At 43.6% G+C, this 113131-nt stretch overlaps 2 protein-coding genes and 1 long non-coding RNA gene across 4 annotated transcripts in view; 2 read left to right on the forward strand and 1 right to left on the reverse strand.

Annotated features, from left to right (window-relative positions):
* Window positions 1-12641, reverse strand: part of LOC147010873 (uncharacterized) — a 31219-nt gene extending 18578 nt beyond the window's left edge. The window contains exon 1 of the long non-coding RNA XR_015052429.1: window positions 12138-12641. This is a non-coding gene — a long non-coding RNA (uncharacterized LOC147010873). The remainder of the gene's footprint in view (window positions 1-12137) is intronic.
* The window catches only part of LOC147010872 (fructose-bisphosphate aldolase, non-muscle type-like), a 49532-nt gene extending 24710 nt beyond the window's left edge, over window positions 1-24822 (forward strand). The window contains exons 6-9 of the mRNA XM_085859708.1: window positions 304-387; window positions 2432-2606; window positions 12831-13030; window positions 24493-24822. Coding sequence (XP_085715834.1) covers window positions 304-387; window positions 2432-2606; window positions 12831-13030; window positions 24493-24588 — 555 coding nt within the window. The 3' untranslated portion in view covers window positions 24589-24822. The remainder of the gene's footprint in view (window positions 1-303; window positions 388-2431; window positions 2607-12830; window positions 13031-24492) is intronic.
* A 15475-nt stretch (window positions 24823-40297) lies between these two features.
* LOC147010874 (mitogen-activated protein kinase 1) lies at window positions 40298-110981 on the forward strand. 2 transcript variants are annotated; one of them, XM_085859709.1, is made up of 9 exons: window positions 40298-40502; window positions 70949-71131; window positions 73475-73664; window positions 76210-76326; window positions 77920-78034; window positions 78166-78297; window positions 79341-79450; window positions 98362-98497; window positions 108960-110981. In XM_085859709.1, the coding sequence occupies exons 1-8, from the start codon at window positions 40396-40398 to the stop codon at window positions 98482-98484; spliced, it is 1077 nt and encodes a 358-aa protein (XP_085715835.1). In that variant the 5' UTR covers window positions 40298-40395; the 3' UTR covers window positions 98485-98497; window positions 108960-110981. The 2 variants fall into 2 exon arrangements, with proteins under 2 accessions (XP_085715835.1, XP_085715836.1); XM_085859710.1 differs by having other exon boundaries at window positions 98362-98487.
* Window positions 110982-113131: the final 2150 nt, after the last annotated feature.

The raw sequence follows: 113131 nt of genomic DNA on the forward strand, positions 1-113131 counted from the left end.
ACAGGCAGATAGGGGTGAAAGCATAACCTCTGTCCACCTTAGGTGGCGATGGTAATGATTGAAATATTTTCCATTTCAAAGTAGTTGATGAACTTGCATTTAAACTGTGCAGTTTATAAAAAAAATTTTACTTACATAATGAACATCATAAAAATTATATCCTTGGCTCTTGCATACGTTGGCATCATAAAAGCAGTGCCATCGGTTTTCAGTTTCTATGAGCTCTTTACAGCAGGCTGAGAATGAATTGCTTCATAATTTATCTTCTTTTCATCTAATACGAGTTGAATTTGTACTTTTCAGCAAGGCCTCGTCCCCATTGTGGAGCCCGAGCTACTTCCTGATGGAGATCATACGATTGAGCGCTGCCAGTACGTCACTGAAAAGGTGAGGCCCTCGGAAAATCAGCTGTACACAGGTATCAGACGAGCTACAGTGTAAGAGTAAATTCTGTGAACGATATACAAGATTAAGTTCTGCATTGAAACGCCGTTTCCATTGCATTTACTGCTTTCCTTTGTTTCTTATTTAGTTCAGACTAGGGGCATGCCGAACCGCCACTTTGCTGATGGGTTCAAAAGGCTCAAAAGACAGCATGTTGCACTTCACAAACGTATTGCATGTCTATCTATGAATCTCAATGAAGATGTAAAATGAAGTGAAAGAAGTGAAAAAAGGATCTTTTGTAACATGTGTGTTATTGCTGCTGTCGTGGTGGCTGTGGTGGTTGTTTGTGTGTACTATAGTTTTTTTTTTCTGTTGCTTATGTTTCTTTTACTGTTGCTTCGAGAAGTATTAATAATATATAATTTTGTGTGCTCCTTCCGTGTCCTTACAAAGGGTTGCTGCTGTCATCGAATAATAGATATTACCGTTGGAACCGCTGCCTTGAGCTCCCATTTTTTAAATCCCAGGATCTAAAAATTAACTTTCAACCTTTAAAAATCCTCCAAATAAATTATTGAATATCAACTGCTTTTTAGATCCTTGTGGAGGATCTCTAAGTCTTACTCATGTTGTTGTTCTTCATCTTCTTCTTGTGGACTTTTTTGTTTCACAGCCTACAGTTTTCATCAAAACCTCCTGAAACTTGGTATATATATATATATGTAAAAATACCCCGCGCAGACAGTAACCATCTCCGATTTTGAAAATTCCTCCTAGAAAAAAAAGTTATGACATCAAAATATCTCCGTTAATGGAAATCGGCTAAAAAATTATCTCTGAAACGAGGCAAGCTTTTTCAATTCTGTTTGCGGGAATCGAACAGGGCATTAGCAGAGATGAATTACCGCATATATGATACATCACTATGACATCATATCAATTTTTATGACGTTATTCCTATTTTTTGACTGTTTGTTTCACAACCCAGAGTTTTCATCGGATCTTCGTGAAACTTGCCATGTATATGCAGAAAGCCCACGCGCAGGCAGTAACCATCTCCGATTTTGGAAATTATTCCTAGAAAAAAAGTTGACGTCATAATATCGCCGCTAATGGAAATCGCCAATACCATTATCTCCGAAACTAGGCAAGCTGTTTGAATTTTGTTTGCGGGAATCGAGCCGGGCATTAGCACAGATAATTTATCGCAAACCTGATACATCACAATGACGTCATATTCGTTATGACGTCATCATTAAGAGGACGAGGATCTTAGCTCATTTGAACTTGTTGTTTGTATTTTTTTCTTACCTGTGTAATGTGTTGCAAGTGGAGTGACCTGCTTTGTGATGTTTTAAAAGGTGGTGTATAATCGGAAATGCTGTTTGATAGGGCGATATGAATATAATGGAAATGTTGAAGAAAAAAAAAAGTATTGAATGTAGTTTAATCGATAAGAAAAACGGGATTGAATGAGAATCACCGTTATTAGAAGCGAAGAAGAAGATGAAAGAGGAAGAGTTTATGTTTTAATGGAAATTGAAACGGACCCATCTATCCTCACCTTTCTCGAATATATCATACTGTGAGCAGATTGGGGTTGATCGGTGGTATACCCTATAGGACAATTGTTGACGGACGCAGATAGTAACGGACGGACGTCGTGACGGACGGAAGGATGCAGGCAGGGATGGACAGATGCAGGCACACCGAGCTCCTTTTACATTACAGATTTGAAGTTGTTTTTTATTGATGACACAAGCAGTTTGCATTAAAAAAAAGTAATCAGAATGCCACATCATCATTTTGGGGATGCCATTGGTGTATCCCGGGCACCATCACAAAGATTATCCGGTCCTGTCCCATCTGTAACAATGCGACGCCCACAATCTGCTCCTCGGTTTTCATGCATGTGGCTGATGTCCATCATGCCAGCTTGGAAACATTTTGGTTATACTGTACTTGTGAAAGCTTTGATTGGTAAGTTAATATGAGTGCTTATGATTGATAAATGTGGTTGCAAAGCTTGTCTATATCGTGTTAGATCCTGGCTGCAACATACAAGGCTCTTAGTGATCACCACGTATTCCTTGAGGGGACACTGCTGAAACCCAACATGGTGATGCCAGGGCAAGACTGCACGATTCCCTGCTCTCCTGAGATGATTGCTGAATTAACGGTCAGGACTCTCCGACGCACGGTGCCTCCAGCCGTTTCAGGTCTGTTTGGCTGTGGGTATACAAGGTTATTTCACATGTAGTGTTTATCTTTCTCATCACCGATTCACTCACTCAGTAATATAAATAGTATAAATGTTTCGTACGGTACTTTCTCAGTAGGCTAGAAAGTTCAAATTTTTCATACGGATGTAAATGAAGCCTATACAGTAAAACATTAAATATCACGGGGGGGGGGGGGGGGGGGAGGTACGTTCCTGGAAAATGCCGCAATATTCAAAACTGCAATAGTTAAAACCAACTTCCAAAGGTAATAAGGGGGTTAGGTTCCTGGGCTTCAAAAAAATATAGAGGAAGATGTGCAGCAGCCAAAAATAAACACATCACAATTGAAATAAACGTGTAAAATAAATATAAATTGGCTTTACGATGAAGTCTTCTGTTGTGTTCAAGCAGAGTACACATTCAGAAGCGATTTAAACCAGCCCCCTCACCCACACCATTCCTCCCCTGTTAATCTCTTCGATCATTTTCCTTTGTAATCTGTCGATGTGTTTATTTTATATATAGTGGGGCGGCTTAGCCCAAATATTCAAAAGAATTGTGCATTTTGTGATACAAGCACCAAATTTGGCACAAATGTACATTATTATGTTGCGAACATTTTCAGATATTGGGCCACTTGAAATTCTCTCTTTATGTCCGCCATATTGGATTTCAAAATGGCCACCACTTGAAATCTACATTTGCTATTATCTCTGGACATAATGCAGCTATTGACTTGATTCTGGTATCTAAATGTATGTTTTTGGGGGCAAGGAATCCAATGGTACCATTTTCAACTTAATATCATCTATCACAGTCAGTTATATAATTTTATTTGGAAATTATCTAGGCAAATATTGGATTCAACACAATACTTTGAAAAGAATGTCTTAGTTCTGTAAATATAAATAAAAAAACTATACTAAATCACTAGTAACAACTCAGACAAGCTCATATATACTGGCAATCGAAAATATAAATTCATATCCCATTAGGAAACAAAGTGACCCATTCATTTGTGTTTTTCATATGCATATTTTATGTAACATTACATTCATATTGTCAATAAATACCAAGCATGCATAATCCCCTTTTCCTAGACCCTTTAAGCCATCTTTTGTGTTTCTAGAGTACAGAAATTTCTTGTATAGGCTTCCATCTGTCTTGTTTCCCTAACAATGCACTGTCGCATGTCTTTAACAATGTTTACAAACATGACTCCACTACATGTCTTTAATCACAGCCCTGACCCAAATAAAAGAGGAGAGAGGCTGCATGTGTGTTGACCCACATCAACTGTGTTCTTTGTGTGTGGCTGTGTTTAAATTACCTTGTGACTCCACATAAATGAGTTAATTACATACAATCTGGGCTCAGCGAGACAACATCCTGTGGTCAGCAATGAAGACAAGAGTCTGAATTACATGTATGCAAAAGACCTTGTGAACCAGTGAAGCAAATACACGGGTAAGCATGAATTAAATCTAGGGCATGATATAATTTCCATGATGTTTACCTCTACACTCAATCTTGGAAGGAGGTAATGTTTTGATCCCAGCTTGTCTGTATGTCTGTTTGTCTGTTAGTCCACCAAATTCCAGACAAAGCTTGTAGTAGTGGTAGTTGTAGTGGTAGTGGTGATAACAGAAATTGTTATATAGAACTGAACTTATATTATTATTATATGCAGAAAATAACTTCATTTCTATATGCCCTGCAGTGGACAGGTTAATTGGTTTATGCACTGAAGGGGTCACCCTAGTGTGCACTGCTGTGCTCTGCCTCACTGAGTTGTTCAGGTATGATGTACTCAGCACAAGCTTACCTGATACACATGTGTGCTGGCTAAAAGCACTTGTCTGGTGGGCACGACAGAGGCAGGTTGTCTAATAACTAACCTGGTCTTACTTTTTTGGGGTTTATCTGAAATTCTTACTATAAGGATTTAAATTAGAAATGTTTTATATAAAGTAGTATTTTGAGTGAAGTGTGTATTCCACACTGACAGTTTTGACATGTTCTGAATTTAACACGAAGGCTGTAATTAAAAGAACGGGGTAAGTCTGGAAAATGTACTGTCCAACCTAATAAGAGTTTAGACTGATTTATATTTAAATCTTGGCTATGTAAATATTGTAAGAATTTATGAATTCAAATGTTTTGTAAATATTCAATAAATTTGGGAATATTTTTTAACTAAAGAATCTCATGTGATTTTATTTCTCTTCTTGCCTCCGGTATGGGTGAAAATTTAATTCCGGCATAATCTCACAAAACGAATTCCCTGTGATGTGGACACCGTGATGAATGCCAAGAGGATTGGCCAAGAGCAGTTCGAGGCTTTCACCAGAGAGTGTCTGTTGGACAGAACAAAGGCAGTGGACGCACCCATTCCTCGTAACAAGCTGAAGGTGTTCAGCACTTCCACTCCAAGAATCCAGAACATAGGTCAGCAACAGCTCGCCTCCATCAAGAATGACCGTGAACTCTTCGCACGCCTGTACATTGGCTGCCAGACGAGGGATGGAAACCTTGAGGAGTTCTTTTGTCACGAGAATCAGGCATGTCCTCCTGCATTGTCTGATGGTGGAAGCCTCTGCACTGGTACCAAGAGTGATCTCCTCACATGCTTGGAAAAAGTCTCCGACGCAAAGACAGAGACTCCTGTCACGACCTGTATTGTGCTTGATGGAGCAGCCATCGTCCAGGTGCTGAAGCCGGCTGCATCAAAGACCTTTGAAGAGTATGCACAACAGATCTTCATCCCATATATGTCCACGAAGCTGCAAACTGTCACGCCTGGATCTGGTCTGGGATACTTACCTTGCTGATTCACTGAAAGGTAGTACACGTGCACAGCGGGGACGAGGTGTGCGGAGACGTGTGGTGGCTGCCGCAGCCATACCAGGGAACTGGCAGAACTTCCTACGAGTGGACAGCAACAAGACCGAGCTGTTCAGGTTCCTCTCAGCAGCTCTCATGGAATGGTTTGACCAGGAGGACAAGCAACTCATCATTACTGATGAAGAGGCAGTGCTCAGAAAGCCACTACTGCCAGATCTGACCTCACTCGCCCCATGTAACCATGAAGAAGCTGACAGTCGGATGTTGCTGCATGCATCTCACGCAGTCCAGCATGGACACTATGCAATACTCATCCGGACTGTAGACACCGATGTTGTGGTGCTGGCAGTGTCCCTGGCACAAGAGTTGCAACCAGAAGACAAACTGTGGCTGGCATTCGGAACAGGCCAGAGTTTCCGATACCTAGCAGCACACGAAATAGCAGCTGGATTGGGACGAGAGAAGGCTCGTGCACTGCCAATGTTCCACGCTCTAACTGGATGCGACACTGTGTCTTGTTTTCATAGACATGGCAAGAAGACTGCGTGTGCAGTCTGGACGGTACTGCCAGAACTCACTGAGGCGCTGCTGCTGCTGTCCTCTGCACCTCATGACATACCAGACGATGCAATGCGCATCATCGAGAGGTTCGTGATCCTGTTGTATGATCGAACTAGCAAATGCACAGACATTGACAAGGCCAGGAGGAAACTCTTCGCAAGGAAGAACATTGTGCAGCTCATCCCTCCAACGAAGGCAGCTCTGGAGGAACATGTCAAGAGGGCAGTGTATCAAGGTGGACATGTGTGGGGTCAGATACTGCTGCCAGCACCAGAGCTCCCTCGACTAACCAACTGGGGTTAGTCAAGGACAAGAGAAGGACAGTACACACCTTACTGGACCAGGCTAACTGAGGCAGCTCACAGCTGCATTGAGCTGGTTTCTTGCAAGTGCAAGAAAGGGTGTGTGAGGCGCTGCAAGTGCAAAAAGGCTGCCCTTCAGTGCACAGCCCTCTGTGTGTGTGTGAAGGGGACTGCACATGACGATGAGTCAACAACATACATGTACTTGTGGCAATGCTGAACTTGTTAACATGACACTGTTTATGTACACGTATCTTCAGTACCAGTATATACCTAGCCTCAGATACCAGTACACCTAGCCTCAAATACTAGACCATGTAGCATGTCAGTATTATACCTAAGACATTTACAGAACTAAGACATTCTTTTCAAAGTATTGTGTTGAATCCAATATTTGCCTAGATAATTTCCAAATAAAATTATATAACAGACTGTGATAGATAATATTAAGTTGAAAATGGTACCATTGGATTCCTTGCCCCCAAAAACATACATTTAGATACCAGAATCAAGTCAATAGCTGCATTACGTCCAGAGATAATAGCAAATGTAGATTTCAAGTGGCGGCCATTTTGAAATCCAATATGGCGGACATAAAGAGAGAATTTCAAGTGGCCCAATATCTGAAAATGTTAGCAACATATTAATGTACATTTGTGCCAAATTTGGTGCTTGTATCACAAAATGCACAACAGGTTTGCTATCCTGCTACACTAATATCATTCTGCAGTTGCGTAAACCAATGAATAAATATAATTCAAAGAATCACTTTTGTCCATTGTTTTGCACTTTGGCGCCATTCCATTATTAATGGTGTGCGAAAGGCTCAAAGTGCGAGATAATCATCACAACTCCCTGAAAAACCGCGACGGGTCGAAATTAAACCCCACGATAACTAAATCGGTACAGAAAGACATTTCCACGATTGGTAAAAACCCAAGATATTCAAACCCGTGATTTAAGGATTTACTGCATTCTCGGGAACATCACAAAACTGTCCATAAATGAAATATCCATGAACAAAAGTCAGCCAGTGGAGCATCGCTTTTACTCACGGAGGGTCACATGACCAAAGATAATGGCATGTGAGATGATCTTGCATGGGCGGATGTTTCTCAGTTTTATGGCATGATGTTTCTAGAAGTGTCTGTCGGTTTTTGTCATTTACAGACGGTGTACAATGCACATTTTAAGTATTGCATGTTTACATTTGCAGTCGGATATATATATATATATATATATATATATATATATATATATATATATATATATATATATATATATATATATATATATATCTCTTTATAACCACCGACTGACTGAATGATATTAAGGATCGGTGACTTCTGGGTGACGTAGAAAGCTGAAATTTTGCGTGCCGATGGACATCGAAGCCAGTACACCGTCAAAAATCACAGAACTGTTGGACAACATCCATAAATGAAATGCCAAAAGGTGACCACGTGTGACTTCTTTAAGGTCACACTGAGGTGAGCAGAGCTGCTATCCACCAGGAGCGACTCCTTGAGGAATACCTGCCTACGAGAGATTCCGATGAGAATCGTTCTACAAAGTAATCATGAAAAATATGCGTTTGCCTCAAAACGTCACCAAATGACGTCATAATGTCTCAATCTTGACATATCTAGAAAGCACTCATCGAGGTGTTCAATTTGAGGTACTACACGATATGGTTCCTAAAACTTGAAAATTTGACCTTGGGGTCAAATATGTTTGACTGGAGGCGCTAACCATGAAGGTCAAGGCCAATCGGCACCAAAAATTAATCAGCTGAGCACCAGACCATGAACTATATTCCCATGAAGTTTGAAGACGATCCAATCAAAATTACTCAAAAAATAAGGGTTTCGTCGACTCCCCTGATTTGCGACAAAGTGACCTTGAACTTTGACCTTCAAAATGTTGTGCACTGAAAGGGACCTCTATAGGCCTCTGATATGCGAAGTTACAAAATTTTCAATGATAACTGTGCTCTGCAGAATTTTTTATACGTGATTACAGACAAACAAAAAAGAAACAATCGTATCTTGCCAAAAGGTGACCACGTGTGACTTCTTTAAGGTCACACTGAGGTGAACAGAGCTGCTATCCACCAGGAGCGACTCCTTGAGAAATATCTGCCTACGAGAGATTCCGATGAGAATCGTTCTCCAGAGTCACCATGAAAAATATGCTTTTGCCTCATAACGTCACCAAATGACGTCATAATGTCTCAAGCTTGACATATCTAGAAAGCACTCATCGAGGTGTTCAATTTGAGGTACTACACGATATGGTTCCTAAAACTTGAAAATTTGACCTTGGGGTCAAATATGTTTGACCTCAGGCGCTAACCATGAAGGTCAAGGCCAATCGCCACCAAAAATTAATCAGCTGAGCGCCAGACCATGAACTATATTCCCATGAAGTTTGAAGGCGATCCGATCAAAATTACTCAAAAAATAAGGGTTTCGTCGACTCCCCTGATTTGCGACAAAGTGACCTTGAACTTTGACCTTGATCTTCAAAATTTTATGCGCTGAAAAGGACCTCCTATAGGCCTCTGATATGCGAAGTTACAAAAATTTCCAATGATAACTGTGCTCTGCAGAGTGATTTATACGTGATTACAGACCAAATAATAAAAAAAAATAAAAAAAATTATAAACATATGAAGGTCAAGGCCAATCGCCACCAAAAATTAATCAGCTGAGCGCCAGACCATGAACTATATGCCCATGAAGTTTGAAGACGATCCGGTCAAAATTACTCAAAAAATAAGGGTTTCCTCGACTCCCCTGATTTGCGCCAAAGTGACATTGACCTTTGACCTTGACCTTCAAAATTTTGTGCACTGAAAGGGACCTCTATAGGCCTCTGATATGCGGAGTTACAAAAATTTCTGATGATAACTGTGCTCTGCAGAGTGATTTATACGTGATTACAAAAAACAAACAAAAAAAAAAAAACATACAAGCTGACTAACATATCTTGCAAAACTTCGTTTTGGCAAGATAATGAAAAATCAAATGCAGGTGAGGAACCCGAGACAGTGGGGAAACACGGTTAGTATGCTTACACAATGTGTAAGCACACCCTGATAGAATATATATTTATTTAATTATTTATTTAAAAAAATTAAAGAAGGCGCTTCCAACCAAAAGTGAAAAACTACATTGACTCCGCTAATTTGAGTAAAAAAGCGAGAGCAGATCCGGTCTCAGGCAACGTTTCGCCGGCTTCGTAGCCGGCTTCATCAGGTGCAATAGACCCAGTGCCTTGCCACATGTCCGGTTTTTATTTCGATCCGACCGTTCATGTCCGGTCACGTGCTGGTGCTCGAGGTCAAATGATGGAGTGCTTTTTTATTTTATTTTGCAAAAGCACAAACAAACATCAATCACATCATTGATGGGGTGCTCTGCTCTTTTTTTTTGTTTTTACTTACATGTGATCTGGTGTTGTACGTGTGTGGGTGAGCACGTGTGTGTGTGTGCTTATTGTTGTTTTTGTAGTTCCGGGGCACGAATATGGCTGGTTTTGTGTCCGGGTTGGGCATGATGAGGTGTTGGTTGTGTGAGTGTTGGGTGTTGTGCACGTGTGGATGTGGTGTTTGGGATTGAGTGTTGTTTGTTACTCACCTTATCCAGCTCGCCTGTATCTACCGCCCCTGTTAACGATTCAGTCTGGGAATTCTTCCACAGAAACCTGCTCTCTCTTATGCACAGATTCATCCCATCTCGTCTTCAGTTATCTTACCCATCCTCCTGCTCCTGGTACTCTGAATCTTGTGGTGATGCAGTTGCTTCAAAACAACTTACATTCTCCTCCTGGAAGGCAAATTCCACTGAAGGCAACCTCGGGTCATTTCACAAAGCCACAAGAAGTGTTTGTCTGCTCTCAGGAGAGCCAGAAAATACCATCTGTCCAATCTCAAGATTTAACTTTAAAACTTGTTTGCCTCCTCTAAAACATGGTGGTGTCTTGTCAAATCGGTCTCTGGTGTATGCTCCCCTTCCATCCCTGCCCTTACTTCAAATGGCATCACAGCTTACTCCGCTCGTCAGAAGCCTCAATTCTGTGTTTGCTTCAAAATATTGTGTCCCCAACCCCTCACTCTCTGTACCCACCCTTCCAAGTTGTACCCAACTGCTCTTGAATTCTGTGTTTTCCAAATCAGAAAGTGGGAGTGTCTGGCAACCCTCGACTCTGACTCTGCAACTGGACGGCATCAGCTCACGTATCTTAAAAATCTGCTCTGCTGCTCTTGCACTTCCTCTTTCTGCCCTTTTCACACTGTCGTTTACCCTAGATCATCTTTCATGTGCTTGCAAATCAGCCAACATCATTCACTGATGATTTAATATTAACTGATGATCTCACTGGCATTGGAAAATCGTCTTTATATCTTCGCTGATGACTCCACTCTCTCTGCCGTGACATCCTTCATCCCTCTTGATAAACAGGCAACAGCCTCTTCCCTCTTCCCAGACATGAACAAAAATCACAAACTGGTCAAACACTTGGAGCATGTCTTTCAATCCTGAGAAATCCCTCACACTCACTCTCTCTCTCTCTCTCTCTGAAAGGACTGTTCCACAAACTCTTCCATCTACTTTCTCAACAAGCCTCTCAAAGAGGTTCAGTCACTCAAACTCTTGGGTCTCACTCTCAGCCATGATCTCTCTTGGGCTTTGATCCGTAGCTTGATGGAGTACTGCTCTCCCCTCTGGGCTGGCTCCCCTGCCTCACATCTTTCTCAGCTTGACGTCGTGGAAACCAAGACTTTCAAGATCATTGGCATCTCTCACGATGAAGATGAGTCAAAACTCTATGGGCCTATCTCGTCACCATTGCTGACAGGTCGGTGGTCTCTCCGTCTTCTTCCGCCTCATTTATTCTGCAAAGGTAGGGCATGGCGATCGTGAATAGGACAGATCCGATGATGCATTAGGTCTGAACTGTGTGAAAAGATAAATGGTGGATGTTTGAGTCAGCCTTCCTACGTCGTAATAACATCCCAGATGTAATGACGTACCGTGACACAGACAGACAGACAGAAAACTGCTGCTACTTTAATATATAGATTAGTTTGTACCAACCTGCTCGACTCCCCTTTACTTCAGCAACAACTATATATGCAAGGCAGTGTTTTCTTGTTAACATATTGGAGAGAGGCAGGGGGCTCGTGCTCATGTACTCAGCATTTTGCTTCCAAATATGGCTGTAATTGTCCAATCAGCAGACTATTCAACTTAATTTATGAGCACACACTTGCAGTGCATGGTCAGCAGCAAATTGGGGAAATCATGTTTTCATTTTCACATGATTAATGACTGAACTTGATTGATAGATCACACGAAAGTTTAAAACAAAAAAATACACGGGTCATTAACAATTTATTAATCACTTTTTTTCAAGCACACATAAGGTTAAAAAAATTCCACTTGTTTTACCTTTCAATTTCAAATTCCAGCCCGAACATCTGGCAGCGTCCTGCTCAGTCGGTGTACCGAAACCACCGACTTTAGGGTAAAACTGAGTACGGTAGATCTAAATTCCTGGCCAGGGGTGCCTTTGGGTATGTTTATGGAAATGTTGACATCAAGTTCACAAGATTCATGTGAGATGATGGATGTAAACATGCAGAGGGTCTCAACGCGGTTACATCCAGAAACTTTGTCAGTGTTTTTTTTATAATTCATTAACCATCAAGGTTCAGGATAGCAACGTCTGTTTTTGTGTCATAATAACAGCAGCCTCTTTCAAAGTTTTGATAGAAACATTTTACACATCATGCAAAATATTCTCCCGAACTCACTCAAAACTCGTGACGACACTGGGACACCCAGCTTATTATATCCATCTGAGGGACGACACATTTGTGATGCAACGCCCTTCCTGTAAAGCACCAATCGAACAATTTATTGTCGGGTCAGGAATCAAACTCGGACTACACAGCTGAAAGTCACGTGTACTACTTACGTACCATCCCGTTGGACTGACTACTTAACAGCAACAATACATTTCAGGCATCAAACGTACAAATACGATGACTTGAAGAGATCACTATACCTTGGGGTGGAAGATGGGAGAACACAGCTAATCCTTAAAATGAAAGCAAGAAATTACTTTGTAGCATGTCCTTGTGCTCATAATCCCTGAAATAGTATAATAACTTCTCATCATCTCCTTGTCCTGCATATACTATCTGGACAAACTTCTCCATAAACTTTAGAAAGTGTGATTTAAAAACTTCTCAAAGTCCTTAAAAGAGGAACCTGTTCAAATCAGTTACCTTTTCCCCTTTTGTCCTTATTACTGATTTAACCATTCACAACAATCCAAAAGGTAAATATAGCACCCAGAGACCCTGTACGCTAATAATTATATAGGAATTCTTTTATCCGACTTAAATATCTTGTTGAATTATGTCACTATTCAAACTCTTTTGGGTATTAAATTGCTTTCACAATTGGTTGCAAATACTGCAAAAGTTCAAATCTCTCTGCAGGTATTGCATTCTTGTCAGGTGGACAGAGTGAAGAACAAGCCTCTGTGCATCTGGATGCAATCAACAATGAGACTGCACATCGACCTTGGCCATTGACCTTCTCTTATGGCCGTGCATTGCAGGCGTCGGTTCTTAAGACCTGGTCTGGAAAAGCAGAAAACGTTGAGGCCGCCCAGAAAGTTTTTGAAATGCGAGCCGCAGTGAGTTTGGCTGATTGTGCCATTTGTTATTTTATTTTTCCTTTAAAAAAAATTATTTCATCTATTTTCATCAATATCTTGCAAAGAAAAGAGAATTGTGATATTGAGCCAAATTATTTCACATTTTGAGTGCTCTCCTATTCCTGAGGCCAGAGCTGTGTGCACGACTTTGGTTTGGGAAAAATAAACTGTGGAAAATTCCATTGAAGACAAAAAGAATTTTCTTACACAAATTGCTACTTCATGTTGTGGCTGTAGTGTTTTCTCTGTACAGCTTGCATCCCTCTACACCTGTAGTTGATCACTATTTCTGCAAAATCCAAGACTCATACATAACTGCAACTTTCTTTACGGTACCAATGACTTTTACCCATCCATCCTATTCATACTTTTAACATTTGAGTGCAGTAACTTTATGCTTCTTGTCTTTATATTCTAGTTCACGACACGACTGACTTTATCTGCTTCATAATCTTGCTAACCAATCAATCCTAGACTGAGTATTGCTTTCTAAACCACAAAAGTTTGCTTCCTTTTAAATTTCTGCAGCTGGCGTACTTGTTACTCTTCTATGTAGTTATTGTTCCTCTTTCTCAAAGTAATTTATTCTTCCTTCAGAGTCCAATTAATGTGTAATTACTTTTTCAAGAATCTTAAACTGAGTCTTTTGTAAATCACCAACAAAAGCTGACCAACTTTTTATCACAAAAAGTCTCCAAGAACCACAGCCGATGGCATTGGGACGAGCGCGCACACACACACACACACACACACACACACACACACACACACACACACACACACACACACACACTCTCTCTCTCTCTCTCTCTCTCTCTCTCTCTCTCTCTCTCTCTCTCTCTCTCTCTCTCTCTCTCTCTCTCTCTCTCTCTCTCTCTCTCTCTCTCTCTCTCTCTCTCTCTCTCTCTCTCTCTCGTTATTCTTGTATCATTTCACAGAGCTGTGCAGAGCTTTTTTTACTCTATTTTTGTTGTTTTTTTGGATACAGAGTTGAGGTTTGTATAAGAGCTAGAACAGTAAATGCATCAGGACGCAATCGATTACTCAAACAAAAGGAACAGCAGAGAGTGAGAAACACCAACAGTCAAGTTGAAGAACAAAATTGAGGGATACTTGGACAAATAATGGGTCTGGGGAGGAATGGGGTGTAGGGTAGGATGTATGGGGTGGGACAAGATGGATACAGAAGCAAATTCACAGGAAGGAAAACCTGGAAATTTGGAAGGAGGTGGGCTTGAGGATTGGGGTTAGGGTGATTAACAAGGATAGAAAAGATCATGGTTTTGGATGGGGGATGATCTGAGATGGTGGTGAACAGCCGTCTTGAAAACCTGGAGGAAAGAATGAGATTATAGAGGATGTGGAGGTTGATTCCACAGTGCAGGAAAAAAAGAGGAATGGTGGAGGTCAGCAGTGATCCTGGATTTTGAAAGTTTGACCAGAAGGGGGTTGAGAGTGGACCACATGCACCCTGTGGATTATTGGGGTGGACAAAGCACAGAAAGAGCAGTGTTTTGGCAGCGATCACTTATCAACAATTTAATGTGCTTCTGACAGAACCGATGATATAGAATATGAAATACAATTCATCAGTGATTGAGAAACAAAGAAACTCATTGTTAATAAGGATAATCATAAACATAAATGGCACCATGAACATTGACATTACCGAGTTAAGTCATTTGCTTGTGAATGTATCATATGATTTTCTAAGTGGAATATATATATATATATATATATATATATATATATATATATATATATATATATATATATATATATACAGTATATCTCTCGCTCCCTCGCTCCCTCGCTCCCTCGCTCCCTCGCTCCCTCGCTCCCTCGCTCCCTCGCTCCCTCGCTCCCTCGCTCCCTCGCTCCCTCTCTCCCTCGCTCCCTCTCTCCCTCCCTCCCTCTCTCCCTCTTGATAAGTTTCTGTTGTAAAAGTTTCTGTTTCCATTTCTGTTGTAAAAATGGATTGCTGCCCACCAAAATTTTCAAATGGACTTTATTTCGAACCTTTCTTTGCTGTGAACAACCTCCAGCAATGTGGGACATTTTTCTTCATTCTGTACATATCTGTAATAGCATAATTAATGATGGGAACAAATAGCATTGCTACCTCACTTTTGCTCTTTCCGATCTCATTGGCATGAAATTTCATGTTTAAAATCACAAAATGCATGATTACTCGAGTTCCTTTTTCAACTTTCCCTCAAAATATAAAGTCAATGTCATATTCTACTCCTCGACGTTGGCCTCCCTTGAGGTAACCTTATGAGACCATTCGTGTGCTTGGTCTAATTTATCGACCAATTTATGCAATCAGCTTCTGGGAGAGGTAATTGCTGAACTCCTGGGTTTCAAGATTTCTCTATATTCTTTAATGGACAAATCGCATTTACCTGTTGGCCTCCAAAGTTTGCCGCATTCTCTATTATTTGCAAAAATATGTCCTTGCTCTGCTGACCTCAGCTTATAGTTGTGTGCAACATTTTCATCCAATGTGATATAAACTATGGCGACCCACTATGGGCTCCTCGAGGCTGTCAATTCTCATGCTTTCATGTCATTGGCTTCTCTTGGTAGTAGAGTATCTCAGGCTTTGCTTCTTGTTCACCGCAGGCATGTTGGTGGCCTTGAAGTCTTTTACTCGAGTGTCCTTGTGAATGCTCCAGATGGATGATTGCACCTGTTGCAAAAACCATTAGAATGGCACTCGGTAGAGCACATACCTCCACCAGCCTGAACGTATTACGTTTTGTATCCCACTGATGGACCGGATCTGCATCCAGACCTGAACCAAAATGTTATTGGCTTGTTCTTATCACCTCCACAACTCATCCACCAAGTTTTGTCATAATCCATCCAAAACGTTTTTGAAATATCGTGCTACATATCGTTTTACCCCTATCTCTCAATTGTGAAGAATCATTAAAAATAATTGCAGCATCCGGATCTTCATCAAAATCCAATCAATTCGTCCTTGTCACACATTCAACCTGTCCACCAAGTTTCGTCCGAATCCATCCATAACCTTTGAAACATCCAGCTCACAAACAGGCAAACAAACAGGGGTGAAAACATAAACTCCGTCCACCTTCGGTGGAAGAGGTAATAAATCACTACCAAACCTGTCTGGGATGAGTAAAATCATCCATGTCAAAATCATTGCCAAACCGCCTCTGTTCTCATCATGATCGTCCCACCCTCTTCCTCTCCACCTAATCCATTCAGCTTCAGGTGGCATTCATTCTTCCAGGCACCCATAGCTCGTCATCATCCCAAGTTTAAGCTTGAGACTCAACTTGTTATTTTATCTCCTCCTTCTCTTGCCTGTGGAACCTTCATCCCAAGTATTGTCACATCCTTTACTTTCCAGTCCTTTTTAGCCGACAGCCCACTGCCATTTTAGCCTGGCGTTGGCTGAACGGTAAAGGTGGCTGGCTTAAGGTCTTAGGGTCTTGAGTTTGAGCCCCTGTCATGCCATTGAAATAACACCAGGTTTGTTAACTCAGCCTGTCATCCTTAGGAGGTCAACAAAATGAGTACCAGCTTACTGGTATCAGGGGCACTGCATCAGTGGCACAGCTGCGTGTCCAGAAAATGATGCAACCAGCAGCCACAGGTTGTATCCAAAACAACAGCTGCTATTTTTCTTCTGTGCTCTTCAAACCCTGCTATCCCCATCCACCTCATCCACTCATTACATTCGTCAGAAGAGAGGGTATTCCATTCGGGTCCGTTTGTTTGTTACTTGATGAAAAAGTTTTTGTCAAGTTTGTTTGTCTGTAGTGTTTGTCTGTTTGTCGTCTGTCTGTCTGTTTGTTTATCACATGATTTTTGGCCACAGTTTTCAAGCAACCGTTTTGAAATTTTCTCCGTGTGTAGGTGACTGGCCAAGGACAGCAACGCGAAATTTTGGTGAAGATCCGAATCTGGATCCGGATTCGAGAATTTTTGAAGTGATTCTTCCCCTTTGAGAGATGGGGCCAAAAACGATAAATAGCACAATCTCGCAAACGGTTATGGATGGATTCCGCAGAAAGCTTGTGGACAGGTTGGGAGTGTGACAAGTACGAATTGATTCGATTTTGGTGAAGATTCGAATCCGGATCCGGATATGAGAATTTTTCCAAGTGCTTCTTCACCACCGAGAGATGGGGCCAAAAACGATGTATCGCATGAGATCTCAAAAAGTTGTGGACGAGTTATGACAAAACTTGGTGGATGAGTTGGTTCGGTGACAAGAACAAGTTCATTCGAAAATTGGTTAAGGTGCGGATTCAGATCCGACCTATCAGTGGTAAACAAAATGTAAACTATTCAGCCTGGCGGAGGTATGTGCTTTACCGAGCGCCGTTCCGTGGTACCAAGTGTCACTCTACGAGTGATTTTTCATTTGTCTGTCTGTCTGTTTGTCCGCACAGAACGTGAGTATGTGTATTAATTACATTAGACCCTTTAGAACCCTAAGACCTTTGAAGACCCCTATAACATTTTAGGCCCTTTACAACATTAAGACCATGAAGACCCCAAACACTGTTTATTAACTTTAGACCCCTAATACCCTTTAAGACACTTTATAACCTAAAAAACCCTTTTGTCCCTTTAAGACCTTTTAGACCCCTAAGACCCTTCAGAACCCTAAGACCTCAAATTCACCTTTAGAACCCTGAAGACTCCTTTCTACTCTTTAGACCTTCACACCTCTCAGACATTTTAATACCTGGTAGACCCCTTTGACCTTTCGACCCTTTAAAACCCTTCAACCTTTTCAGACCCTTTAGACACTGCAGACCATTTCAACCTTTCAACCTTTAGACCTTCAGACTATTTAACCAAAACAACGTTTTAGATCTTTGACCTTTCCACATTCACAACGAGACCATTTAGACCTTTAATTTAGCACATCCTTCCATTTATTTGCCACACAAAGCAAGTCCTGGCGAGGGTCTGCAATCTCTGATTGCTCTTTCTTGTTTCATTCTGTGGTGCAGACATGTGTTCCTGTCCTCTTCTTTTCCCTTCACCCACCCTCTGTCTGTTGGCCTATTACTTTCTGTTGAATTCTTCTTTTCCACAGGGCACCAACAACCGACCTTTTTCTCCATTTAATTATAAAGTCAAATGTAAGTTTTTATTTTCTTCATAGTTGTCCCAACACAAGTGTATCCATGGGATTTTAAACCTCTCCCACAATTTTGCAAACCTGGTTACCATGTACAAGTCGAGTAAATACAGACTTGCAAGAAGTACTGTATAATTTTCAGTAATTTGCAAAAATAATCAAAAATAATCTTCATCATAGGTGCGTTTGCTCACCATGGCCTCACTTTGCCGCCTTCTGGAATTGACTTTGACAAAGGCACAGTTTCGCCTACCACGGCACCGCTCATTTGACCGGTTTTTCAGCCACCGTGTGAACATTTTCATTGTGAACCATCAATTTGAGTTCTCTGAATTTTACGAATAATTGCCAATGCAAAATGTGAACTTATGAATTATTTCAAAGGCAAAATGTTCAAAAGGCAAGGCAAAATGCAACCTGTTTGACTGTGTCTTCTACCATCCTCCGAAGAGGGATGACTCTATGTACATCCCCCTCTCTGACAACACGGACCATCTTGTAACCACCCATCCCAACTCTCTCTTCATCATATGCAGTGATTTCAACTGTCACCATGCCAATTGACTGGGTGTTGGTGCCTCTACAAGTCATGGCATTGCAGCAAAGGATTTAATGGGCCTCACCCAATCGGTGAACTTTCCGACCTGGATTTCTCTCAATGGCATGTCCTCCTTTCTGGACTTGGTAATGATGAATTTTCCTACTATTGTCTCCTGTTCCTCTTCTTCTCCAATAGGTTCATCTGATCATGTGCTAGTGAGAGTCAACATCTCTCTGGCTATTGTCAGAGAGCTACATCAGTGCCGTAGAGTCTGGCAGTTCACTCAGGGAGATTGGCAGGGTTAGATTGGCAGATCCTTCGTGGGGTGTCACCAAAACTGATCGATCTGATGTCTGAACTCTACTCTGGTACTGAGAGTGCTGTGAAGTGTGGTGGTACCATCTCTGACTTATTTCCAGTTACTGGAGTTCGTCAGGGATGTGTACTTGCCCCCACACTTTTCAGCACTTGTATGGACTGGATTCTAGGGAGGATGTCGGAGAGATCAATATGCGGTGCGTCATTTGGGAATGTCAAGATCTCGGACCTTGACTTTGCAGATGATGCAGTCATCTTTGCGGAGACTTTAGACATCCTCTTGGGGGCCCTCGAGGTGCTAAATGAGGAGTCGGAGCCGCTGGGATTACGGGTTTCTTGGGTCAAAACTAAGATCCAGGCTTTCGGTGACATCTTGGATGCTGCTGTCCTGTCTGTGTCTGTTTGTGGTGAGGATGTTGAGGTCGTGGAGAGATTCACTTACCTTGGCAGTGATATTCATGTCTCTGCTGGCTGCGAGTCAGAGGTCAATAGACGTCTGGGTCGGGCCTGGGGAGTCATGGATTCACTGGATCATGGGGTGTGGCGCTGCCGGTACCTGTGCGGGAGGACGAAAGTCCGAGTCTTCAGGTCCTTGGTACTTCCAGTCCTGCTCTATGGGTGCGAGACTTGGACTCTGACCAAGGATCTGAGACGGAGACTTAATTCCTTTGGTACCAGGTCTCTTCGGAGAATCCTTGGCTATCGCTGGTCGGATTTTGTGTCCAACGAGCGGTTGCTGAGAGAGACTCGGATGAGATTTGTTACCTGCATAGTCTGTGAGCGTCAGTTGCGGCTGTATGGACATGTGGCTCGTTTTCCTGACTCTGATCCTGCTCACCAGATTCTCTCAGCGAGGGAATCTCATGAGTGGAGGAGGCCAGTGGGTCGACCACGTGCCTCATGGTTGCAACAGGTTGACCATCATCTCAAGGAGATGGGGATGGGCCTGGCATCTGCCTGGGGGATGGCCAGACGGAGGCCCCTGGAGTACCGGCGGAAAGTGGACGCAGCGACGCGCTGTTCTGGCACATGCTCCCATACCTGACCTGACCTGATTGGCAGAGATGCAAGCAGCCATCTCACTTCAGAACTGGTCCTTCATTTATACCTCTCCTCATATTAATCCTGCCTGGGAATTCTTCCACACAGGCTTGCTTTCCCTTATGTACATATTCGTACCATCATGTCTGCAGTTAGCATATCTATCCTCTCGCCCCTGGTACACAGAATCCTGTGGTGTGGTAGTTGCTCTCAAATAACTTGACTTTTCTTCCTGGAAGACAAATCCAACCGAAGGCAACCTCGGATCATTCCACAAAGTCCAGAACAAATGTGTGTCCACTCTTAGGAAAGCCAGAAAACAACATCTGGCCAACCACAAGCCTGAACTCTCAAACCTGTCTCCTTATTTAAAGACCTGGTCAAAACCCTTGTCATGTCTGCCTCCGGTGTTTGCCTTCCATCACTCCATCCCTTCCCTTATGTCAAATTGCACCACAGCTGACTGCTTGTGAGAAGGCAGAATGCCTCAATTCTGTGTTTGCTTCCAAACCTTCTGTACCCAACCCTCACTCCCGAAACCTACCATACCCTCTCATACCTAACTGCTCCAGGATACTGTCTTTCCCACTTGAGAAGGTGGAGAGGTTTCTGGAAAACCTCGACTCTGATTCTGCAACGGGCACAGACGGCATCAATGCACGTCTCAAAATCCTGCTCCGCTGCTCTTGATCGTCCTCTTTCTGCTCTGTTCATTCGATCATTCTCTCGGTCAATTTTTGTCTGCTTTACTTGGAAGTTAGCCCACATCACTGCAGCACGCAAACATGATGCAAAAACAGACCCTCTTATCCGTAGGCCTACGAATTGTTTCCAATTATAAGCAAGGCCATGAAATCTATCATTGCAGTCAACATGAAATCCTTCATTTTTTTTCCAACGGCCTTATCTCAGACCCAGTCATTCTACCTTGGACATGCTCCTTCTACTCTCCCAACAATGGATGGAAGCTCTTCATCTCAGACACGAGATTGGGGTCGTCTAAATATATCGTGAGCATTTGATACAGTCTGGCACCACCACCTTGATCTGCAAACTCTCTGTTTATGCCATCCAAGGCCACCACCTCTCATGGGTGACTAACTTCCTCCATTCCCGTATTGAGCATATAGTTCTTCATGGAATCCTCTCATCCCCTCTCCCTGTCAAGGCTGGAGTGCCCCAAGGCAGTGTATTTGGGCCAGTCTTGTTACTCATCTTCATCAATGATCTTTTTGATTCCCTGGAAAATCCTGTCTATCTTTTTTTCTGATTATTCCACCCCCTGTCGTATCATTTCTCATACTTCAGACAGGCAGGCAGCAGTCTCTTCCCTCTCTGCAGACCTTGATAGAATTAGGAGCTGGTCCAACACTTTGAAAATGTCTTTCAACCCCGACAAATCCCACACACTCACCCTGCCTCTCCGAAGGGACCATCTGGCAAACCCACCCATCTACTTCCTCAACAAACTACTTGAAGAAGTTCAGTCATTCAAATGTTTGGGCCTCACCATCAGCCATGATCTTTCTTGGGCAGACCATATTTCCAAGATGGCCTCCAAAGCCATGCTGGGCATCTTTCACCATGCAATGTCTTTCCGAGGCCAATCTGAACTTTTGACAACCTACAAGACCTTCATTCACATATTGATGGAGTATTGCTCGCCCGTTTGAGCTGGTGCCCCTGCCTCATGCCTTGCCCTTTTTGATACCATGGAAAGTAAGGCCTTCAAAATCATTGAAATCTCCCACAACAAAGCTGAGTGCCTTGTCCTGTTACCTTTGCATCATAGACAGGTTGGTAGAGCCTGGTGTTGGCTCAGTGGTTAGGGTGGTGGCTTTGGATCCTCGGGTCGTGAGTTCAAGCCCTGTTGGCTGCTGAATTAATACACCAGGAGGTTGACTCAGCCTATCATCCTTCCGAGGTCGGTGAAATGAGTTCCAGTTCCAGTGTGTGTACTGGTCGAGGGGCACTGCATCAGTGACACAGTCGCGCTTCAAGAAATGATAGCTACCCTGGCAACTAAGCTGCCATACGACCACCACCACCATAGACAGGTTGGTGACCTCTGTATTCTACCGTCTCCTTTTTGGTTCTGCGCCCTGTCCTCTCTTGGCTGTCCCTTCCAGATTTCCGCACACAGTCCACCATCAACCCTCTTTGTTAAACTCCAAAATTTTAGGCTCACCTTGAAGATTATTAGAATCTCCTGCGATGAAGATGAGTCGATGGGCCTATCACCTCACCATCGCAGACAGGTCAGTTGTCGGTCTTTTACCACCTCCTTTCTGGTCTTGCACCCTCTGCTCTTTCCATGCTTTGCACACCCCCCCCCTCAGGATTCTGCGAGACTCACACAGTCCACCATCAACCTCCTTCTGGTGAAACTACCTAAATCCAGGATCACTACTCACCTTTACTCATGTGTTCCTCTTTTCTCACCTGTGGAAACAACTTCCCCAGTCTGTTCAGTCCCATTCTTCCCTCTGGAGCTTCAAGACAGCTGTTCACCACTACCTCAGTTCATCCCCCATCCATACTCATGATCTCTTTTTCCCCAAATGATCCCATTCACAAGCATTCCCTTTTTCCAGGTTGTGGTGATTCTTTTTACCACTCTCTCCCTCACCTCTTTTTGTTTGTTCGATGTCGGTTAGTTTGTTCCTTTTATGTTTCATTCCCGCTTCCATTTCCTCTTCTTGTCGTTTCATTTGGCACGTGTGCAGCTTGTTCACCCTCACGCGTCCTTCTCCCCCTCTCCCGCTTGATCTCACTTCTACTCTGCTGTTGGTGTTTCCCCCTTTCCATTTTGTTCCCTTCCATTGTGATCTAGCTCTTCCATGAGCCTTGATCTTGTATCCAAACAAAAATAAAAAATTCCTGCTGTAACGTATCTGATTTGCATAACTTTTTGGCCTTCTCCACACATCCTTAATTTAAGCCGGATATGCATAAAAATTACGGACAAATCATATTAGGTAGACATGTCTGTTTTAAGATACAAGTCTCAAACCTCTGGAAATGTCCCACAAAATCAGATATTTCCGCTGAGCTTCCAAATCCTTCTAACATTCAATAAAAGATGCAGGACTCTCACGTCTGCACTCATTAATAAAAGTCATCAACATGGGGTAGTTCATTTGGCGAGCTTGTGATTCCTCAGGGGGTCACCGAGTTTATGCTGATGACATGCATTCCCAGGTCAAAAAACCAGTAAAGACCAGTAGCTTACTGGTCAACTGGTACCAGTTGAAAACCAGTAGCCAACTGGTACCAGTAAAGCCAGTTGGTTTCTTACTGGTTTTAATATGGAAATTGGAATAGAGTGATATATTACCAGTTGAAATACAATTGTATTTAACTAACTGGTATCAACTGGGACCAGTACATTGTAATTGGTATCAACTGGGAGACCAGTACATTGCAACTGGTATCAACTGGGACCAGTACATTGCAACTGGTATCAACTGGAACCAGTAAGACTTTAACTGGTACAAATATGAGCTACTGGTTTTTTCAACTGGGAAATTGGAATTCTGACTGAATTTAACTGGTACCAGTTGAAACCAATAGAGACCAGTTAAAGACCAATTAGAACCAATAGAGACCAGTTGAAAATATGTACTGGTTTTAACTGCTTTTTCGACCTGGGTTATCTTTCATTGTGAAAGATGCATCTCATCATACAGCTCTGAGGCTACTTCATGGTCCCAATGAAGACCTTGACCCTGTTACAAACTAGCAGGTTAACTTTTATATTTGTTTTCCCATTCACAAACAGTGGTCATCAATAAGTGAGAGGTGTCGGCAATGTTGAGCTTATGAGTGTTTAATCAAGATACTTGCATTTAATTACTTCCCACATTTTCTCTTTTGATACCCACTGACATGTCTATTGTTCCATCAGTTGTTATGTTCAGGTTGTATCTGGAACAATTATCACCATCACGGAATGGGATGCTATTTCATATGATCAAACAAGATCAATTGCTGAAAAAAAATACGCTCTCTGTTGAGTGTGATGATGTCTTCCTTAACCCTTTGAACCTTGAGCGCATTGGACTTTCGGCTCCCCCACCCTGGGCTCCCTGGAGAAAAATCCAGCCGCTCGGGTATATGGAGGTTTGGATAGCGGCCGGTAAAACGGCCGCCAGGGTTCAAAGGGTTAAGCTTTGGTCATGCTCGTGGGAACACAAACCTCGGTTCTGGCTCAGAGAAATTCCACGTCCAGTGAAAACAGGAAAATATATCATGTCACATCAGAAATGGAAATTTCTACGTCATTTTTAAATGAGTTGCAATGCTTCCATTGGTTTCAGTTATTTTTGGTACTCGTATCAGATTAATGTTTACACACAGTGTCTGCATGGGTGTGATTACTTACATGTCTCTTTCATGTTTCTTTTTCAGATCAACGGTCTGGCAGCACAAGGAAAGTATAGGTCTTCAGGGCCAATGAATGCCACAGCTGGCAAGTCATTGTTTGTTCCAAACAATGAATACTGAATTGATGCATTCGAGCCTCTTGACTGGCTTGTCGCGTGGTCTTTTTGAAAAATCATTTTTGTCGAAATAACATTTTTCTTCCCTGTTTTCCGGAACATGTCTCTTTAGGTGATTTACTCTTTTGTTTTGAAAGCAATCCAAGATGTTTTAGCATGAACTGTAGTCAAATTCAATGTAAATTGGACTTTTGGGAGGTTTTGGTAACCCAGATTAAATGCTCTGTTCAGAAATTGATATATGAGCCGCTTGCTCCTTCTGCCTCTAGATTCTAGAACATGCAATCTACACAACGAATAGAGCCGTGTGTGTGTGTGTGTGTGTGTGTGTGTGTGTGTGTGTGTGTGTGTGTGTGTGTGTGTGTGTGTGTGTGTGTGTGTGTGTGTGTGTCCGTGCATGCGTGCGAGTACCACCCATTGGTTGGACAGTTCGCCTGACTCCACCCACAATTTCTAGACGACAGCCACCAATTTAGCAACCCTTTAGAATTATCTTTTCTCTCAATTTTCTCAAATTGTGAGTTTAACAGACGACTGTATGGATGGGTTTTTGTGAAGTCGGTGAAAGCATGATAGGGGAGCAGAAAACATTACATATTCCCCTGTTTTGATGTGGGAATGCCAGTTTGCTTTTATGAGTTGGAGGAGGGTGAGAGTAAAGATGGGACAACTTCGTAAGGGGGGGGGAGTTGAGGACTTGGGGTTTAGGGGGGAAGAGCCAAGATGATACAGAGTTGGGAGGGGGAGGCTCAGGTTTTTTGATGAGTTGTCAGAAGTGTGTGTGTGTGTGTGTGTGTGTGTGTGTGTGTGTGTGTGTGTGTGTGTGTGTGTGTGTGTGTGTGTGTGTGTGTGTCACTGTAGGTGGGGGGGGGGGATGGTGATGCAATCACCCTATGGGTAATGTGCTAGTGATCTCCAAATATCAGAAAGAATGTGTTCATCAGGTCAGGTCAGGTATGGGGGCATGCGCCAGATCAGCGCGTTGCTGCGTCCACTTTCCGCCGGTACTCCAGGGGCCTCCGTCTGGCCATCCCCCAGGCAGATGCCAGGCCCATCCCCATCTCCTTGAGATGATGGTCAACCTGCTGCAACCATGAGGCACGTGGTCGGCCCACTGGCCTCCTCCACTCATGAGACTCCCACGCTGAGAGAATCTGGTGAGCAGGATCAGCGTCAGGAAAATGAGCCACATGTCCATACAGCCGCAGCTGATGCTCACGGACTATGCAGGTAACAAATCTCGTTTCAGTCTCTCTCAGCAACCGCTTGTTGGACACAAAGTCCGACCAGCGACAGCCAAGGATTCTCCGAGGAGACCTGGTACCAAAGGAATTAAGTCTCCATCTCAAATCCTTGGTCAGAGGCCAAGTCTCGCATCCATAGAGCAGGACTGGAAGCACCAAGGACCTGAAGGCTTGGACTTTCGTCCTCCCGCACAGGTACCGGCAGCGCCACACCCCATGATCCAATGAATCCATGACTCCCCAGGCCCGACCCAGAAGTCTATTGACCTCTGACTCACAGCCAGCAGAGACATGAATATCACTGCCAAGCTAAGTGAATCTCTCCACCACCTCAACATCCTCACCACAAACAGGCACAGACAAGACAGCAGCATCCAAGATGTCAGGTCAGAGAAAATCAAGGTCAGAGATCTTGACATTCCCAAACGATGCACCACAGCTTGATCTCTCCCACATCCTCCCGAGAATCCAGTCCATACAAGTGCTGAAAAGTGTGGGGGCCAGTACACACCCCCTGACGAACTCCAGTAACAACTGGAAACCAGGCACAACAAATCCCGCCCATTTAAGGCATAAAGTTATTTTGGGGATAAAATTTAAATTTGATACATCCTTAACCTGAATGTTGATTATAAGGAATATTTTAGTCTTAGTTTGAAGTTAATTAAACCATTTTGACGAAGTTATGAGCGCAAAACGATTATGATCTTTTCATGACCTTGACCTTGACCTTTGATCCAATTGGACCCAAAAGTTAATGGGGTCGTCCAAGATTCATTGCCCACCTGTGGATTAAATTTGATAGTTTTTGCGAAAGCCGTTTTGCCGTAAAGTTACTAAAAGACAGACAGACAAACAAACAAACAGACAAACAAACCGGACGATTACAATATCCCACTCCCTCCCTCCGGGGGGATAATAAGTTAGAGATGGTACCACCACATCTCACAGCACCCTCAGTACCAGAGTAGAGTTCAGACATCAGATCGATCAGTTTTGGTGGCACCCCAAGAAGACCAATAATCCTCCAGAGGGCATCCCGATTCACTGAATTGAACGCTTTACAGAGATCAACATTGGTTGGAAGCAGCCCCTGCCGAAACTCTCGTCTGCGTTCGGTGAGGACCCGAAGAGCAAGGATACGGTCAATCGTTGACCTCTTTGGTGTAAAGCCTGACTGCTCTGGATGCTGGTGCGCAAGCAGATGGTGGCGAACCCTATCAAGAATTATCCGAGCAAAGACCTTGCCCGGCACTGAGAGCAGCATCATCCCTCGGTAGTTGTTGCAGTCTTGGTGATCACCCTTCCCTTTACAGAGAGGGACAACAAGGCCCCTCTTCCAGTCCCTTGGGATGATGCTCTGCCTGTGTTCCAGGCAGAGCATAGAACTGCATGCAACAACATGAGTGCAGCATTTCCACCAGCCTTGAGAAGTTCCGCATGGATGCCCATTTCAACCCATTTCAACCGGTTCACCGCAGCCTGTATTTCCACAAGCGAAGGTGGACCACAGTTGATTGGAGGGTCATCAACAGGGATTGTAACACCCCTGACGTCCAACTCGACAGCTGGTGGATCAGCCTGATACAACTGCTCAAAGTAACCGGCCCAGCGGGCCTTCACTTCGGACTGCTCTGTCAAGAGCCTACCACCCTCTGCTCCAACTGCAGTATTCTGAGGGATGGGCTTGGATGAACGCAATGCGTGAATTCCCCTGTAAGCGGGACAAGAATCACTTGACCACAGGTAATGCTCTACCCCCTCACAGATTCTTCGCACATATGCCTCCTTGTCCACCCTTAGCGCACATACATTTTTACACCTCAGTTCCCTGAACAGCTCAGCTCTGCCATTCAGCCTCGCCCTGCAACTCTGGTCAATGGTATCTAGTGTCCCTTCAGAGACACAATTCTTCTTTGCCCTACGGTGAGTTCCAAGACATCCACCGGCAACATCAAGGACGGTGGTCTTGAAGGCACTCCACAACTCTTCAGGACCCCCCAAAGCACCCAGATCCCCCAAATCTCCACTCAGCTTCTTCGCAAACTCCTCAGCTACCCTCTCATCCTTGAGCTTGCCAACATCCAGCCTTGGCTGGGATGGTACCATTCTCCTGGATTTAAGGTGCATCTTCAGAGTTGTTACAACAAGCCTGTGGTCAGTATTGAGAATTGAGCACTCCGGTAGACCCTGCAGTTCTGGATCATCCTCCTGCGACCATCAACGAGGACATGGTCAATCTCCTTTGCCGCACCGTCAGCGTTGGAATACCAAGTCCAGCGATGAGCTTGTGGGCACTGAAACTATGAACCGGCCACCCTAAGTCCATGACTTTTTGCAAAGTCAAGGAACTTAGTGCTATTCTGGTTCATAGTTCCAGACCCATGGGGACCAACACATGTCTCATAACCATCCCTATCAGTTCCAGTCAATGCATTGAAATCCCCCAAGACTGGAAGTGTATCTCATCTGGGGCACTGATCAACGACAGACTCGAGAATGGCATCGGATGCATCCTTCATGGTGAGATCACTCGCCTCAGTCGGAGCATAAACAGAGACCAGGGAAATGACACCCAAGGAGTGACGAATCCTTAGTCCCATAATACGCTCGTTGACTGGTGTTACCTCAATTATCATTGGAGTCAGCTTATTGGACACAGCTACAGCAACTCCTTGGGTATGGTAACCATCAGAGCGACCAGACCAATAGTAGGTGTAACCACCCACCATGATCTCGCCACAATCCGGTCTCTGAACCTCAGAGAGAGCTGCATTACCGATGTCCAAACGCTTGAGCTCAGATGATAACAGAGACAGGTGATCATCCTCTCTTAGGGTTAGGACATTCCAGGCACCCACCCGAAGGGAACGCCTCAGTTTAACCCAAGGAGACCACCGTCTGGTGGACGACACCTCAGCACCACTCCGACACACTCTACCGCAATCTGACCCGGGAATGTTCCCCCGTGGTTTCCCTCCTATCATCAAAGATTGGGGGTCCCAAAAGCTTTCTCCAATCCAGTCATCCGGTGAGCTGCCCTTCGAAGGGAAGCTGCAGAGGAGGTACTCCCACAGAGTGGGTTTTCAGATATCTTTGCGTTTTTGTGTTTTGCGGAATGAAGGGTTTTACGGTGGCCGGCAGTCTTGTGGTCAATTCTCAGCGTGCACACACAACCGCAGTGAACCGATACACGTCCTGGCCTTTGTACATGCCAGAGTGGGTGTGGCTTAAAGGAAGCAAAGTTCGTGCGCGGATCCTTTGACCTCATGCAGCCTCTTCCCAATGGTGTGCATCTGACTTGGTGGGTGCAGCGATGGAGCTGCGAAAAATCCCCACGATGTGATGTTCAGATGGAGATGTACACCCCCTTTCCCCACCCTCCTGCACCTAAACGCTCGAATGATTCCTCCCTGTGCATGCAAATGTTCCTTTGTACTTTCTTCTTGCAGATGGCAGCTTGGCTGCCGAGTAGCTATCATTTTGTTGGGCGTGACTATGCTGCTGATGCTGTACCCCATACCAGTACACTAGTACTCATTTTGCCAACTTCAGAAGGATGACAGGCTCAGTGAAGCCCACCTGGTGTTAATTCAGTGGAAAACAGTGCTTGAACTCAGGACCCAAAGATCCCAAGCCAGCCACCCTAACCTTAACCACAAAGCCAACATCAGGCTTCTGATTTCTTTTGTACTGTGCGTGTTTGAGAAGCATTGTCCCATGTAAGGGAGGTGGAAGTGCATGGAAGAAAGGATGTGGGAAGATAATTTGAGCGGTCCGGAAGATTAATTGTTTCTAACGGTGAGAGATTCGTAAGCACGTACAGGGTTCAACAGAGGTTGGTAGTGACTTGGAGATCAAGGAGTACGGGATGGACGTGCTGATGAACAGATGGTTGATTATGAAGGAATAAAAGAATGAGTGGATTGAGTGCTGAGGGAGATGGATACATATGGTTAATTGTGAAGAACTAACCGAGTGAGTGGAATGACTGTTCAGATGGACCGAAGGATGAGAATAAATTGACTGTGGGGTTGAAGGAAAGACCAATGGGGTGAAAGAGAGGTTGTTGAATTGAGGTTTGGTGAAGTGGATTGATGGTGGGTTGAGGAGATTAAAAGCGGAAAATGGAGAGACATATCAGGAATATACAGACTAACCTCACAACGCATTCACATTCCCCCCCCCCTTCCCCCTCAATCCCCTGTATAAAGGGGGAAAGGTCTACCTACCACATAAACTCATGAAATAACTCATTCTAGGGAACCCTATGTACATGGATGCTCTACCCCGGGATACATTTCCAAAATATGTACATACTGTACGTATGCACACACGAAGGCAGATAGTTTGAGACCTGGGAGGGCTCCATTCCACCCTCTGTAACTGGCATATGGAGATAACAACCAGTGCCCACATGCAACTTTGTAAACGTTATAATGAGTTGGCAGGGTAGCCTCGAGCTATGTGCACCGGCCTCTGAGCTGGTTCGCCAGGGTTTGAATCCAGCCCGCTATAAACTGTTACCCTAGTGTTTCGCTGGCCAGATGATTCAGTGTGTGTGCCATCAATTAAATGGACATTAAACTAGGCGACACATCTGCCAGCATTACTTGGTGAATGTTAAACATCCCAGGGTGTCCTTCACAAAGAGTAAGTGAGCTATCCCCAGCAACCTGAACAAATTACAAATTCCTACCCTGACTAACTGCAGGAAAGGCAGTGGCAAACCGACCAGCACCAGTAAGATGTGTTTAACTTTATATTGACACAATAAATGAATCACACTACCATCGGTGATGGAACGTGTGGAGTATTTATTGCAGCTATGACTGAACGGCTCCAGAGAGACGCCAACCCCACTGGAACCCCCACAGCCGGAACCCCACCCACTGAGGACCATGAACCCCACCCAGTGAGGGTTCTCCAAGGCGTGACCTCTTTCTTCTTCTCTCCCTTTTACATAAAATGTATTCTTGTATATCAGTTAACTGTGTTACAAAGGGATGAACTAAGATACCCAGGCTGAACAGGCAAGCAGCTTCCTCACCAAATGAGGTCTTAGGCAAACGCAGGCGTGCAAAGAATACTACACTTGATTCCTGTAAGGAGTAAACCACGTTGTCTGTGCAAAGGCAATCTAAACATGCATGGCGATCAACAAACCGTATGTATACAGGACCTAACGTTTGGACATATGAACCCAGTTCACATGAGTGGATGACATAGGAATAACAGAATAAGTATAAACCATCCATGTGGAAAATACATTGTTGGTGCAACAGATGTTGGATAACCGGTGTCATTACAGGGGGTAGACTACCCTCCAGCAAATGGAATTTATTCTGCCCCAAAATTATTGGCATCATTCCTGAAGTATTAAATCTGATGGATGTTTTGGAAGGTGTCTTTGTCAAATTGACTGCCCCAGAGCAGACGCCGAGGAAATCGGGCCGGTGGAACAATCAAATGGCTGCATAGGTGTTGTAAAAGCTGGTGTGAGGAGCAGGGGCTGAGACCGGGGTCTGCAGCACATGATTAGGCAAGGAAGACCATGGTTCTGGATCAGTTATCAGCATCTCTGCACCTGGAGGTAACGCAGAGCTTTGTTTGGGAGCCAATGGTTGAAACAGAACTGGTGACACCATTGTAGGCTGTGCAGTTTGTGTAGTTTGCTCCATAGTCACCAGCATTGGAGCTGTGGAAGGTGTAGGCAGCTCATCCGGTATGTTAGGGTTGATCGGAGTGGACTTGGTCGGTGGGAAGTGATTACTGTGACTGGTGTGATGAAGGTCAGAAGTAGAGCAAACTGCAGGGCCAGTGTAGAAGGAAGGCACCTTGTAGCACTCAGATCTCTTGACTCGATAGCCAACACAGTTGTAAACCGATAAGCTTGCGAATATTGTTCCAGCCGACTTCGACAGACATAACCAAGTAGCGTTAACGGGCCTGAGATTTCTTGCGTTGACGGGCATGATAGTAGACCAGATCACCAATATCAACTGAGGTCAGTGTTGGTTGCACTCCGAAGCGGGCTTTGGACTTCTGGCTATACGGGGGATTGGCCTGGTGGAGCCAATCTTGAGTTTCAATAACCCTTTCGTCCAACAGGAGGATTCTGTCCTTGGAGAAGTGGTCTCTCTGTTTCCATCACTCTCTTGTGGAAAGCCTTTGGGAATGAAGGCATGAGTTGAGTCACGCAGTGATGATAGATGGGGCCAAAGGTGTAATAGGGCCTCCGTGTGGATCGTGGTGTAAAAGCTCGACCTTCAGTTCCCATGCTGCTTTCTCTGATACTGGGTTCTTGTTGGGATTTTTTGTTCCACCTCGCCCAATGGCAATGTGGTGTGGTATTCCCTGAGCAGCTTATCTCCTTCCAAGATGGAGAACCCGGGGGCAAGATCAGTTCGTATGACAGCTTGGGGTGTCCCCATCCAGCCGACGAAACCCAATGCATAATTGAAGGAGAGCATCCATTAAGGTGTCATGGCATTCGTTGGTAAAGATGCAAGCAGCTGTGCAAGATGTAACACACTCTCATGCGACTAAAATGAGTTGTCCTACGCGACTGATAACAGCCGCAAATGAGATGCTGACCACAGGGTCACTGTAAGACTGGGGAAACAATGGTGTGTGGGATCTGGACTAACTTCTGGAAAGGCAGTGGCAAGAGCAACTCAAGTATAGCAGTTAGCAGTGACCCGTTCAATGGAAGCATCGTGTCAAGTGCATTGAAGTATCTGTGGGTGACCGATTCGAGTTGATGACATGATGGGTAACAAAAACATAGATAGAGAGCAGTGATTAGGCATTCCAGGACACGACGCGGAATGATAGTGCATTCCCTGGAGGGGCAAGAGGCTCATCCCACCAGATGACGAGTAAACCATCTTATGTAATGGTAGCAACTCAGAGGTAGCATTTGACATCGTGGATGTTGGTAAGCTTATTTGAAGGGCGAGTGCCTTGCATCAGGTGAGCATGCATGTGCCGGAGGTGGGGACATTCAGATTGGATATCCAGCCACGCTGGCCTGCTGGTGAAAGGAAGTTTTGTTGAGCCTGACACAATGTCATCAATAGATACCCAGAAAACAGTGGATTTAGAAGTCTGATGTACAAAATAACATACCTGACGTAGGGTCTTCACATTCAGGTGCGTTGCGGCTTTCAAAGTCTGATGGAATATTCACAGATTCAGCTAGGTGTCTGACAGAGGTGTGGTTGTGACTGATGTGGAAAGGAAAGTAGTGACATGTGGACTGGCAAAAAACTCTCCCCTGCATAATTTCTCAGAGGCTCAAAGGCCTATACATATGATTTGCTATCTGTGAGAACACAAGGATGGTGTTTGGACTGCACGATATATGGGCTGAAGTACTTGATACAAGCTGCGATCGAGAGAGCTTCAATTTCATAGGGAAACTATGGGATTTGGCGACCATGCAGTTTGGCACTGAAAACCCCAGCAAGTTTGAGTTGATTGCTATGGGTCACATCCAGAGTGGATGCAATAACATACTTCTTAACAGCACCATCTGTGAAAACCCAGAGTTGATCGTCTAGTCGGGGGAAGGTAATAATTTCAGTGGCTGCAAGAGCAGACTGCACCATTTGGAAGCTTGTGCTTTATGGACTCACTTCCAGCAGTGACAGTATCCAAAGGGGTTGTATACGAGGCACATTGTGGAAGGACTCTTGGAAGCATCTTGTAGGCTCCAATGAAAGATCTCATGCCCGAAACCTTCTCTGGTGGACAGCAGATAGAGAGAGTGGCCACGCGGTGTGACCGAGCTTGCAAGGTGCCCTGAAACCAAATCCATCCCAGAATAGATGTCATCTTGGACATGACAATCTTTGGGGCAGATAGGTGCAGATCACATTGTGACAGGGCATGTAGTACATGTTGCCAGTTGAGAAGAGGTTCCTCAGGACTGTTACCACCGCAGTAGAGATCATATGCAAGCTTCACGACCCCCCCCTCGCCCCCCAACCCCCTGAAAAGATCAAGGACACGGCATGTCAATCTCTCGAGGGAAGTTTTAGATCCAGGCATGACCATGGCAGATGAAGTGTATACATATACACGTACACCTTCATGGGATGTGACCACGCCACAGTATTGAATATCACACTAATGGAATCTGGTAAAAGGCGTTGGTCAACTCTGTTGCAGTGATGTGTTTCTACTGGGCAATTTTGCATAGGGTTGAGTTAACATCTGGCATGAGTGAAGGTTGAGGATTACTGTAGCACTCAACAGCGGTGAATGCTGTGACCAGTCGGAATTCCCCATTTGGCTTCCTCATGAGAAATGATGGGTTAAGGTACTCCACGGTGACTCCCACATCCTCAAGTCGAACAAAGACCACAAGACCTTCAAGGTCATCAAATTTTTGTTGCAACTCAACAAGTTTATCTTTGGCACACTGGGGATGGTAACCGTTGCATTGTGGAGGTGGTACAGGTCACATGTTGACATTGACCTCGAAGGGTCCAGCTTTGCCATTGTCACCCGGGAATGCTGGATCAAAGATGTCATCATATTCCTGACGAGTGTATGGAACTGATTACGTGGGTGGAGAGGAAGAGTGAGATATGGGCTCCACAAGAACAGACTCTGAAAACAGCTGATGGTGCTTTCGCTTACATTGCTTCGTAAGTTGCTGAGTCTTGTCGTCCTGGGGAGGTTGTGAATCTTGGTTGTTAGGGGTGAAGACAGGTCATACATGGGCAAAAAGCACATTGCGAGACAAGACTTGTGGTTCATGGGAGAGGTTTGCTATGCGAATTCTGTCAGTAACTGAACACTATTCAAGTTGCTGATAAAATGTCACCTTTACCAAGCAGCCAAGGACCTCTACCTTCAAGCAGAGCACACAATCAATCTTCTCAAACTCTCTCTTTTTTTTCCACTCACAATTGCTATTGTTTTAATGATTCTCTACTCTCTTGAAGGTGTGCGCATCTGACGTGGATGGTGTGCCTCCATTTCTCTCGTTGACTTTCCTTCTTACACTTTTTTTTTAATTTCTGCATTATCTCTCTCTACCTGTTGTGTTTTGGGTGGTCGCTAGACTACCCTTAGTCTCAGGTTTTCCGTCTGTCTGTATGTAATGGACAGCTCTGGAGACCAGGAGTCAACCAATTTTGATGAAACTTGACTGGTAGGTTCATACCAGGATCTAGTCGTATGCTTTTGAGCACTGTTGCTATGGACGCCACCGTTGCCTAGCAACGGGACTTTGAAATTTTTGAAAAAAAATTCGAAAAATATTTATATAATTTTTTTTTTTCGAAAATCAAAAATCGGCTTCCGCGCTTTTATGCGCACTATAATCAACCTCTTTGTCAAAAATTTTCAGCCCGATCCGTCAAAAACTGTATGACTAGTATGCAATTATATAGCGACCACCCATGTCGCCTCCCGGCTTGTCCGTCCGTCCGTCCGTCCGTTTGTGAACAGGATATCTCAAAAAGTTGTGGACAGACTCAGACGAAATTTGTTGGAGAGCTTGGGTATGTGACATACAGCGGAAGAAATGATTCCATTTTGGTGAAGATCCCAATCCCGATGTGGATCTGAGAATTTGTTCAGTGATTCTTCACCATTGAGTGATGGGGCCAAAAACGACATATCGCAGGATATCTCAACCAGAGAGTTGGTGTCAAAGCCACCCAATGCTCGCCTGTTTATACATTTATCGTTTTTAAAAGACTAGTCTTATAATATTTTTTTATAAAGCATGGCAGTGAAGTCTGATCCAAATAATTTTAAAGCAATATATGCATTTGTATATTGTAATCAGTAAAAAAAATAGTGTGGAAGATAAAAACATTAGAAAGGAAACTAGAAGGATGCAAAAATATAATTAATACAATGCTGAAAATGGAAAGTGACATCCAGAGAGTAGATCATGTTACAGTGGCAGCATTATTAATGAATAAGTCGAACTACCATGCGGTATCATTTTTATTTGTAATTATGAAAGCATCACAATTATAACAATGCATGTGCAATGGTATTTATCAAAATTATGCAATAATACATTATTATTATTTGTAATTATGATAGCATCACAATTATAACAATGCATGTGCAATGGTATTTATCAAAATTATGCAATAATACATTATTATTTGTAATTATGATGGCATCACAATTATAACAGTGCATGTGCAATGGTATTTATCAACATTATGCAATAATACATTACCTACTTGCTTTGCCATGAGAAATGCATCTAAAAGAAAAAGTAATATGTAGTGTTTTGACTTCACAAATATTGAGTCTCTGAAAAAGGTGCACCAACAAAATTTATTTCATTTGGACTTCATTGCATCCCTAGTACACATATTAAATGAATGGCAAGCGTCTAGTATAAACAGGCGAGCATTGGGTGGCTTTGACACCATCTTAGGTTGAAATTTAATTTTTTTATCATTTGTTAATTTCAACTTCACTACACCAATAGTATACCCCAAAGGAACCTCCATGCCAAATATCAGCATCCTAGTACACATATTAAATGAATGGCAAGCTTCTAAATAACCTGCACCAAAAACTTTAACGTTGATGTGCTACAAAAAAGTTAAGTTCAAAACAGGTCAAAAATTTAAAACATTTGAAATTATTTTTAAATTTCAACTTCACTACATCGATAATATACCCCAAAGGAACCTCCATGCCAAATATCAGCATCCGAGTACACATATTAAATGAATGGCAAGCTTCTAAATAACTTGCACCAAAAACTTTAACATTTTCACGCTCACGCTGACGCCGATGCTCACGCTCACGCCAGGGGTATCGCTATAGCCCTCTGTTCTTCGAACAGGCGAGCTAAAAAAATTATGGACGGATTCGAACAAAACTTTGTGGGCAGGTTGGGTACGTAACAAGGAAGAATTGAGTCGACTTTGGCGAATATCCGAATTCGGATCTGGATCCAATAATTTTTTCAGTGATTCTTCATCGTTGAATGTTCGGGTAAACCGATATATAGCAGAAACGTTGTGGACGAGTTGGTTAGGTGACAAGAACAACAAGGTGACAGGTTTCTCTTGTATATATGGGGACTCTACCACCTCTCATCCCCCTTTACCCCCCCCCCCCAAGAAAAGATATGCATGATGTTTAGTCCCTCCTGAAGCTTGGTACTTACCCTGACTCCCAATTTTGTTATCTTTCTCGTATTGTCTTTAGCTGTTAATTAATAACAAGTGCATGCCCGTATGTGCGTGGCTGTACGTGCAAAAAATAATAATAATAAACTTTCAAACCGCGTGCCAGAAACAACAACCACACAAGCCGTTCCTTCGCTCTCGCATGCCCGTACGTGCATGGCCGTACGTGCAAAAAAAAAACAAAAAAACTTTCAAACAACCACACAGGCCGGTCCTTCGCTCTCGTAAACGACGACTGGATTGGGGCATTGTGTTTATCTATAAATGCGCATAAGAAATCAAGAAATTATTAGAATACAGTAAGTCATCACTATCCGGAAGTCCGTACGTTGTAACCCGTAATGGGGAATGCGCTCTAACTTGGCCGTAACTTGGGAACCACTTGTCCGATTAATTTCAAACCTTAAAAAGGCAAACAAACAGAGATTGCTGGAATTATAGATGGAAGATAGATACTGTGGGTGCAAAACGCCAAGCAATGTGTCCTGTCATTGGTAACTGAGGATCTCTTCCCCAACGGCCACGCCTACGCAGCAACGTGTCCTGTCATTGGTAACTAAATGGTGCCCTTTCCTCATCGGCCATGCCTACGCAGCAATGTGTCTTGTCATTGGGAATTAAATGGTGCCCTTTCCCCATCGGCCACGCCTACGCAGCAACATGTCCTGTCATTGGTAACTAAATGGCGCCCTTTCCCCATCGGCCACACCTATGCAGCAACGTGTCTTGTCATTGGTAACTAAATGGTGCCCTTTCCCCATCGGCCACACCTACACAGCAACGTGTCCTGTCATTGGTAACTAAATGGTGCCCTTTCCCCATCGGCCACGCCTACGCAGCAACGTGTCCTGTCATTGGTAACTAAATGGCGCCCTTTCCCCATCGGCCACACCTACGCAGCAACGTGTCGTGTCATTGGTAACCAAGGATCTCTTCCCCAACGGCCACGCCTACGCAGCAACGTATCCTGTCATTGGTAACTAAATGGCACCCTTTCCCCATCGGCCATGCCTACGCAGCAACGTATCCTGTCATTGGTAACTAAATGGCACCCTTTCCCAATCGGCCACGCCTAAGCAGCAACGTGTCCTGTCATTGGTAACTGAAGATCTCTTCCCCAACGGCCACGCTTACGTAGCAACGTGTCCTGTCATTGGTTTGGTCACTAAATGGCCATAACTTGGGAACCACTTGTGCGATTAATATCAAACCTTAGAAATACACCCGTGCGGGAGTGACGGTCATCTCTGCGAGAAACAAGCATGAGTTCCTCTTACTAGGGTGTAGTGTTCTCGGGTCAGGAGGGATTTTTGGCCAACTTTGAAGTCACTTGACGTGAAAACGAAAGCGAATATCGAAAATCTGGCCTGACCAAATCCAGATATTGTCACATAGATTCATATGCCACAATGAAATTCAAGATAACTTAAGAAATATAGGAGGAGATAGATTTTGAAAATTGTCATTTTGCAACTACATGAAGCAGTTTTCGCAAAATTCAAAGTCACGTGACGTGTACGTATTCGCAGATATCGGTATTCTTTCGAATGGACATGAAAGACAAGGTCAGCTGCTATGCAATGACACCATTCACTAACTTTTACCAAGCCCTGTAGAGAATATATAGCCTCCTGAAGGTAGGGCAGTTTTTGCAAACTTTGAAGTCACGTGACACGAAAACGAAAGCGAATATCGAAAATCCGGTCTGACCAAATTTAGATATTGTCCCATAGATTCATATGCTACAATCAAATTAAAGATCGCTTGAGAAATGGCGGAGATAGAATTTGAAAATCGGCATTTTCGCAACTTCAAAGGCCTCGTGACCTTGACCTTGACCTTGACCTTCGGTGACCTTGAAAGTCATACCATCATGTACGTCTCATCGACCTCTATCAGGATCACTAATGACCAGATCTCCCGCTTCAACTTAATTGTGAACGGACAGACGGATGGACGGACGGACGGACATCGACACCCATATTATTAGGTCATGCTCTAAGAGATGACCTAAAAAGGCACATACTCAGGTCCCCAGCAATATACCTGGCAAGTTTCAATTAGATCGGTCCAGTGGTTGTTGAGAAACAGCGGTCACAGACACAGACACAGACACAGACACAGACACAGACACACAGACACACACATAGACACACACACAGAGATTGCTGGAATTATAGAGAGATGAATTTGTTTGGGGAAGTTATTGTCATATCAAGTAAAACTCGAGTACCACTCAAGTACCACGATAGTGACTCAAGTAGCACTCAAGTACCACGATAGTGACTCGAGTAGCACTCAAGTACCACGATAGTGACTCGAGTACTACTCAAGTACCACTCAATTACCACGATAGTGACTCGAGTAGCACTCAAGTACCACGATAGTGACTAAAGTACCACTCAAGTACCACGATAGTGACTCGAGTACCACTCAAGTACCACGATAGTGACTCGAGTACCACTCAAGTACCACGATAGTGACTCGAGTACCACGATAGTGACTCGAGTACCACTCAAGTACCACGATAGTGACTTGAGTACCATGATAGTGACTCGAGTACCACTCAAGTACCACGATAGTTACACGAGTACCACGATGGCGTTGTTTACATTGGATGTCTCCATGTTGTTCATCGCCTGGTACTCGCTTGAGACCTTAAGATCTTAGGGTCTTGAGTTCGAACCCCTGTCGGGGCCGTTAAACAGCACCAGCTGAAGTGACTCAGCTTGTCATCCTTCTGAGGTGGACAAATTGAGGACCAGCTTATTCAGTTATTACGAACAAGGTCAGGCCTCAGGGGGCACTGCTGCGCTCCCAGAAAATGACGCAACCAACAGGCACGGGATGCATACGAGACGGGAATGTTGTTAAAAGCAGCGCAGGGCACTCACTCTGTTCAGGTGCAGTGACAGACACCTCGAGCCTGTCGAAATCGAGCAAGGTGCTCAGGCTTGGCGAGCGACGGTAAGCAAGCCGCTTGCGAACGGAACGCCCCAGGTCAAAACAATCGCATATTTATGTACGTAATAAATAGATAGAGTCCTAATGTGTGACTGGGAGATAATTGAACGTGTGGAGTATCGCTCAGAATTAACGTACTCACAGGAGAGTTTGCGTGTGACCGTTGGAAGACGGTGATAATGGCGACGGAAGAAAAATATTGTTTCCTTCACCCTGCGATGCCATTACCGAACCATGACGTAATGACATTGGCATGGAGTCCGAAGCCGCAAGAAATGTCACGTGGATTCTGTTTGCCCAATTATATGACGCAGCGGTGACATCACGTGGGTGTCGGGAGCCAATCGGAGAGTGCTTCGCGTCTGTGAGGCGCTCGCCAATCGAAAACTGCTTCGCTCCTGTTAGTCGCTCGCCAAGATGGACGCGCCGTTGCAAGCCGAGGTTGTCAAGGGCCAAGGGTTCGATGTTGGGCCGCGGTACACCAACCTCAGTTATATTGGCGAAGGTGCTTACGGCATGGTGTGGTAAGCGAACGGTGGAAGGGTCGTTATGTCTTTAAGGATGTTTCCTTTGCGTTGAGGTCCGGTCTGGTGAGGGTATTGCGGGGCGGCGGCTGGAGATAGTTTTCTCTGAAGGACTCGCCTCGAACTGTTCACACAACCTACACCCCCCCCCCCCCGATAAATGAAATTGCGACACGTTTGAACCTGAAAGCAGATGAGATGGGTCTTTAAGTTTTGCGGTTATGATGGGCTGCGGTGCGGTTGTCCTTCCGTGCCTGCGGTTCGGTTGTCCTTCCGTGCCTGCGGTGCGGTTGTCCTTCCGTGCCTGCGGTTCGGTTGTCCTTCCGTGCCTGCGGTGTGGTTGTCCTTCCGTGCCTGCGGTTCGATTGTCCATCCGTGCCTGCTGTTCGGTTGTCCTTCCGTGCCTGCGGTGCGGTTGTCCTTCCGTGCCTGCGGTTCGGTTGTCCTTCCGTGCCTGCTGTTCGGTTGTCCTTCCGTGCCTGCGGTGCGGTTGTCCTACCGTGCCTGCGGTTCGGTTGTCCTACCGTGCCTGCGGTTCGGTTGTCCTTCCGTGCCTGCGGTTCGGTTGTCCTTCCGTGCCTGCGGTGCGGTTGTCCTTCCGTGCCTGCGGTGCGGTTGTCCTTCCGTGCCTGCGGTGCGGTTGTCCTTCCGTGCCTGCGGTTCGGTTGTCCTTCCGTGCCTGCGGTTCGGTTGTCCTTCCGTGCGTACTTTGTCTCGATTACGAAAGTTTGATTATTTTTTTTTTATTTTTTTTCCGCCAAGTGTTTCTTGTAATGTGTTTTTTTTTTTTTTTTGAGCCGAAACTGAGGTTTCATTTCATGGAAAGCCTACCTGTCCATTTCCATGAATCTGATAATGTGGAACCCCTCTTCCAGGTAATTAACCGCACCTTGGTGGTGGATATGCCTGGTGTTGGCTTAATGGTTAGGCTGGTGGGCTTGGGATCCCAGGATCCTGAGTTCAAATCTCACTCAGCCGTTGAATTAATACCAGGTGGGGTTGACTCTGCCCGTCATCCTTCCGAGGTTGGAAAAATGAGTACCAGCTTGCTGGGATCCTGTGTCGGAGGGGTGACCCGTCCAGGAGTGTGTCCAATAGCCAAGGAGACTGCTTAGGTAGCACCAATGCTCTGCACAGAGTATGGTCCCAATGGATGGATGGTGGTGGATACCGACACGGGCTTTATATTTCAAAGCTCATGGGAGAAGCATTGGACGTGTAACATACGTCAGTCAGATGAAAGGAATGTTGACAAATCTGTGCTGTACTTGATTTGCATTTTGTGTTGTGAGAAGTACTCGGATGTGAATGCCAAACTCGCCATTCTAAAAGCTCAAGTGAAGATGAAGTCGTGTGGTTGAAGCAGCTTTGGCTACATTTCTCGTGTTGAGCTAAGGTTTGCTTGTATACGACTGTTGTCATTGTGATTGTATTTATTATTATTATTATTATTATTATTTTCTTCTCGTTACCTGTACAGTCGTTTTGCATTCCCCTGTGCTGACTGTTTACGAAAGAATTTGAGGAAGGTGTCTTGTCCTCATTCTTTCATTTTCATTTGATGTGTTGAAGCTTGCACTCCCATTATAAGACTGCTGTAAAATGCAACTTTCAAGGAGATACTTTTCCTGTGAACTTGATCTTCACCCACTGTGTTGGATATGTCCAATTTTGGTGGAAATGTTGATTTATTGTTTGTTTTATTTTCAGTAAAAAAAAAAAGTAGGACTTTGAAATGGTTCTTTGTACAACTTTTTAAAATTTATTTATTTTTCTTTCAATGATGCGTAGCCCAAAAATGCTTTGTGAAGAAGTGGAGTGCTGTATCTTGCTACATTTGTACTAAATGATGAACTCTGCCAAAGTGCCAGGTGGAGAGGGAGAGGGAGAGAGAGGGGAGAGTGAAATATTCTGCAATCTGTTTTTTTGGGGGTTTTTTTGGTTTGTCTTGTATGATGACTGAATGAAGTGAAAGGATGATTTTATGGCACAGGTCCAAAGTGTACATTTGTGCACAAATGGCACAGGTCCAGGAATGTTGTGGACTCTTTAGAACCCACAAATGCAGCGAAAGATTTCACATGAGTAAGAGCAAAATGGTGATGCAGACTGTCTCCTTTCAAAGTGCTTTTATGTCTCTGCACCTGGTTGGATGAGGAGTAAACTTGAGCATGTCACATGTGTTGTTATATCTCTGTCATTGAGTGAACTTTGTTTTGTCACATTTCGTTAAACTAGTGATTGCCTGACGAAAGGGAAAGTTCTGGTGTGTGTGTGTGTGTGTGTGTGTGTGTGTGTGTGTGTGTGTGTGTGTGTGTGTGTGTGTGTGTGTGTGTGTGTGTGTGTGGTGCCAGCCTATCTTTGCGTTCTGGAAAGGGTGGCATTGACTGAGACAATAACAATGCTTGTGAGAACAACTGGGTCAGGAGGATTGCATGAGTGAGGAGGATGGATGAACTGAGAGAGGAGATTGGTCAAATGCCGTCTGAGATGTGCTGGGTACTTGGTGAGAATGGCAAAAAGAGCTGATGGGTAGAGGGAGCGCAAGGTAAAAGGAAACGAGTGAGACCGTCATCAAGATGGGGTGATTGTGTGAGGAGGGATATCAGTAAGGTGGGAGTGTTTGTAGAGTGGACAGAGTTGACTGAGGACAGTCTAGGAAAGTGGAGGAGTGTCATGGTCGAGGCTGGACAGAAGCTTGGTACCAATGGACCTCACCCCTTGTAAAGGGAGGATTATTATGAGGAGGAGGAGGAGGAGGAGGAGGAGGAGGAGGAGGAGGAGGAGGAGGAGAAATCCGTTTCTTCTGGGAACCCAGAATGTATGCAAAATTTGGTAGACATAAGCCCAGCCGAGTAGGATGAGACAGGAAATCTTGACAAAACTGTTTTATTTTGACTCTCGGCTTATGGAGGAGCTACAACACAAAATCGCCCAGGACTTAACTCGGTAGGGTGCATACCTCCGCCGGGCTGAACGGTTTACGTTTTGTATCTCACTGATGGGCCGGATCTCCATCCGGACCTCAAACAAAATGTAATCTGCTTTTACTTGACACCTAACCAACTCGGCCAGCAAGTTTTGTCATAACCCATCCGCAATTGTTTGATATATTGTGCTCTATATAGTTTTGGACCCCATCTTTCAATGGTGAAGAATCGCTTAAAAAAAACCTGCTCGACTCCGGATCTCCACCGAAATTGAATCAATTAGTCCTTGTCACACACTCAACCTGTCAACTAAGTTTCATCCGAATCGGGACATAAGTTTTTGAGATATCATGCCATATACTGTATATCACTTTTGGCTTCATCACTCAGTGGTAATGAATCTCCTCAAAAATTCTTGGATCCAGATCCTGGTCTTCACCAAAATCTAACCAATTTGTCCGCCTTGTCTCACAGCCAACCTATCCACTAAATTTAGTCCGAATCGAACCATGATTTTTTAAATTACTTTTTCAGATATCCTGCTCACAGACAAACAAATACAAACAGACAGGGTGAAGGCATAACCTCTGCCCAGGCTCCCAGCTGGCCCTCTACAAGTCTGCTTTGCTTTTATTGGCTCCAGTAAAGAGCTCAGCGCAGTTCCATGGTTGTTTTCAGGACTTGGTGACAACGTGGATGTTCAGTGAGGAGGCACTGGGCTGGAATTTTGGTAGCCAAAATGCGGCTGAAGTATCGGAATGATAGCTCGTCCCTACGGATGGCTGACAGAGCGATGTTGCAGAGGGTAGCAAGCCACTTGGTCTTTGTTGACTTGAGGATTCCAAACAGTTCTCATTGCGGTGTTTAACTGAACATCGATGACCTTCATATGGGCACTTGCCGACCAGACTGGCACACAATACAGTACTCTGCCATCGAGTACATGAAGGTGAGCGTTGCCATGCATAAGGCCAAAAAAAAAAAATGTTGCATTGGCGTAACCCGCCCAACCCTAAAAATTCCGCCGACCCTACGTTTTTTTTTTTGTTTTTTTGCTATCGAAAAATTTTGCCGACGCTATTTTATTACTATTTTTGTTGTTTTGCTATCGTTTTCAAGTATCTTGTTGATTGCGATCGCGATCGCAAAAACCCGGAAGTGTTTCGGACAGAACCCGCCGACAAAAAGGGTGGTACTCGAGCCGGGGGAGATTTTGGGAGGGATTTATTAGGAGAAAAAAAAAAAAAAAAAAAGATCCCGACCGACCTACCCTATTTTTCAGTGACCCGTTATGCCAATGCAACTTTTTTTTTTTTTGGCCTAAGGTGTTAACGCAAGTTCCCCACGATGTTCCGGCCAGTTTCCGGATGAGGTTTAGCGTGCCCCGACCTCCTTGCATCTTTGAAGGTCAGCATCTGGCCAAATGTAACTCCATGGTATTTGGGATAATGGACATGTTCAACTTTCATTCTACAGAATGTCACATCTACCTCTGCTTTTGCTGTGTGATTGTCAAGATGGTGGATGCAGATGGCTGTTTTGTTGGGGTTTGGGCAGAGCTTCCATTTGTGCAAATACTCCTTCAATATGCCCAGATCTCGGGTGAGTTGGTTCCCGACAGATTTTAGGTCAGGTTCCTGCACTACGAGTGCGATGTCGTCGTCGGTGGGTCGCGAACATTGAGGTTAAAGAGGGCGGTGGCTAGACCAGATCCATTGAATTTGTCATTTAAAGGACTCGAAACACCCACTCCCGAATGCAGGTGGGAAGGGGGATTTCACGTGCATACCATGCAGACAGCGCTGTTGATACGCTTCTGTTTCTTTAACGGCTACAATTATTCTCATGTTCTTTTGGGTTTGGCCAGGGCAAACTTGGGCCAAGTTTTACACGATCCAGCTGGCCAGGCCTGATGTTTGACAAATTAGAGCAAGAATTTAGAATTTAGCCATGGTGCTGGTGAGGGCTCGCCTACTTGTCGTGAACGACACCATGTAATGGGATCTTTAATATCACAACCTAATGCCAGCAGACGTGATGCCCAGTTTAACACTCATCCGAGGGGTGGCGCGCACTGATGAATAAACTTGCCTGTGAAACACCGGGATGACAGTTTATAGCTGGACTGAGGATTTGAACCCTAGCAAGACAGCTCAGACAAGTGTGCGTACCTCAAGGCCATCCTGCCAGCCACCGTGTTACTACCCCTATTTTTAATACTGATAATAGTACCCATCACTTTGCTGACTGATTTAATCAAAAGACATGTTGCACTTCACAAGTATTCTGGTCTTTTCATTCTATAGTTTGCCTGAGGTTATCTTCCATCTGCTTGGAAGTCTGCTAACATCACCTGCTTGTATATGGTGCGAGCAACAAATCACTTCTGCTTCACTGTGAAGGTCATTGTTGCTTTGGCTTTAAACTCTGCTTAAAGGTCCCATGACACTCAAAACTTTCTGGTTATTTATATATTAACTTGACCTTCCTAGTGAAGAAATCACCCATGTTTCTTTTTTAAAATCAAAAATTGCATAATTAGACCAATATTTCGAACATTTCTAGTGCTTTTCACAACTTGCTATGCCCCGCCCCTCAAAAAAGTTGACTTCAGCGAACCGCAGGTCACGTGACTGTTCATGTCATCTACAGAACGCGACTCGCACAGAGTGGATTGATTAGATGTCGCGCGCCGTATAAAGTACTTACAAATGCATTGTGCACATGTGTTTGCTATCTCACTGATCGTCTTAATTCCTGTGATTGTTTCGCGGAAAAGAAATTCTGCTTCTGAGCCGTGTATGCACAACAATCACGAGGCAATTATTTATCCCTTTACTACCTTGTCGTCGTCGTGTACAAATCTGATATATGTATGCACAATAAAAGGCTATACCATGTCCACAAAATATAAAATGTGAATGTTGAAGCTTTCCATTAAAAAAAGAAACTTACAGGGACCTACAAGTAAAATACCAAAGATTAATATTGCATCATTTCAAGGTGCAAGGAGATAATTTTATAATCAAACAATGTGAAAAACCTGCACCCACATTTTGCAGCTTATTGAATTGTTTGTTGAAACCAGCCTGCTGGGATAGGTATGATTCCACATACATGCAAGCCAGGTATGGCTGCACTCGACATACATGGGTTTATTCTAAAGTGAAGGTACTGCTTCCATTGGCTTGCTATTCATTAACATTTAGCCAAAATGCTGTAATAAATGAACAGGGAAAAATATGTTTGCACAACTATGAAAGACAAATTTATATGTCCTATTACACGGCCTCATAGCCTCAGGACTCTTACGCATTGACTTGTACATTGTGTGCATGCTCATACAAGTGAATTGTCAACTCTAGACTGGTCCGATAAATCTGACGTGCTGTAGCTTTTTTTTATTATTCTCTTTTCTTCATTGTTTTCTACTGGCGCTACATGACGACAACAGGAATAAAAAAAACCAATGTCACCCCCAGGGTGACCAGTATCTTGCCAAAATGTGAACATGAGTAACTTATTTATTCGATTAAAGTTACTCAAAATTTAAGGGTTTCGTCGACCTTGATTCTTGACCTTTTTTGTGACCTTGACCTTTATATTTTCGTACGGTTAATGGTATCTCTCCAGGACCGTTGTACATGAAATATCAAGAGATTTTGATGAGAACTGAGGAAATAAAATTTTCATGAAAAATCCGTTTTTTCGTCATGACGTCAAACTTTTGACAGATCTGGAAAGCACTTATCAAGCGCTTTCATATGAGGTATTACTCGATATGGTATCTAAGATTTCAAAATTTGACCTTGGGGTCAAAAACTTTCGACCTCCAGCGCTAACCATGAAGGTCAAGGCCGATCGCCACCAAAAATTAATCAGCTGAGCGCCAGACCATGAACTATATTCCCATGAAGTTTGAAGACGATCCGATCAAAATTACTCAAAAAATATGGGTTTCGTCGACTCCCCTGATTTGCAACAAAGTGACCTTGACCTTTGACCTTGACCTTGAAAATTTTATGCGCTGAAAGGGAACTCTATAGGACTCTGATATGCGAAGTTACAAAAATTTCCAATGATAACTGTGCTCTGCAGAGTGATCGATACGTGATTACAGACAAACAAAAAAAAAAACGTACAAGCTGACTAACGTATCTTGCAAAAACTTCGTTTTGGTAAGATAAAAATGCAACAGAACGTCAGATTTATCGGACTACTCTAGACAATTGTGTCGCAAGGTGTGTTCTGCACACAAGTTTTCATTGTATCCGGACAGCGAGATTGCTTCGTTTTATGCGCGGAGAGATACGGCCGATAACGTGGGCTGGCCTTGCTTGCGATTCATTCGCCACAGAGCAACATGTCCGCTGCGCTGGTCACGTCACCTCACTAAAATATTTCTGATATCGAGCAGTATGCATGTCGAATTTACATTATTGAATTACGAATAGGATTTTGTCTAACCAGATTTTATTGCCAAGTCTTCCTTTGATGTCCTCCCGATCATCATGCACGCCGGGAATTTCATCGCCATTTTCCTCTGCTTGTCCTGCTTCGGGCTCGAACTGGTAAGGCCGTATTTCATTTCCAGCTGCCTGAACTTCACCTCCCGCGACTACGTTATCCGCTAATTCTCCATCTGATTCAGACCAAAATCGTTCATTTCTCTCACACTCACTGTCGTTACCAGACAAATCAAAGTCCATGTCATCCATTATTCAAAACCAAATGTTTGATTCTTTTAAAGTGGAAATGAATGAAGCGTTTGAGTCGACCAATCGAATGTGGAAACACAGGAAGCCAATAGAATCACGTAGACCACCAACCTAAGTAATTTACGTGCAGCCTTTGTCCTCCTGGAGATGACGTCATGTGGGTGACACCCCTTTCAGTCGATTTTTGGCAGAATTTTTAGGGCCGTTCCCAAAGAGGTTTTTTTTATTTTACATTTTACAGAACGAGTATTGTGAAAAAACATTGTTAGATCTGAAATCACGATGAAAAACTCCTCTAGGACATATGAGGCCCCGCGAGGAGGAGTGATGTAAGCGACATTTTTTTAATGATATGATGATGATGATGATAGGGTAAGGGTTAAAATAGTGCTATATGGCATTAACTCCAAAATGGCCGATGTGTCCCTTACATCACTCCTCCTCGCGTCGCCTCGTGGGTATATATATATATAATTATATATATATATATATATATATATATATATATATATATATATATATATATATATATATAATATATAATTAGGGTGGTCCAAAAAAATGAAAGTTCAAATTTATTGTGGGCATGTTTGCCAAATCGTTCTTGACGTTGAAAAACGCAAAGAAACAAAAAAATTTGCAGATTTGGAGGTGGTTTAGGGGTCCATCAAAGTCTCTCAACGGATTCATTATAATGTCACAATACTAATAGGAAAAATGAAAGGAAAGAGCATAAAATGGCCAACGGCCATCCATAATCTGGTGCCCAATCAAAATAAAGACCAATTGCTGCACCGTTGTCCAAAGAAGAAAGCCAGACATCATCCATGCACATACATACTATATAGATATATATATATATATATATATATATATATATATATATATATATATATATATATATATATATATATATATATATATATATATATATATATATATATATATATATATTACATATTACATACACAAAAAAATCCATCTATTAGGACCATACTCTGAAGAGTGTTGGTGCTGCCGAAGCAGTCTCCTTGACAATTGGGCACAATCCTGGACGGGTCGCCACTCAGACACAGGATGCCAGCAAGCTGGCACTCATTTTGCTGACCTCTGAAGGATGACAGGCAGAGTCAACCCCACCTGGTATTAATTCAACAGCCGAGTGAGATTTGAACTCAGGATCCTCAGATCCCAAGCCCACCACCCTAACCATTAAGCCAACACCAGGTATTTAACACACAAACACGGATATATTATGTACGGGTAAGTACTTACAAAAGCTGTTTTATATGAAGTTATAATCATAACCTGTAAGCAATTTCCTGATTTCCCAACTGCCTGGATCATCAGCTGGGCACCGTTTTTCATCGGTTTCGATCCTTTCAGCCCAGAACCTCTCCAAACGGTGGATCCACAACCCTGGTCGCAGGTCCACAACAGTAGATTACTCAACATCAATGGATCTATAACCCAAAGTTGTGTCCAGACAATCGGTGAACACAGCAAAGCAATATCCTTATTCAAACTTATTTAGTCTTACTGCATATGACTAACTTTAATCATATACCACTTTATATGTTGATATATTAAGCAATATACACTTTACCTTGTTGATATGGGCAATGCCACAGAAAATGTTCTTGGGGTGAAAAAATGAAATTCATTGAATAGCTTTGTTTTCCCCTGAAGAGTAATGGAAAAGGTCCATATTTTGAAGACCAAGTAAAAAAACAAAGTCTGAAATTATATGAAGAATATATATTTTTAGCTATCCAAACAGAGTACAGTTGAACCAAGCTGTAGTGAAAATATCAGTCTTTTTCATCCATTAAGTGTTAAATGAAAATGATACCAAAAAAATCCTGTGAAGCAGTAATTCTTATTCTAAAATAAAGCTTAGGCCTTGTATTAACACCTTACAAGAGGAAATCATGAGAAAGTATCTATTATTTGAAGCACGGACCCCAAAGGAAGGGTTGATTTGCACTGCACAGCAGTGTAATGTCCGTGGTGTTTTAGACACAAGTTTTTGTGTAGCATCATGAGTTTTTGGTCACTTTTGTTCAAAAGCCATTTTCAAAGCTAGAATGTGATATCTCATAATATCTCAAGAGGATTAAAAAAAAACTTTCTTGGTTTGTCCACATTTAGCATCACAGACATTACAATAGCTACACGTCACGGACATTACATATAGCATATATGTTCAAAAGTGAAACTTTGTTGAATTTTACAGCATAGTCTTATTTTATAGTCAAAATCCGGATAATGTGGTCTGATGTCCTATAAAATTGACCTAATTCAAGTACACGAGGCCATAAACAATAAACTACATTACAGACTATGCATTAACTCATTTCAACCCAAAAAGCTTGCACTACACCCTTCCAACCATTTAATCACTTGGTCACTAATTGAGATAAGAACTTTCTGCCATGCAGTGTTGTTTATTTTGAAAGGGATTAAGACAAGCCTATAATCAAGGACCTTAATTACTGCAACTGGGCAATGAGGGGTTCAACTGAATGCCAAGGGTGGAGGCTCTTCTTCAAATAAACGGAGATTGGGGTGAGAAAAAGCTGTTGTGACAGAAGGGGGGCAGGGAGTGTGCAACTTTCCCATGCACACCATTGCTAGCCAACTGGTCATCCATCGAGGAAGCTAAATTCATATAGTGTGCTACTATCTAACAACTATGGCTACAGAGATGAATCAAATGGGTAAGCTTACTTTCACTATTTTCTGAAGTTGAAACAAACTTTCTATTTACAATGCAATACATACACACATCACTTGAAAGAGTGTATTATGCACCAGTATGCTTTCATGTACAGTAACAGCAATCTGTCAGTGTGGATTAGCCTGTGCAGTCTCACATGAAACTCCTACCTTATTTTTTTGTCATGAACATGGAGTTATTTGTAACTGGTTTCTTCAAGAAAATACAAAAAAAACAAAAGCATAAATTTTGATAGAACACCCTCCTCTATATTTGCCCTTTTGGTGATTTTTTTTTCTTTTGAATTTTGGTTTAGTTTTATCACATCTCTGGGTCTACACTTTGTGTTTACTACTATATTTGCTATTCGCTGATTTATTTTTTTATTTTATTTTAATTCTGGCATATTTTTAATTTCAATTACAGGCATGGCACATGTACAAGGAACAAGGACAAATGTGTCCAAGAGCCACATCATAAAGGTTTTGTCTTCACCAGAAGAACAAGAAGAAGAACAACGCGGAACTCTCTTAGAGCCAGCGTTCGCAACGCGACGCGGCTAAAAATTGTACATGCTGTGAATCAGCCTCACCAAGCTGAGGATTTGTAAGAACAGGTACAGCATCAGTCTCAAACCATAAAGAGGAAAGTCAAGACGGGAAAAGAACGAACAAAAGCCCATCGAGAAAGAATGAAGCAAAGTGGAGAAAAGTACAATGAGATGAAGAGGAAGGATGCAGAAAGAAAACTCATTGCCCGAGCAACAACAAAGGAACTTTCTGCTGCAGAGGTGAAAAGGAACTGAATGTGGCCAGAGTGAGGAGATTCCGAGCAAAGAAAAGGGAAGGGACTGTTGAACAGCCATGCAGCTCTTATGCAAAAGTGGATGAAGGAAATGGTATAGGCTCTTATGTGAGTCTGCAGACTTTGGGAAAAGCCATTCGCAGGGTCAAATCAGCATTGCCAAAGAGTTCAAGGAAGAGGAAAGCAGGGGTGTAAAAGTTGGCCATTTCTGAAATGCTGTGGGGAAAATAAAAAACCAGAACATCACAATGTGAACAAAGAACTTCATGACTCAGTGATTACATTTTACCAGAGTGATAATATATCATGGCAGACACCAGGAATGAAAGACTACATCACAGTGAGATCAGGAGGACAAAAAAAAATTCAAAAACGTTACCTAACAATGATGGTGAACAGTAGGTTGTGTCCAATGATAACAGTAGGTGAAGCATACAAATGCTTCAAGGAGGAATATCCAGATTCAGCTTTCAAGAAGTCAAAATTTGCTGAGCTCCGACCTGCACATGGAGTGACGAGAAACAAAACACCTAGGAGTGTGTGTTTGTCGATACCATGAGAACATCAACTTAGATTCAGGCACTGCAGTCAAAGGGTATGACTTTCCCAAGAACAGTGGAGATCTTGTTGAAAACTGTGTGTGTGTGACTCTTCAAACTTTGAATGCATGTCTGGAAAATGTGTCATGTGGAGAAATGCAAGTTGCGAAGAGCAAAGTAACAGACAAACTTCTGGCTCAATGTGCTGAAGAGGTTATCTCCTGGTCTCGATGGGAAACAAAAGACAGCAGAATGGTGCAGATAGAGAACGAAGGAACAGTGGCAGAGCTTGTGCATGAGATGATTAGTGATCTCCCCAGATTCCTCCTTCACGTGTTCATAAAGTGGAGACGGAGCAAGAGCTTTGAAAGCAGCAAAAACAGTCTGAAAGAGGATGATACCCATGCATTAATACAGGTAGACTTTTCAGAGAACTACACGGCACTATCAGGATGAAGTACAATCTGCGCACTGGCATAAAAAGCAAATAACAATTTACAGCAGCAGTCTGGACAAAGAACAACTGTGAGTCATTCGTTATAGTTAGTGATACCCTTGACCACAACAAGAATGTTGTAGCAACATTCATGGACACAATCATCAACAATGTTGTAGAGAAGTCTCCCCACATAACCATGATAGATATCTTCAGTGATGGGGCAGCTTCCCAATTTAAGAACAAGTATGTTTTCAAGTACTTGTCACTTGTACGAGAAGACTGGTTTACAGCTTCAGTGGATGGAATTGGGGGGTCACTCGAGGCTTATTTCATCTGCAGTTAACAGTAGGAGCCACAGAGTTGAAGATGCAGCAAGTTTTGCAGCTGCTGCCAGAGATAACTGCACCAAAGTATGTGTTCTGGAGATTACACAAGAAAACATCTCATCATTCCTTGTGGAAAATAGCATAGAGAGCAGTGGATGTCTGTTTCTCCCTTGAAGGGCACACAGGGAGTCCACTGGTTGAAGCCTGTGAGCAAGGCCTGCATTCAGCACAAGCCTTATTTCCAAGCAGATACAAGCCAGTTGGGAGTGCATTTCTTCAGCGATACTTATCGACCAGAAACTGACAAGGAGCAACCACAAAGTCACCAACCCACATCAATTCAGATTGGATCATTTGTCCGTGTGAAGTTTCTCACAAAAAATCAGAAAAGTTCTTTGTTTCACAAATAACATGTACTCACAATGATGGATGCACAGTGAAATTTCTGAAGAGGCAAGGCACCTCAAGTTTCTTTGTTTACAGTGAGGAAGAAGAGTCATTCATTGAACAGAACAAATCATGGACAACAAGGACATATTGTTTTCAAGATGATGTGGAAACTGAATGAAATATATAATATTGCTCCTCTTGATTCACTGTCTATAGACATTTTACACACTTTGTAAAACAATTTCTCTATCTAACAGTAAGGATTCATGTTTTATTGTATATCAGGGGTTCTCAATGTAAAATGAAGATGCACTAGTACTGACGAGCCTCTCGTATACATCATAAGCAAAGCTGTAATGTCCGTGACATTTAGAGGACTTTACATTCTTCATCATTTCCAGTGTCAAAAGACGTGCCAGTGTCTAGAATGTCAAACTTTACATTGTATATTAGGCTCCCTAAAATATTTCTCACAAAACGAGTGTTTCATATCGTGCTATAATTCAAAATCAGTTATCCGTGAAATTATATATAGATTATATAACATTTTTCATCACATTAAAAATTCTTTATGCTATGATAAAAAAGTACATCCTGAAAACCATTTGGACAAATGTAAACTTGATAATAATACTGAAATATATGAAAAGAATTCAGTTTCCTGGACTTTAAACAATTTTATGAAAGTGGACAAAAACTGTAATGTCCGTGACGTGACTTTCTGTGTTCCACAGAGCACATGTTCAATCCTCTTTTTTTTCAAAATGAATTCACATACTATTATACCCAACATTGCAAATCATTCAGTATGAAAATTGCCTTTATATCATCTAAAAACAAGTTGCGAAGAGCAACTTTTAGTTAGGATTATAAATCATTTCTTCCCTTTTGTTTTATCCCCCCTCATATTGGAACCACAATGTGATGAGTGCCTACCCATAGACTGGTTTTCTGAGGCAGAATCCCGAGGATGGTTTTCTGAGGCAGAATCCCGAGGATGGTTATGGTAACTGCACCGCCAACCACCTTCCTCCCAGACACTGCGGTGTGGGCGGGCCTTGCCGGTGCCTGGCCGAAACCCCGCCCAGAAAGGGTGGACCACACGAAGGCCCTGTCCAATCAGGATGGACAATAACGTCGGCTTCGCCATGGCTCCACCCCCTAGCTCCGTGATCTATAAGATACGAAGCAATCCTCAGAGTAGGTGGTATGGGATGAAAAGTAGTTTGTGGTTGGATTTGAAAGAAAGAAAGGAAGGAGTTGAATTTGGAAGTGCTTGGTGGGTTCGTTGGTTGGTTTGGAAGGTCAAAGGAGGTTGCGGTAGAAGGAATGGAAGTGTGCAGTTGTTGAAGGGGTCGTTGTTACGGAGTGTCTGCCCACGTCTCACCTCGGCGTCCCACCTGTTGTGCTGGTCCGCGCACACCCGACCTCGACCGGATCTCTCGTCGGGTCCTGTCTGCTGCCCCGTTCCCACCTTGGACTCCGCGCTCTCCACTCAAGCTCCTCCACGGACCCGAACTCCACACGGGAGGCTGTGGTCCAAACTGTACGACTGTTGTCAGGTGCCGCTTCACGGAGCACTCCTTCTCCCGAAACTCTCAGGTACCGAGAACTGTGACCTCAACTCCCTCCCTCCTTGGCTGCAAAAGGGTCCCCTTTTCTTTTCATTGGGTTAGTTTTATCTGAGAGTGTGGTGCCTGTCTTTTAAGTAAAATAGTATAAGATCTTTGATTATTGTAATTCTTGCTTTTATTATTCTCACGCAAGTCTGCTCTGTGTCTGCTTTGGTAAGTTGCTGTTTAATTCTCGCACTACATCTCTCTCATCTTCCCCCTGCATAACATAACCAATAACCTTGTTCCTGTGCCACATGTTTTTCCTCGCCGAGTGTAAATAAATTATTGTAGAAATGTTCCCAGCTCGTTTTTGTCTTTTCCTCCATTGGTCCAGCATGGTTCGAATCTAAGTTTAGCCGGGTCTTTATTCCCGATAATCCGTTCCTTTTAGCCGGTACGTCCTTGGCAGTTCCACTCGGCTGCATCTGATCCGGAAAGGCAGTTTGTAGAGTTGGTAGTTGGTACTCTACCCTAGTCGGTAGAGTGATCTGGTTCGGGCAAGGCGTACCGAGGGCTTGGTTCCCCGGTAGTTGAAACCGCGTGGTTAATGAGGTAACTTGGTTCGAGACAGGAGGACCCTACGCCACGCAGTTGAGGTATTGGCGTCCATGGTCGGTTAAGTGACCCGCCACGTCACGGAATTATCCGTGAGCGACGGCCTATAATTCTGGGGAGTCTGGTGGGAGTCAACGTAACTTCTCCCACCTAGCGGTTGTTCTCGCCACCGGACCCCGGCCCGCAACAATACATTGGAGTGACTTGTGACAAGGAACATATTGTTGAGAATTCGCGCCCGCCGGCGTGCGGACGGCCACGTGACTCGAATCACGGCACCTTGCCCACCAGACGGACAATTCAGTCGTGACCCTCTCAGACCAACGCCGGAGCTAGTCATGGGTGGGGGTTTAACCTCACCACGATCGTGCCAATTGCCCACCCGCGCAGGATAGGGTTGCTCGCCAAATTCGATCTACCTAAGTACCTGCGCGAATGGTCGACCGGGCAATCGCACCACGCCACAGGCCGACTCCGGACACGAACCGCTTAAGCGGTCCGTTCCGTGCTACAGTGATAACCGAGCGGTGTTATCGTCGGCCTCGACGGTTCCGATTATCGGGCGTATTAAGCCCACTACGAACCCTTTATGTGAAGCAGGATGGAGGGTCAATTAAAAGGAAGGAGACGAGACGAAACGAAACGGGAAAACAGTTCACACAATGCACATTTATTACGCGACACACGGAAAGCACACATATACAGCCAAACAGTCAAAATGCACATATAGCAGTTAAAACAAAAGAAACGATGACTCAGAGTTACTACCGAATGCGCGTACACACGGCAATACTTATACAGTTCTACTTTACAGACGGTGCCAACACACATTTACTCAAAAGCAAAGGAAAGAAGCCACCCTCATAGACAAGGAGGCAGACAGGCCTGGAGGCCAATATGTGCGCGTGACCTGGAGGAGCGGCCAGGTCCGCGAGACCGGGGGGGTCCTACCTGCGTCCTCGTGACGCGTTGGCGGACGAGCCGCAGATGTGGCCGCGTGGCTGTGCCCAGACTCCGTGCTCCTTGGCTGGTTTCGTCGGCACTACGTTTGGAGTGGGGTGGGAACGGGGCCCCCTTTTTGCACTATCTCAGCGCGGGGGAAAGGGGGAATTGTTGATGCCCTGGAGGAGGAGAATGGCTGGCTGGCTTGGGTCCCGTGATGAGCGATCTCACACCGTGACCTCGTCGCCGACCGCCGTCCTTCTCGCCTCGGACCCGAGCTCCTTCGCCTCTTCCCGCAACTCTCAGCCGACTGCAGAACCCAACTTGCTACCACACCGATGACTCAACTCACTCTGCCCTGCCGACACACACTGCTACTGCCACACTCTGCCACGATTCGCCTTGTGCTCGCCGTTTTATAGGCCGGCAGGAGAAAACAATATGCAAATATCCGGATCAGGATGACCTCAGGGGCAGAGCCACGCTCGCCAATTGGACGGAGGAAAAGTGGGCGTGAACCTCCCCTGATCCTAGAATTTGCATATATCGATTTCACACAGATGCGCCTGGAGGCGGGGCCAAGCCGCTCCGCGCTTCCTAATTGGACGGATCAGAAGTGGGCGTGTAGCATTCTTGATCCGAATTCTCCCTCGGAAAGGCCACTATTTGCACTCGCGGCTCGGTGCGTATCGCTGAATGAGCCCAAGACAGCCCGACGCTCAGTGTTCACAGGTGGTGCTGAAATGGCCGTAGAAGGAGAGAGGTGAAGGTGGTAGAGGGTTTATCGGTGGTGGTTTGATGGTTATGGTGCCGTTTGGGAATGACGGTGATGCGATGTTTGCGGGATTGAGTTGTGCAGGTAAAGGTCGTGGCTGTTGGCGTTGTTGTTGTTGTCTGAAGGTTGGAGTGTGGTTGTAGTTGGTGACTATGGCTGGCGTGGTGGCAAAGGTGGTTGTTGTGTGATGGCGGTTGAGACGTGGTTGGTTCAAAATAGAGATAGAACAGAAAAACGTCTATCTCAAAGCGTCGCAGCCCGAATGAATCACATAAATTCCCTCTTGACAACGGATTTGGGGCTAACTACACATGTACTTAGAGATATCTCACCTACGGCCCTTCATGGTGTAATGCGAATTTCCACAGCCGTAACAATATGTACCATTTCCTATACTAGTGAAAGTAACCGTATCAATGCCTAACTCTCTTGATGAAACCTTCTGCATAAAACATTTTACAAACCACAACAAAATTTTTAGCAGCCTTATCCGCTGGAGCTATTATGCAGCTACCGTGGAGATCCCGAATGTCTTTAGGAACACTTGGCTTGTTCAACACTGGTTTCGACCGACCTCGTGAAAGCAAGCCCCGACGACTAAAAAAAACAATCCTATTATCCAGGACTTCTTCAACTCCGTTAAACCATGCATTAAAACTGTTTACAGATGAGTTAAACTTGGTGCATATTTGTTAAAATTAGAGAGAGAATCCACAATTGAAGACTTAATGCAGCTCCAAGGTTGAGTTACTGGTTCCCTATATTTTGCTCTGATTTTCATCAGATCCCTAATTTCATTATTACTAATTTTATTCAAATCCTCAGAAACTACGTGTCCACAAGGACCATATAAAAAGGGGAATACGAATATGCACAGTCGGTTTCCAACATGTCCTTTACTATATCTGTTCTAAGAGTTTTAACAAATTTACCATAATTGAATAAGGATTGTCTTATGGTCTTGGTGAAAGTGAAATAAACCTTCAATGGGGTTCGCTCCCTTAACTGTATCTGTTAATAAACTCTCTACATTAGTATCCCTAAAAATAGAATGAAGTCGAAGCCTATCTACCTTCTTGCTGGAAAAATCACAAACTAAGACCTCACAGATTCTATCAACTTTGGGAGTAGTCTTCTTCACCAGAGCCCTGTTCCAAAAAGCTTCGATCAAAACCAACCACGTCATATGAACCTGCTGAACTCTGGAGAATGTTAACTTAGACTTGTTTGGGACATGACCTCAGAAGAACATAAAAATCATGACAAACTTTTGCATCATAAAAACCTTTAAGTTTATCAATTATCCCTGAAATTTCCATTTTTGGAGCTGTACGACACCGACTATGATGCCCATGACCTCTGGGTCTCCTTCTGATTGGATTGGCAAAATACTTGTTACCAAAAGCATTACATTGAGAAACTGACCCAGTCCCTTGTAACCTATCGTTCAGGTCCAAAGGATAGATTGCACATCGTGTCCTGATCCAAAAATCCTCTTTGCATCCCAGCTCAACATTACACTCTTTATTATCAAAATCATTAACATTAACTGAGTCTATAATTTGAATAGAACAATGATGAAAAACATGCCCCACTTCATTGAAATGATTATATAAATATGTCATTACCAGATGATACAGCAGACCTATGTCCATTCAATCGTCGTAAATATTGACAAGTTTTACCAACATATTGCAATCCACAAGAGAGAAGATAAATAATGTACTTTGATTTACATCCCAACAAACATTCACAATCGACAACAAAAGTCTTACCTGTCACATGACAAAAATTTCACAAGGTCTAAACTTTACAACACAAACATCTAGAGGAATTTCACTTTTTAAAAACAGTGTTACAAATACTTGACAAAACATACTGACTCGTCTGACACTGCATGTTTCTTCGTTTTGCATTAAGCCTGACATTATTGTCACACTTTTTTGTTTTTTGACCTAGTCTGATTGGTTCAGACCAGACAGAAGAGACAGGCTGATCAGGATTCCTATTGGTGAGGGGCTGCCTCGCTTGAGGTGGGCGTTACTTGGAATAGAACTGAAAGTTCTCCCACCTACACTGACGATGCCTTGCGATCAGGACGTGACAGCCATTACCCCAACCTTAAAACTGGATCAGTCAGCAGCTGCTGGTTTTTCATGAACATGACAGGCACCTCATGCCCCAAAAATGAAGACAAAAATAGGGTTCAGGTATTGGGGGGGGGGGGGGTAGGGAAAGTATTAAAAGGAGAAATAGGAATTAAGAGAGGTATGAAACAGTAAAAGTAACTGTGGAAGACTAAAAAGAGGTATGAAAGAAAAGCAAAGGAACAAAAAGATCTAAGGAAGTCCTGACGACCCTCTCGTATACATCATAAGCAAAGGTGTAATGTCCGTGACATTTAGAGGACTTTACATTCTAGAGGATCTAGACTACACTCAAGATCCAGCAATCGATCCAAGACCCAAATGCAGTAACAAGTAAAAGCTACCAGAGGTCCATCAGCAAGGAAGCAAAGTCCACACAGCATCAGGATATGGTGCGAGCAAAATAAAAATAAAGACCAATTGCTGCACCAAAGTCTGAAGAAGACTATGTAGTTCCAACTGTGTCTGCGGATATCCTCCTGCAGTGGGTAACCTTTTCGAGGAGGTTGGTGGCAGTATTTTCAATCTGGCCACCATAAAAACACCTCACTCCACAAAACACACTAACAACCCAACGAAAACTGAAAAACCACTCCATAAGATTACCTCCTATGAACCTGCCCTTCGCAAGGCAGCTCACTGGATGATGGGACAAAGTCTTCGGGACCCCCACTCTTTGATGATCGGGGAACAACACGTAGTAACCTTCCCGGTTTGAATTGCCATGGTTCTGAATTGTCATCCACCAAACTGCGATCTCCTTGGGTTAACCTGCAGTGGTCCGTTTGAGTAGGTACCTGAAATGTCCTATCCCTAAGAGAAGATGATCACCTGTCTCTGCTATAATCTGAGCTCCAGCGCTTGAACATCGGTATTGCAGCACTCTCTGAGGGCCAGAGACCGGGTAGTGGCGATATCATGGCAGGTGGTTACACCTATGACTGGTCTGGTCACTGATGGTTACCATGCCTAAGGAGTTGCTGTAGCTGTGTCCAATAAGCTGACTCCCATGATCATTGAGGTAACACCAGTCAACGTGCATATTATGAGACTGAGAATTCGTAACTCCTTGGGTGTCATTTCCCTGATAGCTATATATGCTCCGACTGAAGCGAGTGATCTCGGTGTGAAGGAGGCATTCTATGCTGCACTCGAGTCTGTCGTTGATCAGTGCCTCAGATGAGATACTCGAATGGCACTGATAGGGATAGCAATAATACGTGTGTTGGTCACCACAGGTCTGGAACTGCTTACCAGAACAGCACAAAGTTCCTTCACTTTTCAAGAAATTGTGGACTTAGGCTGGCTGGTTCATGGTTTTAGCGCCCTCAGCCTCATTGCCAGACTTTCTATTCTAACGCTGGTGCTGTGGCAAAGGAGATTGACCATGTGCTTCTCGATGGTCGCTGGAGGATGATTCAGAACTGCAGGATCTATCGGAGTGCCCATTTCCTCAATACCAACCACAACCTTGTTGTAGCATCTGAAATTGCAGCTTAATTTGAGGATAATCGTGTCATCCCAGCTTCGGCTGGATGTTAACAAGCTCAGGAATAAGAGGGTAACTGAGAAGTTTGCGAACAGGCTGAGTGGAGATTTGGGGGGGGGGGGTCTGGGTGATATGGGGAATCCTGAAGAGTTGTGGAGTGCTTTCAAGATTAACAGACTTGATGTTGCTGGTGGGATGTCTTGGAACACACCCTCAGGTAAAGAGGAACTTTGTCTTCCAAGGGATACTGGATACCAGTGACCAGTCGCAGGGCCAGGCTTAATGGCAGAGCTGAGGTGTAAACTCGACGAATCTGTGAAGGGGTGGGGCATCACCTGTGGACGAGTGATTCTTCTCCTGCTTACAGAGGAATTCGTACATTGCATTCCTCCAAGCCCGTCCCTCGGTGTGCTGTAGTTGTTGCAGAGGGTGGTGTGCTCTTCATTGAGGAAACTGAAGTGAAGGCCCACTGTGCCAGTTACTTTGAGCGGCTGTACCAGGCTGACCCACAGGCTGTTGAGTTAGATGTCAGGGTCCAGCTATTCCCGTTGCTGACCCTCCAATCAACTGTGAACCACCTCTGTGGAAAGAGAGGCTGTGGTGAAAGGGGTAAAGCCCCTGGGATCTGTGACATCCATGTTGAACTTCTCAAGGCTGGTGCAAATGCTGTACTCTTATCATTGCATGCAGTTCTGTGCTCTGTTTGGAGCACAGGCATCATCCCAACTGACTGGAAAAGGGGTCTTGTCCCTCTCTGGAAGGGAAACTGCAACACCAAGTGAGGGGTGATGCAACACTCACTGCTGGGCAAGGTCTTTGCTCAGATAATTATTCATTGGGTTCACCACCATCTGCTTGAACATCAACAACCAGAGCAGTTGGGTTTTACACCAGAGGTCGATAATTTACCTTATCCTTGCTCTCCAGATCCTCACCGAACGCAGATGAGAGTTTTGGCAAAGGCTGCTCACAGCCTATATTGATCTCCGCAAAATATTCGATTCAGTGAATCGGGATGTCCTTTGGAGGATTCCCGGTCTTCACGGGCTGCCACCAAAGTTGTTTGATCTGATATCTGATTTCTGAACTGTACTTTGGCAAAGAGAGTGTTGTGAAGTGTGGTCATTCCATCTCCGATTTATTTCCAGTTGTTTTTGGAGTTGGTCAGGGGTATGTATCGGCCCCCATACTCTTCAATGCTTGCACGGACTGGATTATGGGGAGGATGTCGGAGAAATCAGGCTGCGGTGCATTGCATGGGAATGTCAAGATCTTTGACCTTGATTTTGCAGATTATGCAGTCATCCTTGCAGAGATGCTGGATATCCTTGTTGGGGCCCTCAAGGTATTCAATGAGGAATCTGAGGAGAGACACAGACGCAGAAAACCAGCGCATCGGTCACAGCTTTGTCGTCCCTGGGGAAGGTGGGGCCAAAGAGCTGCACATCAGATCTTTTCGGAGGCTTGGGATTCCCCTGCAGCCTCACCAATTTTGCTGCCCACCCTGATGTGCACTCAATTGGCCCTTCCGGCTGCTGCCAGAATCTGAGCTCCGCACTTAACATGGGGAAAACCCTTCCACCCCAATGCACACTGGACTAACCCCACGTGTCCAAAAATGTCCTTGGCACAATGCCAAGAAATGGAGCAATTATTCCAGAGGGGCTGTGTTGTGATCTGGTCCATACACCAGTCGTTCAGGTGGAGGGGAATTAACGGAGATAAGGGAAACTAAATACAGTACAAGGGTAGACGGCAATGAGTTACATTACAGGGAAGACGTCCATACAGATGAACAGACAAACAAGGACTTTATGAGACTTTAAACAACAAATGGGAATTTGGCGTGCACTTCTAAAGCCATGACTTCGGCGAATCTTCCAGGATGCTGGTGTTATTCGCACATGCCGAGAAGCCATGGCAGTAAAACGGCACACGTCCAACTTGTTGACAGCAGTCATGAATACGTCATTACGTGCTGATGTTATTATCCCAATGGGTTTAGAGGGGGGCACGTGCTACCCAACCCAATGCATTTAATTACATAATAACCCCTTCATGGAAGGTGTTATGCTTAACATACATTATGGAAATAACTATTCTAAGAGTCTGCCGCTCTGCTCATTATATCTATGTCATTTCCTAATCTTTGGGGAATCCCAGAAAGCATTGCCTCATAACCCTTGCACTCGCTGCACCTTCACCACTGCCTGCACTCACTGCACCTTCACCACTGCCTGCACTCGCTGCACCTTCACCACTGCCTGCACTCACTGCACATTCACCACTGCCTGCACTGCCTGCACTCACTGCACCTTCACCACTGCCTGCACTCGCTGCACCTTCACCACTGCCTGCACTCGCTGCACCTTCACCACTGCCTGCACTCACTGCACCTTCACCACTGCCTGCACTCGCTGCACCTTCACCACTGCCTGCACTGCCTGCACTCACTGCACCTTCACCACTGCCTGCACTCGCTGCACCTTCACCACTGCCTGCACTCGCTGCACCTTCACCACTGCCTGCACTCACTGCACCTTCACCACTGCCTGCACTCACTGCACCTTCACCACTGCCTGCACTCACTGCACCTTCACCACTGCCTGCACTCGCTGCACCTTCGCCGCTGCCTGCACCCGCTGCACCTTCTCCGCTGCCTGCACCCGCTGCACATTCGCCGCTGCCTGCACTCGCTGCACATTCGCCGCTGCCTGCACTCCCTGCACCTTCGCCACTGCCTGCACTCCCTGCACCTTCGCCACTGCCTGCACTCCCTGCACCATCACCACTGCCTGCACTGGCCTCACCACAAACCAGCCTTTCTGCTTTGCTATGGCACAGCTTCCAGGTGCTTGTAATTTTCTTTCACCATGACAATGGTGTGCTGCATAATCTTTTGTCATCTCAATCTTCACAGTCGTTGTTTGGCTTTCACATGTGATTTATGACAGCAGCTACTTTATCATTCTCAACAGTGAGAGCAGTTCTGTCACTCGGAAGCGTGTCAGCCATGAGGTTGAATGACTACTCGATCAAAGATAGTGAGCAGTGCTTTTGACCATCTTGGCATGAAAGGGATACCAAGTCCCACCATCCAACCTGGACACGGACTGGAAATATCGGTAGATTCTTGAGTCGCAGGCTGTCACTTGTAAAAGACCATGTCAGCAACATCAAAGTCCAAGACTTATGCCCATGCCTATTGTTTAAGAGCACCAACGGTCACTGCTTGATAACGTTTGGTCGCTGGATTGGCAACTCCTCAATTGACATACAGTAGAATCTGGATAATAAGTGTATGCCCCTATTTTTAGACTTCGTGGAACACATATGCACTTGTTTTCCATATGTGCATTTATGAAAAACCTGACATATGTGCTTATTATCCATATGCACTTATGTGTATTCAAAAAGCCATGACACATGCTTATAATGGTAAATGTTCTTCAGATTGGCATCTTCAGCAGATCGTGAAAGCATCTCTCGTGTGTCGATCGATACCTTAGGCCTCAGTCACATTTGCTCTACGGCGAGGATACGGCGGCCGTACGCCCTCTGAATTGACAAACGTGCGGCGGTCGCAGAGAAACTGAGGTGGCCTCAGGGTGGCCCTACGCCGTATGGCTATATTTTACAGGCCGTAGAGGCGCCGTGGAATTGTAGCGCGGAGTTATCACTTTTTTCATTTCTACGTTCGCCGTGGCAATTCGACAAAGCCAAGCTATGACGTAGATGTGTTCCACGTCGACCGTATGTAGGGCGTACGGTGGGCTTGCGTTATTCGTGCGGCTGCCATAAGCTGTTCTCAATGAAAAATGAATTTTCCCAACCCACAAAAAATTACGGCGGCCGCACTATTTCCACGGTGGCCTTGGGCCCCCCCTGCGGTCCTTTTCGACCTTGTGGGCACCTTGAGGCGAACTTGCGTCTGCCTTGAAAATTCTATGGCCTCTGCAGGGACGCCCTAAGGTCTCGTGCAACATCAAATCAAAGACCGTACGGCACCCCCACGTTTTCGGTCTCCACAATTTATAAATACCCCGTGCGTCTACCTGAAAAATAAAAACATATGTGACTGCTACATTGTGTGACCGTGGAAATACTGCGGCCGCTTTATTATTGCTAGTGCCCGTACATTTTGTAGACCCTCCGGCCGCCGAGCCAAATGTGACTTTGGCCTTACCTCGTGTTTTCACCTTCATTTGTGATGTTTGTTTTTTTAATCATCTTGTGTTTTAATTAATAACAAAAAAGCAATCCGATCACGTGGTGTGACGGACTGTCGGGCAAGGATTGAATTTCACAGCAAAACCAGTTGTAATTTGAAATATCCATGATTACGTCAGCCCGATGCGCTTGATGAAAGTGATTGTGGTTCTGTGGGCATCATGTTTGATGAGCTGCCCTGGGGGCAGCGCTCTCGCAGAGTGCGCGGGCAATCGGAACCCAGGACGGAGCTCGAGCCTGTGTGGACCTTTGGATTGGTGATTGTACCAGTTGACATACAATACACCGCCACCGAAGGTCATTTAATCATCTTATTTTATTTTAAACATGGGGAATTTCAGTTTAAAGGGTCTTGAAAGTGGGTTTTCTTTGGGTCCACGAACGGATTAATTCACTTTCCATTATTTCTGATTGGGAAAATATTTTTGGAATCCAAACTTTTTGCAATCCGAACAGCCTCCTGGAACAAATTTAATTGGGATTCTGGGGGCACCACTGTATCGGACTATAGGCAAACACCTATACTCCGATCTCTATCGGTAGCGCACGGTCGACACAGACTGCCACGGAGGCCATACGTAGGTGCACGGCGGGCTTAGGGGAACCGTGCGTCGACCCTGCATTGCCCGCAGGTAGTCACACAGACCGCAAGGCCACCGTACGGTGACCGTGGAAATAGTGCGGCCGCCGTAATTTTTTGGGGGTTGGGAAAATTCATTTTTCTTTGAGAAGAGCTTACGGCAGTCGCACGAATAATGCAAGCCCACCGTACGCCCTACGTACGTTCGACGTGGAACACATCTACATCATAGCTTGGCTTTGTCGAATTGCTACGGCGAACATAGAAATGAAAAAAAGTTATAACTCCACGCTATAATTCCACGGCTCCCCTACGACCTGTAAAATATAGCCAAACGGCGTAGGGCCTCCCTGAGGCCACTTCAGTTTCTCTGCGGCCGCCGCACATTTCTGTCAATTCAGAGGGTGTACGGCCGCCGTATCCTCGCCCTAGAACAAATCTGACCTAGGCCTTAGTAACCACGCACTCTTGGCTACTGGGGATTCACGCCCTCGGAACGTCTGGCCGAACCGGATCACTCGACCAGCTACGGTAGAGTATCAACTTCCACCTACCATCCGGCTCTGATGCAGTCGAGCAGGCCTGCCCAGGACGTTCCGGCTACGATGTACCGATTACCGGGGATGAAACCCCGTGTAAACTCAGATACGAACCATGCTGGACCAATATAAGAAGGGGCGGAAACAGACTGGGTTCATTTCTAATAAATTAATTCCAGCAAAATCAAAAGACAGAAGAGGTGAGACTTGAATGAATATGCAGGAATTTTCAATGATACAAGCACTTACACAGTTCTACTTAAAGACGGGCCCACACGCAGACACACACAAAATTAAAAGAAACTCCAGAGTCTATTTGCTCCCTTGCAGGCGTGAGGATAGACTAGCTGGGGGGTCAGAGTTCATGGGTACCTGTCATCACAGGAAAGCGTGCTCGGTAATGCGGCACCTCACGTGGCTAATGGTCGTCGGGGTACTGTCTGGGAGTTTGTTCCAGGCTCGTGGCTCGTGACGGAACTTGCGTGGTGAATCGTCGGTGCTCCCAAACTCCTCTCCGTGCACGTCCCAACCACCACTCCTTTTCAGACTCCTGTCCGTACACGTGCCGACAAAACCTCTTTTCCGTGCAGCCACCGTGATCCAAACTCTACCGCTCCACCACCGCGAACAAGCTCTCCCAGCGCCAACGCCAACCACTACCACCCTCCGAGTCTCCGATATATCTCCTCCCACCACGGGGAGGGGCCTTGGTGAGAATTATCTCGCTGTCTGTCCCTCATTGGCCTACGGCCGCACTCTACCGGGACGGAGCCGTGGACCTTGCAAGGAGACCCCATATTCTCCACGCGGACACATGGCCTCGCTCGTGCAGAGCAAGAGGGTCTGCCCTGAAAGGCCCACCGTACAAAAACTATCATTTGTGGGGCCCGAGGACCGGAACCGCGAGGCCACCTCTCGGCAAATCAAGGTACGACGAGCCAACGGGCGGTGATGGAGCATGATGGGCTGGTTGGGTCGTGCAGATTGGATAATAGATGGAAGATGAGATGTAATAACCTAACTAGCCATCACAACACACACATTTAATCCTCCCACTAAACAAAAGGATGGTGTCCTGACTACACACGTACTTACCGGCATAACTAACTTTGGGACCTGAATGTTGAGTGCGCATGGTTTCCAGATTCGTAACATATTAAGCCGAGTCAAAAATTTGTTATCCAGTGAAAGTTTACTTTTGAGGAATTTGCCAGCAGCAACTTGCCTTTGTGGACCTCATTCCTCACTTCCTTTACCCCCTTTCTGGTTGTTTAGGGCTGTGTTTCTGATAGCACAGAAGCTGAACTCTCCAATGCAAAGGTTTGAGTCGGTTCTCCTCCTTCAGACCATGAAAGAAGCTTTTAAAATGGGAAACTTTGTGATGAAACAAACTAATTTTTATTCCAAATATATCAATCGGCTTTTCAATCAAGTAAATCGATCACTTTTATGTCTTAAATGTCCTTTCTCAATATCTGTTACCTTTTATATTAAAGGACCAGAGTTGCAAGACATCCTGCCGAGCCAAGTCGAACCAAGCTCATATTGTTATGGATTTGGAAACCTTATGCACATACAGTCAGAGTCCCCATAGTTCAGTTATTTTGATAAGTATGTGTACAGTTAGAACCCATCCCTGATGTCAAATGGGAATTTCGTGTGTGCGCTGTGAGTTATTTTATAGTTAGGTTATTTAAATCTCTAGATCCCCTCCACTTGCGGCTACAGTGTCTTTCAGCGCTTGCGCCCTCGCCTCGTGGCCGTAGCATACGAGGCAAGGTCCTGGCATGCTTGATTCGACTTCCTCGAATTGGTCTGCATTCCAACACCACGAGGCAAAATTGTTGTCTCTCCAGCAGGAGGGGTACAGACACGCGTAGAGGAGCGGGGTTTTCCTGGCTCGGCCATAACCCCGCCCAGAAAGGGCGGACCCATGGAGGTCCCTGTCCAATCAGGGCGATCATCGCGTCAGCTCCACCAAGGCACCGCCCCGCTCAGAGCGGTCGATAAAGGACGACGTGACCCTCAGTGTGCACGTGTGTGGAGAGTTCGAGTTCGGAGAGTTCAGAGTTCAGAAAGTTATTGAGAGTTCTTTGGAGGGAGCAGTTCTTGGAAGGCAGTTTGGGTGCGCTGTTGTCATTGTTGGAGCTCTCAAGCCTGGAGTCTCCACTGGCCTTCTACAAGGAGCGACCCTGGATCCGCTATTCACCATCCAAGCTCCCACGGACCACGGGCCCCACGTGCAGTCGTGGGCCAAGCCGCACGAACGCGGTCAAGTACCCCAACAGAACTCTGACCCCCAGCTCGCCTATCCCCTTGGCTGCGAGGGTCTAATAAAGACCAATTGGGTCCTTTTTCTTTTGGGTGTGTGTCTGTCTGTATGTGGTGCCGTCCTATAAGTAAAGCTGTTTAAGTGTTTATGATCATTGTAAATATTTGCTTGCATATAGTCGTGAATAAGTCTACACTTCGTCCCTTTCTTTTATTCCTGTATATAAAATAATTGTTTAAATGTTCCAGTTCGTTTCTGTCCTTTCTTTGATTGACCCAGCATGGTTCGGACTTGAGAATTAGTGAGGTTGATTGGGCCAGTAAGTTGTCTTTGGGACCGGCGTGGCTCTGGTAACTCCGCTCTGTTACGCCGGATCCGAGTCCGTACCTGCCAATCTGTCCGGACAGAGTCTGCTGAGGGTGTGGTTTCCCCGGTAGCTAGACGGCGTGAGTACTTGGGTAAATTGGAATACACAAGTACACCCTACCTCACGCCGTTTAAATATTGGCGACCACGGTCCTTAAAAGTGACCCGTGACCTTTCGGAGTTGTCCGACCTATAAATTCCGGGTGTTCGGTGGGAGACTGCTCTACTGCTCCACCTCATGGTCGTTTATTGCCACCGAACCCTGTCCCACAATATTATCAATTGCTTGCTGTAGAAAGACACTGGCTGGCATGTCAACTTATGTTTGACCCTTCACTTCGCTTGTGCAGGGGAATGCTTATTAAAGTCCACTCTGGTACGGAAGGTGCAACCAGGATGACGTGCTTCATATGTTGCTTACTGAGGTGGAAGACTAGTGTACTAACCCAGTTGGTCCCAAATCTTTGATGCTTATTCATCGCACAAGCCCAAACTTTCTGCCTGACATAATTAACCAAAGTAAAATGAACAGTTGCAAGTGCTGGCACCAAGCGAACGTCCTCCTTTGATAATTTCTACCTTTTTATTACCTCTGCCACCGAAGGTGAAGGAGGTTATGTTTTCACCACTCTCTTTGTTTGTCTGTTTGTCTGTGTGCATTTATCTCAAAAAGTTGTGGATGGATTTGGATGAAACTTGGTGGACAGGTTGGATGTTTTACAATGACGATTTGATTCAATTTTGGTGAAGATCCAAATCCGGATTCAGATCTGATCATTTTTGAAGTGATTCTTCACCATTGAGTGATGGGGCGAAACCAATATATGACATGATATATCAAAAAGTGGTGGATGGATTCGGATTAAACTTGGACACGTTATGGGTGTGTGGCAAAGACGAATGGATTCGATTTTGGTGAAGCTCTGAATCCAAATCTGGATATGATAATTATTTAATTTTTTTTAAGTGATTCTTCACCATTGAGATATTGCTACAAATCTGGAAGCCTTTTGCGCACAAACACAGCAGTCCCCGTAGCTTAGTTATTTCGTAAGTATGTGTTTATAGTTAGAATCCCTCCTTCTGTCGCCTTCTGTGGTCGTTTATCGCCGCCGAACCCCGGCCCACAACAATATAGGGCTAAAATCAATATATAGCATGATATTTCAAAAAATTATTTTTACCATTTTAAAATAACTGCAAAAAGCCTGATGGACAAGTGAACTTTAGTCATTGGCTGAATCTAATTTACTTTATATTTTTCTTGGGATGCCATGTTTAAAATGTATAAATATATATTTTTTTTAATCTTTAAACTATGTAGTACAGTGCTGATAGTCTACACCCTCTTTCAAATTTTTCACCTTTTGTAAACTTGTAGTCTGGAATTAAATTGCATTAAATCAGATTTTTTTTCCACCTTTGTTTACACATTGTAACACATGGAGGAAAACTTGCTGCCTTCTGCAAGAAAGCTGAAATTGGGATAAAAGTTCACCTTTCAGCATGATAATGACTCAGCTACACTGGAATGACTAAGGAACAAAAAGATAAAGGTCCTTAAGTGGCCCAGTCAGAACCCCGATCTAAATCCAATCGAAAATCTGTGGCATGACTTGAAGATTGCTGTCCAACGTTCCCCACGCGACTTGACTGAGCTTGAACAATTTTGTGCAGAAGGATGGGCAAACATTGCCCAATCAAAGTGTGCAAACTTGGTAGAGACCTATCCCAACAGACTCACAGCTGTAATTGCCATCAAAGGTGCTTCCACCAAGTATTAACTCGGAGGGGGGGGTGGACACTTGTCCAACCAAGAGATTTTATTTTATTCTTTTGTATTTTAATTTTCTGGAATTTGTTTTTCATTTGGAAGTTGTGGGTTATGATGTGGAAAAAGTCTTATTTAATGCAATTTAATTCCAGGCTATAAGGCAGCAAAAGGTGAAGATTTTGAAAAGTGGTGTAGCCTTTCTATCGTCACTGTTCCTGAAATATTTTGGTGAAAACTTGTTTTAATTCATAAATTATTTTTCTCTGCTGTTGCAATGTGTTGTAATTTTGTTGTAGTGCTGCTTTGAACAATGTCAATAATGTTCGGGTGGCAATCAAGAAAATCAGTCCATTTGAACACCAAACGTACTGCCAGCGCACTCTAAGGGAGATAAAGATCCTGCTGCGATTCAAACATGAGAATATCATTGGCATCAACGACATTCTGCGTGCTTCCACCCTGGAGCAGATGAAGGATGTGTATCCTCATTTTTGTTGTTGAAATAGTAAAATACAGAAGTTTGCATTGCTATCACAAAAGGATTGGTGTTCTTGAGTCTTTATAGTTGAGCCTTTTTTGTTTGTGATATCACCATCTCTAAGCCAGGTGGAATGGTGGTAGTTGAACTCGGTCTGAAGAGAGTTTGAGAAAGAGGAGTGTTGGAAGTAGAAGTTTGCTGAGTCATCAATTTGTAGGGTGACACGACACACACATGACATTGCTGTGGAAAGGGACATTAAATAGGAAAAGGGCAAGAAACCATGGGGTTGGGCCGATAGGAAAGGGAGATCCTGACATTGACAACAATTCCACCAGCAGCAGATGTATTTGATCATTAAAATGGTACTCGGTATAACCAGGGAGACTGTCCAGTAAATTTCTGTGAACGAATATATATATATATATATATATATATATATATATATATATATATATATATATATATATATATATATATATATATATATATATATATTTTTTTTTTTTTTTTTAGCAAATGCAGGTGGCATTTTGAGCTGAGGGGCTGAACGACATGAGGGAGTTTTGAAAACTAATAATTATTTTTTGTTTGGGTTGGAGGTGGAGTGGCATTTCATACAATTCGTCATACCCGCTTTCTCCTGGAGTTAAGTATGGTGTCAATACCTTCTTCCCTCAGGCAGGGATTTGTAATTTTAAATCACATGCAATTTCTGCCTGTACACATGGAATAGTGCAAGCCATCCCCTCCCCTTCAGGGGTAGGTGGGGTATTTTGTGCCCATGATGTGATCCTGGGTATACCCAGCATAAATGCGAAATTTGGTGGAGATTGGCCCAGCCTTTTCGATTCTATTTAATTGTCAGACACACACAAACAGATGATTGCCTTTCTTTATATAGAGACATGACAGAAGTAAATGGACACCTTAAATTTATTCATTTAATCTGTAGAAAGCAAGTTTTACTCAGTGATTTGTACCCATATTCAACTATTTATTTGCAGAAACTAGTTCCTTGATCTTGTATGACAATTAACTATGCCTCGAACCCAGGGAGCACACGACCTTTGCGATTTCCAAAGAGGACGAATTGTTGGCCAATCGGAAGGTGGAGTCAGCCAGCGTTAGATAGCTCAGAACCTTGGCATTCCGCTTTCTATGGTCAATCGGGTGATTGTGTAATTCACCAGCGAAGGCAAGAATCCCACAGCTTCCCATTCTGGTTGATCTGAGCCCTAAGAAAGATGTCTTCGAGCTGTCAAGCGGTTCATTGAGAACTCCCTATTGCAAGGCCGCAGATGTTTCAGAGGAGGTCCAAGTTGGCTCAAGAACTGTCGTGCGGTACCTTCATCAATTGAGCTACTCTGGGAGAGCAGCTCGGAGAAAACATCTTCTTAGACCAGCCAACATTCAAAGGAGAAAGAAGTGGGCTGACGAGATGACTACCAGACCCTTGGAGTTTTGGCAAACTGTCTTTTTTCAGATGAGCCCCAATTTGCTCAATTTTCTGACAGTGGACGTGTATGGGTATGGAGACTTCCCAGTCAAGAGTTCTCTTTTAACCAATTGCAGCCAACTGTCAAACACGGTGGTTTTTCAGTGATGGTGTGGGGAGCAATCTGGAGCACTGGTCGGTCAGAACTTGTGGAGTGTGTTGGCAGCATCAACTCTACGATATACATCTCTATCCTTGAGGATGGACTTCTCCCTGTCTTCTCCACTGGTCAGGTGGTCAAAAACAACACTCTGTTCATGAAAGATGAAGCTCCATGCCACACTCCAAAAAAGACCAAAGAATGGCAGGACAGAATTGGGATCAAGCAACTTCCATGGCCAAGTCAGTCTCTTGAGATGAATCCCATTGAACACCTCTGGGCCATATTGGATCGATCTGTGCAGAAAAAAAGTCCAGGAAACCAACATCACGGGCAGAATCCCTAAACCTTTTGCATTAAGCCTGGGCAGAAATCCCACAAGAGAATTTCAGAACTCATTAGTTCTATGTCTGAAAGAGTAAAAGCATTGAAATCTGCAAATGGCAAGTCTACCAAAGACTAGTTTATTTATTAAAATGGATCAAATGTACTTCAAATGTTCAATAAATAAATTCTTTTAAAATCATGGTGTCTCTTTACTTCTGTCATGTCTCTGTAGTTGGATAAATGTTTTTTCTCTCTCATTGTTGCAATATCTAGGTTTAGCTCTCTCAATTGTCAACCCTTCCTTGAATGTTAAATATCAAGTTGTGCTGTCATCGTTGGATACTGATTTGATGGTATTGCTATGCTGATGTTATGTACATTTGCATTGAATATATGTAGTTCCTTCACAAATTTATCAGGTACATTGTACAAGACTTGATGGAGACTGACCTCTACAAGCTCCTCAAAGCGCAAAAGCTGAGCAACGACCACATATGTTACTTTCTCTATCAGATCCTTCGTGGTCTCAAGTACATCCACTCAGCGAATGTCCTCCATCGTGATCTGAAGCCATCCAACTTGCTGCTCAATACAACTTGTGACCTCAAGGTAAGTAAGTAGTTGAGTTGCTGTTTTTGGTATTTGCCAAGTTAATGTGTTAAACTTATTGACCGTCAATTTTGCTTTTATAGCGTTTCCAATTAAGGACAATTGTAACCCACACTCCACATCTGAGTGATCGTTTGTACAACTTGGTTCCATGCAACTGAATCGCTTTGTGTGGACATTTCTTTAACCACTTCGTTGCACACTAGGTTGCTCGGAGTAGAGACTGGCTGGATCGTCCAGCAATTATACTGAGCAACTTTTATCTTGAAAATTTTTTTTTTTTTCTTAAAGTACATATTTAAAAAGTGAGGTCGATTCTTGCAATTCTGACTGCTTTATTGATGATACCATTTTTCTGTGTCCTCACATCTCTGCTCCTGGATAAAATGCATGATGTTGTTGTAGGAATGACTCCAAGGGGTTAGTAGATCCTTGGTATAACTAGTTATTTCTTAGTACATGTTTAGATAAGCAGAAAGTAATTAAATGTAATATCAGATCTGTGTTGCTATTATGTTTAGAAAGGTGCTGTCAACCTTCAATAATGTATGTGTCTAGAATTACCAACCTTTTTTCCCCTATTTAATTCATGTCTTTATCCTCTTATCTATCTAAGCCACAAATGTTTCATCTCAAGAAATGTGTTTTGAAAGCAGGGAAACTACTACATCCATAACCCAGTCAATTTGACCGATACCTTTTTTTTTTAATTCCACGCAATGGCTTTTTTGATAGCTACTTTTAACATTAATGGAGGATATTCAAATTTACGTAAAGCTGAAGTTGAGCTTGTATTGAAGAACCACATTGAATTTTTATTCTTGCAAGGAACCACATGTGGTTCCTCCTGTATGAGTGAATGGGAAAAAATGATGAAAGGAAGGTGGTTCTTCAGCAGCTTAGAGTGTGCCAGGGCTGGGGTAGCCATCTATTTGCATCCCTCTCTCTGTAATCTCATTGTGGAGTTTAATGAAATAATTAAAGGGCATTTCATCTCGCTCACGTTTACTCTTAATGGTTTTAAACACACAATACTGAGCGCTTATGCACCCAGTGACAGCACGGATAGAACTCGCTTTTTCATAGTTAGAAACATCTCTCGCATGCTTTGATTTTAATGGAATTGTTTGTTTAGGAGGGGATTTTAACTGTACGATGGATTCTACCATTGATCACAATGGGAAAGAAGAGCCTCATTCTGCAAGTACTACGCCTCTGACTAGGACTTGTCAACTTTCTCCCTTATTGACATTTGGAGAACTTGTAATACATCTACCCGACAATATACGTGGTGTCGGTGTTTAGATGGCTGTCTGTCCCTCACAAGGTTATACTGGTTTTATGTTGATAGTGATTTTTTGAAATATTTTTTAAATTTTTTAAATATTGTGACCCACACTGGTATTGTCCCGAGTGGTTTCTCAGGCCATCATATGGTCACACTTCATATTCACCCATCAGTTTGTAACTGAGGTGCTGCCTACTGGACCGTTTATGTAAGCCTCCTAGATGATCAATTGTTCCTTGATACCTTTCATGTTTTTCGGATTACTAATCCCTCGATTTGGAGGACTTTACTCCAACGTAAACCCTCCTTTTCCCATCTTGTGAAATGGTGGGACAACGGCAAAGCACAGGTAAGATCCTTCTGCCAGCAATACGGAGCTTATTATACTCGACATGACACTGCCCTTCAATCCCTGGTTGCCAGAGAAATACTATCTTTGCAATCCAACATCTCGGCTTCTAATACCCAAAGGACCAACATTTTGCTGGTAAAGAAAAAAGCCCTTCTTGCTGGGCTCTGTGCAAAGCAAGCCAGAGGAGCTCTGATTTGTCTCCGAATAGAGAATCTGTATCACTTGGATACCTCCTCCAAGTTCTTCATCGGACTGGAAGTTCGGAAAAAAAACAAGTCAGCAGATAACTTCACTAAAGGCGAAGGAAGGATAACACTGCCATAAAGACATCAGAGTTTCAATCGAGAATTACTTCTCTGAACTTTACCAAGCCATGAGCATTGATAACGAGATTGTGGAATCCCTGACTTCTTCCCTACCCACCTTGTCAGAATCCACACATCTACAACTACACAAGGAAGTAACTTTGGAGGAACTTCTGGCTGCCCTACATATTCTACCAACAGGCAAAGCCTCCAGTCTCGATGAAATGCCTGTAGAACTTTACAAAACATTTTCGGACCTCCTGGGACCAGAGTTAAAAAATAATTTGAGCAACTTCCATTGCTAATAAAATCAGATTCTTATTTTCGGGTTTCCTACAATGTTGGTGTTTCAGGTGAAGTTTATGTCGTGCTGCAATTTTCCCCGTAAGGCATCGTTTTGTCGACCACATCACAAACATTTTCATGAGTTCTGATTTTGCTGCACTGGATTGGCTCTTTTTCACTTGAAATTCATTGTTTACCTGCAGAGCTGAGTTGTAGTTTTAATATGATCTTTATATTTGATAGACTGGGTCAAGCTAATTTATTTATAACCCATTCTCCCTTCACATAAATCCAGTGCTTCCCTTTGCTTTGTAGATTTGTGATTTTGGCTTGGCTCGTGTGGCAGACCCCGAACATGATCACACAGGATTTCTCACGGAGTATGTTGCCACACGTTGGTATCGCGCCCCAGAAATCATGTTAAATTCCAAGGTGACATTAATTTTCTCTTTTCCTGTCATGTTTTTTTTTTAACTTTTATTTTTATTTTGAAGTTCATATCTTTGTTTTTAGTTTGATTTTTATTAATTTACTTTTGCTGCAATTTTTTTTTTGTTAGTTTTATTTTTGTATACATTGTGAATGCTTGTATAAGAGCTAACACACAACATATAACAAAGGGAGCAGGAGATTAAAGGGAAGCACAAAGCCGTGAGGAACAGACGTTAGGAGATTTGAGGATGGGAGAGGGATTGAGTGGAGAACATAAAAAAAAAACAAGATGGACACTACAGCGATTTTTCAGGAAGGAAAGCAGGGAATTTGAAGGAGGTGGGTTTGGGGTGGATTAACAGAGGTAGAAAATATCATGGTTTTGGATGTGGAAAGATATGATATGGTGGTGAACAGCTGTTTTGAAGACCTGGAGGGAGGAGTGGGATTGAAATGAATTCCAGAAGTGGAAAATAAGAGGAATGAAAGAGTGAAGGTGAGCAGTAATTCTTGATTTTTGGCAGTTTCACCAGAAGGAGGTTGCTGGTGGACCTTGATCACCCTGTGGAAATATAGGAGGATAGAGCACAGACAGAGCAGGGAAAACAGGCTGGAGAGGAGACGAGAAGATGGAAAGATCACTGACCTGCCTATCGTGAAGAGTGAGAGACCCAAAGACTCGACTGCATTGCGGGAGATACCAATGATCCTAAAAAGCCTTGGTTTCCATGGTGTGAGGCAGGAGCACCACCCCAGAGGGGAAAGCAGTACTCCATGAAGCTGCGGACGAAAGTTTTGTAAGTGGTTAGATGCTCAGATGTGCCAAGGAAGGACTTTGCACAACATTGGATGCCCAGTCGATGACTGGCTTTGGAGGCCAGCTGAGAAATCTGGCTTTGCCAGGAAAGATCATGGCAGATAGTGAAGGCCAAAAGCTTGAATAACAGGACTTCTTCAAGAGAATTGTTGAGAAAGTAGATGGTAGGGGGGTTCTACACAGTCCTTTCGTAGAGACATTGTGAGAGTGTGAGATTTGTCAGGATTGAAAGACATGTTCCAAGTGTTTGACCAGCTTGTGGTTTTATCCAGGTCTGCAGAGAGCGAAGAGGCTGCTGCCTGATGATCTGAGGGTTGTGGGATGAGAGATGGTATGGCAGAGGGTGGAGTCATCAGCAAAGAGATTAAAGAGGATTTTTCCAGAGTCGTAGAGATCATTGATGAAAACCAGAAAAAGCACAGGACCCAGAACACTGCCTTGAGGAACTCCAGCCTGCACAGGAAGAGGAGATGAGAGCAATGCATTGACTGTGACAGGAAAGGAATTGAAACAACTTCACTTTCGATGTGAAATGTTTGGATTTGAAAAGAAATGCATTGGTGTATTAATAAAGGCAGTCTACCTTGCAAGTCAAATCTGACAAAAGTGGGACATCTTTTTTTATCTTGAAGGATTTATTTATTTATCAACTTCTTCTTTTGTTGTTGTCTTGTACACAAACGAACTTCATTGTTTGAGTAGTAATTTTAAATTGAGGGAGTGGGGGCTGATAGACATTTCTACTGTCTTAAGGGGCTTTTTTTTTCTTTGTACAGGGTTACACCAAATCGATTGATATTTGGTCTGTGGGATGTATTTTGGCTGAAATGTTGTCCAACCGACCAATCTTCCCAGGGAAACATTACCTTGATCAACTTACCAAGATCCTTGGTAGGAATCATTGTGTTTGTTTGAAAGTTTTTGGCTTTGCATACTAATTTGTAGTTAAATTGAGATTGTTCTTTTTGTTCAGTCCAACTTCTGTTTTTTATTGACCTTGATTGGATTCTCTCCCCTTCAAGGTATTTTGGGACCTCCATCACAAGAGGATTTGGAATGCATTATCAACATGAAAGCTCGCAATTACTTGGTGTCTTTGAAAGTGAAGCCAAAGGTTCCTTGGAGTCTTGTTTATCCTCATGCTGATGCTAAAGGTACTGATTTATCCATATGGTTGCCATAGACTGAACACGTCAATCAATTCCAGGCTTGTGCTGTTTGAAACATGTTTTTCTGCAATCATTTTGATGTCCATTATAGTATTAAATGATTTTAGTGAAGCATTTGTAAAAGTTGAATACTCAAACACCTTTCTCTTTGCAATTTAAAAATCGAAGAACACTTGCTAAAATAGATGTTGGTTCTTTGTATTGTTACCTTCGCCCATCGAAGGGGATAGAGGTTATATTGTTGTGGACCGGGTATCGGTGACGAGCACGACCGCAAGATGGAAATACCACCTTCTGTGGCCATCTCAACTCTCATTGGCCGGTGTGTGTGGGAAAACCGCCTTCGGTGGCCATCTCAACTCTCATTGGCCGGCTTGTCGTGGGAAAACCGCCTTCTGTGACCTGATTGGACAAGGGACACGCCCCTGCCTTCCTGGGCGGAGTCCTGGTCTGAGGCAAAGTGAAGGAGTGATGGTTTCGGTTGGCTGGAGGCTCGATTTGTATTGTTAAAACCCTGACTAAAAAAGTAACTCACAGCACACATGTAATTCCCATTGGACATGGGTAGAGGGCCCTAACTATAAACACACACTTATCGAAATAACTAAGCTGAGGGACTGCTGTCTGTCTGTGTGCACAAGGCTTCCAGATTCGTAACAATATATTCACCCCTGTCTTTCTGTCTGTCTGTGTGCAAGATATCACAAAAAGTTGTGTACGGATTTGGTGTGCAGGTTGGGTGTGTGACAGACGAACTGATTAGATTTTGGTGAAGATCCAGATCCAGATATTAGAATTTCTAAAGTGATTCTTCTTCATTGAGAGATTTAGGCCAAAAATGATATCGTGCATGATGTATCAAAAAGTTGTTGATGGATTCGGATGAAACTAGGTGTACAGGTTGGTCATGTGACGAGGAAGAATTTATTAGATTTTGGTGAAGATCTGAATCTGGATCCAGTCAGAGGTATGCACTCTACTGAGTGCTCTTCTAGTTTTATGTTGTTTTTGTCATTTCTCTGCTTCAGCACAAGATCTGTTGGACAAGATGCTGACTTTCAACCCACACAAGCGCATCACCGTGGAAGAGGCTTTGGCTCATCCTTACTTGGAGCAATATTATGACCCATCTGATGAGGTGTTGCTCTTTTTCTTACTCGTTTTTGTATTTTTATTTTTTCCCCTGGAGTGTCTAATTGTAGTGGAGGAATTTTTCTATTACAAGCAAGACCAGCACATTAGCAAAATAAACAGTTTCGATTTTGAACTTAGGGTCACATCATCATTGAGCAACGAGGATGCGTATTTTTTTTTTTTTTTTTGCTTGGATGTTTGCTGTACTTGTAACTCAACTTTTCTGTTTATTACAAAAACAATAATTTACTCTTCAAGGTATTTGGACGCTTGGCCCATTACAGTGGAAGCTTTCATATGCCTTTTTAATGTAAAATTATTTTGGATGTGTACTTGCCCATTGCAGGATTTTGATATCCTTCATCGAAAGCTTCATCTTCCCGGGGTGCTTTTAATATAAATGAATTTAATTGGTTACTATTGTGATAATGTATAGTCCATTGTTTGTAAATTTTAACAGGCTTGATGTTTTCTTCATCCAGAAATTTCACAATTATTCTTGTTTGAACATTTTATTTTAACCTCACTTAAGGCCCTGTCACACCTTGACATTTTAGCCAGCGTATGGCAAGGTATCAAAATGTATGTAAAACGCTGGCGTACGCTGAACTATTGATGTTTTTTTTCCAGTTTTGGACGTATTCTTAACGAGTTAGACGTATGCATAACGTATTAGTAACGTACACAGAACGTTTCGATAACATATAGATAACTTATATCAACGAATGCTGAGCGTGTTGTCGGCGTTCACAACCTATGCCCAACAATAGTCTAACTTATGCATAGCGCGGCAGCGTATCGCCGACGATCACGTGGCGTAGCCTATTAAAAGGCTGCGGCTCGACGATTCAAATCATAACCGCACTAGACATCGAAATGTCAAGCCGCTGTCGCACCTTGACGTTTTAGCCAGCATATGCCGACGTATGAAAAATTTGCCGAATACGCTGGCACACGTCGAATACGTTATGGGTAAGTTTTGTATATGTTAAGAGCACGCTGAAAGCACGCTGGCATACATCGTAGTACGTCGACAAATTTTCAGCATGTTGAAAGTTTTTCGACGTATGCCAGCGTATGACGCACACGTTCCGCATACACTGGCCATAAGTTGTAGGCACATTACGCGATTGTTGACACACGTCGACACACGTTACTTGTAAGTTACTCATAATTCGAAACATGTCGAGGTAATGTTTAGCGTACCCAAAACTTATTTCTAACCAATGAATAACGTGCTTTGAACCTATGTGTAACGTATCTCCAACGCATGTAGACGTATTTGATGTCTTCCGGACGACCACAGAACTTACTGAACGTGTTACTAACTTACAGCTACCGTATAATGGCGTATTGGCAGTGTTTAGGGGAATTGGTATATAAAAATACCCCCGAATGGGAGTGCCGGTCATCTCTGCCAGAGGTCGAAAGTAACTCTGTGCCAGACTGGAATAGGGGCAGTTCATAAAGTACGTACGCTCTACTTCCGGGTTTCAAAACCACCCACCCCCCTCTGTATGCAGGCTAGTGACCACCCACCCACCCCTCTCATACATCGCTAATCGCTTGCAAAGCCAGCAGTTCCTTATGAACCGATGTTTGTAAGTCATGACGATGCAGTCCCTAGCGGTGTAATTTACCTTTTTCTTTTAATATCACAGCATGTCAATTTTGAAAATAAAAGTACAAATTGACATTCAAAACAATGTTGATGTCATAAATGAAAGTAAGTGTGCATATATACTTGTGCTCCATTGTTTTAGTTAAATCTGACAAAAGCTTCAAATGTAATATTTGTCTCGGAGAGTTCCGGTTCTTAATTTTTTAATACTTTTTTTTTTGTATGTACGTACTTTATGAACGGCCCATACGGAGAATCAGAACGAAGTTTGAAGGGCTATACAATCGGAACGAGAGCAAATTTCAAAAAAAATGGCTCGTGGTGTTCTTGATAATAGTCCATAGTATCTGAATCACTAATAACATTTGATCTCTCTTGATAAATAAGGGAGGAGATACGATTTGAAATCGACGATTTTCGCAACTTTGACAGCCTCGTGACGTTGACCTCGACATTGGACGACCTTGAAAGTTATATCGTTGTGCACGTCTCATCGACCTCTATCCATTCCACTATTGGTTATTTGTCTCCACTCGGTTTGATTGTGGACGGACGGACAGACTTCGAGACTGGGGTTATTAGATCATCTCTACTGAGATGATAGAGATGACCTAAAAATGGGGTTCACACAGGAGGAACCCGTCAGTGTTTCAGACTCTGTTTTTTTTTTTTTGTTGTTTTTTTTTCCTTCGGCATGATGGTGATGTTGACACTTCGATTTCTAGTGCGGTTATGATTTAAATCGTTGAGCGGCAGCCTATTGATTATATTATATTATATTATAACCACACTAGAAATCGAAGTGTCAACATCACCGTCATGCTGAAGAAAAAAAAAAAAAAAACAACATGGAGTCTGGAACACTGACGCTAAACATTACCTCGACGTGTTTCGACTTGTGAGTAACTTACAAGTAACGTGTCAACGATCGCATAACGTGCCTACAACACGTTACTCATAGGTTAGAAATAAGTTTTGGGTATGCTAAACATTACCTCGACGTGTTTCGACTTGTGAGTAACTTACAAGTGACGTGTGTCAACGATCGCGTAACATGCCTACAACTTATGGCCAGCGTATGCGTCATACGCTGGCATACGTCGAAAAATTTCAAGCATGTTAAAATTTGTCGACGAGCTCGGCGTACTACGACGTATGCCAGCGTACTAAGACGTATGCCAGTGTGCTCTTAACGTATACAAAACTTACCCATAACGTATTCGACGTGTGCCAGCGTTTTAGACAAATTTTTCATACGCTGGCTAAATCGTCAAGGTGTGACGATATCAAGGGCCTTTACCGCTACATTGGTTTTTAGCACACACAGTTAAGCTAGAAAGAAATTGCTATTTAGCAGCACCATGATTGCTAATTCTCTTTAAAATTTTCTCCATACATTACTCTGCCTTCTCCAAACAAAAGTAAAGGTAAAATTTGAACTTCATGCTGTGTGCCGAGATCGGGATGCCAGACAGGCAAACCAAATAGTGAAACGTTTATTTTATTTTTTTCGGTCAATTATTAGCTCACCTGGACTTTAGTCCGATGAACTTATGCGATCGAGCATTGTCCGTATGTAATTCAGTCAGTGAGTCTGTCAACACTTGTCATTGCTTGAACCAAACACGCGATTTTGATGAAACTTGGCTACAAACTTCATAATCTGATGCCTCACCAAGGTTTTTTGACTGCATCAAAATCTACGTTCATAAACTCATTTAAATTGGGCCTAAAACACTAAAAAACATTCATGGACACACAGACCCCAGGCATCAGCAGCACAGACATACCCTCGGCCAAAAACATGACCTATACACATTTAACGCTGTAACCAGCATTGAGAGGGCTTCCATTCAACCAATCACGTGACCAGCTTCTGCACATGAACAAAATTTCAATATTTTATGACATAATTGACGGTTGCTCCTGATCCAGGTGAGCTTCAGGACCCGTGGTCATATTTTTGTTTAATAAATAAGTATCATTATATTTGAAACTTCCTAATTTACTTTACATGCATTACATCAATTGGTGGCTTCTTTGAACCAGCATCACGTCGCTCTTTGCTCCGAATTCTCCTCCCCCATCCCATCCCCCACAACCCCTCACTCCGAATATCCAGTGTCATAGAATACTAAAGTTTGACAAACTCAGCAATAGGCGCCATGTTGTTACCCAACTGTTCACATGCGTATCGTGTCAATTACGTCCAATTGGAACGTACCTTTGATAGCTTTAGACCTTTTACTGTCGACTTTTTGAACTCTCAGACAACTTAGACCCTTTGGACCTTCACAAACCTTTGACCTTAGACCCTTCAAACATTGACCCTTTAGATCTTTACAGGCCTTTAAAATGTTTAGGATCTGAGGGTCTAATGTCAGACACCTTTGACCCTTTAAAGCCCTTAAACCTTCTTGGACCTTTTATACCTTCACAGACCTTTTGACTTTGGACCCTCGGACCCCAGACATTTTAAACCCCTCAGACCAGTAGTTTCCAAACATGTTTATCCATGACCCAAAATTTGAAATCGCATTTGCTTCGCGACCCATATAGTCCTCTTACCTACTTGTTACCGGTACCTACGATAAAAATTGTCAGAGAAAACGCTTTCGACGTTGAAAACCCCCCTCAAAAACCAATATTTTGAGGGGGATTTATCAAGTTTGGGTCATGACCTTGGGATTGGGAACACCTACCTTCGACCCTTAGAGCTTTAACCTTAGACCCTTTAACCATTTAACCACTTAAAACCCCTAAGATCCCTAAAACCCCATTAGACCTTCAACACCCTTTGCTATGAGCCTTGCTTTTTAATAACTTAGGATGAACTCTTTGAATGCACCAGGTATGCCAAGTCACACAGAAGGTTTCTTATAATTCGGCTTGCCTTCATTGCAACAAAGCGTCACCATAACATGTCAAATTCTATGGCGTTTCATGGTTTTCTGCAGTAGTAATATTGCTTTCATGCATGTAATGTATATACATGTGATCCATTCATGATCCTATGTGGTCCCATATGTTTAATATCTAGCAAATACAACCTGTCACTTCGCTGACGGGGGTGTTAAGGGGTGGTGGGGGTTGAGAGAGGCGGCAGGAGGGAGGGGAAGCGAAGAGAGGGGGGGAGCTATGCCTCAAATGTTGCTATGCTGCGGGAGGGAGGGGTGTGAGGAGGGAGATGGAAATGGAGAGGTAGAGGAAGATAAAGGAAGTATGAGAAAACAGAGAGAAAGGTGAGGGGCGGAGGTGGGGTTAGTAAAGAGAATGATATGTTGTGCTTGATGACTGAAACACACACACACACACACACACACACACACACACACACACACACACACACACACACACACACACACACACACACACACGTGCAAAATCTCATGTCAGAACAGCTGTATTTAAAAAAACTCTGTTGTGTCATTGTATGTAATCTGTGTCCACTGGCACATCTGCAAAAACTTTGATATTCCAATTCCAGAATATTTGTGGGAACATAAACCAAAAGTAATCGCTGAAAACGTGGAAATACCTCCCGCTCGCGTATGAACGAATGATCCCATTGAGCGTGAATATCGAAAATAAAGAGTTGCGACCAGATATCATACTTGGGTACAAAAAAGAGAAGAAGGCATTGGTGATTGAGGTGTTAATACCAGCGTTTTTGGACTAAATGATGCAGAAATCAAGAAAATGGCCAAACATAAAGACCTCAAGAATAAAGTGAAAAGATCCTGGAGGCTGAAGAATGAAAAGTTGTATCAGTGACAGCTGGAGCTTCAGGAATGATGACAAAGAACCTCACAGAGATATTAAACATAGGAGCAATTTCCCTGGGCACTCACCTGGTAGCAGCTCAATAAGATAACCAGGTAACCACTGGTAGGCATGGATGACCCACAAAATATATAATGGAGAAGAAAGTAAATACCTCTGGATATATATATATATATATATATATATATATATATATATATATATATATATATATATATATATATATATATATATATATATATATATATATATATATATATATATGAGCCTGCTGTTGGCGCAGTGGTTCGGGCAGCAGCTTGGGATCCAAAAGGTCCTGAGTTCAAGCCCCGTTGGGCCACTGAATTAATGCACCAGGGGGTTGACTCAGCCTGTCATCCTTCCGAAGTCGGCGAAATGAGTACCAGTATACTGGCCCGGTGTATACCCCGGTTAAAATACGTGTACCATATCCCTGTGTCGTAAGAGGCGACCAGGGTTGCGTCAGGAAGGGCATCCGGCGTAAAACATGTGCCAAATCACTATGCGGATCATACGGATGATTCGATGATCCGCTATGGCGACCCCTAGCGGGAGCAGCCGAAAGAAGAAGAAGATTATATATATATATATATATATATATATATATATATATATATATATATATATATATATATATATATATATTTTATTTTTTATTTTTTTTTTATTTTTTTTTTTTTAATGCCATGAACAAATCTTGGTACATCATGGGTTATGAAGGTTGTGGTCAAGTTTCATCGAAATTGTGTGTGTGGTTTCAGAAAAGAAAGCAAATATATTGTTGCGAGGTCGGGTGAGAAGACCACGAGGTGGGGAAAGCTACGTCGATTCCCATCAGACTCCCCGGAATTGTAGGCCGTCGCTCAAGGACAATCACATGACGCGGTGGGTCGTTTAACCGACCGTGGACTCCAATAACTCAACTGCGTGACCTAGGGTCCTCCTGTCTATAATCAGGTTACCTAATTAACCACGCGGTTTAACCACCGGGGAACCACGCCCTCGGTACTCCTTGTCCGAACCGGATCACTCTACCAACTACGGATCACCTATCCAGATTGGATGCAGCTGAGCGGCACTGCCAAGGACGTACCGGTTAGAAGGAATGGATTGTTGGGAATAAAGACCCGGCTAAACTTGGATCCGAACCATGCTGGACCAATGGAGGAAAAGACAAAGGCGAGCTGGGAACATTTCTACAATTATTATTTATTTACAATAAGCAAGGAAAAGTATGTGGCACAACAAAGGTTTATTGGGGGTGTAATGCAGGGAAAGATGAGAGAGGTGTTGGGTGCCACAATTATACAAGCAACTTACAAAAGCAGACACAGTGCAGTTTTGATGCGAGATTAATAAAAGCAACAATAAAATATCTTGTACAGGCTTACTTAACGGACAGGCGCCAACACTCAGACGAAGTAAACCCAATTGTGAAAGGAACATTTGCAGCCAGGGAGGGAGGGAGTTGAGGTTACAGTTTCTGGGTACCTGAGCGTTTTGGGGAAAGGGATGCTCCGTGGTGCGGCACCCAACAAAAGTTATGTAGTTCGGTCCACAGCCGCACGAGTGGTAATCGTATCTGTAGCAGGAACCCGAGTGGAGAAGAGTGGAGTCCAAGGCCGAGAATTGAGCAGTAGACAGGACCAGGTAAGAGGCTTGGTCAAGGTCGTGTCGGCGGAGACCAGTACAGTAGGTGGGCTGTCGAGGCGAGACATAGGCAGAGCCAAGCCGCAGGAACACTTTCACAACAACTCCTTCAATTCTCCACTTTCCAACCGACTTCTCATGCCTTCGACCTTCTTTCTACCAACAACCACAGACTTCTTCCTTTCGATCTACAACAACCTCCCGACTTCTTCTTTTCGATCTACAACAACCCCCCTTCGCCCCCACTCTGAGGATTGCTCCGTACTTTATAGATCAGGGAGCTCGGGGAGGAGCCATGGCGAAACCAACGTCATCGTCCAATCATCCCGATTGGACCGGGCCTTCATGTGGTCCGCATTTCTGGACGGGGTTTCGGCCAGACCTGAGTTTGGCCCGCCCACGCCGCGCGTGTCTGGGTTTGGGAAGGTGGATGTCAATGCAGCTTCCATAGTGAACGTCGGGATTTTGCCTCAAAACGAGACTCTAGATACAGTGGGTAGACGGTGGTACGCTGTGGCCAGCAGAACGAGGGTAGCAAGCGAGATGAATTTACCTCAGAAAAAGGAGGGAATAAAATAAAAGGGGAAAAATGATTTATTTTCTCTCCCTATCGAGTGCAGCCTGTGGCTGCTGGTTGCATCATTGGTTGGGATGCGGCTATGCCGCTGATGCAGTGTCCCCCTTACCAGTACACTGGTACTCATTTTGCCATCCTCGGAAGGATCACAGGCTGAGTCAACCTCCTGGTGTATTTTAATTCGGCGGCCAACGGGGCTAGAACTCAGGACCCTAGGATCCCAAGCCGCCACCCTAACCACTAGGCCAACACCAGGCTTAATAATTTATTAATCCTAACTAATAGCCCATCGCAACGCACTCCCTGCTGTCCCGCTAGAGGCTTGACCAAAGGTAGGGATCTATCTGTACATATATTAATGGAATAACTGATTCAGGACAACTGTATTGTGACGTCCACGGGACTTGAACAGTCCCGCCAACGTAGAATGAGCCGAAACGATGGAGGCGGTTTATTTATTTATAACCCAAACATGGCGGTTCTAATCGCTCTACCGCAAACGGGACGAGGAAGGTGGCACGAGTCACTTTTCACTGAGTTGATGATGTTTATTCGTTTTTACTATTTAGCAGAAATAACAAGACTCGGCAAGAGGAGGGATCCGGGGCGATTCGACGGGATGGTGTGGGATCAGGCGTGGGGAAAAACACAGACAATTCCAATGAATATAGAGATCTCAAACCTTCTAAGGCGCCAAGCACACACACACACACACACACACACACACACACACACACACACACACACACACACACACACACACACACACACACACACACACACACACACACACACACACACACAAAACGTAGCTATTTCTGGTGGTCAGGCTGGACCGTGGTGTGGACGCAACTGTCCCTGGATCGGCGTCGGACGAGCTGGCCTTGCTCTCGTCAGGGGGGCAGGAGAAACCGTGGTGCTGTCGACCTCCTGGTCTTGGCCCAAGTCCGCTCACAGCTGCCAGGGAACAAGTTCTGGCGCCAAGTTGCGAGCAGGAGAGGGAGGCAGGTCCGCCCGCCGTTTGACCCCGTACTCCGAGTCAGCAGAACCCCAGAGCCAACCAAGGTGAGGCACGAGGCTCAGCAAGGCTCCAAGACACGATCAAGAACTCGATCGAATCAGCACAACAACAAGGATTCTCCCCGCGCAACAGCCTCCCCACCAAAAAAACACGATCTTTTGGTTGTAATCTTCTTCCTCTTCCTTTTCGACCCCGAACAGAACCTTTTTATCCTCCTGCCCTCGTCACCTCCAATCGAGCCGTTTATTGGCCCACCGCCGTCGCCTTCTGCCAATCGTGATCACGGGGCGGAGCCATCCGCTGCACTGTCCTGTGACGTCACGGCCAGTCTCCAGAGAATACCAAAAAGGGGTTTACGCAGACACACTTACCCTATCCTGTGTCCCTATCTAATTACGTGACAATAACATCTCCCCCTTGAAGAAATGAACATTTACTAGACAACTTATCACCACTGAATTGCTACTTATTACATCGAGATCCTGGTAAACTCGAACAGCATGGCATACCTAATTAAACATCCTAATTACCCTTTGAATGCATACCCCCCCTCAGACGTAACACTGCCCCCTCCTCTGGTACCGCAGCTCCTGCAAGGTATATCACAGGTGCTACCGTACCAGCCTTAACACTTACTGACTCACACCTAATTAACCTAACGAAATAAAGTAGGAGGGGCAATGGGCAGCGAGTCGCAGCTAACTTACCTATCCTGCTTAATGTACTACCCCCTTATGGCCTTATCCTCGCCTAAACAATCATTCCTTTTTTTGTTTTATTTATTTATTTTATTTTATCACATGAGAGCACTGAGCGAAGTTGCACTCCATCTTCTGGATCATCGCTCTTGCCCAGCACTCTTCCAGTGATCTGGGGAGGGGAAACAAAAGGTTCCACAAAAACACAACACTTATACTTTACATTCCTACTCTAAGCCTTAACGACACTATTCACAGGATATTTACACTTGACCGCCTCCCCCAGTGGATGCTAATAGACCCAGCGTTACCTGGGGAGCCAATTTTCAAATTTGCTTGCCCCAAAATTATGCGGACATCATGCCCTTGCTGCACATGTCAAGTTGTGCGGGATCGAGTGGGACTCACACATCTTCACAACACTCACACCATGGTCATCATCACATTTCTAGGTCATGGTCCTCATTTTAATCATGCAGGCTGAATCCCGTCGTGGCCGTGGGGTGGGTTACCACAAGATGATGGGGGCATCTCAGGTGCAACCATGCCCACAGGTAAGCTTTAGTCCAACCCGGACGTTTCTCCGCCCCGCTCCCTTTGGTTCCCTCCCCCCTGGTAGCCATCAACTCTAATCCCGTACAACACTCTAGAAGGGGTCTCACTGGCTCCTCTGGCCTTCCTGGGTCGCCAAGGTCCTACCCGCCTTGGTCGCCCAACCAGACCCTCTCCCAGTTGCCTTCAGACACTGTCACCATTAGCCACCAGGTGGTGAATCTCCTTGAAGGGGGTCGCAATTCACGCTCACCGTGAGCTTCAGCAATCCCTGTGGACAAGCACATCATCCCCACCCACAAAACCCACATGACTCCCCCACCCCATCGGCCTTACATGTGACACCTGCATTTCTAACACTTCACCGACCATGACCTTCCCTGTTACCACACCATGTCCAATAAAAAATCAATGTGTGCACCATACATTTCACTTCTTAACTTAAAACAACTCACACAGCACTTCTCACCCGATCCACGCACCAGCCATTGGACAGCCACTTGTGCCCGCTTTGTTACCAATTACCCACTGTCCCTATTGTCACTCTAAAACCCAGCAGCACTTACAAACCCATGCCAATTTTCCCACAATTCACTTTTTTTTTCCACCAAAGGAGGGCACTTCGCCACAATCTCAGCAGCTGAGCATGGCCGTATATGCTCAGCCCAATCTAGTCTCCCCGACCGCTGACAGTGATCTCCGGACCCGACCTATGAAAGGGCATCTCGGATAGACCTGGCGGTTCAGCAGGAGGATTCACCCTCTCAGAGTCTAAAAGTCTATTGGAGGGTCCCTCCATCGCCGGGTACCGGCAATATCGTTGCATGTGTCCTCTTCGCCCGCACCGGAAACAACTCCCCATAAAAGGCCCCCGTGGGTATCGGTGTAATGTCTCTTCCGGTTCCGGACCCCCTCGGCCATAATCGAATTGCTCTATTGGCTGGGCTGGACCCCGCCGCTTTGGCACACCAACTACCGTATTACCCTTTATCAAACTTAACAGTTTCTGGCAAATTTCCTGAAACATTTGGGTAATGCCAATTTCTCCCAGCCCCCCTCCCTGATCCTGGATCTCCGCCTGTCGGATCGTCACCGATGGCCTCTCTAGAACCCGACCCGGCCGACTCCACGAGGCCAGCCTGGCCGCGCACTCGGCCGCTCGGTGAACGTTGGGTGGATCCTGTAACTCCACTAGCGCTCGGACCTCAGGGTCAGGAAGAGCAGCTAAAAATTTCTCGAGTGCCAGTCTGTCCCATGCCTCCACTGTAAGGTCCCGATACGCGATCCTGACTGATTGGTAAATGTCCTGTGCCAGCTCCTGCACTGTCTCACCCGGCTTTAATCTGCGGTGCTGGAGCTGGGCCCGCACCAGATCACAGTTTGCCGCGAACCCAAACCGACGGCTCAACGCCTCGCAAATGTGGGATCTGGTCAACATCCCCTCCGCGATCACGTTTAACACGTCTGCGGCTGGTCCCCGCAACGTTGCCACCAAATTCCCTGTATGTTCCTGCTCATTCCACCCGTTTAGTCGGGAAATGCACTCAAATTGCGTCAGAAAAGCTTCAACGCTCCCTGACCCGTCGAAATTTACCAGGGGGATCACTTTTACGGTGGCCCGCTTCTCAGTTTCTCCCTTGTCCGAATCCAGCCCAGGGATCAAACACCCTTGTGGCTGCGTATCCAATTTCGGAGCCGACTGTGGCCAAAGATGTTTTGTGGTGAGGGTCTCATGGGTCAATTTTGCCTCCTGTTCCAAACGTTGAATGGACCGATTCACCTCTTCCCGCAGGATCTTCTGGGCCCGCACAACCTCCTCCAAGGCTCCGTCGCGAGTTTGTAGCTGCTCCTCAACCAACCCGACACTCTACTTACAAAAGACGGCTCTACCAGGCCTTTATCCAAGACTTCATCTTGGCTCATAATTTTATCTTGTTCGTCCAAACGAGCCTCCAATTCTTTTACCTCCTCCGCCAAATTCATCCCTTGCTTCCTCAGCTCTCCCCACTCTTCATCTTGCAGCTGCATACGAGCATCCACACAGGCACGATGACGTTCCAGGCTTTCATCCACTTTATCAACCCGAATGTTCGTTGCATAAATTTTATCTACCAATTTTTTCCGTATATTTTCCCTCTCCAATGTAATTTCTACCTTTGTTTCCTGCAATCTATCCTCGAATTTACTTTGTATTTCCCCCAATTTAACATCCACACACTCCTGCATCTCAGTTTTCATTTTCTCCATCTTTTCCCCCAATTCATCCCTCATTAAATCAATCCGTGCACCCAACTGTACCCCCATTACCCCCAATTGATCTGTCATTTCTGCCCTCTGTGTCACGAATTGATTTGCCATTTCTGCCCTCTGTGCCGTCATTTCTGCCCTCTGTGTCACGAATTGATTTGTCATTTGTACCGTCATGTCCCCTATTAAACGTTCCAACATTGTCTGGATCGACATCGCGCCGGTTTCCGGCGCTGCCGGCCCCGTTACGGGCGATGAAACACGGTCCACGCTCGGAATGGGGGAGGTTCCAACCCTACCCCCGTCTCTCCCCTCTTCCCCCGACTCGCTGCCAGACACGTGGCCTTCCTCCTCAAACATCTGCACATCCACCATGGTGCAGAAGTCCCGTTTTCCGCCAATTAATTTAAATTTGAAAAATCCCGCCAAAATTTTCCCGCGCTCGCGCGCTTTTTTGTAGTACTTTTGTATTCCAATTCGTGGCGAGATTTTAATCTTGGTATATAATTTAGAGGGGTTCGAACATCCAACACCCTGTCACTTTTCACTGAGTTGATGATATTTATTCGTTTTTACTATTTAGCAGAAATAACAAGACTCGGCAAGAGGAGGGATCCGGGGCGATTCGACGGGATGGTGTGGGATCAGGCGTGGGGAAAAACACAGACAATTCCAATGAATATAGAGATCTCAAACCTTCTAAGGCGCCAAGCAAGCACACACACACACACACACACACACACACACACACACACACACACACACACACACACACACACACACACACACACACACACACACACACACACACACACACACACACACACAACGTAGCTATTTCTGGTGGTCAGGCTGGACCGTGGTGTGGACGCAACTGTCCCTGGATCGGCGTCGGACGAGCTGGCCTTGCTCTCGTTAGGGGGGCAGGAGAAACCGTGGTGCTGTCGACCTCCTGGTCTTGGCCCAAGTCCGCTCACAGCCGCCAGGGAACCAGTTCTGGCGCCAAGTTGCGAGCAGGAGAGGGAGGCAGGTCCGCCCGCCGTTCGACCCCGTACTCCGAGTCAGCAGAACCCCAGCCAACCAAGGTGAGGCACGAGGCTCAGCAAGGCTCCAAGACACGATCAAGAACTCGATAGAATCAGCACAACAACAAGGATGCTCCCCGCGCAACAGCCTCCCCACCAAAAAAAAAAAGATCTTTTGGTTGTAATCTTCTTCCTCTTCCTTTTCGACCCCGAACAGAACCTTTTTATCCTCCTGCCGTCGTCACCTCCAATCGAGCCGTTTATTGGCCCACCGCCGTCGCCTTCTGCCAATCGTGATCACGGGGCGGAGCCATCCGCTGCACTGTCCTGTGACGTCACGGCCAGTCTCCAGAGAATACCAAAAAGGGGTTTACGCAGACACACTTACCCTATCCCGTGTCCCTATCTAATTACGTGACAATTATCATTTCCCCCCTTGAAGAAATGAACATTTACTAGACAACTTATCACCACTGAATTGCTACTTATTACATCGAGATCCTGGTAAACTCGAACAGCATGGCATACCTAATTAAACATCCTAATTACCCTTTGAATGCATACCCCCCCCTCAAACGTAACAGTATGTTGTATGCATACGGTTCCGAGAACCGTAACAATATATATTTGGGGGCAACCCCCCCCCCCCCTGGGTAAAACCCCTGAGACCTCAATTTATTTTAATGTTGTGAACAAACTTTAGTACATCACGGGTGGTGAAGATGGTGGTCAAGTTTCATTGGAATTGTTTGTATAGTTTTGGAGAAGAAAGCAAATACATATTTTGGTGGGCAACCCTCCTTAAATCCCCTTGAACATCATGTCATGAACAAACTTTGGTACATCATGGGTGATGAAAGTTGTCGTGAGGTTTGCTCAGAATTGTGTGTATCGTTTCTGAGAAGAAAGCAAATACCCCTCTAAACCCCTTCAGATCTTGTTTTTTAATGCTATGACGGGTGATGAAGGTTGTGGTCAAATTTCAATTAAATCATATGTGTAGTTTCTGAGAAGTTGCAAGTATTTGTGGATGGACGGACGACGCGCTATCCCATAAGCTCCCCGGAACTACTTTACAGGTGAGCTAAAAACAATCCCTGGGAATATTGTTACAAATGAACAACAGTTGGAAAGCTGTTCGGGGCTCAGTGACGATCCTGAAGAGAGGCCTCGGCACAAAACTTTGAGAACAAAAAATTTCACAGTTTGCTCCATGAATTGTGACCCCTTACCGAAATGAAGGTGGATACTTTGAATCTGCCCTGGGAAGACTCCATTCCACATTCTGAAACCTGCATATGTAGATACCAATCAACGACACACACACACACACACACACACACACACACACACACACACACACACACACACACACACACACACACACACACACACACACTCTGTACGACCTAGTAGGTCTCTGTTTCACCTCCTGATGACCCCCACCCACATATGGAGACAGCAGGCAACAACAGCAACTCCCACATACATGAACAAACACACACACAGCAATTTAGAACCAACACCTTGTACATGCAGCGACCTTTGCACCCCACTTGTTGGCTCCGAATCTGCTGCTTGTATGCTACAGTCCCCTCAACAGGGGTGAAAGATGGGGGACCAGGGGGAGGGTTGAGAGAGGGAGAGCGGGGCAGAGAGATCGACGTCGGAAAGGAGGATAGGGTTGGGAGGAAGAGGGGTGAGGGATTCCGGCAGATGTGACGCCCAGCTTATCGTCCATCCGAGAGACGACACGCCGAGTGATGAATCACCCGGCCTGTGAAACACCGAGAGGACAGTTTAGAGCTGGGTTGGGATTGGAATCCAGGCTACACAGTGAGCATGCGTCCCTCTCAGCTTTCCTGCCATGATGTGGTGATTCCTTACTTCAGAACTGAAAAGATTTTTTTCTCAATGTGATCATGTAATTTATTTTGCCTTCCTACCTCCAGTGTAGAACCACGGTATCGCAATACGGTAAAAGCGAAACGTTTAATTATTTATTTGTGTTTATCTCTGCTGAAGTGTTGGGTCGTATAATGTCGTCAAAAATAGGAAACGTCATGGAAAATAAACTTTCACATTTTCGGTGAGGCAGCCCACCACCTGTTGCACCACAGAACAAAACGTGGCAAACGCAGATGGGTAGCCCTAAACTTTGTTCAAGTCTATCTACATACAGTATTCAGTGACAGTGAAAATTTGTAGAGCGCTGGCTTTAGCACGCCAACGAAACAGCTCCCTTGGCACGCAATTGCTAATCACCGACCGTCATATTAAACATACACCTCCCGGAGACGCCTGAAATGTCAAATATGTCCGGATTGGACAAATGAGCACTTTTCTCGGAGTCGGAACTGCTTGTAAGTTCGATTCTGGAGCTTAAATTTTGCAATTCTCCTTAAGTTAAGAGATACTCGTGGTGATTGCATGTGCGGAAATGAACTAGAGCAACGAACGCTGATGTCTCTGGGCGTTTATACGCGTTGCGATGTACACAGCGGTTCATAGGTATGATGAACAGGCATTCGATAATATGAGTGAGGAAAGTGAAGAAAAAAAAAAAACTTTATTGTTAAGAAATCGTTGCAGCTTATTCCAAGTCGAGGCAAGGTTGAGCAGGCCACAAAACATGATTGCTTCAGACTCCAGCGAGGCTATCCAGGAAATGCCTGAAGACCTCAGAGAGTGAGGTGGCCGAGGATCTCCTGATGAAGGATGTAATTAAATAAGGCCATTAATTATCTTCAAAAGGGGTGTTTTAATTAACCCACACTGAATTTTCACTCTTGCACTTCCTTCGAGTTTTCTTGGTATGCATGCAAAGTTTTATGGTTTTGGAGTTATTGCGGAGACACACTGACACACACATTGACATTTATTAGTATAGATATATAATGTTACATGACATATGCATGTCTGCGCATTTAGATTATTTTATTATTTGTACCACAACTTGTGTTACATTCACTACCAGAGTACCTGCCATGCAGTCGATCTTGTTCCAAGCATGCAACACGTTCTTCTGACATAAACCTTTTATTTTGGTGGTGTATAGGCAACTGATGGCTCTGTTTAGACAAAAATAACCCGGGTTAAGTGCATGAAGCAAAAACATACCTCCTGTTTATAATTCAAAACTTCTCACTGCACGCGAAAACATGGGGACAGGAATACTGTACTGTAAATGGTGGAGACTTGTTATACCCTCCCCCACCTGGAGGTGGCGCTACATGATGCACATTTATGTAGAGAATTTGTGTTGCCCACTCACCCACTCCCCCTCTCCAGGCCACCGACAAAGATAAATAAAAACAGTCCCATACACTTATTGGGGTCATGCTGATCTTATGTAATCAGCCTAGAACTGTAGGAGGAGTAGCATGACACACACACACACACACACACACACACACACACACACACACACACACACACACACACACACACACACATACACACACACACACACACCGGTCCATGAATTTTTGTAAGGATAACAGAAGAGATTTCCCATTATTAGATCATATCATAACATACGATGTGATGTTCACGTGGTGCAACTCCTGATTCAACTTGGAATGTAATTGCTAATTTCAGCACAAAATTGGCGAACTGTGTGGATTTAAAAAAAACAGTTGAAATAAAACAAATAAGTAAATATCTAATGATAGATGAATACCTTTCTCTCACCGTGGATCAATTGCCATTTCAGTTATTTACTTATTATTTGGCTCATTTTAACAGCAACATAAATAATTATTTTCAACACTGCACACAAAAACGAGTCGTCGTTGGCTCTCTCCATTCTATGCAACACACTTTTACTTTCCCGTATTTTCCTCCTTTCTGGAACACGAGGATAAAGATGTATCTTCCTTCTTCTGTCTGATCGATTGGAACTGCCCCATTCTGAACAGCATGGCATCTTTTACACCCCAAAACTGACTTCAGATTGAAAAATGATAATGACAGAGTCCACATAGATGCACACAATTTAAGGCTTCGCTTGGCAAAGATGGGTAACAAGATGGCGCTTTCTTATCATGTGACCACATATCCTCCAATCACGATTGTTTTCGCTCAAACCGTGTTCAACAAACTAGTATTCTATGGCATTGCGAATACCCACCCCTCCCGCTTGCTTCCCACCCAACTCCTGCTCTGAATGTCCCACGCCCTCCCGAACCCTGCCCGGAATCACTCCTTACTCCTCCGAATCGCAGGAAATGCCAAAATTGTTAAAAGACTTTGATTGCATTCAGCCGAAGAGACAAAGGCAATTCTGAAGTGCTTGCACATTGGGGAAAACAGTACTCCATTCATTGCCTTGTAAGCTGAGTAGCTCTGATTTTCCAAACAATTACTTTGCACGATAGAGGACACTATCTTCAGCTGGCTTTGAAGGCCAGCTTTGATGCTTGGTCAGTGCAAGAGATGTTGTCGCTGATTGAGGTAGAAGTCCACTCGACTGGCAGTCAAGAGAGGAATCTGTTCATTGCAATTTGTTGACTGAGTGGATGAAGTCAGAAAACCAGCCATTAATGCGACCTTTTCTGCCACAGACAGCAACTTTATCAAGCAAAGCAGGATGCTAGACTGTTAAATGTACAAAATGCGTCCAGTTAGACACCGTTGACATCTGAGAATCGAGGCCTCCAACCATTGTTGAGAGAATCAGCAGTACTGTTTATCCAATATTGAATGGATGATATGCAAACTGATACTCGGAGATCAGGCCATTTAATGTACGGAAAGAGTGTCATCTGCACTGATGGATTCAGTGACATTGGTTCTAATTGAAGTAAAATAACTGGCCTGTAGTTGTAAAGATCTGATCTGTCTTAGCAAACATCACTCATTTTTTTGCATAAGAGTGCAGTCTTTAAAGCAGATGAGAGGTAACATAAGCTTAAGAAAACTGACAGGATAAACAGCCAAGCAGAATTTCAGAGCGTGGACAATGATACCATCTGGGCTGATCGCCAAGGCAGAGGCAAGACTGGCCAGAATGTTGTGTGTCTTCTCAGGTGAAAATGTCTCTTTGTGTGGGAGGGGAAATCATGTCAACAGAGAGCTGTGGTTTGGGTACATGAGTTTTGGCATTTCATCTTGTTTTTAGTGGAGTCAGCTCTGATGCAATTTGAGGTAAGTAAGGGGATGTATGGAGAATGCACATCCCAGAGGCCAACTTAAGGCACCACCAAGACTTTGGAGGATACAGCTTGAAGAGTTTGCAACGTATCCGTACTAAATACTCGTAACATATCCATACTAACTACAGACAGAATTTGCAGAGTACATTGATTGCCATGTGATGCGATAAAATGTGGGACAAAAACACTTATCAGACTATCATAGTGCAAATCAGCAAATCCAGCAACATTCTTTATGGAAATATGCATGATGTGATGGTGATGGAACTAAACTTTGTACTGTCAAGTAACTAATTCATCGCTATAATTTTCTGTGTATTACATTGTTGCATTGTACTACGAGCATGGATGTGACCAGCTGTACCTGTCAACACAGATTCGATTGAGGCAATGCATGCCCCTTCCCCAAAGCGATTGATTAATATATTCTTGATGCAATGCAAACTTATCCGAGTTCCGATCCGGGACTTGGGAAAAAAAAAATTGCCAAAGTTACCGAGCCGGATCCGAACTGAGATTTTGCTACTAAGGTACAGGCCTATTTGAGAATCTTTTTGTATGCAGCCGGTTGCTGAGGCACCATTTGGGTTTGAAATGGAGCTGGATGACCTGCCTAAAGAGCGATTGAAGGAGCTGATTTTTGAGGAAACTCTGAGATTTCAACCCATCGTCCAACAACGTGTATGAACTGCTGGAAGCTGTACGTACTGATATTTACCACATACTGTTTATGTTGCTTTTGGTTGGTGTGTTTCCATTTGATTAAGATGTAATAATTAGCTTGAAAATTGTAGTTTCTTGTCGTGCAATAATTCGACAAAGGAAATGCAGCTGGCATGCAATTGTAATAATCGGCCTTTGACATTGCTGCTCTAACTGAGACCCGTCAAGCAGATGGAGGCCAGCTAAAAGAAAATTGAGGTGAGTGCACTTTCTTTTGGAAAGGAAAAACATCTGACGAGAGATGCATATATGAGGTTGGTTTTTCCGTAAAGAACAAGATTTCCAACAAGCTATCAAAGCTCCCTGTTAGTATTAACGAACTCCTCATGACCCTTCACCTTAAGCTCCATAACAACCAGTATACCACAATCCTCAGTACGTATGCCCCTATACTTGACTGCCACAGCTCAACAAGACAAGCTCATCCTCATGAGTGACTTCAATGCAAGAGTAGGACAATAGTCTGAACTTTGGGAAAGAAGGTGTGGGGAAAATCAATTCCAATGGCGTCCTCCTCCTCGTTCTCCTCCTCTCCCTCCCTCCTGTAAATGCATGGAGCATAATTTGCTTTTCACGAATACCACTTTCAGACAATGACAAATGTAAGACTACTTGGAAACACCCATGATCCAAACACTGGGACCTTCTTCACTATGTCATTGTAAGAGCCTGTGCTTGTACCAACGTCTGTATCGCATGGGCCTGAAGTGGACAGGTCACCATTTAGTTAGGTCACTTGTGAATGTGACTCGCACCACACCACCATAAACAACCAAAAGTAATGTGAAAGACGTTCAACTGGTTGTAGGACAAAAACGACCTGAGTGCAGTACACATTTCTACCGCACACACAAGGCATTCCAAAACTATGCTACCTGTGAAGACTTCAGCAATGCCTTAATAAATATTTCTCTGACCTACCCGATAGCATCAATGACGTTCAAGTACACTGGGAAGAGCTCAAGACCACTATTAATAAGGCATGTGCTGAATCGATTGTATATTGTACTCGTCATAAAGGTTGGTTTGATGAGAATAATGAGGAAATCCTAGCCCTTATCCACCAGAAGAGAAACGCGTTCTGCATTTGGCAAAACTAACCCTCCACCAAAAACGGGAGAAGCTTACCACCAGCTTAAAGCTCGAGTTCAAAAGACGCAACGTAACCAACAACCAGTGGTGTCAAGCAAGGGCCATGGAAATCCACTGGTAAGCATGACATAAGAATCTTATTTTAGGCATCAAAAACGTCAAAGGGCCATATCACGATGGCCCAATCCTTCGGAGATCCTGGGATTAGACCATTTAAACCTTGGAGCAAGGGTGGAGCAAAGTGTCTTACGGCTTTTAAAAGGTCCGAAAGGTGTGAAGGTCGAAAGACCTAAAGGGTAGAAAGGAGTATTAGGGTCTTAGGGATTCTAAAGTGTCTAATGGGGTGTGCAGGCTATTAAGGTTATACAGGGTCTAACAGGGTCTAAATGGTCATTAGGATGCAAGTACATTACCATCAAGGGTTATATAGGGTGTGAGGGGTCTTAGACTTTTAGGGATCTTCAGGGTCTGAAGGTATATGGGGGTTTAAAGGATGTAAATGTCTAGCAGTGTTTAAATCATCTTAAAGGGTTTTCAAAGGTCTAAGGGTGCTACCAAGTTACCTTCTTTATGTAAATATGCATGATGTGTCTAAAGGTTTGAAATCAAATCAAAAGTCATTGGTCTCACCAGTCTAAAGGTTTAAAAGATATGTTCCATAGTACATAATTAATGGACGTAGTCATGTTCCATTTGTACTTAAATCATGGACATACAGAGCCTATAGAAAGTCTACACCCCCTTCAAAATTTTCACCTTTTGTTGCTTTGTAGCCTGGAATTAAATTGCATTAAAACAGACTTTTTCCACCTTTATTTACATATCATAACCCACAAATTTCAGAAAAATTTATTAAAAATACAAAACTAGAATATCTTGGTTGGATAAGTGTCCAACGCCTTATAATAGCAATTGTAAATTAACTCAGATATAACCAGTCACCTTCAAAATCGCACACCAAGTTAATTGGCCTCCACCTGTGTTAAATTGCAGTGTTTCTGATTTATTTCAGGATAAAGTTAGCTCTTCCTGTATGTTTCCTCTGCTGGGTAGTATCTCACAGCAAAGACTCAACCATGAAACCCAAGGAGCTTTCAAAAGACCTCTGATATAAAGTTGTGGAAAGGCACAGATCAGGGGATGGGTATAAAAATATTTTGAAGACCTTGAATTTCCCATGGAGCACATCATCCATGGAGTCAAGACGATCATCAAGAAGTGGACGGTGTATTATACCACCAAGGCCCTGCCTGGATCAGGCTGTCCCTCCAAACTGGATGACTAATCAAGAAGGAGACTGATCAGAGAGGCCACCAAGAGACCAATAGCAACTTTGAAAGGGCTCCATGCCTTTATGGCAAAGACTGGTCACTGTGTACATGTGACAATATCCCAAGCACCACACAAGTGTGGCCTGTATGGTCAGGTGGCACGAAGGAAGCCATTACTCAAAAAAGCCCACCTTGAGTCCTGTTTGAAGTATACAAAAAAACCACTCCAGAGAAGCTGAAGCCCTGTGGAAAAAAGTTTAGTGGTCTGATGAAACCAAAATGGAGTGTATGCATCAGAGATATTTATTAGACCTCACTACGAGACCCACGCAACGCACTTCGTCCCGTTAACCCACTAGACGTGAGGAGAAGACTAGCTATACGAAGACAAATTAAATAACTGCCTTGGGATCACTGTATGTTGGGTGCTATTGCTTTGGAGGCATGTGGTTTTGCAGAACTGTAACAATGTTCTAGTTTTGTATTATTAATTAATTTTCTGAAATTTGTTGAATTTGTTTTTCATTTGGAAGTTGTGGGTTATGATGTGGAAAAAGACTGTTTTAATGCAATTTAATTCCAGGCTATAAGGCAACAGAAGGTGAAAATTTTGAAAGAGGGTGTAAACTGTAGACTTTCCCTTGTCACGTACTTGTGTACTGTGCAGACAAACAAACACAAATGCAATACCCTTTCCTCTGGTGAGGGTAAGCAGGCACTAGGCCAAGACACTATCCACGTGGAGGTCTTTAAAGCTGCTAGATTAACACTCGCTCCATAGCTTCACTGGTCAAATCCTTGTCAAAATTGCCACATCTTATGAATGCCAACACTTTGACTATATTCAAGAAGGGCAACGAGTCCATGTGTGAGAACCACCAAGATACGAACCTCATCCAGTGATGGCAAGATATTGCTTGAATCTTTCTCAACCACCTCCCCCACTTGCAAAGGATGTGCTTCTCAGAATCACAATGTGGATTCAGACCATCTCGTGCACCATCCACATGATTTTTGTTGCTTAACAGATCCAGGCGAAGTGTATAGCTCAGCACCAGGAATTATTCATGGCTTTCGTCTTTCTAATTAATCGAGAAGCTTTATGGAAAGTGCTGAGTAGATTTTGTTGCCCACTGGAATTTATCCGTGTCCTTAAACTACTTCACAATGGGTTGATGACTGATACAGTCCGATGCAAGGGATCAGAGACTGAACCGTTCACCATCTGTAATGGTGTCAAAGGATGCTGTCTTTGCCCCAACTTTCTTCTCCATCCATTTTGCTGTGGTCTTTATTCTCACCCAAGACCATGTTCCTTCTGCAATTAGGATTGAGTGTCAAATGGATAGTCAGCTTCTCAACTTGTAGTGTCTTCACTTCAAAACTAAGGTTAACAAGACTTGCATTACTTGCATCACTCACCTTCAGCATGCTGATGATTGTTATCCTCGTGCACATTAAAGCCGACTTGCAATCTATCCAAGACATTTTCTCAAGCGCCAATCTTAGCCTCGGACTTTCCCTCAACATTGGGAAGTCAAAAGTGCTCCACCAACCTGCCTAAGTGCAAACTGCTCTGCTCACCACACAAATCATCATTGGTAGAGAACTCCTTTAAAATGTGGAGCATTTCCTCCACCTTGGCATCTGTCTCCTCTTGGATGGTTTAAACTTCAAGGGGTATGTTATGGGTGACATACCGAAACTATCTTAAACGCTTGGAATGGTTTAAACAGCGCTTCTTCAGGAAAATCTTATGCATTAGAAAGAAAAAAGCTGTCGCACCAATGCCACCGTCCTCTGTACAACTAGCACCACCAGCGTCGATGTGAAGATCATGAAACATCAACTCTGCTGGTCTAATCACTGTGTGTGGATGGCTGATGCTCATCTGAAGCAAATAGTCTTTTCTCAACTCAGATATGGTAAGGGGACCCATGGGAGTCAAAGGAAGCGCTATAAAGGCATCCCCATGAAAGCATACATTTGAGAAGGGAAACATCTACCCTATTAAGTGGAACAGCTGGCCAGCAAGATATTGCAATGGTATCTCATCATCCACCAGGTCGCCTTGAAGAGAATAGTCTTGCCCAGGAAACTACGAAATTACAGAGGAAGGAAGGAAGGTGGCCAACAACTGAGCCAAGAGAAACACTTTTCAAGTGATCAGGTGCCACCTTTGTGGAAAAACTTGTAGAGCACAAATTGGATTATTCAGCCATCTCAAATCTCACCGATGACTTTCCAACCTGACAGACATCATCCTCACTTTGAGGGGTGGCTGATGACGATTCCACCTTTATGCATTCCAGGAAAGTATCTAGCCTAAAAAATATATATATCTTGGTAATAGAAGCTCAAATGAGACTACATTACATCCCCTGGGGCAGAGAGTGGGCCAAGCTCAGCTGGTCCACTAGCCTTCAGAAAGTACTCACACCCCTTCACTGTTGTCTCCTTTTGTTGTTACAACATTAATTTAAAATGGATTAGATTAAATGAAAAAAAATTGTCACTAATCAACACAAAATTCATCATAATGACAGTGAAAACATGTTTTTAAATTTTTTTTTTCAAATCAATGAAAAGTTGAAATGTCTAATTTATGGAAGTATTCAGCCCCCCCCCCTCCCCAAAGTCAATACTTTGTAGAAGTGCCTTTGGCAGTGATTACAGCTCTGAGTCTTCTTAGGTATGTCTGTATCGGCTTTGCACATCTGTATTTGGGATTCTCTCCCATTCTTCCTTGCATATTTGTTCAAGCTCTGTCAAGTTGAATGGGGAGTGTCTGTGTACAGGAATCGTCAAGTCTTTCACAGATTCTCAATGGGATTCAAATCTGGGCTTTGGCTGGGCCACTCAAGGACTTTCACATTCTTGTTCTGAAGCCATTCCATTGTTGCTTTGGCTGTGTGCTTGGGTCATTGTCCTGTTGGAACATCAATCTTCGCTGCAGTCTAAGGTCTTTTGCATTCTGAAGCAGATTCTCCTCAAGGATTTCCCTGTATTTGGCTCCATTCATTGTTCCCCGTATCCTTACAAATCACCTAGTCCCTGCCACTGAAAAGTATCCTCATACCAAGATGTTGCCACTACCATGCTTGAGGGTGGGGATGGTGTTAGATGGGTGATGATTTGTGCTCGGTTTGCACCAGATGCAGTGCTTTGCATTCAGGACAAAGAGTTCAATTTAATCCATTTTAAATTCAGGCTGTAACACAACAAAATGTGATTACTTTCTGAAGGTACTGCATGGAACCAGGAAGAAAATCTATTGAAAATAAAGTTTTCATATCTTGGATGATTGTATCTCATTCATAAAACCTTTTTAAGGCTACCACAGGTGAACCGAGTAGTTGTTGAGGTTTAACATCTATGGATGAATACACATTGCAAACTTTGTTTCCATCAGCTGGACTTGTTTTCCTTTGAGGATATATCTCTCTATCTGTTTTCTGCCAATTAATTACCTCGCTGCATACATCCATCACCAAAGGTGAAGGAGGTTGTTTTCACCCCCTTTCTGTCTGTCTGTTACTTACAAAATCGAAGATTTTTCAAGTATATTGGTTAGTCGATTTTGTTATTCTGTCTATTTGTCTGTCTGTTACCTCCAGGTCACAATTTTAAACCGATCTTCACGAAACTTCACCACATGGTAGTTTGTCAAAAGGAAGAAGCCTATCGTTTTTGAGGTCAAAAGGTCAACATAGGCCAAAGGTCAACAACTTCGGTGAAGTTTCAAAAATTCTCAATTTTCATCTGATTGACTTGAAATTTGAAGAGGATTTCTATATATACATACATACAGTGGGGAGAACAAGTATTTGATACACTGCCGATTTTGCAGGTTTTCCCACTTACAAAGCACATAGAGGTCTAATTTTTATCATAGGTGTACACTTCAGCTGTGAAAGATGGAATCGAAAAGAAAAATCCTAAAAATCACATTGTATGATTTTTATATAATAAATTTGCATTTTATTGCATGAAATAAGTATTTGATCACCTATCAACCAGTAAGAATTCCGGCTCTCACAGACCTGTTAGTTTTGTCTTTAAGAAGCCCTCCCATCCTCCACTCATTATCTGTATTAACTGCACCTGTTTTAATTCGTTATCTGCATAAAAGACAGCTGTCCACACTCAATCAATCAGACTCCAACCTCTCCACAATGGGCAAGACCAGAGAGCTGTCTGAGGACATCAGGGACAAAATTGTAGACTTGCACAAGGCTGGGATGGGCTACAGGACAATAGGCAAGCAGCTTGGTGAGAAGGCAACAACTGTAAGCGCAATTATTAGAAAACGGAAGTTCAAGATAACAGTCAATCTCCCTCGGTCTGGGGCTCCATGCAAAATCTCACCTCGTGGAGCCTCAATGATCATGAAAAAGGTGAGGGATCAGCCCAGAACTACATGGCAGGACCTGGTCAATGACCTGAAGAGAGCTGGGACCACAGTATCAAAGAAAACCATAAGTAACACACTATGCCGTCATGGATTAAAATCCTGCAGCGCACACAAGGTCCCTCTGCTCAAGCCAGCGCATGTCCAGGCCCGTCTGAAGTTTGCCAATGACCATCTGAATGATCCAGAGGAGGAATGGGAGAAGGTCATGGGGTCTGATGAGACCAAAATAGAGCTTTTTTTTGTTTAAACTCCACTCGCCGTGTTTGGAAGAAGAAGAAGGATGAGTACAACCCCAAGAACACCATCCCAACTGTGAAGCATGGAGGTGGAAACATCATTCTTTGGGGATGCTTTTCTGCAAAGGGGACAGGACGACCACTGTATTGGGGGGAGGATGGATGGGGCCATGTATCGTGAGATCTTGGCCAACAACCTCCTTCCCTCAACAAGAGCATTGAAGATGGGGCGTGGCTGGGTCTTCCAACATGACAACGACCCGAAATGCACAGCCAGGGCAATTAAGGAGTGGCTCCGTAAGAAGCATCTCAAGGTCCTGGAATGACCTAGCCAGTCTCCAGACCTGAACCCAATAGAAAATCTTTGGAGGGAGCTGAAAGTCTGTGTTGCCCAGCGACAGCCCCGAAACCTGAAGGATCTGGAGAAGATCTGTATGGAGGAGTGGGCCAAAATCCCTGCTGCAGTCTGTGCAAACCTGGTTAAGAACCACAGGAAACGTCTGATCTCTGTAATTGCAAACAAAGGTTTCTGTACCAAATATTAAGTTCTGTTTTTCTGATGTATCAAATACTTATTTCATGCAATAAAATGCAAATTAATTATCTTAAAATCATACAATGTGATTTTCAGGATTTTTGTTTTGGATTCCGTCTTTCACAGCATAAGTGTACTTATGATAAAAAATTACAGACCTCTACGTGCTTTGTAAGTGGGAAAACCTGCAAAATCGGCAGTGTATCAAATACTTGTTCTCCCCACTGTACATACATGCATACATACATACATACATACATACATACATACATACATACATACATACATACACGTGCATCATACATACACTTGCATATAATCAGGTCACTCAATTCAACTAGCCAATTATTTTTGAGGTCAACATAGGCCGGATTTATAAAATTGTCAATTTTCATCTGATTTGAAATTTAAAGAGGAGTTGCATATATAGTCATTAAATTCAACCACCAATTCTTTTTGAGGTCAAATTTGTTTTTTTGGATTGTGCAAGTATTATGCTCTGCATTATGTCGTCTTCTTGTTCCTTGCAAAATTGAAGATTTTTCTTGAGGTCCACATATCGGTGTAGAAGTGCCTTTGGCTGTGTTGCATCACCAGCATTTTGGCAAATGTTGTCACTGATTTGGGAAACCAACAATTTTTTTGGTTGGTCGATTTTGTTATTCTGACTCTGTCGCCTTCAGGTCACAATTCTAAACCAATCATCATGAAATTTTACGAAGTTGTCGAGGTAGTCTCAACTGAGAAGCCTATTGATTTTAAAGTCAAAAGTCATTTTGAGGTCAAATTTCTGAAATCGTCATTTTTTTCATCCGATTGACTTGAAATTTGAACAAGATTTGCATATTGCGTCAATGAATTAGGAAACCAACTATTTTTGAGGTCAAAGGTCAACTCAAGGTCAAACTTCTAAAATCATCAATTTTTACCTGAAACATCGTCAATTTTCATCCGATTGACCTTGGAAATTAAGCAGTAATTACATAGTACATCACTGAATTGGGAAACCAACTATTTTTGAGATCAAAAAGTCAAAAGTGAACTTGAGATCAAACTTCTAAAATTGTCAATTTACATCCTATTAACTTGAATGTTGAACACTATTTGCAGTCCATCACTGAATTGGGGGGGGGGAAACTATTTGAGGTCAAAAGGTCAATTCAAGGTCAAACTTCTAAAATCATCAAATTTCATCTCAAAAATCTTCAATTTTCATCTGATTAACCTGAAAATTAAGCAGCAATTGCATAGTACATCGCTGAATTTGGAAACCATCTATTTTTGAGATCAAAAGGTCAACTCAAGGTCAAACTTCTAAAATCAATTTTCAACTGAAAAATTGTCAATTTACATCCAATTAACTTGAATGTTGAACACTATTTGCAGTCCATCACTGAATTGGGGGGGAAAACTATTTGAGGTCAAAAGGTCAACTCAAGGTCACACTTCTAAAATCATCAAATTTCATCTGAAAAATCATCAATTTTCATCGGATTAACCTGAAATTTAAGCAGCAATTGCATAGTACATCGCTGAATTTGGAAACCATCTATTTTTTACGTCAAAAGGTCAATCTTCTAAAGTAATCAATTTCAAAGGTCAAACTTCTAAAGTCATCAATTTCAATCTGAAAAATAATAAATTTTCAACCGATTTGACTTGAAATTTGAAGAGGATTTATATTTCAGGTCACTGAATTCAAACAGCCAATTATTTTTGAGGTCAACATAAGCCAAAAGGACAACATATGCCGTATTTCTAAAATTGTCAATTTTCATCCGATTGACTTGAAACTTGAAGAGTTGCAAATTTGGTCATTGAATTCAATCACCAATTATTTATGAGGTCATATTTGTTCGATGGATTTTGCAAGTATCGTGCTCTGCATGACGTCGTCGTCTTGTTTGACTGTTTTTGTACACGATATCTCAAAAAGTTGTGTACTGATCCAGATGAATTTTTTTGTGGACAGGTTCGGTGTGTGACATGGACGAACTGATTAGATTTTGGTGAAGATTCGGATACGGATCCGGCTACGATAATTTTTTGTGATTCTTCACCCTTGAGAGATGGGGGCAAAAGTGATATATAGCACAATATCTCAAAAAGTTTTGGACGGATTCGGATGAAACTTGGTGGACATGTTGGGTGTGTGACAACGAAGAATTGATTCAATTTTGGTGAAGGTCTGAATCCGGATCCGGATCTGATAATTTTTAGAGTGATTCTTCACCATTGAGAGGTAGGGCCAAAAACGATATTTCGCATCTATGAAAATGTGTTTGACGGCTTCGGACGAAACTTGGTGGACAGCTTGGGTGTGAGATGAAGAATTGATTGAATTTTGGTGAAGCTCAGAATCCAGATCCGGAAACACAAATTTTTAAAGTGATACTTCACCATTGAGATGGTGCCAAAAACGATATATAGCACGATATTTCAAAAATGTATTTGGCCCAGTATGTTTTATTGCATGGCGGTGGTATACAGTCTCCCGAGTACCCTTCTGGTTAATGTGTATATATATATATATATATATATATATATATATATATATATATATATATATATATATATATATATATATATATATATATATATATATATATATATATATAATGTTTTTAATGGATTGGCTAATTTGTTTTGATAAATGTTAAATGAAAATCACTTTTTTTTTTGGTTAATTCGTTAAATAAAAATCACTCTATTTGACTTTGTTTTGATAAATGTATTTGTCTCATTTGGTTTTCTGCTTCCCCTCCCCTTTCCACTTGTACAATTTCAATCCCCTTTTTGAGAGTATTTATAAATATATTCTATAATTTATCGGAGATTTGCGGTGTCTGTCTGGATACTTCAGCATTATTGATGCATCCATGTTTCCTTAGAGTTGCTGGTGTGTTTGGAGATGAGCAAAGCCTTGGGATATTTACTGCAGATTCTCCAGCAAGACTGTTTTCATCGAAGGAAGGCAGCATCCAATATCTGACCCGTTGACCTTTCCTCTGTAATCTTTTGAATACCTGCTTGAGTTTTGTGAACTTTGATGTTTGTTTCCTACGTCAATGGATATTATGTTTCTTCTTTCCACCTTTAAGCTTTTGGACTGTAAAAAGTGGCTTTTGTATTTGCTTGGTGCATTTAATTTTGCTTTTGTGTGTTGAGAAATTCGGGCTGTTCAGCACAATCTTTTAGTTTGGGCAAAGGATTAACACATTCACATTATAAAAGTGAAAAAAATAACTTCTGATTTTTTTTTTTTTGCAAAATGTTCATTTTATGCGGATACATCCGTTGAAACAATGACAAAGGAGAGCATCGTGTGCTTTGGGTGAGCCTTTGGGTGCTTCATCTTATTTTGGTCTGACTGTACAGAGGGAGGGTGGGTGAGTTAACCACAAAGTAGATGTCAGTCCCTTCCCTCAAGGAGTTCTCTCCCACAAATACACTTTGCAGTGATGGGTACACGTGACTGTTCTTTGTACAGGTTTGGTACACACTTGTTCCACATATTTCAGAGCGACCACTTGTATTCTTCATTTTCTCTGTTTTTTAATCCTTGTGCTTTGATAATCATGTCATGAGCAGTATTGATATTCATGAACAGTATTTGACACCTATACTCCGGTATGCATTCTTTGATCAGCACGGTAAACTTTATGAGCGTTTTTGACCGCCTTGTTTTTGTTTGGGGTTTGCTTCTCGCTGCTTTGCAGATATGGACAAGCTGGATGGTACAAAGTCTTGTAATCTTTTCCTAAGTGTGCACGAAACCTCTTCGGAGCAGCAGTATTGCAGGACGTGTGGTCTTACATGATTTGATGCTTCATTCTTGACTTTGGTGCATTTGTTTATTGCTTTCCTTGATATCTCTTTGGTTTCATTTCATATGATGTATCTTAATTTTTTTCCAAGTCGTCTTAAAATTATATTCAATTTTTTATTGCTTAATTTGACGCATGCCAAAATGCAGCAAAGCAATGAGTGTCATTTGCTTTGTTGAGTCTTGTACTTCTGCTTGTTAGTTTTGCAACACGAACAAATTGTAATGTTTTAAAAGGATTAAAGTATCAGGTTTACATCCTGGACCTTTTGTGAAAGGCATACTTTGGCATATTGATTTAAATAATGTCGTTTTTGTTTACCCATGTGGGATTGCCAAATTGTCTTCAGTCTTGTTTAATAGGGAGTGTTAATAAAATAAATTTAGATTTTAAAAGATTTATGCATGGGTGCTAGAGTATATACACAAATTAACCACCTTGTAATTGCTAACACACTTTAGTGGCTTTGTGATTATTCATTGGTACATCCATTGTTCCTGCAGAATCGAGTGATATGTTTGTGCAGATATGTGGATTAAAGAACCCTTATCTTGGCTTCTCACTTTAAGCTGCAATATATTGTATTCAATGTCAGATATCTGAAAAAAAATAGATACGAGGGGAAGGGGAGTGGACCAACAGCCATAATAATCATTTGAGAAAGGTATGGCTTTCCACATTTAGATTGTTTAAGTAGATGTAATAAGATTTTCAACAGTGTGAGAAATATATCGTTTCTAGTGAGGCTCAATAATTTAGAATTTTATCTCCTACATGAGACCCAAGAGCAGACGTTCTGTGGTTTAAAATGCCTTGATGATTGTAAAACTCCTGGAAAAAAAATTTTTTGAGCTGTAAAATACAGCAATGGACTGGTCGTTTGAAAATTTTAATAATTTAATGTAAAAGTGGAGACTTGCTTTTTGGTGCGTGTGCGTGTGTTGTTCGTATTGTACTCATAAGGTTTTGGTGAGGTGTGTGCTTGTGCTTTGACTCTTGGAGACATCTGCCACAACATATATTTGACGATCAGGAAGGCCTTGTGGTTTGCATGCACTCTAAATAAATGCTTCTAAAAGTTTTGAATCTGTGCATGAGTGACATAATTATGCATTTTCTCTGCATTAATCCATTTGTCTTACATTTTAGGAGATTCAGGATTGTTCAATTGTGACGTTTCTCTGGTGGCTTTAGTCTTGGCTTTTGGTGGGAAAAATTGGAAAGGGTAAGCAGATGTAAGGATTGACATCAGAAGAATAAAGTTGGTAAGAGTAGAAAAAGTCAAGTCGACAAAAACTTTTGATGCACGGTTATGGAGTGCTGAATTGTCCATGAATGTGTGGATTTTCTTCCAAGAAAATTCCATTTTAGTTTTTGCTTTGCATGATGTGATGTCAAATTTTCCTCAAAATTTACCTTTTCACAATACCAAGCTGTTTCCTTAAAAGTGAAATTGTGTAACCAAATTCGATTTGCAATCATGCCACATTATAATGCCACATTTAGATGAATTACGAATTTTGCCGAAACAATTTTTCTGAATCAACTTAAAAAAAAATGTTTTATTCATAACTGAAGAGATCAAACTAAACACTGTTACAGTTGAAGGAGGTTACATGTTCGGAATCTGTACAAATCAAAATTTACTGGTTGTAAAAGTATTCAGCCCCGTAGGGAGGTACTTGGTGGAAGCACCTTTTGCAGCAATAACTACTACAATTGTTTTTGGGTAGATCTCGACCAGCTTTGTACAGTCAGATGGTGAAATATTTCCCCATTCTTCACGTGAAAATTGCTCTAGCTCTGCCAAGTTTGATGGGAATCGTCGATGGACTTCAATCTTCAAGTTTCACCATAAATGTTCAATTAGCTTCAAGTCAGGACATTGACTGGGCCACTCAAGAACATTGTTTTTTTTCTTTCTGATTCAGCCACTCCAGTGTGGCTTTCGCTTTGGGCTTTGGATCGTTGTCCTGAAATGTGAATCTCGACCCAGTTTCAGATTCATTGCTGATTCGAGCAGGTTTTCATCAAGGTTTCTCCTGTACTTTTCACCATCCCATTGTCCCTTCTGTCCTGTCAAGCTTGCCAGTCCCTGCTGATGAAAAGCAGTCCCATACCATGATGTTTCCACCACCATACTTAACAGGTAGGATGGTGTTGTTTGGATGATGTGGTGTTAAGCTGGTGCCAGACGTAACACTTTGAATTTAAATCAAAAAGTTCAATTTTTAGGTTGTTTATCTGAAATAAGCTCCGTGTGGGTACCGATGTCTGAATCGGTATAAGTCCCTTTACATTTGACTAAAACATCTCACAAACAACTGACCAATTATGGACCAAATTTGGTACTACGCACCAGGACAGCAAGGTCTCATGAGGTTGTGCCCCCTATTAAGGGGGTAAAAGAGGAGTTTTAGTTTTTAAATCCCAGAAACCTGCCAAACAGATCCAGACCAACCTCACCATGCGGTATCCACGACCAACCTCGCCAAACCTTTTGATCCCATGGGCCGCATTCACTACTCCCAAGGATGTTGGGAGCCAGAAAAAAAAATTGAGAAATCGATACAACGTTTGGGGTTTATTGGAGTATTGTTTTTTTAATCAATAAATTTGAGATGTATTCGATCGATCGATTGTTCACGCACTGTAATTCTGAACAAATTTCCGTTTGGGGTGTAATTAATTTTAAATACTGCCGCAAGATGCCGGAAGGTAAAATAAAATTGATTTGATTCCTCCCGGCGGTAAGCGGCAGTGGCCGGCAGCGGCATTGTGTAAACCCCTTTAAAATTGCTACTTGGAAATGGGTTTTGATTGGAAAGTCCTCGCGGGCCGCAGTATAGGGCTCCGTGGGCCGCAGGTTGGGGACCAATGCTCTAACCTTAAGTTGTGCTCCTCATGGCTGCACTAATTCAGGAAGGGGGGCCATGACCCCCTTCCCCCTATCCCTCATTTTTTACTAAAGCATCTTCTCACAAACAAACTGACCCATACGGACCAAATTTAGTATGATTCATCAAGACACCAAGGTCATGTGGGGTTGTGCTCCCCATCTGGATCCCCCTTCCATTAGGAAATGATATTTTTTTTGCCCCCAAATGTTTGTCATTCATTCAGAAATCTTCTTGAAAGCTGACCACCTTTGGATCCAGAGCAAAATTGAGAACCAAATTCAATACCAGAATCAGAACGGCAACGTCGCATAGCGTCATAGGTAAAAGGGGTGACTT

The sequence above is a fragment of the Eptatretus burgeri genome, chromosome 16 (assembly GCF_056783735.1).
Source record: "Eptatretus burgeri isolate ZD-2024b chromosome 16, Ebu_testis_v1, whole genome shotgun sequence".
In the NCBI taxonomy this organism is placed as follows: Eukaryota; Metazoa; Chordata; class Myxini; order Myxiniformes; family Myxinidae; genus Eptatretus; species Eptatretus burgeri.

Coding starts and splice junctions, on each gene's coding strand:
- LOC147010874 (XM_085859709.1), top strand. CDS start 40,396: ATGGACGCGCCGTTGCAAGCCGAGGTTGTCAAGGGCCAAGGGTTCGAT. Junction 71,132..73,474: donor CTGGAGCAGATGAAGGATGT/GTATCCTCATTT, acceptor CAAATTTATCAG/GTACATTGTACAAGACTTGA. Junction 73,665..76,209: donor ATACAACTTGTGACCTCAAG/GTAAGTAAGTAG, acceptor TTTGCTTTGTAG/ATTTGTGATTTTGGCTTGGC.